Here is a 144,179-nt window from a genome sequence, read left to right on the forward strand (position 1 = left end):
AAACAGATCAATAATTCCTGCAAATGCCAGTAAGTGTAAGGTGTATTGTTAATTGCTAATTCTATGTATTAAGGTGGGGAATTAGGTAAGAGAAATTAACCAAGTGATTATCATTGCTAAATTTTTTGTAATAAACATCAAATCTCCTTTATAAAGATTTCTTTTCAAATGAATGTATTTTTAGTGAAGAAAGAGCTTTTAAAGGGTTAACCTTTAAATACAGGAAAAACTCATAAAGTCAAAACATAAACCAAATACCTGAAGGATTTCTCAGCTTAAAGGATTTAGGGCTCTGTCAGGGTTTATCATGTGTCCCTTTCTTTCATTTGTTCAATAAGTATTTATTAAAAAATGTATTGAGTATCTGAAAAATGCACGCCTTGATGAATGAGATAGCATATACTTCTAAGTAGTTTAAAGACTAGTAGGAGATATTGCAAAAATGCTGCCACTGGAAGATGATGTCAGAATCTTTCCAGATGTGATTTTTTGGGTTGAGTCCTTTAGGATCAGAAGGAGTTAAACAGAATGAGCTGGTGGTGGGGACAAGCTGGGGAATGGGGTGGGGTTGAAGGAGATGATTAGGAAATTTGAAGCTGGAATAAAAGTACTGGGCTGCTTTTACTTCCAGCATCTTTTTCTAATTATAAGCCATTCTGCCTGCAGACTTGATGCTTCCCTGCCCCACCTAGAGGCCCTTTGGGATCACAAAAAGGCGAGGCCTTGAGAACTGAAGGGCTGGAAGGTTGTCTTGGCTACTAAAGTCCCTGTGTGATCTTGGGCAAGTTGTTTAATTTCTGTGAGCCTGTTTTACTCATCTGGAAAATGGGGATGGTAACTCAGGTTACATGACAGAATGTAGGTCAAGCTTCTGCCTCAGTACATTTAGTTTTCCCCAACCGCTGCCACTTGATTCAGTTTTGGGAATAGTATTCTTTTTCCTGTGAATAGGTGCATGGAGCATGGTTGGAGAGGAATGCAGCTTTTGGTAGTTCAGAAAGCTCTCTAAGCGGCTGTGATGTGCTCAGGCTTTCTTCCTTTCCTTCCCCTCCCCCTTCATTTTCCCTCTCCCACTCAGATTCAGAATTGCTTCTCCCAGGGATCCTGAGCTTTTTGTTCTCTGGAGGCTGAAACTTCTACCTGTTTTGCTCTGATTTATTGTTTACAAGATAATATCTGTTGTCTACAGACTGTCATAAATTGAAATTGTCAAATTTTACAGATGACAAGTGCTGAGTATTGAAGTTTGTTCACACTAACATATCAATGCTTTTCCATTTTTCCTCTATTTTTTATTTTCTGAGGACAATAATCACATCCTCTTTACTAGCTGGAACCTCTTTAGTTTGCGGCACTAATTAAAAGTTTAGCATTAATTACAATTTATTATATGTCTGTCTTCCCCACATGATTTTAAGCTCTGAAATCTGTAGTAGGATTGGCCACAAACTTGAACTGTAAACTTGAATATACATAAGAATCACCTGGAGACCTGGTTAAAATGCAGATGATGATGAGTCAATAGGCCTGTGGGTGGAGGGGGCTGAGTTTCTAACAAGCTTCCTGGTGAAGCCCGTGCTGCTGGGCCTTGACCACACTTGGAGTTGGAAAGCCTTTACATTTACAGGGTTGAGAACAAAGGAGTTGCACAAAAAGTGATTTCTGGAGGATGCTTTGGACTCTTCTACTCAGTATCTTGGACTTTTCTTCAGTACATCTTTCTGCCCTATTCCTATGCATGATTATTTCTTTATGCAATTACTTGTGCCTTTCCTTGCCACCTTCATAGTATCCAATCCCACACAGAAATGGGTCATTTAGTAGTAGTTTTACCAACCTTTCTACTATCATCTACCTTAAAACAGTTAAAAAAAAACACTTAAAAAAATTTTTTAGTTGTAGATGGACACAGTACTTTTATTTATTTTTATGTGGTGCTGAGGGTCATCGAACCCAGTGCCTACAAAGGGCTCTACCGCTGAGCTACAACCTCAGTCCAAGAAAAACTTTTTAAAGAATGACAATTGTTGGAGCCAACGATTTCCTCTCCCTTGCCAATTTATTTTTGCTCCAAGTGAAACCCTCTGCATAAGGTTAAGATACAACTTAGTTTCTTGAAACTCCTTGCAGGTCATTTTACATTGGGAATAATATCTTCTTCATTCCTTTTGAAAAGACATGCTGGTTTTCTTTAAAAAAAAAAAAAAACTCAATTTTTGTCTATTCAATAAAGTTTTTTCTGATTTATTGTCAGTTGAGTGCTTTATTTAAAGCAGTGTTAGCTATGTATCAATACTTACATATTTTAACATTCTTTTCAAATATATTTTCATCCTTTTTAAAATAGGAAGTAAATGTCCTTGCTTATGGCTGGCGATCCTTAACACCAAAGTCAGTGGGCTTGATACACAGTAAGTACTTGGGGGGGTTCAATAAAGGATGAAACAAAATTTAAGATTAATTTTTATTAATGCTCAAAATGCCTTCTTATTCACTACATACTTATTGTAAGCCTAAGTGAACATTAATGGATAAAATAAGAATTCTGGTAACATAGCTTTGGTAAGAGTAAAAATACTAAATTATCAGTTCACGTCAGAGGGCTGGGCATATTAATACCAATATATTAATAACATACATTAGCTAAAGATAAAAAATCAGGTAATCTTTAAAATCCCTTGAAAAGTATTGAGGTTTGGTAACACTTCCCTGTACCACCTACCAGTTACCAGTCTACTAGGGAAATAAAATTTAGAAGCAGCTAAAATTTAGTCTGGGCCCAAACCCACATCCTATCTAACAAGCTTGTGCTTTCCTGTCATTGTTTTCACATTTTGCATTTGTTAGGATTGCTTTTTTTCTTAACAGTTCTTGGTGCTTTAAATGTAAAAGAAATGAAATGAGTCTTTCTCGTATTACAATCTCAAGGAAAAGCAGACCGTAAGGTCCATTCAACGAGGTGCAAGGCCTACAAGCTGCGTACCCTGCAACCGCTTGGTGCTCCAATTTTATCTATGGGTTTTTGTACAGCTCCTCTTTTTTGGATGATGCAAATCACTCAAGAAAGAATTAAAGCCTTTCCACCCTGGGAAACGATGCAAAAACAGGTTGCCTGTTTCTCCCTAAAACGCATCCAAGTGCTATGGGCCCTGATATCCGCCCCCAAACTCGATCCACAACAATCGCTTCCTCCCTCCCCGCCTTTTACATACAGTACACATACAAATACACACACGCAGAGCAGCCAGCAGGGGCGGGCCAGGCCTGACCACTCCACAAACCGCAGGGGAGAACCGCAGCCACTCCAGCTATTTTCCTTCACTTCTCCGTTCCTTCTTATCGGTCTCTCTTTTCTTCGGAATGCAATTATTAGTGAAAAGGAAACATAAGGATCTAGGGTCTTCAAACCTCCGCTCTGGCATCACAGACTTTGTAGGGGTGCTATATTATCCCCCCTACCTAAGTGAGCACTTGGTTTTGCCCCAGTGCTAGCGGGCGCCGAGCGGGAGCCGCGCGGGAGCGGCGCAGCTACGGCGGCGGCAGTGGTGGCGGCGGTTGCGATTCTTAGCCGTTGAGACGCCTCTGCGGCAGCTGGTGGCGCAGGTGGCTTGCGTGGACGCGGGCGGAGGCGGCCGGCCCGCCACCGCAACCTCAGCGTCCACGGCCCCGGCAGGTGAGCGGGCGGCGGTCACTCGCCCCGCCCCCCCCCCCCCCCCCCGTGGCCTCTCTTTTGGCTGTAGCGGGGAAGTGGACGCGGCCCGGCCGAGGGGCGACCTGGGGTTGTGACCGTCGAGGAGCAGGTTGTGGGGGAGGTCGTGCGTGGATGGAAGGGAAATGTCCGCCTTTCTTAATTCATGTTTCTCTTCACTGTATCCCCTCCCTTTTGGGGCTTGAGCCCGTGGAAGAAGCCCTGGGAAAGATGGGGCGGGAGGAAGGAATCTGAGGTAGGGCAGCATCCCTGCTTCAGGTGGTGGCGTCTTTTAAGCTGGAAACCTGCTCCAGCCAGGAGAGGTAGCTGCGGAAGCCGCGCTCTACGGGAGGAGCGGGAGGCGGCCCTCCTCTCACTCTCTCCCACCCCCACCCTCGCCGTCCCTGCCCCTCCCCCTTCCCCTGCGGCCCCTCCCTTCGGGTTTCTTCGCTTTAACCGTCCTCCCTGCTGTCCCTCGCAGGCCCGTCGGGACACCCCGAGGCATCCTCCCCCGCCCGCCAGCGAGGGAGCCTGGGCTCATCCGCGCTCCCGCATCCCTTTGCCGCGCGCACCGCCGCATCTCCTGGGTTTGGGACCCCCGGCCTCGCCCCCGAGACATGACTCGCGATTTCAAACCTGGAGACCTCATCTTCGCCAAGATGAAAGGTTATCCTCATTGGCCAGCTCGAGTGAGTGATTTGTAGCCTTCGCGTTTAATGGTGCTGCCTTCATTCTGAGAGGCCTTCTTCCTTCCATTTCTATTATTTTTTTCCTGTGTCCTTTCTCTCCCTCGATTTTGTTTATCTCATTTGTAATTTCTCATTTTAGTTTTTGCCCAGTAATTTCCCATGCAATTGTAAAAATCTAGGTTTTCTTACATACCTATTTCCCTGTGGCTTGTTTTTGACAATCGTTGACAGGTGTTCTTATAGGAAATATTTAGATGACATGCCAGTTAAGGTTTCACTGTAGATGGAATGATCCATGTTTAAAAACTAGTGAAGCATGACATTCCCTAAATTTTGAATAAAGTACAACATATCAGTGGAACCTATGCAAATTACAAACTCTTAAATGTCAGAAGTGTATATTTTATTAAATTGAATCAGGGTTTAAAAAAAACATGATTTGAGTTGATGAGGCTCTGTCTGGGTTTATTTGTTTAATAAAGATGTTTAGGAGTGGATAGTCTTGAAAATTTTTCTGTAAGTCAGTACCAAGGAAGGTCCATAAAATTTATTTCCAGGTTTTTATTTATGTTGTTTACCTTACGACCTTAATGAAGTTGTTTTACCTAATTTTGTTTCCAATGGACAAAAGGAGTGGACCACGTTCGGGGTTCACATCTAGTGGTACAGAGTTGTCACTAAGGACCCAGGATGTTTTATGACACTTAGGCATTGAAACTGTCTGATTCACCTAAGTTCCATTTTCAGAAAAATACCTTTTGTTAGATTTTGGTGGGACCCAGTTTCTAAGACCCAGATAGATAGAACCTGAACAACGTTGGGATACATTCGAGTAAGCTCAAGATCTTTTTAGAATATAACCATGTGATATTCTAAAGTTGTAATTATTATTTTTTAAAAACCATTTATTTTCTCCTAATTTGCCCTTAAGGCATTTTTCAAAAATAATTAAATCTTATAGTTGTTGTTTTGTGAGCTGGAAAGAGGAATGTACAGAGATACCCGTTAGATAACAGAATCATGGATTGATCAAGTGAGAGTACCACTGAAGTACAGAATGATCATAGTTTCTTGATTTCTTTTTTCCTATCCAGCTCTTTTTAGGCTCCAGTTAACATGTTTCCTTTCAAAGCTTTTTTTCTCTTGGTCTTATCACATCCGATTTCAGTGGAGTTTCACTTGAACATCTTTATCTTTAATCATAACCCTTATCTAATATTTGGCATTCTAACCTGTTCCCTTTAGGAGAATCTTTTAATTCTCGTGTGTGTTTTGACTTCCAGATATATTGTAAACTTCTTGAGGGCAGTGGCCTTAAACTGGATTTTTTTTTGATACCCCACCAGTCAGTCCTTAGTTACATAATCATGCACTTACAAAACACTGTGTTTCATATTTAAATTAGGCCTAAGGATTTGAGCAGGTTTAAGGTCCCCCTAAAATGCTTTCTTATAATTTTCTCAAGGTATCCTTATTTATTTTGAGGTATCATAAAATCTGAGGGTATCTGATACATCCATATTCAAGATTCCCAAACCACTCTAGTGAGAATTCAAGTGGAAATACTGAAAAAATTTTGTACTCCCACATCATCCTCCCCACACCCTTCAGTGTGTTAGGTGACTAAGAGTTAGTGCTATTAAAAATAATAAAGTAGCCTTAGGAGGACCAGAGTATTTTCTTTCTTTCTTTAACAGGTTTGCTTTTAATGAGTTCATTTGGATTGGAATGGGAATTTTTGTTTTTTTTCCTGCCCTTGGAAGCAGCTAAATTTGGTTTTGATGTGTTCTTTAAGAATTATGTATTTTTTTCCTTCTTTAGTCTTAAGAATTGTAAATCTTTATTTTACAGAGCTTAGAGTATTTAAGGTTTCAGCTGTGTAGTTTTGTTCCCTGTTGGGTTTAACATTTTCTGTCTACATAGTCCAAACTGGATTCCTTTTAAGTCTTACATATTCTTGTAATCCTTTACTAGTAAGAATCATTTTTAAAATCAACTTAAAAAAATTTTGCCTAACACTTGTTAAGCTCAGTCTGTGCTAATAAGCATTTGAACAGACTCTTAAAGCTATTTACTAGCAGAAAGAAATATATAAACTAAATTTTTCAGAAAATATTTCTTATTTTAAGGATTTAAGGATTTTTGTAATTCTTGGGGCCTTCCCACAGTTGAAATGACAGGTTAAAGTGACAGGTATAAGTGGAGAAGTTAAGGTCCCTAGTGGTATTGGATGGTAATGATTTTATTAGTGTCAAACTCTCCTTTTGTCCCTGCAGATGATCAGTGCAGTAACTCTTACGGTCTGGCCTTCTATGGTGTAATGGAGTCGAGTCAACTCCCTTAACAAAGTCAACTGATTTTTTTTAATTAAATTGCTTTTGAAATAGAAATTTATTAAATTCTTTCTAGATACCACTGCTTGGTAACTTGAACAAAAGGGAATAAAGCAGAGTAACAAATATTACAGAAATATTAGATATAACTTCATACTTTTTTCTTTAATTAAAAGCACCTAATACTTTTCCTTAATTAAAAGGGTTGAAAGAGAACTGAAAAAGGAATAGGTAACCTCATGTGACTCAACCATGTGGATGGAGGATCTTTTCATAATAAGTGTTTCATACTTTGGGAAATACTACTTTAAACTTTTGTTAATATCTCCTTTCATTTGTGTATTTTTTGCAGTGCTGGGGTTTGAATTCTTGGGATCTTGTGGATGCTGAGCAAGCACTGAGCTATACCCCAGCCCAATGTGCGCCTTTACATTACTGTTTTTTTGTATAGCCTTCCTACAGAAATATTGTTTAGGATTGTGGAACAGGTTTGGATTCCTTACATGAAGTGCTTAGAGCCAAATATGTTTAAGAATTCAACACTTTGATATTTTAAAATCAAATGAAGTTAAAACCTGTGCCACATATTTTCCTGCTGGTAGGGTCTGGGATAGCACATAATCAACACAATGTTTCTGCAGAGAAACATCAGAAATACTAGGGGGATAAAAGCATTGACTGAATTAACTCAGTGTCAGTCCTGGTTTTGCTACCAAGTGGGTTTTGGAAAAATATTGTGTTTTAGAACTTCTTGGGTTTCAAAACTGGTGCTATGGGATTATGGGCTTGTCATAATGAGTCCATTTTATATCAGATATCTCTTGGATGTCTTGTTCTTAGTTTTTTCAGGTCTGTATGATTGAAAATATTTTAATTTTTCTAATCTTTATTTTAGGTAGACGAAGTTCCTGATGGAGCTGTAAAGCCACCCACAAATAAACTACCCATTTTCTTTTTTGGAACTCATGAGACGTAAGTCCTGTTAGCATTATAGGTAAATCATAGTTAATTTTGCAGGGTCATTTGGCATAAAATGAAGAAAAGCAAGTAGAGATTCAGTGGGAAAATAATAAGGAAATAGAAAATTTTAAAATCATTTAGGTTTTGAAAATGTCTTCGAGTATCTTTTTTTTTTTTGTGGTGCTGGGGATTGAACCCAGGACCTTGCACATATAGACCAAATGTTCTACGACTTAGCTGTACCCTCCACCCTTTGTGAGGTAGGCACTTTACCACAGAACTATACCCCTACCCTATTACTAGTCTCCAATTTGTATATATTTGCCATTTACAGACATTTCATGTTAATGGTATCATACAATATCACATAATTTGTTTAAAATGCAATTTTAGATCTAGAGTTGGATTGACTTTCACCATATTTATTTCGAGTTAGGTTCAGGAATATTGTATATAAACAAAGAAAAATTGTGTGTGTGTGTATATATATATATATGTTTAATCATCTATCTATTTATCTATCTATATATATATATATGTTATTTTTTTATATGTATATTTTGGGGAGTACCAGGGTGCTCGGCTACATCCCCAGTCCCTTTTTTTTTTTTCTTTCGAGACAAGGTCTCCCAAAGTTGTTTAGGGCCTTTCTAAGTTGCTGAGGCTGGTTTTGAACTCACAGTCCTCCTGCCTCAGCCTTCCAAGCCTCTGGTTACAGGCATGCACTACCATGGAAACTTAGGCAAAAGTAATAGGGAAAGGATTAGTGTGCATGTGTATGTGGTCCTGGGAATTGAACCTGTAGACACTCTACCCCTGAGCTACCTCCCTAACCTTTTAATTTTGAAACAGGGTCTTGTTAAATTACACAGGCTGGCCTCAAATTTGTGGTCCTCCTGCCTCAGCCTCCTAAATAGCAGGTACTATAGGTGCCTTAGGCCTAGTGGGAAAGGAATCTGAAAAATTGTGCACTGTGTACTGATGTGTAAGGGTTTGCAAATTGTGGTGCTAGGTCTAGCAACGCCAGAATCCCATGGATTTTTGGTTAAAAAAGGAAGTTCTTAGGCCCAGACTCACAATCAGTTGTGAGGTGTGGAGCCCAGCTGTATGTTTTAACAAGCTTTCCAGATGATTCTGACATATGTGAGGGTTGGAAACATTAATAATGTGAGCAGACATCAGAATTTTTCAGTTTTGTGAGTTTAAAATTCTTTAATTTTAGTTTTTCCGATTTAAAAGATTTTATGCTATTATATGTATTCTTATGGTTTCATGAAACACATAGTACATTCTTTTTTGGGGGGTACTGGGGATTTAACTCAGGGTGCTTTATCACTGAGCTACATATCCCAACCCTTTTTAATTTTGAGAGACAATATCTTGCTAAGTTGCTTAGGACCTTGCTAAGTTACTGAGGCTGGCTTCGAACTTGTAATCTTTCTGTCTCAGCCTCCCAAGTACCTGGGATTATAGGTGTGCACCACTGCCTGATCCATTTTTAGCTTGTCTCTCCCTACCACAGATTGAATCCCAGGGCCCTTTACATGTTACTTATTTGTTTCGGGTGCCGGGGATTGAACCCAGGACCTTGCACATGCAGGCCAAATGTTCTACCACTTAGCTGTACCCACCACCCTTTGTGAGGTTTGCACTTTACCACAGAACTACACCCCTGCCCTAGGTTATTCTTTTAAATTTTGAAGAGGAATAAACATTCTTTCCCCATAGTTTAAAAATGAGGATTTTACTTTATATTTTTGCAGTGCTGGGGATGAAACTCAGTCCTTCCCACATGTTAGGCAAGTACTATACCACTGAGCTGTTCAAGAAATTAATAAGATATTCAAAGAACTAAAATGTATTTAACTTTAAAATTACGCTAATGATTTTCATTCAAAATGCTTTTATAGTGTTTTGATCTTAGTGTTCTCACAAATACATCACTTATCTTTGGAAAGGTAGTACTGCCATATATACTGTTGATATTTTTTATATTTAAGTTTAGTTTTTAGGAACTAGGTCTCTAATAGTCCTGGGAGGGTAGTTATGTATTTGAACTTTGCATAAATGGAAGTCTGTTCTGACAACCAGGAGTTAGATGGGACAGGAAGAAGAAAAGAAGTAGAAATTTGGAATATTACTGATCTATAACTGATTTATTAAGATTTTATTATGGATTTAGAACAGGATCCTTTTGTGACTGCATTCTTTCCCGAACCTATAAGCCATCCAATTTTACATATCATTTGATGTCATTTATAGTACATTTGTCCAGCAGTAAAGTTTTTTGTTTTGTTTTTGCTTCTTTTTGCAGTAGTGGGGATTGAACCCAGGGTCTCACACTACCAGGCAAGTAATTTACCACTGAGCTAATACCCCTAGCCTTTTTAGATTGTGAGATAGGGTCTTGCTAAGTTGCCTGGGCTGGCTTCATATTTGGTGATCCTTCTGCCTCAGCCTTCCAGGTAGCTTTCATTACAGGTGTGCTCCAACCTACCTGGCTAAATTTTGAATATTAGTGACCCTTATGTATGCTAACTTTGACCATCCACTAGGTATCACAGACCTAACATTTAAATAGGATTCTTTTTCTGTGTGTGTGTATATATTTTCAGTTTTTAGGGTGGGTTGTTTGTTTTTGTGGTGCTGGGAATTGAACCCAGGGCCTTGTGCTTGACAGGCAAGCACTCTAAAAACTGAGCTATATCCCCAGCCCAGTCTTTAGGTTTTATGTGTATATATATTTTAGTTGTAGGTGGACACAATACCTTTAATTTTTTATTTTTATGTGGTGTGCTAAGGATCAAACCCAGGGCCTCATACATTTAAGGGGATTGCACTACCACTGAACCACAACCCCAGCTCTAAAACTGATTCTTAGTAGGCAATTCTGATATGGACCCAGTTCTTTACTGGAGCCAAAGTCTTGGCGTTATCCTTGATTTTCATTACAGTCATTCCCTTTCCCCTCTACATCTAGTCAGTCAGCAAATCCTTGTTCTTTTCCTTTAAAATGCATACTGATCTGCCCACTTGCCTTTGATTCCTCTGTTAACAATTGAAGTCAGTGTCACAATTATTCCTGTAATTAGTGTCCTTATCCTATCTTGGTCTCATTTTCCACTCTAAATATATAATTAGTGACTTTATATGCCAATCAGGTTGTGTCATTTTCCTATCCAAAACCTTCAATGACTCCCTATTAACATTACCATAAACATTACTTATAAACTAGGTAGCACATGCCTGTAGTTAACAGCTCCTTCGAGGCTAAGGCAGAAGTATAGAAACTTGAAGGCCAGCCTGGGCAACTTAGCAAGACCCTGTTCTCATAAATAAAATGAAAAGGGCTGGAAATGTAGCTCAGGCTTGTCCAGCATGTATGAGGCCCTGTGTTCAATTCTCAGTACAAGAAAACCAAAGCAAAAACAAAACAAACTATTTACAAATACAGTTTTTGAGACCCAGTTGGCCTATATTTAACTCTCCAACTTACCTCATCACATTTTTTCAGTGCTTTTTTTCTGTTCTACAGATATGTTTTATTTTGCCTCAGGTCCTTTTTATTTGTCTGTCCTTTTCTGGAAATGTTATGCCTTCAGATATTTGAAGTCATTTAGATTTAAGCTATCTCCTTTTTTATGTTTATTTTCTCAAATGCAGTGATGACTTAAAATGATTTTTCCCTCTTCACCCACAAGTGAAAAGCTGAAGTAGCAGGGACCTTGTCTGTTTTGTAATCACTTAAGGATCTGCCACATAATAGCTGTTGAATAATTATCTGAGGATTGAAAGTTTTATGCAGTTAAAGTCATTTGTTAATTACAAATTTGCTGTTCTCTTAATAATACAATGTTTAATACAACTAGTTTAGAAGTCTCTCTGCTATTTACCTGTTATATGACTTCAGGCGGGTTACTTTCTTTTGGTCTTCTTCCTAGTTTGTGACATGGGAATAATAATAATCTATCTCATAATTTTGGGGTGCAAACAAGATAATTAAATGAAAATTCCTAGAATAGTGCATGGTACATGTTAAACACTAAATGTCAGTTATTAATTAAAAATTGTACAACTTTGACAAACATGTCATTTTGGAAACAGTACTTGCAGGGATTTATAAATTAGTGGCAACATTGCATATTTTTCCAAGGCTGATAGTACTTGTGTTACTGAATTGTTTGAAATGCAGGTGAATTTGAGTTTTGCTGACTGATTGCCTTTACTAATTAAGGGAATGCTCTAACCTAATTCTATTTCTCAGAAAGTCTGGAAATTTTACATAAAATGGTATTTTGCTGCTTTTATCTCCTTACTGCTCTTAATTGCCTTTTTACAAAGAAATTGTATGTTTAGCTTTAGGAAATTTATATACCATAGGCTATTTTTTAAAAATATTTTTTAGTTGTCAATGGACCTTTATTTTATTTATTTGTATGTGGTGCCAAGAATTGAACCCAGTGCCTCACACATGCCCGGTAAGTGCTCTACAACTGAGCCACAACCCCTGCCCTGTCATAGGCTGTTTTAAAACCTGCCTAATTTATAGTTTTAGAAGTGAAGGTCAAGAGGGGCGGTATTGGTTGGATCACAGGTACAGATAGTAAAGGAATGAATCATGGGATAGTATTTAAAAAAATTTTTTTTTTTTGTATTTGTAGATGGACAGCATGCCTTTATTTTATTTGCTTATCTTTGCATGTCATGCTAAGGCTCGAACCCAGTATCTCACATGTACTAGACAAGTGTTCTGCCACTGAGCCACAGCCTGGGCGGGATAGGATTTTTATTCCACACTCTCATACAACCTCCGTACTCCTACCATAGCTGTATGTGCTGGTGTTGGACTGTTGTAGATTCTCTTATGCCTCACACCAAGTAATGAAATGAACTGTTATACCAGCAGATTAATGGCATAAAATATAGCAGATGCATATTCAATTGTCTAGTGAATAATTTTTTCATTATAAAATAAAGCATGCTATTATATAAAACCCTATAAAATGTTTTCTAGTGTGTGATTTGAGTAATGGAGAAGTAAAGCAGCAAGTTAGAATCAATATATAAAAAATGAACTGTCCAGTAAGCTTTGGCAAAGTTAAACAAGTTTTGATATTTTAGTCTTTACCCTAGATAGACCTTCCCATTTAGTTCATGGGATTTCTGGTTTACTTTAAAGGAAAGGTTCTAGGTGTGCAACAACTGAGCTTTCATGAGGATTATGGTGTATACTCTAGTGGGTATGGCAGATTGTTTACAAGAAAAGTTAGTTCAAAGACATAACTGCCTTTTTGTGTATTTAAACTCTTATAAAAATCAGGACACAATGCACATACATACACACTTAGGGCCTTGAGGAGTGTGTTGTGTAAGAACCATATTTGTAAAATATAGGTTGTTTGAGAATTACAGAATTATTGCTGTACTCAATGATCTGCTAAGTTTTTAGTTTTTTTTTTTTTTTTTTAATTATCCTTGATTCTTACAGGTTTGCCATTGGTATTTGAGGTTTTAATTCAATGTAAAGGGATATGGCACCAATATTTTGTTAGGAGATGCTTCAAAGAGTATATTACAGTGGATAATGGAAACTCTGAAATCTTTTTAATGATCACTGCACAGAGTTGAGACTGCTGTTCAACAGCTAGGTGACCATGCCTGTGTAAGCGGAACTTCAATTTCCTAATTTTAGAATAAGGATTTGGGGATCCTTAAGTTTTCTTTTAGCTCCGAAATTTACCACTTGAATTAATGTGTGTATTTTCTTTGCTAAAATTTTTTTTAAAAGAGCATAAAATTCTCTGTAATGGAATAAATCATTTTTATTCCTTTTTTATTTTTATTTTTTGTGTGAGTGGTATTGGATATTGAACCTAGGGGTGCTCTACCACTTAGCTAAATCCCCAGCCCTTTTTTTTTTTTTTTTTTTTTTTTTTGACAAAGGTGTCAAGACCATTTATTGGAACAAAGGACTGTTTTTCCAATAAACGGAGCTGGTGAAACTGATATTCATATTCAAAAGAATGAAGTTGGACTCTTTAACACCATATACAAATTAACTCAAAATTAAATATCTGGGGCTGGGGTTGTGGCTCAGTGGTAGAGCACTTGCCTAGCACATATGAGGCCTTGGGTTCGATCCTCAGCACCACATAAAAACAAAATAAAGGTATTGTGTTCACCTACAACTTAAAAAAAAAAAAATATATATATATATATATATATATATATATAAAATACCTAAATGTAAGACCCTAAAATTATAAAACTCTTAAGGAAACAGAGGGCCAAATTTTCATGACGTTGGATTTAGTATTGCTTTCTACGCTGATACCAAAGGCACAGCAACAAAAGAAAAAATTAGACAAATTGGATTTTGCAAGTGAGAGGTTTTGTGTTTTAGAAGACAAAGAGTAAAAAGGCAATACATGGAATGGGAGAAAATACTTGCAAATCACACATTTGATAAGGAAGTAATATCCAGAATGTATAGGGAATTCCTAAAACTCCATAACAGAAACAAAAGAACATGGACTGGGGGTATAGCTTGGTGTTAGGCTTTTTGCCTAGCATGTGTGAGGCCCTTGATTTGATACTCAGCACTGTTGATAATAAATAAATAATAAAAATAAATGAAAGCTAGGGGTAGCACCAAATACCAGTAATCTCAGCAGTTCAGGAGGACTGAGGCAGGACGATTGCAAGTTTGAGGTCAACCTCAACAACTTAGTGAGACCCTGTTTCAATATAAAACATTAAAAAGGACTGGAGATGTAATTCAGTGGTAAAGTGACTCAAGAGTTCAATCCCAGTACCAAAAAAAAAAAAAAGTTATGGAGACGGATGGTGGTGATTAGTAGAGTGCTTAAGCACAAGATCCTGGGTTCAATCCCCAGCACCGCCCCCCCCCCCCCCAAAGTAGTTAAGATATAAATTTGGTGGTATGTATATTGTACCAAATAAAAAGTAATGGAGAAAAAACAATGACAGTTGTTATAATATCCAAATAAGATAGGGGACTGAATGGAGATGTTGGCAGTAAGTAACTGGCAAAATGAGTGGATTGGGGCTGGGGATACAGCCCAGCCCCAGCCCCATTAGTTTTTATTTCAAGACAGGGTCTCACCAAGTTGTGGAGGCTAGCCTCAAACTTGAGATCTGGGACTGGGGTTGTGACTCAGTGGTAGAGCACTTGCCTAGCATGTGTGAGGCACTGGGTTTGGTTTTCAGCACCATATAACAATGAATAAATAAAATAAAGGTGTTGTGTCCATCTACAACCAAAAATAAATAAATAAATAAATAAAACCTTTGAAATCCTCCTGCCTCAGCCTCCCAAGTCATTAGGATTACAGACCATGTGCTACTGTACCTTGCTTTTACTCCAGTTTTTTTTTTTTTTTTTTTAATATTTTTTAGTTGTCAATGGATCTTTTTATTTTTTTATATGTGGTGCTGAGTACCGAACCCAGGGCCTCACACATGCCAGGCGAGTGCTCTGCCCCTGAGCCATGACACCAGCCCTTTTACTCCAGTTTTTTAAGTACATTCCTAAACCTGTTAATGTTCTGAAGAATTTTGTTTGGATTTACTTTAAATTTTCCAATATTAGGTATTTTGTGTATTTACATCCTCCTTTTATTTTACATGTTATTTTTTTGGGGGGTGGTACTAGGGATTGAACCCAAGGGCACTCTACCACTGAGCCACATCCCCAGCCCTATTTTGTATTTTATTTCGAGACAGTGTCTTGCTGAGTTGCTTAGGATTTTGCTATGTTGCTGAGGCTGTCTTTGAACTGGAGATCTTTCTACCTCAGCCTCCTGAGCCACTGGGATTACAGGTGTGCACCACTGTGCCTGGTGTCATTTTTCTTTTTTTTTTTGAACATCTCTTTAGAATGGAATATTTTATCAAGTGAATTGGAGCTGACAGCCACATATGGTATCCTTTGGAAATTAGTGATGCGCTCTCACTCAAAACTAATTTGGACCCTGTGTTCACCAATCCTGTGGGAATGTATCTCCAAAGAGGATTCTCTACCATCATTTTTGAGTCTTATTAGGTGGTCATCAGTCTTGAGAATATCATTTGACCCAGCTGTTCTTAAAATTGATTATGAAGATGTGTTCTAAGATTAATGTTTATTATAGCAACATTATTCAATAATAATTTTGATATAAAAATGATCCAGCAATAGGGATGGGGTTGTGGCTTAGTGGTAGAGCAGTTGCCTAGCATGTGTGAGGCACTGGTTCGATTCTCAGCACCACATATAAATAAATAAAATAAAGGTCGATCAACAATTTAAAAAAAATTATCCAACAATAGACCAATTTTGGATTATCCATTCAATGAAATAATATGTTAAATAATTGTTGATATGAAAAGATACTCATTCTAACTAAAAGTATGTATTCGAGACAGGCTCTTAAGTCGCAAATATACTGGCTTTAACTTGTGATCTTCCTGCCTTGGCCTTCCCAATTTTTTGGAATTACAGGCATCACAGTGCCTGGCAAAATTTAAAATTTTTAACATCAAAAAGAGATATGATCCATTGCCCATATAATTCACCTATTTAAGTATACAGTTTAGTAGATTATTAGGATATCCAGAGAGTAGTGGAGGCATTAGCCCAATCTAAAAGACACCTAGTACTCATTAGCAGTTACTTAACTGTTTCTTCCCAATCCTCCTTCCTGCCTTGGCCTATGCAATCACTGAATTACTTTCCTGTTCTAGCAGTTCATATAAAGGGAACTATACAACTTGTGGTTTTTAGTGATTAACTTTTTATCCTTGGCATAATGTTTCCATATTCATCCATGTTGTAGCATGTGGTAGTGCTTCCATTTCTTATTGTCAGATAATATTGCCCATTGTTATTAATCTGTCATAACTATTCATCATTGACAGACTTTCGAATTTTTCTGCATTTGGCTCTTATGAGTAATGCCACTGTGAACTTAGTGTACACGATTTTTTTTTCCCCTTCTTTCCCATGCAGGGGATTAATTCCATGGCCTGCAGCTTGCTAGGCAAGTACTCTGCCAGTGAACTTCATCTCCAGCCCCCGTGCACTAGTTTTTGTATGGACATAACATTTTCATTCTTTCTTTCTTTTTTTTTGCCGTGCTAGGGATTGAACCCAGGGCCTTGTGCTTACAAGGAAAGCACTCTACAACTGAGCTATCTCCCCAGCCCCCATTTTCACTTCTTGAAGAGTAGAATTCCTGGGTCAAATGCCCTAAGATTAGTCTTTTGAGAAACTGCCAGAATGTTTCTAACGAGCTGTGTATGAGGGTTCTAATTTCTCTACATTGTCTTCATTTGTTATTTTTTCATTTATTTTTTTATTGTGGTGTTAGGGATGCATCCCAGGACTTTGTCTTTGCTAGACAAGTGCTCTGTCACTGAGACATCCCCAGCCACATTTTCTTTTTTATTATATTTTATTGGGAATGAAATATTAGCTTATTGTGGTTTTATGTTTTCCTGATTACTGGCACTGTTAAAGCATCAAAAACTTCTATATTTAAATTTGGAAAGACTATATTATTTAATTTTTGGTGTATTAGAATATGTGAATTTAGGTCAGATGTAGTGGTACATGCTTGTAATCTCAGGTACTGGGGAGGCTGAGGCAGGAGTATTACAAGTTTGAGACTGGAGACTAGCCTCAGTAAGTTGGCAAGACCCTGTCTTAAAATAAAAAGGGTGGTGATATATAGCTCATTGGGTAGAGCATCCCTAGGTTCAATCCCCAGTTTAAAACAAATGTGAATTTATGTATGATTTATTTGAATATCATGAGTCATAAAATAATGGAAAGTGGAACTGAGTGAATCAGAATCTGGGCGAAGGAGCAAGTGGGGAATTTTTAAAAAAATCTATTTAGCAAAATTAAGAATAAAGATTAACCAAGTATGATGAAAAGACGTATGTAAATGAGATGTTGTAAATAAGACCAGATAAATTGATTATTTTTGATGAGTAGATAGTAGACTTTCAAATTGCATTAATAAACAGCCTAGATGTGTCCTTTTTTTTTTTTTTTTTTTTTTTTTTTAAAGTGGTGGTACTGGGGATTGAATTCCACGGGTGTTCTACAGTGAGCTGCTTCTCCTGCCCCCACCCCATTTTAATATATTTTAGTTGTAGGTGGACACAATACCTTTATTTTATTTTTATGTGGTGCTGAGGATCGAATCCAGGGCCTCATGTGTGCTAGGTGAGCACTACCACTAAGCCACAACCCCAGCCCTCCCTGCCCTTTTATTTAATAGAGATAGTAATATAATGCAGTCACAAAGTAGGAGTCAAAATATTGGTGTCTATAAAAGTGAACTTTAAAGGCAAATCATGAGGACAGAAGAATGTAGGCCATCTTTAGTTCCATATAGTTGCAAATAGCATTTACTGTGGCTTAGTTAAATAACACCTGTCCCTCAACACCGTGGTATAAAGTTGAAAATTTGCTACTAACTTTTTCAACCTACAAATTAAGATGTAAACCATAGATGCATACTATGTCACTTTCATAGTTTCTTGGTGATTGATCATTGTGTATTTGTTTCTCAGATCACATATAGACTGTAAAGTATGTAGTTGCCATTGTCTCCAGTGACGGAGCCTAGTGACTTTACCAAAATAAGCAAACGAGGGAAATGATTAGCAAAAATGAAAGTGCAGTAAAGAAATAGTAATAATGCTGGAAGTTAATTTGAATTGAATGTGCGTAGAGTTATAGAATAAGTAGCTAACCTTGTGAATGTAGATGTGCACATTTGGAGAGACATTGAATGTCCAGTCCAAGGAACTTGACTGAAGTAATGAAAACAAGTTTATCAATCTAATGAGGAAAGTGGTTAGAAAGTATAAAGAGGTCCTAGAGGAAGTAACACCAACAAAAACATTAAACATACTTCACAGTGTTGAAGGATAAAATGTTGGAAGAGGATCTAAACTTAAAAAGGAGTATGGGGATTCACCACAGTGTACAAAGTATGCTTACTCCATAGAAGTCATTAAAAGAAGCACTGATCAACTTATTCTTGATTTTTTTTTTTTTTTTTAAACAAAACAAAAGGGCACATTTTAATCTCAGTGTTCCTAATGTTTTGAGTTACACTGTACAAAATAATATTGGGTTTACTATTTTATTTCCTTACCAATTTATAACTTGTCAGTAATAGTATTTAGTGTCATGCTAATTTTTAAATATGTAACAATTTTAATTTTTCCTGTTGATTAAGATTATCTAGAGTGCTTGTTTTTTGATCTCACACTGTCATGCAGAGTAGACTGCCTGTTGTTATTAATTTTTGCCACTTGGGAGACTAAGGCCTGAGACTGAGACAGGAGGGGATTGCATGTTCAAGGCCAGCCTGGGCAGCTTAGTGAGACCCCCATCTCAAAGTAAGATGAAAAGGGCTGGGGTATAGCTCAGTGGCAGAACACTTGCCTAGTATGTGCAGGGCCCTGGGTTTAATGCCTAGTACCTACCGCACAAAACAAAGGAGCCTACCTTTTCAGATGAAGATGGATAATCCAGGTAAAAAATATTTATTTTAAACCCTTATATACTTGAATATCATTGTGGTAGATCAGTCTTTTTTTCAATGGCTTTTAGATATAGAGTCTTACCTAAAAACATTCCATGTTGGAGGATTTTAAACATTTTTCTGTAATAAAAATTTTTGAGGTTTTTTTTTCTTTTCTTGCAGTTCCTTTTGCCATCAGTTTTGATATTAATATGGAACTATAAATGGGGGTACTGTGGGACTTTTTATCTACATTGTTGGCTACGATCCAATTTTTCTCTTTTAGCTTCTAGAGTTTTTGTCTCATTTGACCTTATGAGTCTGTACCTTTAAAATACTTTCTGTACCATTGTCTTTTGAAGTTTCAAGAGGGAAAATTTGTTGAACAAGTTTGTTTTAACTAGAAATAAATTTTTGTGGCAATTCAACTTTGAATTTGAAATTGATTATGTAGTAGGCATGTTGCACTCTTTTAACTGTGTTACATTTCCTATTTTGAGGTAATGGGCAGGAATGATGCCTGTAAAAGCTGAGTATCTTGATGAAAAGATGATTTCAGCTGAAATTTGAATTAAATTTCTTCACAAATAAAATTATTGCCGTGCCTTAATCCTAGCATAGTAATATGTGATATTTTGAAATTGGGATGTGCAGTTAAAATGTTTTGAATATTTTGTGAATTACAGAATTTAAGTAATAAAGATTTTATGTGCCCTAATTATAGAGTTCTCCTTTTTTTTTAAAATTTTTTTAGATATTGATAGATCTTTATTTTGTTCATGTATTTTTACATGGTGCTGAGAATTGAACCCAGTACCTCACACACACTAGGCAATGCTCTACCACTAAGCCAACCACAGCCCTCTAAGCCTTCTTTTAATCAAAATTTTACTTTAAAATCTTACAGTTTTCCTGTACGTATTCATTAGGTCTCTAATTCTTATAGGATGTCAGCAGATAAAAAATTTGTGATGTACATCTAACTATAATAATTTTAAATCTTAGCACATTTTAGAGGAAATTAGTGTCAATTTCATTTTCCTGTTTTGGAAAGTACATATATGAAGCTTGGTGCAGTGGTACATGCCTGTAATTCCAGCAACTCTGAAGGCCGAGGCAGAAGGATCACAGGTTAAAGGCCAACCTGGGCAACTCAGTAAGATCCTATTTCAAAGTAAAAAGGGTTGTGGGTGTATCACACCCACAGTAGAGTGCTTGCTTAGCATGCATGAGGCTCTGGATTCATTCCCCAGCACGAGAGAAAAAACAAAAAGCTCAAGTATAGGTATGTCCACCATCATCGTGAAAATAACTCATACATAATGTCTACCTTTATAGAACTGACAAGACTTATTTTTTGGGCTAGGATTTGAACCAGGGTGCCCAGTTCTCCTACCTCAGCCCCCCAGGTAGTTGGAATTACAGGCATGGGCCACTGTGCCTGGCTTAGAATTGACTCTTTCTAAAGAATTTATATAGGAAGGAGAGATATAAAGGATCTTAGAGATGATACTTAAATACACAAAAACAACAACGTGAAGCAATTTTAACACTATGTTTCAGGGCTAGTTGAAAAAGCAAAATGACCACAAAAAAGCAGAAATGCAAAAACCTATGGCACTGTGTAGACTGTAAAAATGATATTATTCAGAGTAAGAAAACTGAAACAAGTATTATTCAATCTTAGGAATGTTTGCATCAGGTGACAAACGTTTTTCTATTTTGTTTATGACTGAATGACCTCAAAGACTATAATAAGTAATTTGGGATTACAAATAAATTTTAGTGAGTAGACAAATTCACAAATAATCCACAGATAACAAGCATCAATTAAGTGCAGGAAGATTATGTTTTACCTTATGGAGAAAGCACATGTTATATAAGTTGCTGGCTGAGTTCAGTGTATATTTTTGTAAGTATTTTTAAACAGGAGCACACATAAAACAAAGTTATGTGTTGATAGGGTTATGAAACTGTGACTACAGGAATTGTACCTTGTGTATCCTTTAGGAGCATTAGTTCACTGTAATTCAGTGTTCACAAATTGGGTTATGTATCAAATTTTGTCAATGAATTTGTATTTGGAGTGCAGTTAAAGGTTTGATTAATGGTATTGTGACTTAAGTTTTTTGTGTGCTTGTGTTTTTCTTTTATTTATTTATCTTTGTACTGGGAAATTGAACCAAGAGGTCCCTAACCACTGAGCTACATCCCTAGCCTTGTTCATTTATTATTATTATTCTTTGGTGTCAGGGATTGAACCTAGGATACATTACCATTGAGCCACATCCCCAGCCCTTTTATTTTTTATTTTGAGACAGTGTCTTGCTAAATTGATTAGGGCCTCAGTGAATTTCTGAAAGAGGCTTTGAATTTGTGATCCTCTTGCTTCAGCCTCCTGAGTCACTGGGATTACAGGCATATGTCACTATGCCCAGCATAGGTTTGTTTTTTTCTCTTGTAGAAGACAGCAAAATTTACTGTTTTAACCAGGCTTCTGTTAACACAATTGTGCATGTTTATGGGATACAGTGTGAAAGTTGGAGTTATAAGTATTTGAGATATGAATATCTGTGTCTGTATATATGTGTGTATATGAATACATATGTATATATGCAGTGAGTTAAATTGGGGTACATAGCATATCCATCACCTATCACCTCAGATATTGTGTTTTTTTGAGACAGTTTGAAATCTCTTCTAGTTACTTTGAAACATACATTAGTGTTATGTATGTACTAACCACTTTAAAGTGTATATAGTTCAGTGGTGATAAGTACATTTGCATTTTTGTGCAACTTCGGTGGTTTCCCCCCCGCCCCTTTTTCCTAATAGGATTGTAGATTTGGGAGGTTTTTATTGAATCTAAGTACTTGAGGGCTGGGAGTGTAGCCCAGTGGTAGAGCACTTACCTAGCATCAGTGAGGCCCTGGGTTCATTTTTCAGCACTACAAAAAAATTTAAAAAGTCTTTGTAATTAAATCACAGAACATTTATTGTTCTGTAAGCAAGGAGAACCTAAAGAACTTTAAGATTGTTGGAATAGCACTTTATCGGAGCTTTCTCATACCCTGGTGATATTGTTCTAAATAAAGTGAAATCACTAGGATTTAAAATGATCATTGTCTACTTTTTAGTTTACATATTTAAAGTGCATCATAGGATAGTGCTGTTTAATAACATTTAATTGAGGTTGCTTTGCATTCACATCCTTCTCTTTTGTTTCAGTGCTTTTTTAGGACCAAAGGATATATTTCCTTACTCAGAAAATAAGGAAAAATATGGCAAACCAAATAAACGAAAAGGTTTTAATGAAGGTTTATGGGAAATAGATAACAATCCAAAAGTGAAATTTTCAAGTCAACAGGTGAGTCATATTACATAAAATTTAGTATTTATTCAATCGTGGGAAATAACCACAGTCCTGTCTATGAGAAAATAAATGCAGTTTAAAAGCCCTGTGAATTTCAGATTAAATTGTCCTTATTTATGAGGCTGAACCTTGACTTAAAATGTGTAATGAATTGTTGAAATTTTTAATTGCATGGCCAAAGAGATCTCAGAAACTGAGAAATTATCAGTTAATTCCTGAGTGAGAGTTTATTTAATACATTGTTGAAATTAATGCCATTTGTACTTTTAAATTTGGGGTTTTAAACTTGGTGTGTGCTTGAGTTTTCTTATTCTCTTTAATTTCTAAATCCACAAATTGTGTCAGAATACGAACCTCACATGGGTTTATGTGTGTGACTAAAGAACTTACAGTAATATGCAAATTATTGATGTCTAGAAGAGCAGCCTTATGCCTCCTTTTCTATATTATTTGTCCAGAGGGGTTTTTTTGCCCCCCACCTTTTTTTAAAATTTTCATTCATTGTACACAAATGGGGTGCAACTATCGTTTCTGGTTGTACGCGAAGTAGAGTCCTACCATTTGCGTAATCATACATGTACATAGGGTGAGGATGTTTGTCTCATTCTGTTATCTTTCCTTCCCCCCATCCCCTCCCCATCCCTCATTGTCCAGAGTTTTTGTTAACTTGTCTGTGACATAAATTTTCATGGAGTAGTTTGCTTTTACCCAATTTATGTCATTTTTCTTTTTTTTTTTTTTGGTCATTTTTCTTATACAACAGAAATTACTTTTTCTGTTCTAGTATTGATGTTATCTAAAAAAATGTTTTTCTGTATTGCCAGTAGCACTCTTGAATTATGTAAATATTCTCATATGGATGGCTCAGAACTCTTAAATTATTTAAAATAAACAAACCTGGGTGTTTTTGTTTCTTTGTTTTTGGTTTCTTTTTTTTTTTGGTATTGGGGCTTTAACCCCTACGGGTGTGTTACCATGATCCCTCCAGCCCTTTCTTTTTTTTTGTGGTGCTGTGGATTGAACCCAGGGTCTTGTGCTTATAAGGCAAGCACTCTACCGACTGAGCTATCTCCCCAGCCCCCCCGCCCCCAGCCCTTTTTATTTTTTATTTTAAGACAGGATCTTGATAAATTGCTTAGGACCTCACTAAGTTGTGAGGGTAACCTTGAACTTTGCCTTAGCCTCCAAAGTTGCTGGGATTACAGGCGTGCACTACTGTGCTTGGCACAAACAAACCAGGTTTTATACTAGGACAAAAGAGTTGTAAGAGGAGGTCATGTGAAAATACTGAGATGGTTCTTTATTAGTTCATTTTATTAAGACCTAAGGTACCAAAAACTGGGAAGAGTATGAGTAAACTTGTTTTTTTTTTTTAAGCCTTTGAGAACTTTCCAGGTATTCTATCTGGGGGTATTGAAATTATTGATGTTCCAAGGCTGCATTAGATGATCTTATGTGCCTTTATTATCACCTAGTACTTATTTGTCATGGTACTCATCATAGCATATCATAATACTTTTATAGTTGTTTGTAATTGCCACAGACTTTTACTAGCTCTATGAATAAAGGAATTGTTTCCTGTGTGCCCAGCACTGTTACTGTGTGGTAAGAGTAGATATTCACCAAGTGTTTGTTGAATGATTGAATAACCATCCAGCCCATCATAATTACCTCGACTGTAATGAGAGTATATTTGTCCAAATAGACAAAATTGTTCTGTGAAATGTTTTGTAATTTCTCTTGGATCATCTTTCTTGTGATTGCACTTTCGTGGTCTCTTTTCCTCCATTTGTCCACCTAGTTTATTCTATCCTCTTTTCCTATCAACCCAATCTCCAGGTAGTTTTTACCATGTAGATCTATAATTTTCTATATTGCAATAAGAGTAGGTAGATTTTGTGAATGAAACCAAGTAACTTTCTACTGAAAGGATGACTGTGCTGATTTGATGCACTCATTGATTCCTAGGCACAGACACATCCTGAGTGGCACAGGGCTCATGGAAAACTGATGTCCAGACATATACAAAAAAATAAAATTGGCCATCTTGAGTTTTATATTTTTCTATAGTATTATGAAGAGTTCAGGACATTTTTACATCATCTTGTTAATAACTTTGTACTGGGTGTGAAGGCATATATCTATAATCCCATCAATTTGGGAAGCTGAGACAGGAGGATTGCAAGTTCAAGGCCAGCCTCAGCAATTTAACAAGCCTTAGCTTAGTAAGACCCTATTTCAAAATTAAAAAATAGAAAGAACTGGGGATGTGACTTAGTAGTAAAGCATCCCTAGGTTCAGTCCTCAGTACCAAAAACAACATCAACAACAAATAATTTTGTGCATTATCAGCATTCCTTTCATTTTTTTAATTTTTATTTTTGGTGTCTGGGTTTGAATTCATAGGCACTTAATCACTGAACACATCCCCAGCCCTTTTTTAATATATTTTATTTAGACCAGGTTGCTGAGGCTGGCTTTGAACTCATGATCCTCCTGCCTCAGCCTCCTAAAACAGCTGGTATTATAGGCATGCACCACCACACGTGATTCTCCCCCTGCCTTTTTTCTTTAAACAAAAGAATTATCGGGCTGGGGAGATAGCTCAGTTGGTAGAGTGCTCACCTCGCAAGCACAAGGCCCTGGGTTTGATCCCCAGCACCGCGCCAATAGTAGCATTTGAAATAGTTTTTAAATCGTATCCTAAAACAAAGCAGTAAATTTTTAAGTTGTTAAATTTTGTTTTGTGAAATTAATAGTGTTTATTTTGCACAGGCATCAACTAAACAATCAAATACATCATCTGATGTTGAAATTGAAGAAAAAGAAACTAGTGTTTCAAAGGAAGATACTGATCATGAAGAAAAAGCCAGCAATGAGGTATGTTTTCATTTCTCTTGCACTCTTAACCACTTTTGTGTAGCAAGGCAGAAATTGTAAAATGGGTTGTTTAAAAAAATGAATGAGAGCATATTTAAGGTTTGTTTCCAAGGATAAGTATTTTATACAGTATTTTCTTTATGATGAACCGGTGTTTTTATTTGAGGCTATTTTCATGTGCAAAAAATGTCCAACTATAGAGTAGATTAGTATTTGTTAGGAATATTTTTTAAAGTGGAGGATTGTGGGGTGAATGGATGTTCTAGACAGACAATTAAATTGAATTCTTTAATACTTAGGTTGATTTCCACTTCTGTGATTATCTGGGAATGCTCATTTAGCCCTTCTAGGGTTCATGAAATGATTGTTAAATGACTTTCAAATTCTAAGCCACATTTTAAAATTCATAGCCCTAACATCCTGAATAGAATTCTGCTATAGAAAAAGTGGCTTTATGAATTTAAATAGACAAACTTCTGGTGTACAAGCAAGTGTGACTTTTTTTTAATAACATGAGTTGATGGTGGAAATAGTATTCCTGTTCCCCTGGGGAAGATGCTGCCTGTTACTTTCAATTTAGTGTTAAGACTTTTAATGTTTATAATATCAAGGGTCAGAGAAGCAAAACAAACTTTTTTAGTACTTTTGCTGAAACATGTTTGGGACTTTAAGAAGGTTTCCTTTCAGTTTTGTCCTGATTTATTCAGTTTCATCTGCTTTATCTTTTTTTAAGGATGTGACTAAAGCAATTGATATAACTACTCCAAAAGCTGCCAGAAGGGGGAGAAAGAGAAAGGTAATTTCACTAACCATAAGTATCTTTAAAAACTTTATTTTATTTGGATTGAGAAAGAAAAGAAATTATGAAACCTTATTAGAACTTAACCTTTTACTCTAAACCTTTAATTTTTTAAAGGGTAGGTTATGTTGTGAGCAAAACTTTTTCTTCGTGATGTAGCTCTGGTATCCTTAAGGTAAGTTGAAAAAGGGGAAAAAATGCACCAGTTTTCATAACTCTGTTTTTGTTTTCTGTGTAAAATTTGATAGGTGGATAGTAATATATTCTCATAGTGTTGCTAAAAGGATTAAATGATTTAATGCATATAAAATGTTTATAGTAAATCTTGGTCCCAAAATACTGGTATGTGCTATGTAAGTGTTCATCGTTGTGTTGTTATTGTGTCACAATGTTGTGTAAATTGAGTTTGAGTGACATTGTAGGGATATAGGTATCTGGGTAGGCTTTTAATTATGAGTTTTCTTTAAAGTTTTGGTCACACCTTTTTGTCTCCTATTTATGTCTCATATATATATATAGCAAAGATAGAAAATCAAGAGTTTAGTATCTTATAAGGAAGTAAAATATGAAAACAATTATTAATAGCTTTCTATTCTTTGATATGTGCATGGGAGGGGTTGTGATAAGATTTTAAAAGGTAGGCATAATTTTGTCAGGCAGGTGAAGTGGGGAGAAGGATATTGAGACAAGTTGTTGAATCGTGTACATAGGCACATAGATAAAATGTCATTTTCAGCATGTTTGAGTATAATATTGCATTTCAATATTACCATACTTTAAAGTTGGATGGAAGCAGATACAAAACCCCTAGTATTTTCCTGAAGAACTGAAACTTAAGTGAAGGGAAGTCATTGAATCTTGTAAATTTTAGATGCCTCCCCGTTTTTTTGTTGAGGGGGTGGTGCCGGGGAGTGAACTCAGGGGCACTCAACCCCTGAAACACATCCCCTACCCTGTATTGTATTTATTTAGATACAAGGTTTTGCTTAGTGCTGCCCTTTTGTTGAGGCTGACTTTGAACTTTGGATCCTCCTGCCTCAACTTCCCGAGCTGCTGGGATTACAGGCATGCACCATTGTGCCCAGCTTAGATGCCTTCTTCATTAATGATGAGGGTTCAGTTGGGATGGCAAACCCAGTTCACTAAAAAATTCATTCAAAATTTCAGTACAGCTTTACTGATCCAGGCACAGAATTGAGCAGTGAGTAAGGAAACAGGTCTCTGTTTTTGTTGAATTCACATTTTTATCAAGACAGAAAACAGACATACTTCATTTTACTTTGCTTCATTTCACTTTGCAATGCAAACTATTTTTTATAAATTAAAGATTTGTAGCCACTTTGTTGTACAAGTCTTTGCATTTTCCTGGGAACATGTGCTCTGTGTGTCTCTTGTCACAGTTTGATAATTCTCACTGTATTTCAAACTTTAATATGTTAACTATTATGGTGATCTATGATTAATGATCTTTTTAAAAATATATGTATTTTTTTTAGTTATAGATGGACACAATAGTTTATTTATTTTTATGTGGTGCTGAGGATCAAACCCAGTGCCTCACACATGCTAGGCAAGTGCTCTACCACTGAGTTACAACCCCAGCCCCTGTGATTAATGATCTTTGACGTTATTATTCTGTTTTGGGGCATATGAGATAGAGAACTTAATATATATAAATGTTAGGTGTGTCCTCACTGTTCCTGTTCTCTCTCCCTCTCCGATGGACCTCCCTATTCCTTGTGCCATAATATTGAAATCAGACCAGTTAATAACCCTATGATGGCCTCTTGGTATTCAAGTGAGAGCAAGAGTCACACTCCTCTCAATTTAAATCAGAAGCTAAAAAAGCATTAACTTTAGTAAAGAAGAGTGAGTAGGATAGGTTGAAGCTTGGCCTTTCAGACTAGTAGATCAACTTATAAATTGAAAGGAAAAGTTCTCAGAGGAAATCAAAACTGTTACTCCATTAAGTGCAAGAAGAACATGAAACAGACTTATTCCTGAAATGGAGGAATTTTTAGTGGTCTGAAAAGATCAAGCCAGCTGCAACACTGGTGTAAGCCAAAACCTAATCTAGAGCAAGGGTCCTGTATATCTTCAGTTCAAGGCTGAGAGGTGAAGAAGCTATAAAAGTACAGATTGAAGCTAGCAGATATTTGTTCATGACGTTTATGTAAAGAAGCCATCTCTAATGTGAAAGTGCAAGTCAAAGCAGCAGGAGCTGATGTAGAAAGTGCAGAAGATCTAGCCAAGATAATTATATGAAGATGGCTACACTGAACAAGATTTTTCAATGTAGAGGCAACAGTCTTGCATTGGAAGAGGATGCCATCTAGAACCTAGAGCTAGAGAGAAGTTAATGTCTGCCATGAAGGCCTCAAAAGAAAGATTGTTTCTTATTAGGGTCCAGCAGCTGGTGACTTAAAGTTGAAGCCAGTGCTTTTCATTTACCATTCTGAAAATCCTAGGGTCCTTAAAAATTACTACATCTACTCTGCTTATGCTTTGGAAATGTAACAAAAAAGCCTGGATGATGATACAGTTGGTATACTGAGTATTTTAAGCTCATTGTTGAGACCTACTGATCACAAAAAAGATTTCTTTCAAAATATTACTGCTTATTAGTAATGCACCTAGTCACTGAAGAGCTCTGATGGAGATGTATGGAGATGGAGAATAATGTTGTGTTCAAGTGTTCTACCACAACATTTGCTCTGTAACCCTTTGGATAAACAAAGAAAGTGGTTTCTTGGGGTGGAATCTACTCCAGGCAAAGATGCTGTAAACATTGTTGATATGGCAACAAAGAATTGAGTTTTTACATAAACTCAGTTGATAAGGCAGCAGAATTTGAGAACCGACTCCACTTTTTAAAGATGTTCTGTTGGTAAAATGCTATCAAACATTATCACATGCTACAAAGAAATCTTTTGTGAAAAGAAGAATGAGTCAATGGGGCAAAACTTCATTGTTCTCTTATTTTAAGAAACTGCCAGAGTCGCACCATCCTTCAGCAACCACCATGCTGGTTAGTCAGTAATCTACATCAAGGTAAGGTAAGGCCCTCTACCCACCAAAAGACTATAACTCACTGAAGCCTGAAATGATGGTTAGCATTTTTAAGCAATAATTTTTTTCACCCATGGTGCTGGCCATTGAACCCAGCACCTCATAAATGCTAGGCATGTGCTCTACCACTGAGCTACATCCCCAGCAAGTAAAGTATTTTTTAGATATAAATTTTCTTTTTTTGCTGATGGACCTTTATTTTATGTGTTTGTTTATATGTGGTGCTGAGAATCAAACCCAGCGTCTCACACATGCTAGGCAAGCACTTTACCACTGAGCTACAACCCAGCCTGATATCATGTTATTATACACTTAATAGAATAGCTTATAGTATGGTGTAATCATAATTTTTATATGTGCTGGGAAAAGGTAATCTTTGTGACTCACTTTATTGTGATCTGGAATGGAACCTGTGATATCTATCGTGATGCTTATAAACATGTGGAGCAAGAGGGTAAGGTGGGAAATTACAGCAGTGACTTGATAACTGACTAGGTTATGAAAGGAGGTTCTAAAAAGTTGGCATGAGATTGGGAGGATCAAGGACCTTATGGGTTCTTTTTAATAACGTAGGTGAGAGGTGCAATATAAAAGCACTTTAGGAGGTTAAGTGGATGGTAAAGAGTCAGGCAGAATCTAGAATGACTTCCACATGTTTGCTTGGGTGACTAAATACCCAGAAGGCAGAGAATGCTGGTTTGGGATCAGATGCGTAGAGAGAAGAAATGAAAGCGCCTTTGGAAATTGTGGTGAATTTACATTTTATTCTGGCACCAAAGTGGGAAAAGAAAAGATGCAGTTGATGATATGAAAGATAATGAAATATATGAGGTTAAGGGAAAATATTTACTGGGACATATTGCAAAAACTGGAATTCTGAGGGAATATAATGGCAAAGAAGGAAGGTAGCTCTACAAAATTATGACTGTCAGGAGAAATGTAAGAGAGGGTATGATGCCAAACAAGGGAGAGGAGGATTTCAAGAATGACAAGAATGACAGAGGGTCCAGTTAGGCTCCCTCAAGGTACTTCGTTTCACATAGATGAATGACAAGGACAGGAACCAGATAAAGCGAGTTGGAGAATAAAATATTTATTTATTTTTGTGATTCTGGGAGTGGAACCCAGGGCCTCATGTACTCTAGGCAAGTACTCTACCTCTAAGATACATCCGCAGCCTGAGAATAAAATGTTTAGTCACAAAGATACAAAGTAGTTTTGAAATCTCTGAAGCAAATGAAAAAGTAATGTAGCAATTAATTCAGCAGGGATTTGCATAGGTAAGGTAAAGTATTGAAAATGAAAAAGTACTGTAGATGCCTTAACATTTTTGCAAAATTAGAAAAGATTGAAGATGTGGAACATTAAGTACATACTGATGAGAGAGAAGGGAGGACACATTTGAAGGAATTGACCTAAGAAGGAAGAGGTAGGCCTCTTTATAGCTATAAAAATTCTAGAGGAGATTTGGAAATCAAGGGAATTCCTTCTTACTGGCTCAATCAACCAGACCCAGTTCTTAAAGCAAAATATTAGATATAGTAGAAGGGAGAAAGAATGGATTACAAGTTTATGCTAGCTATTCGGGCCTGAGAGAAAAGGCAGGATAAAGGATCAATGAGTGGCTTTGAGATCACAACTGAGATTGCTCAAAGTGAATGCATGTTTATATATTATCCCCCTGCTCCCATCAGGCTCAGCAGCTTGGTAATAACCAAACACAGAATGTAGACTTGTATAATATGTATATTATACAGATAATAGCGTCATATCATGGAATTTTTGTGAGACAGTTGCTACAAAACAAGGATGCAGAGAGCTTGAGAAAGCACGTGAATAGTATTCCATTGATGATTTTGTGTGTGGGATAGCTCAAGAGAAGGTAGTATAGCTAGAAAGCAGGGTAATCAATAGGGAGAAAAATAAGTGAAAGGGTTTGAGGTCTCAGTGAGATTAAGTACAGTATGTGGACATGAATCTAGTCAAAATATTCACATTTAAAAATTGAAATATATGTATGTTATAAATAGTCCTTTTTCTATATAAAATATTTTCTGTTTTCATGAGAAATGATTTCGCTATAATAGTCATGAATCCATGTCTACAGTAGAGTTGGCTTTAGTGTTAAAATATTTTTATTATGTTATTGATGAACTCATTGGTTTTACTGAAAATAATCCATTACACCGGTAATTCTTACTTGCTATCTTGATTTAGTTCCAAAAGTCAGGTTTTTTTTTTTTTTTTCCTCTGAATAACTGGTCGATTTGAACTGAATTTTAACTGCCCTCTCAACTCATCAATAGGAAAGAGCTCTCATGTAATCTTGGATTCTCAATCAACCTTTATCTTGACTGTGCACTATTATGTTTGAATTGTAAAAGCAATAATAATGTTTTAAAACCAGCAAAAAAGAATTGGATAAATTCTCAGGAGTGAATTTGCCAAGTAAAGAGATTTATACATTATTTATTGCCAATATTCATACCAGTACTTTCATAAAGTATTATTATTGATGCTCATGGATAACTTGTGAATTTTTCACCATGCTTATCATACTGGGCATGTTTGCAAATCATATAGATCATTGATTAAAAGGCCAAAACTGCCTTTTTATTAAAAAGATTGGATTGTGCTTTTTTTTTTTTTTTTTTTTTTTTTGCGGTGCTGGGGATCGAACCCAGGGTCTTGTGCTTGCAAGGCAAGCACTCTACCAACTGAGATATCTCCCCAGTCCCAGATTGTGCATATTTTGAATGCTTTCTTGCTTTTATTTTTATTCATGTAGTTAACATAGTTAACACTAAATTCTAAATAGTGGGAAAGCAGCTAGCTCTTCAATGGTTCTTCCATTCTTCTGTTTGCTCTTTCCTCCAGTTTCTTTCCTTCCTTTGCCATTATGATCAGTAGCAACTGCTACATGTTTGCATTTCCTTTCCGATTTGCATTTTTAATCTTTATTCTACTGTAATATTAGTAATACTGATTCTTATTTGGTTCCATTCTTTCTCAGGAGAATTAATACCAGAATTTATCAGAGTGTATTATAGTTCACTAAGATTCCTGTTTATGGAACTTAAGAATAACCCCAAGGGGAAAACATCAGATATCAGTCTCAGTTCAAAAATATAGTATGTGCTCACTATTATGTATAATTATAATGTACCAATAACACTTTTTGAATATTAACAAAAGTTACAGACTTAGGGAAAAAAAGTGTGAGTTATAGCATCATTGCATTATACTTTGGTTTTCATATTGCATCAAAAATATGTGCTTTATTTTTACAAATGAATTTTTTTTAGGATCAGCATTTTCAAAAGCTGGGCCTTTTTTAAAATGAAGAATATAAGAGAAGTTTGAGGATGTTATTCTGATGAGCTGATTGTTCAAAAGATCATCTAGATTTGCTTGTATTTTGACTCATGTTATCCTAGACTGCTGTATTTTTGCCATTGAATTAAGTTTTATGTACTGCTTATTAAAAAAGTTAATTGAATTTTTGTAATTCAGGCAGAAAAACAAGTAGAAACCGAGGAGGCAGGAGTAGTGACAACAGCATCAGCATCTGTTAATCTAAAAGTGAGTCCTAAAAGAGGACGACCTGCAGGTAGGATTGTTAATGTTTAATATTTATTTGGCTTGTGATTAATACTCCAGTCTGTTAAGTGTTGTTGCCTCAAGTGTTTTGGAATGAAGTAAATATAGGCATTTGATTACAGCCATGCATTGCTCTATGATAGGTACACATATGGTCTGAGAAATGCATCATTAGGCAGTTTCACTGTTCAAACAGAGGATACTTAAACTAAGAAGCCTTTGACATTAGGCAGCCATATAATCATGTGGACCACCATTGTATATGCAGTTTGTCTTTGACAGAAATGTCATTATGTAGTCCTTAGCTGTACAGGCAGTATCCCAGTTTTGAAAAAGAAAAATGACTTCAGCTCTGTGCCAAGATATTTAAGTTTGAAATAATTGTGGGATTTTTTCATTTTGTTTTTAGTATCATTAAAGTTTCCCCAGATACTGGCAAATGACACTATGAACATTGGGCTTATTTTATCTCTCATTTATGAGGCATAAACTTTTCCAAATGGAGCCATAGTCAAAGAATGAAAACAACATTTGATTAACAGCTGTTAATATTTTTACTGCATTCATTTTTACGAAGATATTTATAACATGCAGTTTTCTTCAGTATTAATATTTTCTTAATTTGGCAAGTTGGAACTCTCTTGGAAAGGACCTTCCTAATATAAAGTATGCTGAAGAAAATTAACAAAAACAGACAATGTTTTTCTACTTCATAATAGGATTCTTATTGAAAAGGGCTTAAGATGTATAATAGCCAGGAAAAAAAAAAAAAAGAATTGAGAATTTATTTACATATTTTGGAATTTAATAGTGTTATAATGGGTCAAATTAATGGTGTTAAAAAAAACTCAGTGAATTTTGATACAAACTTTCCAAAGGTGTGTGTGTAAATGTACATATAATACTCTGATATTATAGGAACATAGACTGTGTGGTACCTTTAAAGCTAAATTTTGTGACATTGCTGTTAAATGAAAAATGTTTTAAGCCCTCTCAAACATATGAAGGCAAATTGAAAATTACTGTTGATCTTTAACTTTTTTGACTTGCTTTTCATTTGATCCGTGATTTTTAAAACATAATTATTATCTATAATAAAGCACTAAATAATTCTTGGTGTATATAATTTGTAATCTTTATATATGAAATTTGAATTTTAAAGGGAAACTGGTAGTTAATGATTTTTTTTCACATGAATATTAGCTACAGAAGTCAAGATTCCAAAACCAAGAGGCAGACCCAAAATGGTAAAACAGCCCTGTCCTTCAGAGACTGACATGTGAGTTGATTTTTAATGTATAATTGATTATTCAATAAATGGAACCTTTGATTACAAACAAGGATATATTGCTTTGTATCTCTGTAAGTTTTCTCTTGTTTTACAGGATGTTTTGATCCTTCTAAAAATTATGGGAAAAATTGTAAAATGTAAAAATTGGTAGGAACCAAAAATGTGTGGTTATTATTAAATAGACTTTTTAGTGTATGAAGATGTAAGTTACTTTAGCGAAACAGGGTAAAATCTATAAAAGAAAATTGGCATATATAGTCTTGTTGAAGGAATTTGAGAGAATATGTTTGAAGCAGTGTCCACAAGTATTTTTAGCTCTTTCAGAATAGGTACTTTATTTTAAAATGGTGCTAAAATTGTTGTATATGTTTAATATTTTTAAGTATTTTGGAATAACCACTTAGTTATTTAAAAAAAAAAAAAGTATGTAAACATTTTTTCCCCTTGCTGTCTTTCTTAATTACTTATGGATCATGTGGGTTTTTGGTTGGTTGGTTTTGGATTTTTCTGGAGAAACTTTACCAGAAGGAATATGTATTTAGACAAAGGAAGAAACCTTTTTGTGGTGTTGTGTTTAAAGATTTTATTGGAGGGGGCACACGCCTATAATCTTAGCTACTTGAGAGGCTGAGGCAGGAGTGTCAGAAGTTTGAGGCCACCCTAGGCAGCCTAGCCAAGACTGTCTCAAAATAAAAGGTCTGGGGATGTAACTCAACTCAGTGGTAGAGTGCTTACGTAGTATGCACATGTCTGGGGTTAATCCCCAGTATTGGAAGAAAAAAGATTTTTTTTTTTTTGGCAGTGCTGGGGATTGAACCCAGGGCTTTATGCTTGCAAGGCAGGCACTCTACCAACTGAGCTATATCCCCTGCCCAAAAAAAGATTTTTGCAGGGAAAGCTCAGATGAGGTATAGCAATTATTAAGAATGGGTTGATAATGTTTTGGATGAACAGATTATTTTTATAGGAACTTAATGATAGAACATTATTGGAGAGTTGTACTTTTTAACCAAAATGCATTTAAATAAATAAATAACAAGTAAAATAAAGCCTCAAACTTGTGACACTCCTGCCTCAGCCTCTCAAGTAGCTAAGATTATAGGCGTGTGCCCCCTCCAATAAAATCTTTAAACACAACACCACAAAAAGGTTTCTTCCTTTGTCTAAATACATATTCCTTCTGGTAAAGTTTCTCCAGAAAAATCCAAAACCAACCAACCAAAAACCCACATGATCCATAAGTAATTAAGAAAGACAGCAAGGGGAAAAAATGTTTACATATATATATATTTTTTTTTTTATTTTTGCAGACTACATTTTGATTCATTGTACACAATGAGGTACAACTTCATTTCTATGGTTATAAAGTTATTTTGAAATATATAATAAATTATTTTAAACTACAGTTGCCCTACTGTGCTATATAGAACATCAAAACTAATTCCTCTTTTATCCAACCATATTTTCATGCTGATTGTCCATTCCTTAAATACCAACTTCCCCTTTTTCCTCGAAGTGGTACTAGGGTTCAATGCTAGGACCTCTTTCAAATTAGGCAAAGGCTCTACCATAAGCTATATCTTATGTCCTCTTCAACCTTAGCCCTCCTTCCTTTCCCCTGTCCCAGCCTCCAATAACCCCTATTCTACTTTTTACCTAATATAATCCATGGGTAAAACCATAGAACTATGACAAGTTGAAAGAAGAAAATACATTCAATGAACTTAAAAAAAAAAAAAAAAAACTTAAAAAAAAAAATCTGTTACTGCTTTTTCCTGAAAAATCCACGTCAAAAGAGCTTGAATGTATAACTACCTACATGTTACAAATACCATGTCTTCCTTGAAAAAAAGTACTTCAGAGTACTTAAAAAAGCAAGGTGCCACTGTTTCAATAAATAAATAAATAAATAAAAAAAACTAGGGTAGGGTTTTGAAAGTTCCCAACACAGAAATGATAACATTTGAGGAGATGGCAATACTAATTACTATCATTTGATCATTATACTTTGTATATATCCATCAGATTAATAATATTTTATTCCTAAATAATATTTTTTGTTAACTAAAAATTTGTAAAGGGGTTGGGAGTTAGCTCAGTGTTAGAGTGCTTGCCTAGCATATCTGAGATCCCAGTTTGATATGCAGACTGCTAAAGAAGGGGGGGATAAAGAAAGTTTACATTAGCCAAGTCAAATGTAAAAACAGTTTCTATTTCTGTGATTAAAAATTAACATGGTAGGGTTTCCAACTGCCATGCTCCAGAGTGAATGATGCATGTTTTGGGGTTTTGTTCTTGATAACCAATTTCTCTTTATCAGTGAGCTTTTTGCTGAGGCAGTAGATAAATCCCAAAATAATAGTAGCTCACAACATTTATTTTTTATTCTTGCTATATGTATGCTGGTTGTTGGATTGTGAGTGGAATGCAGCATTAAATTACATAAACTCTTTTTTTTTTTTTTTTTTTTTTTTTTTGCGGTACTGGGGATCGAACTCAGGGCCTTGTGCTTGCGAGGCAAGCACTCTACCAGCTGAGCTATCTCCCCAGCCCAAATTACATAAACTCTTGAAACTTAGGTTCTTCATCATGTGACTGTTTCTTCACGGTTGGTACTGAAATGGCAATAATAGAACAGACAGAGCCCTGAAGAGCTGAAAGTAACTCAGGATGTTCACATAAATTTAAGAAAAATTTGTTAAGAAGCCACTGAGATATTTGGGACTGTGTATTAGTTTTTAAGTTAACATATACTAGAAGATTTAAAAATAATAATTTTCTCAATGTTCCTTGAACTATTAAAAAGAGAAACTGCCAGGCTAGTGATGTAGCTCAGTGGTGTAGTGCTTGCCTAGCATGCTGGAGCCCCTTGGTTCAAGCCCCAGTGCTGTAAAAGTAAAGAAGAGAGAAATTGTCACAAGTCTGTACTTCATGAAAGGTGGCAAGTAGTGACAGTTATATTTATGAGAATTCTTTGCTTTGATGCTGTTCAAAAAACCTTGAAATAATCGCTTTTCTTTGACCTTATAATAGGGGGTCTTTTGGTTTGTATTTTTTGAGATGTGGTCTCATTATATTGTCCAGGCTGTGTTGGATTCTGGGCTTAGGTGATTCTCCTCCCTCAGCCTCCCAAGTAGTTGGGAGTACAGGTGGTGCACTACCACGTCTAGATTTTTTTTTTTTTTTTGGTGGTGCTGGATGTTCAACTCAGGGTCTCTTACATTCTAAGCATGTACTACAAAGCTACTTCTCCAACCCCATATTTTAAAAAATATATGCCTAAAGCCACTTAAACAAAATACAACATTCCATGTATAGGTATTATAATTTTTTTTTTTGCGGTGCTGGTGATCGAACCCAGGGCTTTTTGCAAGGCAAGCGGTCTACAAACTGAACTATCTCCCCAGCCCTGGTATTATAATTTTTAAGATCTATTTCATATTTGGATGCTTGCTTTAAAAAACATTGTCATATGGGTTGGAGATATAGCTCAGTGATACAGTGCTTGACTAGCATGTCCAAGGCCCTGGGTTTAATTCCCAGAGCATGATAATGCATACACACAGACATCTGTTGTTTTAACATGTGTAAGTATGTTGGTTTAGGATGCATCACTGAGAGTAGACTTGCTGGGTCAGAGGGAATTTGTATTTTTAATAGCTACTTCCTTCCAAAACAGTTTGAGGGAAGCAATCAATTGATATTAAGAGCCAGCCACAGAAATTGTTTTTACATTTGACTTGACAATATTCCCATTTTTAAGAAATGGTTTATTCTCAAACATTTGTATTAGTTGGCAATACTGAAGAAAGTTGCATGGTTTTATGTGCATACTTTTTCTTCCATTGATTGAAAAAGAGGTGAAGCCCATCTGACATTTGAAAATAAGCACACCCAATGATGATTTCTTTTTTTTTGTGGTACTGGGGATCGAACTCAGGGCCTTGTGCTTGCAAGGCAACGCTCTACCAGCTGAGCTATCTCCCCAGCCCCCCAATGATGATTTCTAACAGATTTTTGAAGATGTAAAAGGTGAATTTTTTACTTTCCCAACTTAGTCTCCTAAGTATTCAAGGAAGCACTTATTTGGAAGTGGCTGTGGTTAGTGGGTTTAGAATAGAGATACTGGAGCGTGGCAGGTGCACACACCTGTAATCCCAGCAGCTCTGGAGGCTGAGGCAGGAGGATCTCCAGTTCAAAATCAGTCTCAGTAATGGCAAGGCACTAAGCAACTAAGTGAGACTCTGTCTCTGAGTAAAATACAAAATAAGAACTGGGGATGTGGTTCAGGGGTTGGGTGCCCTGAGTTCAATTCTCCGTCTCCCCCCTCCCCCAAAGATACTGGGCTTATTTAACATTTGCATCATTGCATCATCATTTCTCAGTGTATGGCGTTGGATAGAATGACATGAGATCCATTTGGATCTTAATCTATTGAAATCTCAGTAAAATCCCTTGGACAATAAAAAGATCATAGTTTTTAAATGTATTAAGTCATTCTTTTATAAAGGAATTGCTCTAGCTGAACATATATGCCATAAAAGTAATTGTGAGCATTTGCACCACTTGTCCTTTTAGAGTCCATTTCTATTAACATTTTCATAAATCCTACCCAGCAATAATTAGGTTATTTGAATAAGGTAGTTTGAATTACTTTAGTGATGTTAAGATCATAATCAGCTTAGTACTGTTTGTTATCATGCTTAATTGGCCATGTATTTAAAAGAGCACTTCTTTGAATTCCAAAATGACCACATTTGATTTCACTTCTGCAGTTGTTTTTCCCAGTGTGCCTACTTTTAAAGAATAATTTATTCTTAAAAATATGCAGAATATAAGCTCCCATGAATGGGGTCAAGAGTATGGCTCCATGGTAGAATGTGTGCTTAGTATGCACTAGGCCCTGGGTTAGTTTGTAACACGTTGGGGAAAAAATAAAACAAAAACCCAGAGCAAACCAACAGCAACCCCAAAATACATCCTCCCTCCTCCACCAAGATCCAGGGATCTTACTCATCTTATATACTGCTGTATCCTCAGAGTTAAAAACAGTGCCAGGGCTCATAGTTAGTATTCAAAGTATGTTTTTGAACAAATGAATCACATGAAAGGAAACTTGGAAAATGGGAAAATCACTTTCTATTGACCTAATGACACTTTAATTTTGTATCTTCTAATTTATATCGAAAGGATCTTTTGTTACAGAATTTGTTTTATTATGAGGTGGTGAAGACATTATTTTGCATAAAGATGTTTTTATATTTACTTTGTATGGGTGTGGTGTGTGGGATGCTGAGGATTGAATCTAGGACTAGACTCTACCACTGAGCTACATTCCCAGTTCCTAGATTGACTAAGTAGCAAGTATTGCAATTTTTGTTTTTTTTTTAGATGGAATCTTGTTCATTGGTGCAGGCTGGACTTGAATTTGTGTGCTCCTGCTTCAGCCTCCCCAGTAGCTGGGATTACAGGAGTGTACCTAGCTCTTTTTATTTTTTTTAAATCTAGAATACTTCTTTGGTGACTATAAGAGTACAGATGAATGACAAATAATGATACATAAAAGCTCATTACTGCACTTTGTAAAATAGGATTACTGAAGAAGACAAAAATAAGAAAAAGGGACAAGAGGAAAAACAACCCAAAAAGCAGCTTAAAAAGGATGAAGAGGGCCAGAAGGAAGACGATAAACCAAGAAAAGAGCCTGACAAAAAAGAGGGAAAGAAAGAAGTTGAATCAAAAAGGAAAAATTTAGCTAAAACAGGGGTTACATCAACCTCTGATTCTGAAGAAGAAGGAGATGATCAAGAAGGTGAAAAGGTAGAAAGTTTATATATCATATAAAATATCTGTTCTGTTTTTAAGTTTTTTATAGTTTCTGAGCTGTACCTTAGTAAGTATTCAATATTTTTTTGAAAGTTAACCTGGATTCTTATATTTCTGAATAGACATCACTAGCTACATAACAAGTATGTTTGAAACTTAATTTTCTATTCTGTAGTATCTTCCCTTCTCACAATTATAATCTGGAAATTGAATATGTACTTCCAGTAACCCCACCTAGGAAAATAAGCAAAGGTATGAAATAAGCCAAAGTTGGCTGTGACCAGTGAAGACAAATGTAAAAGTAAGGTATATTTATATACAGATTTTTATTTATCCCAATGAAATTCTTCATGCCTATTTATTGTACATTTAGTTAATGATATGTAACTTTATTTGGATGCCATTAAATCTTGTTTGGGAAACTTATTAAAGCTATGTGTCCTTTTGTGTAAAAAAAAAAAAAAAAAAAAAAAGTTTTATGAATAGCCTTAGAGAGAGATGTACAGATCAAGGTCATATAGATACTTTATCTCACATTTTAATATTTCAGAGCCAAAAATTGTAAATGAAATAGGCTGAGTAGTGTGCTTATCAGTATTCACATAAAATCACTCTGTAGAAGCAAACTGCTTGACATACTTCATTTTAATCAAGTTATCACTTCACAGCAGGGCACGAAGAAGACATTAAATCCACAATCATAAAGGAAAGTGAAGTTTACAGAGCAGAGATGTGTATAATTTTTTAAATTACTAATTTAAATATCTCTCAAAACATTATTTTTTTCCAAAGATTGTTATTACAGCCACTAGTCACTGACTTGATAGTTAATTAAATCCATCCTGATTCTCAAACAGAAGAGAAAGGGTGGAAGAAACTTTCAGACTGCTCACAGGAGGAACATGCTGAAAGGCCAGCATGAGAAAGAAGCAGCAGATCGAAAACGCAAGCAAGAGGAACAAATGGAAACTGAGCAGTAAGTATTTTTTTATTCTAAATTTTGGGTTCTTTCTTAAAGCTAGGATGAATTTTTAAATAACAGACCACATTTTCCAGACTTAATGAAGCCTTTCAAAGTGAAAATTTCCCATATGTTAGAAAAATCTTCCATATATGATGATGATGATGAGTGAAGGATGAGATTCATGGAGGCAATCATCCTGTGAATTATTTTTCAGTTTTAACTGAAAGTGCAGATAGGTCTTAACTGTTGATTTTGCAGAAAATTGTACTCATCCTCTGTTTGTGTGATATATTAAATACAGAAAGAGTGATGATAATATATTGGTGGGAGAAAGAATGCAGGATATATTCTTGTTACACCACCAGCAGGACTACCCCTAAAGACCAGCAAAAATAACAAAAGCACAGTTGGAAACCCAAAAAGCCAGTAGAAGTAAATCCAATGGCTAACAGGGTTTACATTGAATGTGTGCAATATAAATCAAGTTCAAATCTGTTTTCCCTTAAGTTTTGATACTTGGAGATGGTATATACTTACCATGGGGGATTTCTTTCCCCTTTATTGTATAAAATAATTTTATTAATAGAAGGAAAAATAATAGCAATGATAATGATTGTTAGACTTCATGTCTTTGTTTTCCTGGTTATCTTTAGACTGTCACTTCTGAATTCTTTCTCTGAATTACTTTTCTTTCCTTGTGAAATGTCTTACACTCTGACAAAACTTTTTTTTTTAATTTATAGTGAGATAATTTTATAAACAAGGCTCTAGGTCACTAAAGACAAAGTTAATAATGAGCAGTGAAACTCTAAACATTCTTGAATAATTTTTTCTTTATATAATATTCACAAGCCACAAGTCTGTATAAATACAGCATTTGCCTCTGATTTCTTAGTTGGAGGCCATATAAGCAGCTTTGAGGGAGTACTTTAAAAAGTGATCTAAAGTTCAGATATGTTACTCCCATTGTTGACTTGACTTTGACCACTTCTGTAAATATTCTTTTTTGTTACCTATCCTTCTCTATCTTTTCACTGAAAAGTTGTTGGACTGTTTGTTGCTTTTAACTTTATTGTGCTCCCAGTATTAGCCTACAGAATTAGTTGTTGCTTAGTAAATCTAGCCCAGCCCTTCTTCAGTATCTCAAAATTATCTTTTTATGTATTTCAGTTTCTTTTGAATGTCCTCCAATGTAATTTTCTCAAATTCTAATATTTGTGTTTTCTTTCCTTCTCCTGTTATTACAAAACTTTGTACTTGGACAGTTTTGCTCTGTAAAGCATTTCAGATGCAACTTGTGTGAAATGCATTATGCAAAATAAAGTTTATTGTATTGTATTCCCAGCCAAACAACATGTAATCTACAGTAATAAAAAATATATCTCATTTTGGGCTCAAAGCATTAATCCAGTTACTGAAAAGAGAATACAAGTGGAGCAAACAAGAGATGAAGATCTTGAGACAGACTCATTGGACTGAATTTCCCCCTCCCCCCCCTTGATGGAAGAATGTTCCAGATTCTAAATTGAGGACTTCATTATTAATGGCATTATTACTGTGTTATGATTGTTACACAAAATTTCCTGTAAGGTACACACTACATACTAAGGTCTGCCATCATTTCCTGTTAAGTTTTTTACCAAGCTTAAAATGAAGCTTTGTGTTTGAAAGTTATAACAAGCCTAGATGAAGATGGTGGTTGTACATTATTTCATTTAGAAAATATAAAAATTCATTTTGTTTTGAAGCTAGGTATTAACTGGAATAGCTATACACCCCTGAGAATGGGGCAGTTGTGCCCTTCCCTGACATTCCTTGTTGTTTAATTCTTTAGAATCTTAATGATTGTTTTTTTTTAAATCCTGAGAGATAAACAGTAGACTTGTTAAGAAAAAAATGAAACTGTAACCAAAATTTTAAAATAAAGTTTTTTTAAAAAAAAAATCTGATTTTTAGAAATTTTTTGTTCTTGTCTATTTTAATTGGTTTATAGTATGGCCTGAACACGAAGCCAAGGTACTAGAAATTAAGATTTCAATTTTAAATGGTTATTTTTGTGATTCATAGTAAAATGGTACCTTTTCATTTTTAAAAGATTTCATAGGTGTCTTGAACAGAATTTTAATCTTGATGCTTGCTTCAAAATTCCTTAAATTACCTGCACTTTGGAGATGTGGGGAACAATTTAAATTGGTCTGTTTTGTTTTTGTAGTGCTGGGGATCAAACCCAGAGAGCCTCACGTAGGCAGTCGCTCTACCATTGAGCTACAACCCCAGCCCTAAATCGGTCTGTTTTAATGTGCTTCTTTTAAAAATAATTGTGATGAAGAATCCATTAAACATTTATAGTATTCTCTTCCCATTGTGGATTGTTTGATCTGAAAATGGGCTTTTACCACATTTCATGTTGGAAAGAAAATTCCACTGTGACAGTTCCAAAATCATTTTGTGATGTCACTAGAAAAACAGATTGTTAGAATTAATTTAGCATATTGAATCTTGCTTATATTTGTACTATTGCTGTGGAACTGGTTCTAAATACTGTAATCAATTCTTTGTGGTCTAAGCTATCAATTTGTTATGAGGACAATTTTTTTACTTTATGTAAATAAAATACATAAGGGATTGTGGGCATTTGGTAATCATAGTCACAAAGTTCCAATGTTTTGAAATATTTGTGTTAACATTTGATAGGCAGAATAAAGATGAAGGAAAGAAGCCAGAAGTTAAGAAAGTGGAGAAGAAGCGAGGTTAGTTATTTCATTTTCTAAGATGTATAAAAGCATACATAGAAAGTTTGTAGACAGTTTTTTGTGATTGGTTTTGTAATCAGCCTCATTCTTTTTTTTTTTTTATTTTTTTAGATGTTGATAGACCTTTATTTTATCCATTTATTTATATGTGGTGCTGAGAATTGAACCAAGTGCCTCACACATGCTAGGCAAGTGCTCTAGCACTGAGCCGCAAACCCAGCCCCAGCCTCATTTTCTTATGTCCTACAATTCCTTCAGATTCCTGATGTATTCCATATAAATAACATTGTATTTTAAGTATAACCAGGTGAACTTGTTCAAGAGTGATCTATATATTTAATGCTTACCATTTGAAGTCAGATTTTTCTCAGAAAGAAGCTAACTATCCCATTTTTGTCAGATTGCTTAATTAGGGTTAAGTGCAAGGTAAGGCAGGTGTTTTAAGGATTGGTGTGTACAGTTCATGGGATGTAGACAGTGGCAAATTTTGTGCTTGTATGCTATTTGTTGCTTTTCTAAACTATATATTAAAAATTGCAGGTAACTTCTTAAGCTACTGTTCATCTATGAAGAGTTTCTTAGTAAAGAATATATATTTTAAGAAGCCACCATTTCTTTCCATTATAAAGCAAACTATACAAAAAATACTGGTTTTGGAAAAACTATTTACTGTTTTTCACATATTTTAATTTATAGAAACATCAATGGATTCTCGACTTCAAAGGATACATGCTGAAATAAAAAATTCTCTCAAAATTGATAATCTTGTAAGTGTTTAACTTCATTTAAAAATATAGTGCTGCTTTTATAGCTTCATTTTTTTCCTCATTGAATTAATTTAAGATAAAAGGGACAGTCATCACTGGTTATTTTGTACTGCCTTGACTTTAAAAAATTCTTCAGAAATAGATTATATATGCTGTGATAATTAACAATTACTATTTTGTCATGAAGGATGTGAACAGATGCATTGAGGCCTTGGATGAACTTGCTTCACTTCAGGTCACAATGCAACAAGCTCAGAAACACACAGAGATGATTACAACCCTGAAAAAAGTAAGTGGTTTCAAGTCATGTAGGTTTTTAACATTTTCACATTACTTCATTAAGAAAACAAAGTGTAAGTAAACAATTAGGGCAACAATTACAAATATATATTTTTTTCTCAGATACGACGATTCAAAGTCAGTCAAGTTATCATGGAAAAGTCTACAATGTTGTATAACAAGTTTAAGAACATGTTTTTGGTTGGTGAAGGAGATTCTGTCATCACACAAGTGTTGAATAAATCTCTTGCTGAACAAAGACAGCATGAGGAAGCGAATAAAACCAAAGATCAAGGGAAGAAAGGGCCAAACAAAAAACTAGAAAAGGAACAAACAGGTACGTACGTATAATAAATCTGAGGCCAGGTTTTTAGAAACCATTTGCCAGGATTCCCTTTTAAAAATGGCTTGCCAAGCTGGGAATGTAGCTCAGTGGTAGAGCACTTGCCTTTGCTTGAGGCCTGGGATCCAGTCACCAGCATAGAATTCATTGGTTGAGGGGGGTATAAAAATGGCTTTGCTACGCAGGCAAAAAAAAAAATACACCTTCATAGTCTGTTAATAAGCTGGAAGTGGCTACTGAAGATGTTTTTATCAATAATGATGCACCACACATCAATAGCCTTGAAATAGCCCAAATGGTTCAAAATCAGGGTGATTGTGGTAACATGGAGAGTGGAGATATTAACACTTCAGAGGACATGGTAAAACTGTGTGATGGACTTGTCAAAGCACTCAAGCATCATGCCTTCAGAACAAGAAACCATGGCAGTTTATAAAGTCAGATTCTAACAAAAACCATAGTTAAGGAGGCAAATGATTGGAGGAATATTTTTAAGCTATCCAGAGGATATCCTTAGAGGACTCATTTCCTAGTCCAACTTCTTTTCACCCACAAAAAACAAAACCAATCTCCAGGGTTCAATAACCTTTTAATCAAAACAGCATCACACTAACCCAGTCATGGTGGTACACACCTGCGATCCCAGCAGCTTGGGAAGCTAAGGCAGGACAATCTCAAGTTCAGGCCAGCCTCAGTAACTTAGCAAGACCGTAAGTAACTTAGTGAGACCCTGTCTCAAAAAATAAGGGCTGGGGACGTGACACAGTGGTTAAGTGCCCCTGGGTTCAATCCCTGATACCCAAAACAAAAAAAAACAAACTAGGTAGAGAGTGAAAGTTGCCGTATTTACAGCTGACATAGGTATTCTGGTTGATGCTACTGTGCTTAGTCAAGCTGAGCACATTATTTTTTCATTGTATTAATGGTATATATATATATATATATATATATATATATATATATATATATATAATATGTATTTCCTGCTTAAGTGCTTATGTGTGAATAAGAAAATGATCGCTTATAACCTATAAATGTAGTCAAGAAAGATGGTCATGCCAAATCACCACAGATATCCACATGGGTGGTACTTTCACTCATTGCATACAAACCGTCTCTCATACAAAATGATAAAAAGTACTACATAAAATTACCTTTAGGCCAAATGTATAAGGTGTTTATAAAATTTAATTCATGTTTAGACTTGGGTCCCATCCCTAGGATATCATACATATTGAAAGTATTCCAAAATCCAAGCATTTTGGGTAAGGAGATATTCAATGTACATGATTATTAAAATTTTTTACCCTAAAAGCTTTCTCCATGCCACTCCTAAAGATTATTTTAAAGCAAATTCAAGACATGCCATTTTACCCATAATAGTTCAGAATGTATCTCAGAAGAAGTCTAAAAGCAATCATAGAACCATTTAGCACCCTCAATTTCATGATAATGAACATCTTAATTGCATCTGTTTAAGGTAAAAACATTTCAAAAGCATTTGGGTATTTTTTGTTTTTGACTCATTAGGGGATGATGTTTCCTTAAAGATTGGCATTAAAGATTGACTCATTAGGGGATGATGTTTCCTTAAAGATTGTAAATATTAGACAGTCATCTCAATTAGGAAATACTACTTTGTATGCTTTTTCATATAAAATTTGATTCACTTTTCTCTAAAAACTAGAATAAGTCATGATAAAGCCATACCACCTAGTCTTAATAGCAACAAATAGAAAAAAAATCATATTAATAATCCAATTATTCCTTTACCCATAAATACATGTAGTAACTGGTTTTCTGTGCCTTAGACACACAAAGGACTTGGGTGATATTACTTGATAGTGAGGTTTATTCCTGTTTTTTTGAAATGGTATCAAACCCCAATCCTGGGGGATGGCTAAATCACAATGTAGTTTAAAACAAAAGACTTAAATATTAGAAACTCAAGGGTTGTTTTTAATTTTTTATTTTAAATCTTTAGATTAAAGTATTATTTTGTATGCTCTAACAAAGTTTTTCCATTGGAATTCTTTTAAAGGTTCAAAGACTCTAAATGGAGGATCTGATGCTCAAGACAATAATCAGCCACAGCATAATGGAGATAGCAATGAAGAAAGCAAAGACAACCATGACGCCAGCAGTAAGAAAAAGTGAGGACATGTTTTAATGGGTCTGTGTGTGTTTTGAGGTGGGGTTTCGTTGTAAATCCTGGCTGGCTTTGAACTCCTGGGCTCAAGTGATCCTCCCGACTCAGTCTCCTGAGTAGCTGGGACTATAGGTGTGCAGAGTAGTGCCTGGGTGTTTTTTTGTTATTCAAGTTTTTAATCACAGTACTGTTCCAGGGTGATTTATATAAGGGGTCATGCTTCTCCCACCCCCCAGTACTAGGGGTAGAACCTAGGGTCACATGCATGCCTAGGTAAGCACTCTACAGTAAGCTATAATGCCAGCAGGGGTTAGAGTTTGATCACTTAATCCCTGAATTCAGTAAGAAAATTGTAAAGGGTCTTGGCCTATACCATTATAGCTCAGTGGTAGAGTACATGCTAAGGCCATGGTTTCAACTCCGCAGTACCAAAATCCCAAAGAAGTTTGCATACAACTAATGTGCTACTGTATTCAAGAAAATGGGGCTAGGTAGGAGTTCTACGAAAAGCCATTTTGCCCTGGACTGTCTACACATTTTTTTGTTTTGTTTTTGGGGTACAGTGCTGGAGATTGAACCTAGGGCTTTGTACATCCTAGGCAAGCGTTTTACCAATACAATGTCTTTCATACTTTCTTCAATTATGAAAATATAGTGCATTAACAATTAGATGTACAAGCATAGATTATTTTATACTATAATCCCACCCTAATTAACTAGCTATGCAACTGTAGTTGTCCAAATTTTTGTTCGTTTGAAGGACGTGGACTCAAGCATTCCTTCAAATTCGGGAATTAAGAGCAATCCTTATCTATGTATATCCTCACCCTACCCTTTCATTAAGATGTCTTCTAATATGTTGGCATCACAGATAGAACATATTCTTTAAAAAGAGAGTCCAGTTTAAAGCTAGAAAAGGCTTCCTGTTTTTATGATGCTTCCCTGAGTTATTGTGCTTGATCTCCATATTACTTTAGGAAGAAGATATAACCGGGCAAATTTTTTTCAACAAAGTTTTTTCTTTTTATCTTTTGGTGATTTAAAAAATGTGCACATTTAATGCCTTCCTTTTTCCTTAGGAGAAAACCCTAATCCCAGTTGTCACACTTGTCTTTCCCCCTTTTTCTTTAGGCCATCTGGTGAAGAGAGAGAGACTGAGATATCTCTGAAGGATTCTACACTAGATAACTAGGTTGACATACCTGGAATATAAAGAACATTTGAAAAGTTTGTAATGGTTTTCCTTTGAAATATTTAGATTGCTAAAAGTTTTAAATTTTTATAAGCATAGGTTTTGATGTCTACAACTTGTTTGAGGGAGATAATCCCTTTATCTTTGTTTATAAGTAATTAAACATTATTGCTATTGTACTTGTGCAGTATTAACAGCTACATTATACAGTAAATGTTGGGGGGTAATCCACTTAGAAATGTTAAACTGCTTTTCCAGACATGGTTGTAGCATATTTTCAATTAGTGTGTGTATGTTAATGTGTAATTGGTAGTAAAACAGTTACATTTTTTAAAATTGCTACTTGTATAAATCCTCTTTTCCCAAATACTGTGGGTTTTGTGCATAGTTTTTACAAATCTTGGACTTAACAGACTGTCTTTTCACTGTTTGTGGGTTTTGTAGAAGTTGAGCATTTTTATGGTTGATAAAATGTTACTTCTATACAAGTACTCACTCCCACCTTTTTATCAAAAGTTAATTTTAATCTCAGACTAAATTGTGCTCCATTATCCTGCTTTTTTTCCCAGCGTCACCTGTATTCCTTTTTATCCAATCGACTTCAAACTGATGAGGTTCAACTTAACTTTTGAAGATAGTTTTATGGCTGGGAATTCAGTGAAGGCATATAACTCCTGCAGAGAACAGACTGGGTATATATAGTACTGAATCTGATTTTAGAGTTCAACCATCTAAGATCCTTTAAAGGGCACTCGTAACTAAAACTAAAAATGTTTATTTTTGAGAAATGTCTTAAGTCACATTCATTAAGGAAGTCACAAAGTAGTATTTTTTTAATTGGAAAGTCAATCCATGATGCTTATGTGGTAAATATAAATGCTATATAAAGAAACCTATTTGAAAATGTGGCTATATTAGAAGGGAATTTGTATTTTCATTTCTATATCATATATGTAACAGGGTTACAAAAAATAGAAATATTAGTTGCTCCAAGTAGTACTTTGATAAATCTGTATTTTGATGTTTATGGGCTAAATCAGGATGAACCAATGTTAACACAAAATTTAATGGTCTGTTAACTAAAGGATAGCATTTCTAAGATATTTTAAATATTAGGTCAGTTGGTGGTTTTCAATAGGTAGGTAGATAGGTTTTGAAACTATATGAATATGGGAAAATGACTTAGTACTAGTGTTTGTAACATGCGTTGTAAGTTTTGATCTCTTGATAATTATTTTTGTCTCTACATAAAAATTTGAATTATTTGGATAATTGAATTTTTGCTTTTTAGAAGTCTTACAATGGAGCTAAGACTCACTGTTTTGAGGGAACTCTTATTACATTATATATACCAGTCATCTGTTTTGTCCTAACAGTTTTAACTTAGATTTATTCTAGTTAAGCCATAAGTGTCAAATGTGTAAACTTGTTTTGATTAAAGAATTTTTCTATCAAACTCTTATTAGTAAATTACTTCTTTGCTGTTTTAAAAGAGCTTAAGGAAATAATTTTTTAGTTATCTGGTTATTGATGCTGTTTGGGGGCATAGTGTTAACTAAACAGTAAGCACAAAATGATAAAGGAAATATTTTTTTGTTCATCCTCTTCCCTTTTTTCTTGTGACCCAACAGATTTATAGTTTTACCAAGAAGTCACAGAATATTGAATTTCTGGAGATCCTAGCAGCATTCTGATTATTTATTTCTCTGCTTGCATAGGCTGACCTTGCTCTAACCAGTTAACCTTTGAAATTAACCTTAAAATTTGTCATAGGCTAATTCATAGATAACTGCCACTCTCAGGACTCAAAAAAAAAAGTTCTCAAAATTATCAAGGGCCTTAAGGCAAATTGGCTCAATTTATTTTGCTATGTTTGGTTTAAATTCCATAGCTATGAGATAATTTTCAATGAGGTAGCTAGGCACCTGCCTCCTTCCCAAAAAAGTATGTATGATATCTGACTAATACCTTTTGTGCTATTCGATCTCTGGATAACATTTGGAAGAGTACGAATTGATTGCTGAGGTTTTCTCAGCTGCTTGGAGAAATCTCAGCTATACCACCTGAGTCAGAACCTGACTGGGAGTTTGTATATGTGAATTATTTGATCAGAGTATCTTAAGGCTTTTATAATTGCTATTGTATCTAGTGAGATACAATACTAAAAATGTTCCTACCCATACCCACTTACCTGGTTAAAGATGTCAGGTCAAGACGAAGTTTGCTGTCTAATGTTGACAAGAACAAAGGCTGCTTTTGTAGTTCTGTGAGGACTTTACTAACAAGTTTTGTTCCATTGATTAAAGGTTGAACTATTAGAAATAGTGAACACATCTATAAATCCTTAAGAAATGAATAAGCTACTAACAGGTAGAAATTTATGTTTATATTTGTCTTTTATAATTCTCCCAACTCTAATGACTGACCTTTCCCCCAGTAAAATTGCAGTTTCAAAATCCTTAAAGGAATGTGAAGCAGGTGAAAGATATTAAAAGAAATAGTTAACTGCTTTTCTGTGTAGTGATATTTTGCATTCATCTTCCATTATGTTAGAATTTAGTTCATGACATTTTCTTATTTGCTTTTCTCCATTGACGTATGTAATTCATGGTGTGCAAAGTGTGGTGTGTTTAACAACTTGAAATAGGTTTAAAGATTGTTTTGGATTTGGGAATTTTTTTTTTTTTTAAACTTGAATTTGGGTTTTCCACCTAACCGATAAGTAACACTGGCAAATTGTGCTTTAACCTGGTTCCTGTTAGTTTCACCAGGAAACAATAATAGAAACTTATCCGAATCTTTGGGTAAGTTAGAGAACTATCAGAATAACATTCTTAATAAATGATAAAACAAGAATTCTAGGACAGTACTGCTTTAACTGATGCTTATCTACCAAAATAAATCGGCATCACACATGGATTAATGCATTATGATAATTGCTGGCATTTGTTATTGTGAAGAGTATGAAATGAAAATCAATCAAAGCAAACAGACCCTTAAGAAATGCAGTATTAAAAGTAAAATAATATTTACCTGTGAACTTTTAAGAAGTGGGTAAATCACTCATTTATCTTAAATCTATGATTTTTCAGCAGAATTTCTATCTGTTCAATGTTACTGGCACCACTGGATGCAGGAAAGTAAAAATTTAGGCACAATGTAAGGCAGCCATGGAGGGGCCTCTTAGTTATGCTGATCCTCTTCTGATTGAATCAGTGAATGAAAACACCTCTAGGCATACCAGAAACAGGTACTTGTCATCGCCAAAACAACTGACTTAATATTGTGTATGTGGCATTAAGTCCATGGATCATACTTCACTGTCAATCTTTGAAACAGGCTTCATCAGTTTTTAACTTATATGGTAAATGTTTTTTCTCAGCCATCCAGAGAAATGTGCAATTCAGCTGAATTTAAATATAACCTAGGAGAGAGAAAGTGAAACTTAAATATCTATTTTATAGCATTCCTTAAAGTCTTAAACAATGTAAAATTTTCCAATGAAAAAAGTTTCCAGAAAATACTCTGATCAGGAAACTTTAGTTTCAGTTTCAAGCTAGGTATACGGTGCCCTCCTATAATCCCAGCCACTTGGGAGAGAGACTGAGGATGGAGGATCAAGAGTTCAAATTTGGTAGCCTGGGCAACATAGCAAAACACTACCTCAAAAACAAAACAAAAAAATTTTCCTCTAATTCATAGGACTAGGTGAATGGCGTAGCTGGGTTAGAAAACCATATTTCCTTCTTTTTGAGGATACTGTTACATACTATTATTATTGCTCATGAATAAGTAAGAGCTATCAATCCATTGGGTCTTGATCTTTCCCTGTCCCCATGGTAATACCAAATCTATTGTTTTCTTTCAATCATAATATTAAATTGATATTTTAAAAATCAGCCTTTTTGCTATATATAAAATTTCAAGAAGTGAGGCTTCATTTTAAATACTGTGAAGGTATGTGTACATACTTGAGCTTTTTACATTCATTGTTCATGTATCTAGGAAGTCTCACAAAGAATGTATGCTTACTAATATCAAGATAAAAGTTAACATTACAAGAGGCCACTGTAAGATTAAATTACACAATAGTTATTCTTAATCTTGTATTATTCACAAAATAATTACTCTTTGTTTTTAACTTCTCCCTAATTTTTATTACAGATATTTAAAGGATCTTTACCTTGGAAGCCTCATGGTAGAAGGTGTAGCAATCACATTCTTCAAAGAATTTTCAAAACATTCCACCGCTTGATGTATCATTGATTCTATCATTAGCAAAAAAACACTCAGGATACAGAATGAATAGGCAAGCCATGGATTGGGAGAAAAGAATCAGAATTTGTGTATGTGACAAAAGATAAGATAACCCACTTAAAATGAGTAAAAAAAGCACTAAATAAAAAAATATACTCTGGAATAAATACTAAGTGAAATAATTTAATATATTTCTAAACATTTGGACCTTTTTTCAATTAAAGGTTCCAGGATCAACATAAGGATAAGCAAGGAATTCCCCCAGTTTGTTGCCTTCTGAATCGTAGTGGAGCATTCGGAAGCAAACATCACAAAAGAAACATGGGTCCTCTGGTGCAAAGCTGTCATTGTTCGTCACCCATCTGTAGTTTTTAAAAAAAAAGACGTATGTCATTATAAATCAAGTTTTTCACACCTCAGCATGCTGTAACTTTATGACCTGTAGTAATATGTAAACAACATTCCCACTATTATCAGCCCACATTATTATGCTATTTAAATCAAAGAGGCATTATCTAACATTAATGCTGCTTGTTCTGTAAAACGTCTTTTAAAGGTAAGTAGAGAACACTATAAATCTAAAAATGTACACCCAAAAGCATACATTTGCCATGACATATAACCTGTCCTCCAGGTAATTTGTGGACATGTTCCATTTCTTCTAAAAGGCAATCTTGGGGGGGGGGGGACATACAAATGCTATGGACCTGATAAAGTTTTTACAAATTTCATTTTTTAACATGTATATTTGCACATATTTGCAGGTACAGTATAATCAACATCTATGTGATATCTTGAACACTTTGGAAACTTCAGACTCTTCCAGTTATGTTGAAATATATCAAACTGTTGTAGACTGTAGTTACATTATTATGCTATGGAAAAATATGGAATTTGTCTATTGTGCCACCTGTACTGTTCTAATTTTAGTATGTGTGCTTCTAAAAACAATTCCTTTTTTTGACTGGTAAATTAGTACTCTTTAATTTGAAAACAAATGTTTTACTCTAGAAATGAGGATTAAAATATTCTAGGTTGTGCACAAAAGGGAATATGTGCAATATTATTTAACTGAGATTGTTTTGGGCTTGAGAATGTTGTTAACTGTTCACAATTAGACTTTGCAGTCATTGAAGTCTGCATTTCACGGATGTTTGCTTTTAGTAATCCCCTGATTTTCACTTTGATCTGATCAACTGATTTATGTTGTTTCCTACTGATCCTTTAAAAGTATATTGTGGTTGGGAACCCCAAACAAACTTAAGGTACTAAATTCTTGGTATGCTGAGTAGTTTCCAAATTCTTTTTATTGTGACCTACAGCAAGAAACACCTTGTAAACTAAACATGCAGAGAATCCCATAAAGCAAAAACTTTTTAAGAAAACCCTATTTTTATCTCACTGCATATGTATATGTGACATTTTTTAACATGGTATTTTTTTTCATTGAGGAAAAACTGGTATGAAGCTTATTTTTTAAACTATAAGCAAAAGGCAGCATAGTTTCAAGCCTGAAGCCCAACCCACCCCTGCACTTACACATATTACATAAGTTCCTTGTATAAAAAACACTCGTTTGCTAGAAATGCATGTTTAGCATATGGGAGGCCCTGGGTTCAATCTCGAATACAAAACAAACTAACTGGTTTTGCAGCAACACCCTAACTAAATAAAATCCTTTATTTACAATTCAAAGTGTACAAATCCTTTGATCCAAAATGGAAAACGCCAAAATTAAAAAGTACTTAAGTATTAAAAACCAATACTTCTCAAAGGAAAAGAAGAAATATGTATCACTCACCTAGCTGTGTACATTTTACAAACAAAACATTTTCTGGTCCACAGCCAGTGCTTCTTGGTAAGAAGGGGATAAAGTGTTTTATCCAGGCAGTCATCATGATGTACAAGCCTGTTTATTGGAAAATAAATGACAGAGTGCAAGTTTTCATTTTATCTGTATTTTATCTGTTCTCAATATTAGAAACATAGTAGATAGATTTTTCCAATTTTTAAAAGATTTAGGTAAACTTGTTTTATCAGGTTTGACTAAATTGTGTTCAACAAAATACTCCCAGTTTGACAAGAGGGGGACCATTAAAACTGGCAGCTAGGACACTACTGCTATTACAGTGTTGGCAAAGTTAACTGTCATTGCAATGCAAAGGGAGAAGGGAGGGGGTCTGTCACCCACTTCAGAGAGCACTTTGATTAATAAGCCAAGTGTTTTTTCCTATGAGTTCCCTTTATACCAATAGGTACTGCAACCCTCTTGGAGCTATTGTACACAGCATCTCTTAAATGTATTCCATCCTAATTCTTGTTCTGCTTAATACTTAGTACCTACCTTTTAATGGAACATAGTTTAAGCAACTACTACTGATACTTTAAGTAAATTAACTGCTTGTTATCACAGTCTGTGTTTATTGTTGTCTCCATTAAAATTTCAAATCTCATTCGTGGTATATGGTGGCATGAGTCAGTGGCATTTTAGTTTTAGGTGTCAGAACTATGAACTCTACTCAGACACTAATCAGCTACATGGCTCTGGGTAAATGCCTTAAATGTTAATGAACCAATTCATAAATGTCTAAAATTTGATTTGTTTTTATAAAAAAGGTTATCAAATAAGGAAACTAAGACCATCAGAATAGTGGATCATCTTCCATCTTTTTCTTTCTTTTTTTTTTTTTAGACAGTGCTGGGGTTGAACCCAGCCTCCCACACATGCTAGTAAGTGATCTACCACAGAGCCCCTTTCCATTGTTTGTCATGAGGCAAGCACATTCCCCCCTTACTTGAATGGAAGAGCAGGCAGAGTGGCTTATAAATTACCGAAGACAAATGAACTATAGTTTTAAAGGTCAAATAAATTCGAGGTTCTCTTCTGGTTCTTGCCTCACCCACCATTATTCTTCCCAAGGGAAAATGTTTTCCATTCTAATTAAAAAAAAAAAAAAATTACCTTCTCCATTTTTTGCTGCAATTTATAAATATTTAAATTCACCTAAATCATACAATTTACTCCTGTGTGTATTTTGTTGTCTAACTACCAAATCTCTCATTTTCATATGCTTAATTTGCAATGTACATGTCACTAACTTGGTTTTCTATTTTATGACTGAACAGGAACAACATATCCAGCTGGGTTAAACACCAAAAGGAAGTTCCTTGGGTTTATTTTTCTCCATGAATCTTGATCTACTGTATTGGATTTCACTTTTCCATTCTAAGAATTCTCTGTCTTATCAGGTTTTGCATCCCACATCTTTATCATGACTATTTATGAAGTACTTCCTGAGAATGATTAACAGGGTTATAAAATTTTGGAGACTGATCACTAAGACCCAAAAGGAGAAGGAGGGCTTTATAGAAAGCATCAATTCCTGTTATTGGTATAATAAAAACAGGTGTATCACTGTTCCATGAAAAACTAAGTGGTCTCAGAAGGACTTACTGTTACATATTGGTCCTTCTTAAATGGAGATTTCCTAAATGAGGAAATGAATAGCCTTAGGAGGAATAGAGATTTTTAGCTATACAAAATATTAGATGAATTCCAAAATTTCAGACTACTTGGCAATTTAAATTCACAATTTAAATCCTTATCAAGGTATTTAAGACTTCACATTCATCAACTATTAAAATTACCCCTCTCTCTGGTTCTGTTTTTTGTTTTGGTACCAGGGATTGGACCTACGGTGCTTAACCACTGACCACATCCCCAGCCCTTTTTTACATTTTATTAGAGACAGGGTCTTAGATTTCAGGTTTGATTCCCCAGCACCACAAGGGGGAAATAAAAAGAAAAATGGAAACCTAGGAATATCCACATAGTTGCAAAACGTATAAAGCAAAGGGCCTACATGATACACAAAATGGATGAAAACACCTACTTTATATACAAATGAAGAAACATAAGAATTTACAGATTTTTAAACATGTAATAAGTATATCTTACAGATTAAGATGCAAATGGACACAAAGAATTAGGTGCTGCATGGAAAAATGAGACATTTTTGCTGTTCCCAAGCCAAACTGCAATGATGATTCCTTTTATTTAAATAAAAAAAAAAAACTACTTGTGGGCTGGGGATATAGCTCAGTTGGTAGAGTGCTTGCCTTGCATACACAAGGCCCTGGGTTCAATCCCCAGCACTGCCAAAAAAAAAAAAAAAAACCCAAACCAAAAAAACCTACTTGAAATAAAGAGAAGGAAAATTGAGTAACAAAATGTTCTGAGTGCTGCCACCTACCTTATATCCGTAATGACAACAACATGTTCACAGTCTCCCTGGTGACAATATAAGTAAGGAAAACCCAGCTTAATATTCAGGTCATTGAAGGTGAAATCTTCCATTCTAGCAGTCTGAAACTTTCCATATCCTCTATCATGGGACTCCGACCACTCAATGATAGTTCTGAGGGGTAAAAAGGCCACAATTTATCACTGCTCCACAGAAACATTAAAGTGACAAGAAAGGTTTAGTAGTTGCAAAATTTCACATCAGCTGGCTCCCCCAATTAATTGGACAATGCCACCTTGACAAGAAGACCATATTGGTTTATATATTCTGGAATCAAACACTGAATTTTCTTCATCTGTTAGAGCATCAGTTCTCAAATGTCTCTGAGGTCAAAATCATACTGTGCCCATTCCATCTCTTATCCTCAAAACTGGCCTATTTACTGGAAGCTGGGTGACACATATCACTTAAGCTTGAAATGCAAAATATGTAGCAATGCTATTCTTACTTTATTTTGGATGACATTTTTCACAAAAATGTTGGTAACAAGATAAAATACTTTAAATATTTTATTTCATAATTTCTAATACAATAAATACAGCTATAACCCATAAGTAATAGCTCTTTGGAGAAACCTAAATTATTTACCCTATTACGGAGAGCTGAGACCAAGTTTGAGAACAAATATATCAGACCAGACTGTAAGTCAAGTACAGTGGTACACACCTGTAGTCTCAGCTAATGGGAAGGCTGAGGCAGACCACAAGTTTGAGGCTGGCCTTAGCAACTTAGCAAGATTGTCTCAAAAATGAAAAAGGCTGGGGACAGAGCTTAGTGGCAGAACACTCTGGGTTTGATTCCCTGTACCATAAAAAAGTAGGAAAGGCAGGGGCTACAAAGCAAGCATTTATATTAACTGCTCAGAAAAAAAATGCAAATATGTATGTTCTTACCATGAGGCCACTGATAGTGGAATATGATCTATTTAAAATGGTACTAGAGGTGGATTTTTATGTTATATACCAAAACACCATTATATATTCATTCACCTAAGACAAACGCATGTACTGAACAAGCAGAAGAAATAGTTTAAAAATAAAGACCAGAGATTAATCTTAGTGGGACCTAAATTTCTTAGATACATGTAATTTCAATATGAAATTCACAAAAGTCCTTGGCAAAGATCCTTAACAGACCAATAACAGGATTTGTGGAGCTATCATTACTTTTAGAACTAGAAATAGGAAAGACTTAGAGATGATTTTTAGAAACTATACCTGCTCAAATCTCTGCATTCCGGGTATCTTTTATCATTGTAGAATGTTCCCTCAAAATAAAAGAAGGCTGATTTGTATAGGTCCTACAAGAAAACAAATGGTATTGAGAGAAAGCCTACTCTTAATTATGCAATTGCTCTAAGCATTTAAAATTTATATAGCATAAAATCACATATATTATAGCAACTTCATGAAACTTTAAAGATAGACTCAGGTCATAAATTTGTCTAAAATTTAATAGGAACCTACTATATAAAAAGTGCTATGTTAGCTTTCAAGGCTTTTTCAATTTTACCCTATTGCCAGAGGTGGTTTTTTTTTTATCTTTTGGTACCGGGGATTGGACTGGTACTGAACCACTGAACTATATCCCCAGTCCTTTTTGTTTCTGATTTTGAGACAGGGTCTTGCTGAGCTGCTTAGGGCTCACTAAGTTGCTGAGAATGCCTTTGAACTTGCAATCTTTTTGCCTCCACCTCCAGAGTTGCTGGGATTTCTATTTTTCAAATAATCTTGCCCTGGGCACCACAGTAGTAGGCACAATCAGTCTGAATCTTTTGATAGTTAACTTTCACTCTACCAGACTTTCCACCAATCAGTCCTTATTAATAGAATCACAAAAACATCAAAGACCATTAAATGGGTACCTCTGAGAATGGGGCCCAGGTCATAAGTATTTTATAAACCTTTCTAGGAAAAATATGCAACCAGATTTGTCCTTTATCTATACTTAGAAAAAGACCCCTGATTGAGGAACAGAGGACCTGAGTTTTTTTCCTTAACCTGTCACTTACTAGCTTTGTGATTCTAGGTACATAATAATCTTTCCACAGACTTCAGCTTCCTCACCTGTAAAGTGAGAATAATACTGTCTCCTAGGGTATTTTACAAGGACTGCAGTGAGAATCAAAAGCAAGAGTAAGTTTCAGATATTAAAATAGCTTTACCCTAATACTACAATTTCTCTTCTTTGTAGCTTTGATCTTTCCTTCTTAAATATCTTTACTCCCCCATTTATACATCATCTTACATTGGTGTCAGACACTCCTGCAAGACTGGTTGTGCTGTTTCACCTTGGGCAGGCCACTAAATCTCACTGACCCTGTTTCTTCTTGTAAAGAGGAGTAAAGCCATCACATTCCTCACAGGTTGTTGTGGAGATAAAAAGACAGAATGTACTTAATGCCATTTCTGTCTGCTACAACACCAAATTATTACTTAGTACACTTGTAAAACCCTCAAAGTGGGAAACTAGGGTCTAAAATAAAAATTCTTTCTGACAGAATAACTTGTTTTATTTTGGAAGCAAAGTGTAATGAGTGTCCACTTCATGCTTTGAACATAACCCTTGCTGCTGCTCTGCCACTTTTTTTTTCCCCCTTTCTCTCTTCCTCTCTCCCTCCCTAACCCTGGTGGAAAGCAAGATTACCCTTCTTCCCAGCCTAGGCCAAGGTATCTGTTCTTAAACACACACACCACAGGAATAAAGTAATTCAGACTTCAGGATGGCACCAGAAGACTTAAGGCATGGCTAGCTCTCAAGTCTACAAGTGAATCATGACCCCTAACAAGGAAAAGCTGAAATGTAGCCTTTAAACCACCTCTTTCAAAGCCCTCTGGTTTCCCCTGTGATTTCAAAATCACAGACTCTGTTAGCAAAGCAATAAAACTTTCCTTGTCCTCATTATTGGATTGGCATTTGGGGACAAGGACTGAGCTTCTGGTAACAAGTTTGGTGCATATAAAATTTTGCTCATTACAAAATACTTATAAACAAGTTCATCTTAAGTGATTTAAGTCACTTAAAGCCTACTGACATAATTAATTACGAGGCACACATCTATAATCCCAGCTACCAGATCACAAATTCAAGGCTAGCCTGAGAGAATTAACGAATGAGTCCCCGTTTCAAAATAAAAACTTTTAAAAGGGCTGGAGTAAGTTGCATAACATGCTTGCATAACATGCATGAGGCCCTGGGTTCCATACCCAGCACAGGGGGCGAGGGGGTTGGGGGACACAAAAACGTCACTTACTATTAATCTAACGTAACCTAAGTCTGTGGTTACTATTTTCATTTTAGAAAGTAACTATCACTAGTATGGTCATTTGACAAAGTCATTTCTTATATGTAATTTCAGGTCATCTATTAGTAGTTTACTTGCTTGAAAACATTCAAATCAGCTACATTAGAACTTCAGAGATATTCTTATAATCTGTTGTGAGGGAAATGGTCCTAGAAAAGAAGTGCCGAAGAAGCACAGACCTTATCTTGAGACAGGGTCTTGCAAAGCTGCCTACGCTGGCCTCAAACTTGTTATCCTCTTGCCTCAAGCCTCTCATGTTGCTGCAATTACAGTTGTGCATCAGTGCATTTGGCTACTGGCACTGATGTTATTTATTTAACCTATTTTATTCTTGAACTATTATGGATCAAAAACAAACAGCAAAGCTTATTACATTTTAAGGCTTTAAAAGAGATTAATGACAATGACCAAACTCTCCTAGCTAGTCCCATCACATAAGAAATTAATCAAATATTTTATTTAAAAAATATTTATTGGTTGGAATAAAAATTCTTATTTCCTCAGCTACAAAAGCTATAGCTTCCTAATTTGTTCCACAGTTGCCAGTGGAATATATGCCAAATATATCCCTGTCACTGACAGCTTGAGAACTCCATTATTCTCAATTTTTTTTGGTGTTACATTACCATGGGATGAACACATAAAATAATTCTGTCAAGACACTGAGAACTACTGAAGGTGAGTAATGGGTACATAAGGGTTCTTTATACTATTTCATGTTGGTATGTTTAAAACTTTCCAACAAAAACCTTAAAAACTCCATAAAATACAAATGCCAGTCAACAAAATAAAAAAGCATTAGCAAAATCTCATTTATAAGCATTCACCTTTCTAAAATATAGCTGAAGAACCAGAAGTAAACAAAACAGGTCTCTGAACAGATTCCATGAGGTCCATGTACTAGAAGTCTTCTGAAGTATTCTACTCAGCATTGCTTAAGATCTCACTCATGGACTGAGTAAACAAAAGGGGAGAGAAAGACATCTAAAACCAGGCACAATCCCAGCAACAGGACAAACACCAGCAAGGACCAACTCCAAAGGTCTTATATGTTAAACTAAGAAAGAAGAAAGAACGTGGGGCACTGAAGGAGAAATGACAGGGATCTGCCTCAGCTTCCACTGCTGCTTACTGAACTAGGGTGACTCATAACAGTACTCTGAACTCTTCCTTACCTGTAAAATAGTGGTAATTCTCATATACTTAGCTCAATAAAAGAATTTATTATCTTACCAGATGGAAGAAGCAGAAACAATACAGCAGTAGATGTGTAAATACTTTTAAACAGAACCATAGGTCATTTAGCCCCTGCTTAGAAAACAAGGCATTCGCACCAATGTACAAACTATAAATTGACTAAGCCTGGTTGCAAACAATCTCCATGGTTTCATGGAGATTAAAACTGATTCCCAGATCTGACTCAAACTACTCTGTGTATTGATGACAAGGTTGAAATGACAAGGATGAATTCAGATTTTTCTTGTTAAATTGATTTTATCACTTTGTATTTACACTTTGTGAAGGAAAGATTAAGAAACTCTGAAGAAGATTTGCTTCTTGCTTCTCCTTTGAACAAAAGATAAATCTCATATTTCCTGGTATGCACAATCTTGAAATTCCACTTATTCTCATTTTGATTACCTCTAAAAGCACTGAAATGGCAGCACTGAAGAACCGAAATATCTTCAAAAAATTTCAACATAACTCAAAAATATTTTAAGTTTAATCTGTAACGAGACATGATGCTAGTCTCCATGTCAGTCACTGAAAAGACTGGAAGACAGCCAGTGTGTGGGTCAGATCGACACACACCAAACCCGCAAAGTTTATTGTAATATGAGCAGAACACAAATGAAAAGGTGTAGAGGAGCAAGGAGAGGATTGTCAAAAAAAAAAAAAAAAAGCTGTATGTAGTGAATTTGAGCTGGATTTGGAAATATGAGTAAGAACTCACCAGATGCATGGAGGTGTTGAAAGACCCAGAGGCATAACAAAGTGAGATGTTTTATGAAGACACACAAATTCACTGTGAATGAATGAAGCCCAAGATGCAGAGGTAGGGGATGAGGAATATGGAATGTTAATTTGGGGATTGTCATTTTAAAAGGCCTTATATGTCAAACTAAGAAGAGCTAAAAATTGATGTGGCTGGTGGAAAAGGAACTAGCAAACAGGACACTGTGTTGGTTCTCATCCAAACTCTATCCTCATCTTGGCTGTTCTAAATGCCTCTTTACAATTCTACAGAAGAGATTCTCTCTCCTTCAGTGGCCAGTTAAGTCTGGGTTTGGATTAGGTAACAGAATTAGCTCACCTGTGCTCTAATGCTGAAAGGCAGAAAGATCTTGCTTAGGTAAGCAATGAAAATTCTGTGGGCAGCCAGCTTGTCACTTTGTTCCTTTTCCAGGGGTACCCAAGGTTTCTCTGTCCTGTGGAGAGTACCACAGGACAAACACCATCAAGGACCAACTCCATCTATCATCTTCCTGTGTGGTACTGGTCACTGTACTGACTGGCCCTTTTATACTCAGTGAAATGTGAAGATGGAGTACTAACTATTGAGGCTCTCGAATGGACTCCAATCTTATGCTAAGGGTAGTTATGACAGACTGAAATTCCGAGAGTTTGAAGCAGGAGAGAGTGAACAGCAAAGTCAAATGCTACAGTGAGGCTGGGTAGCTCAGTGTAGAGCACCTGATTAGCATGCACGAAGTCCTGGTTTCAATTCCCAGTGCCAAAAACAAAAACAAAAACAAAAATGCTATAGTGAGGAGGAGTGTTCTTAGAATAGATGAGAAATAAATGAGAGAGGAGGAAATCAAAACAATATCACCTCTTCTGTGAAAAAGTTCTGATGATGAAGGGAAGGAAAGACAGGGCAGAGCTTGATGGAATCAAAAGAAAGCGCCGATGAGAACCCTGCCAGAGAGGTCACCACTTCCCTAGTTCACTGCTGTTTTTTGGGGGGTGGCGGCGGCAATCACTTACTTTGCTGATGTGCTCAGGGGCTTGGTCAGGAGTGTTGCTGAACTCTCCACCAATCTGGAGGTCACTGACACAGCAAATGGAATCCCTCAGTTCCGTAAGCTTTTGACTGCCCAATACCTGCATCGTCTGGTATGGTTTGTGTTCTTTGTGCTAAAAGACAAACAGTAAATAAGTAAATGTCCACTTATAGTAAAAGCAATTAAACCACAAATTCTGTCATGAACAGATCTAAATGAAGTTACTGATTTTCTTTTTTCTTTTTTTGGTACTAGAGACGCTTAACCACTAAGCTACATCCCCAGTCCTTTTTATTTTTGATTTTGAGATGGGGTCTTGTTGAGTTGCTTAAGGCCTCTCTAAGTTGCTAAGGTTGGTTTTGAAATTTTGATTCTCCTGCCTCAGTCTCCCAAGTTGCTGGCATTACAGACATGCACCTGGCTAAGTTCCTGATTTTCTTAATCCTCATAACCTGGTGTTCTGTTTTCTCAGACTGTATATTTATCTATTTCATTTCCATGAATCACAGCACCAAACTAATGGTAAAAGTTGCTTACAACTCCCCCGTGGTTCATAGCCCATATTCCAAAACCACCTCCTTTGAGTAACCCTTCAATCAAGACTATATTAACCAGGGTCAGGCACCAGATGATAAGGGCCAGGCTTATGCCCCCAATTCACTAGAATTACTGAAACCAGAGAGTCCTAAATATTTCCTCTGCTCTAACTTGCTGTGGCTGGAGAAAATCCCTGCAAGTTGTGCTCTAGGCCTCCCCTCTCCCTTCTGCCTCTGAACTGAGACTGGTACTTCCCTCTGTAGCCCTGTGTGGTATGCCGTCTCCTCTTAGGAAATGTGAGTAATAAACATCTTTCTATGGCTTTTATCTCTCTCTCAATCACATCCACAAATTAAAATTCCATGGGTACAATTGCAATACTTGGCCACAGCACTCTTCTACTTTAAGCGTATGGCCATGTTGCCACTAAACTGACTCAAGGATTAAGAGCCTACAGACTATAACTTCATTTGCCACATCTATCACCTCTGTCTTTAAATTCTCCTAAAAATTATATCACTGAAGTCAAGCAATTAGGTTATAAGCCCAAAAGTTTCATTTTTTTAAATGGGAATTTGAGATATTAATCAAACAAGGTAAATACTATTAAGTATACTCCAGACACTTCATAAAAGCCTGTTTATTTATAAGTACAATTTATGCATAGCAATATTTCTTTTCTTTTCTTTCTTTTTCTTTTTTTTTGGTACAGGGGATTGAACCTAGTTCGCTTTATCACTGAGCTACATCCCCAGTTTTTTATTTTGAGATGGGGTCTCACTAAATTGCTGAAGTGGGCCTTGAACCTGTGATACTCCCATACTGGCCTCTCAGGTCACTAGGATTAAATGCAAGGGCCATTATGGACAGCAGTGCAGTAATATTTCAATCAGAACTCATGGAAGTTTAGGACACACCTATTTGAGGACTCAAGAATATACACTCATGCCACCTGTAATCTCAGCTACTTGGAGGTTGAGGTAGGAAGACCATAAGTTTGAGGCCCACCTGGGCAACTTAGCAAGACCCTGCCTCAAAATAAAAAGGGCTGGGATGAAACTGAGTGACAGAGCACCAGTTCACTCCCCACTACCAAAAATAGAAAAACAAAGCAAAACAAAAAACGAAGAACCCCATCCTCAAGAATTCACTGAATAGGTACATAGACATAATGGAATATTACTGAGTCCTAAAGAATCGAAATTATGGCATTTGCTGATAAATGGATGGAACTGTAGACTATCATGCTAAGTGAAAGAAGCCAATCCCAAGAAACCAAGGCCAAACATTCTCTCTGATATGTGGATGCTAACACGCAATGTGAGTGTGTTTGGGGGAAGGGCGGATAGGGGAGAATAGAAGTACTCTGGATTAGACAAAGGGAATGAAGGGAAGGGAGGCAGGATGGGAATAGGAAAGAAAGTAGAATGAATTGGACATTATTTTCCTGTGTTCATATATGAATACATAACCAGTGAAACTCCACATTATGTACAACCACAAGAAAGGGAAGTTGAACTCCATGTATTTATAATACATCAAAATACATTCTACTGCCATATACAACTAAAAAGAACAAATAAAAATTTTTTTTAAAATATTGAGTAAGAAGCACTGTGGATTTATATACTTTCAGGTGCATCTAGTGAAGCAATCAGGTATGCATTCCAATCCAGTAATTATAATCAATAGACTGTCTGAAATTTGACCTTATTTCTGTTATTCCTTATTAAAACCAAAATAATCCAAGAATACGGATTGTCAGCTCTAAAAATAAGATGTCTGATAGGCAGTATACACTTGCGTTTATTTTGAATCCTGGGGGCTGGGGATATGGCTCAGTTGGTAGAGTGCTTGAAAAAAAAAAGGCTTGAACCCTGGGCTGGGGTTGTGGCTTAGTGGTAGAGCGCTTGCCTAGCATGCATGAGGCCCTGGGTTCCATCCTCAGCACCACATAATAAATAAAATAAAGGTATTTTGAACCCTAAGGAATGTCTCTTTGAATAATTAAACCCTTTATGAAAAGTGACTTGTAGAGAGGCGAGGGGTATAGCTCGGTGGCAGAGTGCATCCCTAACATGTGCAGAGCCTCAGGTTCGGTCCCCAGCACAATAATCCAAAAATAATTATCAATGAAATCTAAAAGGTTTTACTACTGACCTTATGAAATATAACAGGATACAAGATATTCACAGATAGGATAAGTTCTCCTTCCTCAATCATGTCTGCTGAATTTTCAGGTTTTTTCCCCATCGCATGTGATTCCTGCAGAAAAAAGATAAGACCCTGAAATCAGATACTGTAACTCAGATAAGAGGTAATACGGTACAATGTTTAGTAGCAAGAGCTACTAAACAGCTCTGGGTTTGACATTAAGCTTTAGTTTCATCTTCTATGAAAAACAGAATATATTTATTTCATAGAATGTTGCTGGCAATGTGTACACAAATCACCTAAGAAGGGCTGGGGATGTAGATCATTGGTAGAGACCCTGGGTTTGATTCTCAGTGCGACACCATGCGTGCACACACACAAACAAACACACACACACTCAGGATTTAATTATAATCACTAAGGTAACCACTAGAAAATACCTACAGAACAGAAAAGCAGAGAATCAAAATGGCAAACCACAAAAATCCTATACATAAAATATATAAGGCATACAAATAATTAACTGGCAGAAGTAAAGCCTTTCTTATTAGTAAGTAGTTCAAATATAATGGATCAAACTTTCCTATTAGAAAGGCAGACTGGTAGAATGGATTTAAAATCCTTGATCTGGCAGACACAGTGGTGCGTGCCTGTAATCCCCGCAGCTCAAGCTAAGGCAGGAGGATTGTGAGTTCAAAGCCAGCCTCAGGAACTTGGCCAAGACCTTGTCTCTAACTAAAAAATAAAAAAGGGCTGGGGATGTGTCTCAGTGGTTAAGTGTCCCTAGGTTCAATCCCTGGTACAAAGAAAAAAAAAAAAAAAGCATTGTTTCTATATGCTCTCTAGAAGACACTTTAGATACAGATTGGAAAGTTCCAAAGATAGAGAAAGATACCCCATGTACATAATAACCAAAAGACAGTTGTTGCTGGCTGTATTTTTTTTTTTTGGTCAGACAATACAAACTTCAAGCCAAAAGATTATAAGAGACAAAGAAGAGCATTATATATTAATAAAGGTGCCATCCAGCTGGGCACAATGGGGCATACCTATAATCCCAGTGACTTGGGAGGCTGAGGCAGGAGAACAAAAGTTTGAGGCCAGCCTCAGCTACTTAGCAAGGCCCTCAGCAACTTAGTGAGACCCTGTTTCTAAAAAAAAGAAAAGAATTGAAGAAACAGTTCTACAATAATGTTTAGAAATTTTAATACTTCACTGATAAAAATGGACAGAAAAAAGACAGATTAATAAAGTAGAAGAACTGAACACTTTGAACAATTTGACCTAATAAGACAAACAGAACTCTTCATTTAACAAGAGCAGAGAGAGAATAAAAAGGAAATAATACAGATCAACAATAGCAGAGAGGGGCTGGGGGTGTGGCTCAGCGGTAGAAAACTTGCCTCGCTCGTGTGAGGCACTGGGTTCGTTCCTCAGCACCATATGAAAATAAATAAAATATGGTATTGCCCATCTATAACTGAAAGTTAAAAAAAAATAGTGATTAAAAATGAAATAATACATTGGAGATAAATGAAACAAAGCAGAAAATGATATAGAAAAAAACAACAAAAATAAAATAAAATCTGATTCTTTGAAAACATCAGATTTGAAAAACTCTTGTTGACTAAGAAAAAAAGAAAGAAGCCTCAAACTATTAAAATCATTACTACTGATTTCACAGAAAAAGGATCTTTGTTTTTCTTGGCAGTATTGGGGACTGAACCCAGGGCACTCTACCACTGAGTTTCACCATCAGCCCCTTTTTTTTAATTATTATTTTATTGTAAACAAATGGGATACATGTCGTTTCTCTGTTTGTACATGGCGTAAAGGCATACCATTTGTAAAATCATAAATTTACATAGGGTAATGCTGTTTGATTCATTTTGTTATTTTTTCCCTTCCCCCCCACCCCTCCCACCCCTCTTTTCCCTCTATACAGTCCTTCCTTCCTCCATTCTTGCCCCCCTCCCTAACCCTAACTCTAACCCTAACACTAAACCCTCCCACCCCCCATTATGTGTCATCATCCACTTATTAGCGATATCATTCGTCCTTTGGTTTTTTGAGATTGGCTTATCTCACTTAGCATGATATTCTCCAGTTTCATCCATTTGCCTGCAAATGCCATAATTTTATCATTCTTTATGGCTGAGTAATATTCCATTGTATATATATACCACAGCTTCTTTATCCATTCATCAATTGAAGGACATCTAGGTTGGTTCCACAATCTGGCTATTGTGAACTGAGCAGCTATGAACATTGATGTGGCTATATCTCTGTAATATGCTGATTTTAAATCCTTTGGGTATAGGCCAAGGAGTGGGATAGCTGGGTCAAATGGTGGGTCCATTCCAAGTTTTCTAAGGAGTATCCACACTATTTTCCAGAGTGGCTGCACTAATTTGCAGCCCCACCAGCAATGTATGAGTGTACCTTTCTCCCCACATCCTCGCCAACACCTGTTGTTGCTTGTATTCTTGATAATCGCCATTCTAATTGGGGTGAGATGGAATCTTAGGGTGGTTTTGATTTGCATTTCTCTTATTACTAGAGATGTTGAACATTTTTCCATATGTTTGTTGATTGCTTGTAGATCTTCTTCTGTGAAGAGTCTATTCATTTCCTTAGCCCATTTGTTGATTGGATTATTTGCATTCTTGGTGTAGAGTTTTTTGAGTTCTTTATAGATTCTGGAGATTAGTGCTCTATCTGAAGTATGATTGGCAAAGATTTTCTCCCACTCTGTAGGCTCTTTCTTTGCATTGCTGATAGTTTCCTTTGCTGAGAGAAAGCTTTTTAGTTTGAATCTATCCCAGTTATTGATTCTTGCTTTTATTTCTTGTGCTATTGGAGTCCTGTTGAGGAAGTCTGGTCCTAAGCCGACATGTTGAAGCTCTGGACCTACTTTTTCTTCTATAAGATGCACAGTCTCTGGTCTGATTCCGAGGTCCTTAATCCATTTTGAGTTTAGTTTTGTGCATGGTGAGAGATATGGGTTTAGTTTCATTCTGTTGCATATGGATTTCCAATTCTCCCAGCACCATTTGTTGAAGAGGCTATCTTTTCTCCATTGCATATTTTTGGCCCCTTTGTCTAGTATGAGAAAACTGTATTTATTTGGGTTTGTGTCCATGTCCTCTATTCTGTACCATTGATCCACCTTTCTATTTTGGTACCAATACCATGCCGTTTTTGTTACTATTGCTTTGTAGTAGAGTTGAAGATGGGGTATTGTGATACCCCCTGCTTCACTCTTTCTACTGAGGATTGCTTTAGATATTCTGGGTTTCTTATTCTTCCAGATGAATTTCATAATTGCTTGCTCTATTTCTGTAAGGTACATCATTGGGATTTTAATTGGAATTGCATTGAATCTGTATAGCACTTTTGGTAGTATGGCCATTTTGACAATATTAATTCTTCCTATCCAAGAACATGGGAGATCTTTCCATCTTCTGAGGTTTTCTTTAATTTCTTTCTTTAGTGTTCTGTAGTTCTCATTGTAGAGGTCTTTCACCTCTTTTGCGAGAGCCCTTTTTATTTTTTATTTTGAGACAATTGTCACCAAGCGCCTTGAGGTCCTTTGCCTTAGTCTCTTGAGCGGCTGGTATTATAGATGTGCACCACCATGTCTGGCAGAAAAAGGATATAAGAGGAAAGTCTGAACTATCAGGGGTCATAGCACAGTGGTGGACTGCTTGCCTGGCATGTGTGAGTCGCTAGGTTCGATCCTTAGCACCACATAAAAAATAAATGAACAAAATAAAAGCATGCTGTCCATCTACAACCAAAAAAAGGAAAGTCCAGGACAAGATAACTTAACAAGGTGAATTCTACAAAATAGTTAAAGAATTAATACCAAATGTTTCTCAAGCTCTTCAGAAGAAATCTGAAAAGGAGTGAACACCTCCTAACTCATTCCATGAGGCCAGAATTATCCTGACACCATTGCCAAAGGTCCCACAAAAAAGAAAACGACAAGCCAATATCCCTTATGAATATGAAATGCAAAAATCCTCCACAGAATACTAGAAACAAATTTTGAAGTACATTGAAAGGATCATACCCTACAACCAAGTGGGGTTTGTTCTCAGATTGCGAGAAGTATAACATTAGCAAATCAATGAATGTAGTACAACACACTCACAGAATAACAAGAAAAAAGCATATCACCTCAATTGATGAAGAAAAAGTCTTTTACAAAACCTGACATTCTTTCACAACAAAAATACTAAATCAAAGAGAAGAGGAAGAGAAGGGAGGGAACTTCTTCAACACAACACAAAAGGTCATATATAGATAAAAAACCAGCACTAACGTCATATTCAATGGTGAAGGACAAAACTTTCACTGTAACATCAATCAGCAACAAGACAAATGTGCACTTTTACCACTCTTAAACAACAAGCTTTAGCCACAGGACGGGGAAAGCAGTGAGGAAGGATAGGAAGAAAGGTGACTAAATTGGAAAAGAAGAAATAATGTTATCTCTGTTTATAGATGACATGGTCGTAGAAGTACAAAACTCAGGAATACACACACACACACCACACAGACACACACACACAAACCAATAACAAATCAAAACAGCTAATAAGCAAATTCATAAAAGAAGCTGGATACAAAATCAACACACCAAAATGAATTATTTCTATATCCCAGCAATCAACAATCTGAAAAAGAAATTAAGAAAACAATTCCACTTACATCAAAAAGAAAAAGATACTCAAGGATAAATTTAACTGCTATGGTCTGGACAAGATTGAGTGTCCCACAAAGGTTCAAGTTGGAAGCTTGGTCCCTAAGGAGGAGGAGCTATGGAAAGTTTGGAAAATGGGACCTAGTAGGAGGTCCTATGGGCAGTCAAAGTTATGCTCTTGAAGGCATTAAGGCATTTCTGTGGGAGCCTGGTTAGTTTTTGTTGAGTAAATTGTTATAAAAACAATAAGTTGGGCCCTACTCAGCCTCTCTTTGCTTCCTGTCTGGAAATGTGATCACTTGCTCCAGCACATGTTCCTGCCATTGAATTCTGACACACTTTGACTAGAACAGTGCCACAGCCATGCCGCTAAACCTCCAAAACCCTGAGCTAAACAAACATCATTTCTTTGTAAAGTTCATCTGCCTCAGAGATATCATTATAGTAATGAAAACAACATATTAACCAAGGAGTACACTAAAAACTACAAAACACAGCTGAAAGCAATTAAAGACCTAAATAAACAGAAAGACATTTTCTGTTCATAGATTCAAAGACTTCATATTGTTAAGACAACAATAGCCCAAAGTGACTTACAGATTCAATGAAATTCCATCAATATCTGAGTGGTACTTTTTACAGAAATAGAAAAACCTAGGCTAAAATTCATAAGGAATTTCAAGGAACCTTGAAGAGCCCAAAGAATCTTGATAAAGTTGGATGACTCAAATTTCCTGATTCCAAAACTTATTACAAAGCTACAGTAATAAAAACAGCGTAGTTCTTGTATAAGGATGGGCACACAGGCAAATGGAATAGAAAGAAGAAATTTATATAGAACTGACTTTTCATAAAGATTCCAAGATCACTCAATAGGGAAAAGGATGGTTTCTTTCAACAAATGGTCCCAGGAAAAATGGGTTTATATGTGCAAAAGAATGAAGGCAAATCTTTACATCACATGTAAAAATGAACTAAAAAATGAATCAAAGACCTAATTAATAAGCTCAAACTAGAACACTTTAGAAGAAAACAGGAGAATCTTCATGATAATTAAATTTGGCAATGTTATCTTAAGCACAAGACACGAAGAGCACAGACATTGAAAAAAACGTGGATAAACTGAAATTTCATTAAATTTTAAAACGTCAAAGGACATCAAAAGAGTAAAAAGACAATCTGAAGAAGGGGAGAAACTATTCTCAAATCAGAATATGGTAACATTCTAGATTTTATAATCTATTCAGATTATAAAAGAACTCTTACAACTCAACAATGTGATAGCTCTCATGGGCAAATAACTTCACTAGGTATTTGTCAGAGTAAATATACAAATGGCCAAAAAGTAAATGAAAATATGCTCAGCATCATTATTAATTAGGGAAATGCAAATCAAAACTGCAATAAATGCTCCTTCATATCCACTAAGATAGCGATTATAAAAAAGAAGTGTTGACAAGGATACAGTAAGGAAAAATTGGAACCTTCATTCACTGTTAATGGGAATGTAAAATGGTATAGCTACTACAGAAAAGTTTGGGGTTCCTAAAAATATTGAAAAATAGAATTACCATATAACCCAACAATTCTACTCCTGGGTATATGCCAAAAGGAATTGAAAAGAAGGACTCGGATACTTATAGACTGATGTACACAGCAGCAATATTCACAACAGCCAAAAGGTAGAAACAACCCATGTGTCCATCAATATCTGACAAATTTGGTGTATCCATACAAGAGAATAGTACCTTCAGCCACTAAAAGCAAAGTATGCTGCACAACTTTAAAGAAATGATACTAAATAAGCCATATAGAAAAGGACAAATATTGTATGATTCCATTTAACTGAGGTGTCTAGAATAGGCAAATTCATAGAGATAGAAAGGAGAATTGAGGTTGCCAGGGGCTGTGGGGAGACGAGAATTTTGCTTAGTGGGTACAGAATTTCTGTCTGGGGTGATGAAAAAATTCTGGAAATACTGGCGATGACTACATACTATTGTGAAATATACTTAATTTTATTTTATTTAACACTTAAAAGTGGTTAAAACAATAATTTTTATGTTAATGTTAAATTCTACCATAACTTTTTAAAAAGTGGGAGAGAATTCCTGCCCTCGGTACTATCAAGTGCCCAGCACAAGGTCTGGCACATGGCAGGTTCTGAGCTCAATGTGTCTAGTAGCCTCTAATTTCTCAATATTCATCTTCTTAAATTTTTCTTAGGGCTTTACACATGAGATAATAAGATTAGGATTAAGAATGTGGTTAAAGTAAAATCAGAAACAGAACAAAAAGTCTAGGAACAGGATGGTAAAAAAGGCAGAAATATAGCCTTGTATGTGAGAGTAAGACCAAACCAAAAGCTGAGCTAAAGGGAGAGATCTGACAGATCAAATATGTGGTTACTTGAGTTCTTCGAGGCCTTTTCTCTAACTAGTTCCTAGTCTCAATGGAGTGTTTCAACTAAGCACATCTAATACAAAGCTACCATACAGTCATTATTAATAGCATCCAATGATAGTTGCATGTTTCATGGGAAATAGGTAAAAAAGATGAGAATCTTACCATCTCATATGCAAATGTTTCTTGTCTGCAAACACGATCTATCGTTATGGTTTCTTCCCGATGTTCCAAGAACCTCTTTCTAACCCTGTTGTTATACAAAAAAATCAAGGTTCAACATTCTTTCCTGAGGCTTCAAAAACATCTTTAATATTTAACTTCTTATTGTAGACTAGTTTTAGACAAAGAAAAGTTGCAAAAATAATACAGAGTTCCTTTATATCTCTTGCCCAGCTTCCCCTAAGTTTACATCCTATATGATCAGAGAAGTGATCAAGAACAGGACATTGACATTAATATAACATTATTAACTATAGACCTTTTCCAAACTTCATACAATTTAATTCGATGCCTACCTGCTGCTCCATTCCAGATTCCTACTCAGGATCCCATGTAGCATCACTTATTTTTCCCTCCTCCCCTTGAGTCTGTCAGTTTCTCAGTCTCCCCATGTCTTCCACGTTCTTGACACTTTCCAAGAACTCTCATCAATTTAGAGAATATCCCTGGATTTGGGTTTCATTGTGGAGTAAATCTGACATCTCTGGCAAGAATACCACAGAATGACAATCTCCTCCTCAGTGCAGTTTATCAAGAGGTTTGTGATGGTGACACATCAATATTGCTAGTGATGTTTATCTTGGTTAAGTTCCTGTCTGCTAGGTTCTCCACTAAAAAGACACTTTCTTTTCTCTGAACTTGATAAATACTTCAAGGGAGAGAACTTCAAGACAATGCAAATCTCCTCTCCTCAAATTTTCACCCAGGAATTCTGGCATTCACCACTAGATTGTGTCTGCAGCATTTATTACTGTGGTATATGCCTAAAGGTGATTCTCTATTTCCCTCATTCTACTTTTAATCACTGAAATTCTATTATGAAGACCTTTTTCTCCCCCTTTACTTATTTAATCATTACTGCAAATATATAGAATACCATTTTATTCAATAGGCTAAAATCTAATATTATCATTACTTAATTCTCAAATTATTTCAGCTTTGGTCACATTAGGAGCTCCTTCAGGTTGGCTTCTGCTCAAGGCCTTGATCTTTCAAGCATTTCCTTATTTTGGGAAACCAGATGTCCAAGACTCATTCTGTATTTTTCCTGTCTTAATCCTGGAATCAACCACCTGTCCTATGAATAGTTCCTCTACTGGAGAGAGTTGTTAAAAAGACAAGTACCAGGGTACTAAGTGTTCTCCTTAATGAAGTCATTGCTCCTAAGGCCTCTCAGCTGACACAGGAAGAAAACATACATATGTATGCTGACTCATGCATATACAAATAACTATTTCTGTAATATATTTAAAATCAAGAGATGGGTGTGGTGGCTACTGTAATTCCAGCTACTGTGGAGGCTGAGGCAGGAGAATCACAAGTTTGAGGTCAGCCAGGGAAATTTAGTAAGTTCCTGTCTCAAAATTAAAAAATAAGCCAGGTATGGTGGCACATATCTATAATCCCAGTGACTAAAGAGGCAGAGGCAGGAGGATCACAAGTTCAAGGCCAGCCTCAGCAATTTAATGAAACTGTCTCAAAATAAAAAAATTGTAAGGGCTAGAGAGATAATTCAGTGATCAAGTGCCCCTGGGTTCAATCCCCAGTACCAAAAACTAACTAAAAATTAAAGGGGCCAAGAATGTAGCTCAATAGTAGAGCACCCCAGGCCCAATCCCCAGTCTGGGATGTGTATATGAGGGAAACCAAACTAAAATCACAGGATTTGTTGTAGCCTTCACCCTTTCTTTGTTTTTAACTTCTTTTTGCACTAGAGAGAAACCCAGCTCTCATGATTGGCAATCTACTTATTGGTTCAATTCTAGTAAAATAAATCCCATGAAGTAGTTATAGGATTGCTAACCTATACTCCTGTAAGAAACACTAGCTCTTGAGCAATTCTTTTTGGCTTCAGTCTTACATCAGCATGGAGATCTCCTTATGTCCTAGATTAAATCCTTCCTTCTTCCCCACCTCTGCAGTGTTGTCATGTTATTCATTTACAATAGTTAGGCTCACTTGTCAGGCTTTTTCTATTCCATTTGCACCCCGCCTCCCCACCCCCCACATCCTGGTTGGTTTTGTCTGATTACTTCTGGGGTATGTGAAATGTGAAACTGCTGTGGTACTAAAGAGTCAGAGATGTCAAGCCCTCTTTGTTCTTACTAACCTGATTCCACATTCTTTCTTCTTTCTGCCCCTTTCCCACCCATCTCCTATAAGCAGTCAATCTCTATAGTTCTGGTTTATTCTTTCCCTTTCTTCTGTTCAAATAAACAGGTTATCTGTTTATTTTAGCTTCTTCTGTATCATTCTGAGCTCAATTAGGAGGAATAAACTGAACAGTAATTTGAAGAGAGAAAGCTTAATCTAAAGAATTATTTTTAACAAAAGACTGGAATAAAGAGATATTTGCAAGGAAGAAAAGGGAACTCTAAAGAATATAGGAATTATAGATAAAAGGAATACCCTACCCCTAGGGCTGAGAAAGAAGGCCCAAGAAGTCCTTTTCTCCCCTAAGGACTAAGATCCAGACCTGCTAGAGGGGACCTGGGTATGACTCAACGAATGGCAAAAAAAGTTGCCAAAAAAGTTGCTGCAGTGCTCTATCAGTGGACCTTGCTGAAAATCCATCTTTAATGGTGCTAGGAAAAACTGTTTAAGGGAGTGGGTGGCAGGGAAAAACTGCAGTATGTTGCAGGGGCTGGGCACTGGGAGGCTATGTGCACTGCAGGATCCTGCTGAGCCAGCATGTCAGACCCCTCAAGTGCCCCAAGGTCTCTTCATTGCCTTTTACTGGCACAGCCTAACAATGTGCCAGTTTGAAAAGGAAAAATATTTAAAGGGTCAAGGTCTATTTTTACAGAACAGGCAATAAAAATGTAAATTTGCAGATGAGAGCCAATAAATTATACCCAGCACATCATCGTTTTGCATGAAGGGTGGCATATGCTTTGGGGTTTTGCTTTCTTCACTTACTAGTATGTCCTGGAAATCACTCTGAGTTCATCCTTCTTCATCCTTTATTATAGCTGGAGGATATTCCACTGTGTGGATCTCCACGTTCTTTTATGTACGTGGAGATAATTTTTTCAAATATTTTGTAACTGCACACAAACAATAACCTCAAACACATTTATTTTCTTATTGTTGGAGGGATATTTTCAGTATAGATTGCTATAAGTGGCACTGCTGAGTCAAAAGGGAAGTCTAGAGGTAATTCTGTGACACATTACGAAACTTCTAGAGAAGGGCTGGACCAACTTGCAATCTCATCAGCAATAGTTGAAAACACCTGTTTTCATAGCCTTGTCAAAATATTTTTAAATATTTTTAAACTTATGTCACTGATAGACTAGTAAAGGCAACACAGTGCAATTTTAATTTTCACTTCTCTAATGTGTGTGGTAAATAGAACATTTAAAAATGTTTTGTCATTTTTATTTTTAAAACTTTTGGTGCAGGGAATCAAACCCATGGACTTGTACACGAAAGGCAAGGGCTCTACCGCCGAGCTACACCCTCAGCCCCTATTTTTATCTTTTTGTGTGTGTATGGGTGGGGGGGGCGCAGTGTGTGTGTATGAATTATTAGTTTATGTCTTTTTTCCCTCAACTTTTAAGTTTCCGCATATTAGAGAGATTAGCTGTTTATTTTTCAATATTTATTTAGATGTTGATAGACCTTTATTTTATTCATTTATTTATATGTGGTGCTGAGAATCAAACCCAGTACCTCACACATGCTAGGCAAGTGCTCTACCACTGAGTCACAGCCACAGCCCAGATTAGCTATTTATGGTGTATGTTATAAATATTTTTTTCTAAGTTTGGAAGTTGTCTTTTGACTTTATTTGTTTATTTAGCCACGAAAAAGATTTTTAGTATTAGGTAGTCAATTGTAACAATTAACCTGAGGGCTGGGGTTGTAGCTCCATGGTAGAGCACTTGCCTAGCTTGTGTGAGGCACTGGGTTCGATCCTCAGCACCAAATAAAAATAAACAGAATAAAGATATTAAAAAAATTCCTCTGAATTTCAATCAGTTTTATTACACCGAGGTTTGTATGTTTCATTCTCTATATTTTGATTGCTAACCTGCCTGGAGCGCATTCTTGAGTATAGCATCATACTTAACTTTCTTATGTATTTTACTATCTCTGGACTTGCTATTGTTGTGCTATCCTGTTTTTCTATTCATGAGCCAGTCCCCACTGTCTGAAAAAGACTTATGTGTACTTTATTATCTAGTAAAACCACTACTCCTTATAATCCCCCCCACCCCAAATTTTCTTAGGTCTTCTTCCATGTTTTCCATACGAACTTTATCATCAGCTTGTCTAACTCCATTAAATAACTTTTATTATTAATAATATTTTTATTGGGCTTATAAGTTTATGAATTTTAACTCAGAAAGAACTGACTCATTCAAGGGTTTAGTCTTCCTACCCAAGAACTGGGAATTCTCTTTCAATTTATTCAAGTCTTCTGGGTATCTTAAAATTTTCCTCACATAAATTTTATATACTTCTTGTTAAATGTATTTGTAAGTATTTGACTTTTTTTTGCAATTGTAAATGAAATGTTCTCTAATATTATGTCCTCTAGTTATATTTTTTCAGTATATAAAGGCTATTTTTTCATTTTCTTTCTTATCTTTTTTGCAATACTGAGGATCAAACCCAGGGCCTTACAAACGTTGGGCAAATGCTCTACCATTCGACTACATTCCCTTCTTATTTATTGAGACAGGGTTTCACTAAGTTGCCCAGGCTGGCCTTCAACTTGTGATCCTCCTGCCTTAGCCTCCTGAGGAGCTGGAATTATAGGCATGCAACACTGTGTCCAGCAAGGCTATTGATTTATATGCATCATTTTGTATTCTGCTCTTTCACTAAATTCCTTGCTTAATTTAGTTTTAACATTAATTTCTTTGGGATTTTCGTCAGCAGATGGAGTTTCTACTTCTTCACCTACTCTTACCTAATTGATTTTTCCAATAAACTGCATGGCTAATACCAATGTTGCAAAGTAGTGGAGATAGTTGCCTTCAGATCTTAGTTGAAATTCCTGGACTACTGCTGTCTAGAATAAGATACTTGGTTTACAACTAAGTTACGTATATTTTACCATGTCAGAACAGCATCCTTCCAATTTCTATTTCCTTGAGTGTTTTAGAAAGAATGGTGTTAAATGTTTTTAAGGCTCTCTCAGCATCTCTGAAAATAAATGATTTGTTCCTTAGACTTAGATGTCTTCATATTAAACCAAACTTCCATTCCTGGAATAAATCCCACTTGGAAACGGCATAGTCTTAATATGGTGTTCACTCATATGATATTTTGTGCACTGAGTAATATTGGTATCAAGTTTTCATTCACTGTACTATCCTCATCTAGATTAAGCATCAGTGCCATGTTTACTTCATAAAAACAATTAAATTTTCCTTTTATTTTTTTTTAATTAAGTTTTTCTTGAACTGGGTGCAGTGGCGCACACCTGCTATCTCAACTACTAGGGAGGCTGCAGCAGGATCACAAATTCAAGGTCGGCTTGAGCAACTTAGCAAGACCTTACATGAAAAGATAGACAAATAAATAGACAGGCTGGGGATATAGCACAATGGTAGAGTGCTTGCCTCACATGCATGTAGCCCTGGGTTCAACCCCCAATACCATCAAAAAGATGAAAGTTTGTCTTTCTTCAAGGCCTTGGAGCATTGGGTCTGGTCTCTGACATACTTTTTTTTTTGCAGTGCTGGGGATGGAACCCAGGGCCTTGTGCTTGCAAAGCGAGCACTCTACCAACTGAGCTATATCCCCAGCCCCTCTGACATACTTTTGTCCAACTCTATTTTTAGCCTCTTTGAGTTAAGTTTCTCCCCATCCCCTCAGAATTATTTTAAACCCAACACATTAGCCTCTTTACTTCTCCCATTCTTTTAGTTGCCATATTATACTTAAACCATCGTACCCTTATCCTCACCTTATCAGTCATTTGCTGAAAAATTCTGAATCATTAATAGATGAGACTCATCCTCCTGTCTTTCCTCGGAAATGTTGCAGCAATTATTCATGTTCCTGCATGTTGAAAAACTTTTTCCATACCTTTGATACTTTATATACCTCAACTGAATATAAAATACTTAGTTCAATGGCTGGGGGTGTAGCTCGGTGGCACAGCACTTAGCTAGCATGTGAAAGGCCCTGTGATGCAAACCCTAGCATCACAAACCAAACAAAAATAAATAAAATTCTGAGTGTTCTAAAATATAATGCTACACTGCAGTCTTGCTCTGAAACATCTACTTTTTGTAAATTTGACTTTGTAGGTTATCTTCTGCTTTTGCCTAGAAGTCTTCTTGATTTTATATTTATCTCTGATAAATATGGAAGTTTTACCAAGCTATATTTTCAAGCTGATAATTCTGGGTTAATTTTTCTCCCAGTGAGCCTTACAATTTGTAAACTTAGCTTTTTTTTTCCCCTTATGGAAAATTTTCTTAGATTCTATTTTTAAACATTATTTCTGGTCCACTGCTTTATTTTTCTTTTCCAGGGACTCTCATAATATATCATCTTTACCTGTCTTGCATTCTCAACATTTTTTCTCATTTTCCTTTTTTTGTGTATATAATTTTCAATTCTCTTGGTTGTTTTAGTGCCTTCCTTTATTGACTCTTATTAAATTTTCATTTGAGTATCTCTCTTGGGTATCTTATAACTTATTTACTTATAATTTTACCTTTTTCTTTCATTTCTTTCTTATAAGTCATCGATTTTTTCATTTCTCCTTTTCTTCATCATTTCTACTTTGTTTATATTTCCTTCCACTTAGTTTTAAAATTTCTACTTCAGGGTGTTTCTATACCCTCAAAAGCTTGTTGGAGTATATTCAATTGTGTTGAGTATAGACCTAAGCTTGCTTCTGGGCTGGTTATTTTCTGGGGGTAAAGAAGTTGATCTGAATAAATAGTTGTTTCCCGATTTTCTTCGGTAAGTCCTCTTTGGATTTTATTTCTTCTTGTTTGTTTCAGTGATACTTGGGAGTCATTTACAAGATTCCCAATTTAATAGTGTTCTTTTCTGTCAAAGTCCAGATATACAAGAATTTGGTTTTCAAAAGTTGTTCACGATTGTTTTGGTTATCGGCCAAGAGTTGTAAGGCCTCCAATTTTGTGGTTCTCTTTTTCTTGCAGGACTCCTTTATCTTTTACTGGTTCAGTATATATCCCAGTATATACTGGATCAGTAAATAGTGCTTTATTGGCCACAGAAGTGAGGGGGATGGGCAGAATAATCTAACTGAGATTATTATCGATTAAAAGTAAGGGTGCTTGCTGGGTGCAATGATGCATGTCTGTAATCCCAGCAGCTCAGGAGGCAGAAGCAGGAGGACCACAAGTTTGAGGCCAGGCCTCAGCAACTTAAGCGAGATCCTGTCTCAAAATACAAAATGAAAAAAGGGCTGGGGATATGGCTCAGTGATAAAGCCCCTCTGGGTTAAACCTCCAGTCAAAAAAAAAAAAAAAAAATTTACTTGTAAGGGTGCTGAAGCTCTTGAGAAACAGGTAAATTTTAATAGCATAAGGTACATAGTAGCAATTCTCTTTCTCTGACTCCCCAAAATTAAAATCTTCTGTTTTAAGTGGTCAAAAAAATTTCAAAAATGTTGGACATAGTTATTTACTTGTTATAGATTAAAAGAGAGTGTATCAAAGAATCAAATCTCTAACAACTACCTTTTTCCCCCTTATATGCATAAATTGAGTCAAGTAGTTCCTACATCGGATGTGGGGTGGTGGTGGGGGCACCAGAAATTTACTTGTTTCAAGGTTTTTTTTATATTAAGTTTTTGGTAGAGTAGAGAAGGGAAGGTTTAGAGGAGGAAGAGACAAAGATTTAGGCTTTTGCCACAAGTATGGCTTTTGCCACAAGTCTAATGTTTTACAGGATCATTAAGATTAATATTAACAAGTTTAAAATACAATGGCTTTGCAGTACATCAAAACAATCCCAGCTGAGTACTCCACTGATGCCTTTTATGTTAGATGATATATATAATTTGACCCACATAACCTAAGACTGGAGGGACTGGAAGACAATGAAGGAGACCCATGTGACCTAGCAGTGGAAAGCAGAGGAAGCAATGTGCTAAATAATCTTAACATTGCTATTTAACATGGCTTAATAAAATACTTTAAAGTCAATTAACAGGTTAACTATAGTAAAAAAAAAATTCTGCTTCACTTATGATTATCACCAACCATTTTTCTTCAGTCTATTTCTAAAATTCACTTTCACAGTCATACATGAAAGTTTCATTTATTCCACTGATTCTACAAATTATTGACTCCCTTTTATGTGCCACAGTTCTAGGACCTGGGGCTAGCAATAAGTGTGACAGATATAGCTTATAGAACTTTTTAAAAAACTATATTAGGTATTGAAGCCAGGGCCTCAAGGAGGTTAAGCAAACACTCTTCCATTGATCTGTATCCCTGGACCTGTCTATGGAACTTTTAGGCATAGCTAGGACAAAAAAATTTCAAAAGTGTATCATAAATGTGATGAGTACCTCAAAAGAGAGGCAAGGGGTGCTACACAAATTTATACAAGCAAATGAATAGATTCTTGGTACTTAGCTAAGACTTGAAGGATGAGCTGAAGTCAGCAAGGTCAGGAGGGTAAGGAAGAGTAACTGTTCTAGGCAAACACCTAGAGGGAGAGAACACATTCCAAGGAACAGAAACACAGCACAATATGGCTGGAATACCACAGAGATTAAATGAAAAGATCAGCAAAATCCATTCTATCAGGCCTTTGTGAGCCACGTAAGGACTCGTAACTTTAGCCTAAGAGCATTAGAAGTTTTTGAACCAGGAAGTAACACAATCAGATGGACATTTTAGACAAATCCAACTAATCAATCAACAATAGTTACAGAACAACTGAAGCAAGGCAGTACAGTAGGCTTAAGACAACGCATGGATGAAGGAGTCTGCACTCTCATGAGTTTCCCAAGACTTTAGACATGTTAGAGTTCAAGGCAGTTTAAACACACCAATTTCCTAAGGGAGGGATGGGCTGCAATGCTCTGGAAAGGAATCACAGGGTCTTAAAGATGGAGTAGGTTTCAGACGAGAAAGAGGTCATGTGCATCCTGAGCCATTTGAGAGAGTAAGTGGTTGAAAATAAATCTGGCTGGGCTTGATGGCACATGTCTATAATCCTAGCAGCTAGGAAGGCCGAGGCAAGAGGACTGCAAGTTCAAGTCAGCCTCAGGAGGGGCTGGGGAGATAGCTCAGTCAGTAGAGTGCTTGCCTTGTAAGCACAAGGCCCTGGGTTCGATTCCCAGCACCAAAAAAAAAAAAAAAAAAAAAAGAAAGCCTCAGGAACTTAGTGAGACACTGTCTCAAAATAAAAATTAAAAAAAAAAAAAAGTCTGGGAAGACGCATTTGAGATACTATCTGTGAAAAGCTTCAATATCTAGATAAAGGTGTCTGAATTTTTTTCATACAGAAGATGTAGAGACACTGGCATTTCTACATAAATAGCAAGCTCAGGTGATAGCATTATGGATAAATCAAAAAGGAAAATGATGGGATTTAGGATGACAGAAGTCTTTCATAGTACTCCAAGCATTATTAATGCAAAAACTAGTAGTAGGGATCAAGGAAACAGATTTGATAATTGTTACAGAAGAAACCAAGGCAGAGTTGAAATGACTGCCTAAATACTTAAGGGGCAGCAGAATGGGTAGGATGAAGGATGACAAAACATAGCTGAGGTGGTATAAATCAGTGGGCCATGAACTAGCAGTTACAAATTTCACTATTATACACAATTTCTCTATAGCATTATCATAGAGCAATGCTTCTCAAAATGTAGCTGGCAGATTGGAAGTGATTTGAGGGCTATTTGTTATCAATCTGAATAGAAAAGGAGAGTAAGCATTTAGAAATTTTCATTACAAGCTGAGAGTAACTTTATGTCTGTTGAATTTCATTAACAATAAAAACTTTGAGTTGGGTGCTGTGGCACATACTTATAATCCCAGTGCCTGAGAAGGCTAAGGCAGGAGGATCACAAGTTCAAAGCCAGGCTCAGCAAAAGCCAGGTGCTAAACAACTCAGTGAGACCCTGTCTCTAAATAAAATACAAAATAGGGCTGGGAATGTGGCTCAGTGGTCAAGTGTCCCTGAGTTCAATAGCCTTCCCCCCTAAAAAATGATAAAAAATTTGAACTTGTTTTTCGTCTTGTGAGGCTAGGATGTAGCTCAGTGGTAGAGCACTTGGCTAGCATACATAAAGCCCTGTCTGATCCCCAGGACCGTTAAAAAGAACCAAAAACACTCATTTTAATTATATTTCACAAAAATATGGATCTGTCAAAGATTAAAAAACCATAACTAGTCCTCTACCACAGATACTGACACACTTTCAGAGTATTTAGCCTGCACCCCAAATCTAAGCAGCTTAACTAGCTTTGTAAATACACTAAGTAAATACAAATTTGAAAGTGGGCTGGATATTAGAGACTATACACTTACTGTTAATTTTCTTAGGTGTTATACCACCCTGATTATGTAAGAGAACGACACTTATAGGGGCTATATGCTTATAAACTTAGGGGTAAATTATCATAATGTTTGCAACTTATTGAATGGTATAGCAAAAGAAAAAGACATATAGCTGCCTCTCATACACAGCCAAAGCAAATATGGCCAAATGGTAACAGTAGTTGAATTTACTGGGTGGATATATGGATAATATTACTTATTAACTTTCTAAATTACTAATTAACTTTTCAAAATATAATGTTCAAAAAATGTTTAAATGAATAGCATATGCACTGGTGGTAGTATGTGTGCCTCCGCACCTAAAAATAAACAATATATGACATAGGCAAAGTCATCCATACCCCAAAGTCACCAGGTCAGTATCTTCTGGAATAATTTCTGGATCCTCACCTTCCTCAAGGCATTTCAGTTTATCAAGACTGAGACAAAAAGAAAAAATAAAAACTTTAAAAAGTCACCCAAGCATCTTGTCAATAGTAAGAGCACGCCCTAAATACATCACTGAATAATTAAAAGGTCAGATAAAATTCAGCAGGCAACACGGAGGATGCAGGAAGTCAAGGCAATAATTTCTGTGCGGATATTTTAAAATGAAGGCAGTCAGTCCTGGTAGGTCAAGACAGAGCTCATTAAAAGTTATTTTTTATATTTTCACCCCACATAAGGAAATTTTTGGTAATTTTTCAGTAATAGAAAAGGTCCCCCAAACAGACCACAGTTGAGTTTTAACACTTCTCTGATTAAGTCCCCTCAAGGCTCATCACTACTTCAGATTCTTCCACTGTCAAAGTGTCTGTGGCATATAACCGTGGCTGTTACCCTGACTGCTTTTCTTTATTAACAGGACCTTAAAAATCATTGAATAGAAAAATTAGACGTTTATGCTGCTGTCTTGTTCCTTTACTCTAACTCGAAGAAACTGTATGCATTCGGATTCCGGGACTTTTCTCGGGGTTCCAGGAAGGTTCCAGGGGGTTGAAGCTTTGCAAGGACGGTCCTCCGATCGCAGGTCTAAACCACAGGCCCTCCGCAGGCCGAGTCCCAGGGGATCGTGGGGGCAAGTCAGTACCCCGCCTGACAAGATGCTAAGTCCTTGACCCGCACTCACCCGCACACCGTCCTCAGCTCGGCCGCAGCCTCCAGACTGCAGCCCAGATCCCGGGCCACCGCGGAATCCTCCAGATCAGAATCAGCAATCCCTCGGCTCCCGGGCAGCGCGGGTGCCGGAGGCTCCCTTAGCGACAAGTCCTCGGCCCCGCGCAGACGGCTCCGCCACAGCTCCCCAAAGGCGCCCACGTGGAAAACGCGCGTGTTTAGCTCGGGAAGTTCGTACTCTGGGAAGTTGCAGCCTCCAGGGCTGGGGTCCAGGTCCTGGCGGCCGCCCACCCCACTGCACGTTGGGACGCCCGGACACTCTTCAGCCATGTTCGCCGCACTCACTTCCCTGCAGAAGTCTAGCGAGCAGAGCCTCGCGGAGCGTGACGGGACTTGTAGTCGTGCTCCGCTCCCAGTCGGCAAGCGGCGGCGCTGTGCGGGCGCCGCTGCTCGCACTACATTTCCCGGCAGGCTCGGCGGCGGCTCCGGGCGCGGCCTCGCCAGGCTTGGTGGGCAGGGCCCTGTGCATTGTTCTCCACGCGGGGTGCAGCGATTCTCTTGGGCCTGGCTGGTCTGGTTGGTTCTCCGCCCCGACATTTATGTAGCCACTCCCACAAGCTGGCTCTTGGCTTCCTTCGGGCCCAGTTGGGTACCGGACTTTTCCTCGATTTTGGTGCTCGCGATTTCGTTGCTGCCGTAACCGCCCTGGAGCCTGAGAGTCATTGGGAACCAGCCCTCCAGCTCCTGCTCCCCCCAAAGGCCCCATGTTCGTGCGCGTGTATACATATACATTGCTGCACACAGGCACAGTAGTGTCTATGGAGTGTGGCCACCACTCCCAATCCAATGACTCCACCAGAAGCCAACCACTCTGCTGTCTTTAAAATTGGCCTATTCTGGTCATTTAATATAAATAGAATCATATAATAGATGGTCTTTTTTTGTGACTGGCTTCTTTCACTTAGCAAAATACTTTCAAGGTTTATCCATGTTGTAGTATGTACATTGTTGTAGGAGACATCTGTAAAAGTCTGTCTTAGCACTATTTCTCAGTCCTGACTTTCCCTACTCATTTTGGTCATCCTGGGGCTGCCAAACATATAACTCTTCCTACTCTGGCCACAGTGATTGGTCTAAGGATGAGCAAGTGACTCAACTAGAACCAATCACAATATTCTGAGATTTTACCTGTAAACTAAGAAGCTCTTCCTCACTTCTTAGAACCTAAGACACAGCCTGTATCTTCAAATAGAAGAGTTACAAGGGAGAGGCAAGAATTTAATACAAGCAAAGGCAGAAAGTGGAGAAAGAAGCCAAGTGACTTGGGGCTATTGCGGCTGAGACCATCTCCTCCACTCTACTTCCAAATAAGTTGTGAAGGCAAAATTTTACCTCTACTTTCTTAGGGTTTTTCAGCTGGGTTAGGGAATTAAATTGACACCGGAAATATCAACAGGGAAAAAAAAAAAATACAGATTTACTTAGTACAAGTTTTATGTGGCAAGGGAACTTTCGTATGAAAATGAAAACCCAGGGCTGGGGTTGTGGCTCAGTGGTAGAGCACTTGCCTAGCATGTGTGAGGCACTGGGTTTGAGTCTCAGAACTGCATATAAATAAATAAAATAAAGGTCCAGTAACAACTAAAAAAAAAAAAGCGTATTTTTTTTTACATATATACATGTGTATATATACGTGAAAGAAAATGAAAATCCAAAGACAGAGTTAAGTGCTTATGCAATGAGATAGACGAAGAGTAATAAACTGTGAAAATGCTACAAGGCAAGTCAAAGGAACTCAGGCTAGGAGAGTTAGTTGGGTAGAGAATGACTGAGAAGATAAGGTTGAGTTTTTAACAAGGTTGGTTTGTACAAATTTCCTTCAGTTTAATTCCCTATCCTTGATTAGAAGAATAAAAATTTCTTTCTGATGTAGGGAAAGCATCTTTCTTGTTTGCTTTCTTTTTGAGGGGAGAGCATCTTTTTTTTGGTGGGGGGGAGGACATCTTTCACATGAACACTTTTTTATTAGAGCATTATAGTTATAAATAGTAGTTGGGTTCATCCCAACAAAATCATGCATGCATGTCACATGGAAATTTCATTTTATGCTTTTAAGAAACAGAAGTCACAATATTCTTGCACCTTTTCAAGTACCTTTAACTTAAAATAATCAATATTCCAGAAAGGCACATTTAGAGGTGGCATGTTCTTAACTGCTTCATTAGTGACTTTTTTTTTTAATTAAGCAAGCTAGTTTGAGTTGGATTCTCTTGCGACCTTAAGACGGTCTTCATAGTCTGTAACACTTGGTCCAAAACTCTCGACAGGGGGAGCTCTCACTCCAGAGAATGAGGTCATGCTTCAGATGGAAGAATTTGGTCCAATACATCTCTGGAGATTAGTAACATTGGTTTCAGGAGTAGAGTTCAGAGAGGTTCCTGTGCAGCAGTGGATGAGAGCAGGATCACAATGAGCATAGCAGGGGAAGGTGGTTCATTGTCACTGTGTGATGTTGCATTGGGGAGTAGCAACTTGAGAAGTATGAATGGCAGAGATTCATACATTCATAAGGAAAGAAGGATTAGTGGTAAGCACCAACAGCAATCAGGACAATTTGGCAGTCAGCTAGGTTTTATCAGGAGCTGCTTCTTCTTGGGAAAAGATCATGATAAAGACATCTTCTGGCCCATAGCATATTTGACAAATGGGGGTTTACTAGGCACTGGAACCAGAGGTTCCAGGGTCCCAAGATGAATAGAGTCCCCTGTAATTCTAGGTGAACTTTGTCCCAATTTGGGAGGGAGGGAAAAACCCTAAGATTTCCTAATTAGGGATACTGGAACCAACCACTGGGTTGAGATACTGGTGTAGTATTTAGAGTCAGGAATTCTGAGTAGTGACACAAACCAAAAAGATTCTGGAGTGTTATCTGGCTTTTGATTTCCAAATTCTCCTTATCAAAGAAAAGACTTAGTATTGAGGAATAGGAATAGGAACCCATGAGCTGTCAAAGTTGCCTCTGAGACTATAATGCTAAGTGAAATAAGCCTGTCTCAAAAAGTCAAGGATAGAATGTTTTCTCTGATATGCAGAAGCTAGTCCAAAATGGGGCAGGGGGCGGGTAAAAAAAAACAAAACAAAAAAAACCCAAAACAGTGAGACTTGAGAAAAGGAAGTGAAAAAGAAAGTCATACACTGATAGCTTTTTTAGTGCATTCTTTCCCAATGACGAAACAATCCCTAGAAAGAAAGTCAAAGCATTGACCCTTCTCCAGATACGTCCTTTCCCAGTGACAGTAGAATGGGACCCTCAAGGAAAAGAGATAAACTCTGAATGCTGACCCCAGACTCTCAATTCTTCTCCAAGTAAAAATATTGCCCAGTAAAATAAAATTTCAAATTCTCACAAACCTTTTTCCTGAGTGCCCAAATTGGAATGCTCACTAGACCACCCTTCGAAAATAACCTATGTAAACCCAATCCCTTTCTTTGTTCAGTGGCTCATTTTCCACTAGGGAATTGGGTCCACCAACGCCATTTCATCCCTGCATCCCGTGTGAAACTTCGTTCCTGAATAAACAACTGAGATGATTCATGAAGTTTGCATCTGTCCCAGTCTTTTTGTGCTAACAAGTATGGGTTTGTGAATGTTTATTTTATACTTTGGTTATCATCTGATACAAATGCATTTCTGGTACTTTGACATTAATTGTTACTGGACCAGACCTGTTTTGCCTATTGCACAGCATGTGAATCACTGAGATGATGAGTTTGGCTAAAGAGAAAGAGTTTATTCATGAGGGCACCAATTGCATGGGACCAAAAAAGCCTCAAATTTGCCTCCCTGAGAATAGGATTTATGGGTATTTATGGGATCGAGAAGCAGGGTAGTCTGAGGAATGGGGAGAGGGGATTGGTCTTAAGGCTAAGTGCTATGTACATGTGTAATTGAATTTCATAACACTTCATAGTACACATGTGTTCAGAAAATGGTGGCATAGCATGCTCTGAGAGTACAACCTGGTGATCTCTACAATAGGAGATAAAGGCAAATGACTAAAAATAAGTGTAACTAGATGGTTATTCAGATTTTCCCTCAGTTCTAATATGAGAAACAATAAATAAGTAGCTACTTTTGAAATGTTTTATTATTTGGGTATGGTGAAGTTGAACAGATCCAGGAGACGGCTGGAAGCAGCAAATGAATCATTGCTTTGAACTCCATAGCCTTGGACAGCTAGACTACCCTCTTGGGCTCCTCTCAGGACAGCGGTTCTGAAAGACATAGTCACTTGGAGGTGGTCACTGTTAATGGGACAGATTCCATGCCTGGTATGGAATTTATGGTTTGATAGCTCTGAATTCAGATGCCTGCTGCCCTGGGGTAAAAGAGTTACCAGTGTGCCTAAATAACCTTCAGGGGACAGCTGCCTGCAGGAGGAAGAATCACTGTTCAAGTGCTAAGTCCCCAATCAGGGCAACTTCCCCACAGCCTCTCACTTGTTGTTTATCTTGAAGAACCATTCCTCACAATAAATTCCTTTGGTGTGTTTCACTATAAATAAAGCATTCTTGGGCTTTTCCCCTTTGTTAGGATCAGACCCATCGAGTCTTTTCCACCCATCAAGCCCCTGCTTTCAATATGTATTTCTTGGGCCCCCCCGCCCCCTTTTTTTTGCTGTGCTGGGGATTAGGAACCCAGGGCCTTGTGCTCGCAAGGCAAGCACTCTACCAACTGACCTATCTCCCCAGCCCTGTTTTATTTCTTTCTTAATACTACTTTTCCAGCCTTTTATTTCCAGCTGGCCCAAACCACTGAGGATTACTTATTCCCTCGCCACACAGGTCACAGCTGAGAGGAGACAACTTAAAAGATGGTTTGTTCCTCAGTTCCTAAGATTAAGAGACCAGGCCAGGCCATGCCATGCCATGCAGGGGTGACATGCAGAAGCACCATTGTTGATTAGGAGTAAGAGTAAACATGGGCCAAAGCCTTTATTGTGATTTCCATAGGAGGGAATGAATGAAGCAAGGTGAAAGGGTTTAGGATTCTCTTGAGTGATTTCAGCAAACTCTGGAGCATATGGGTCGCCTTGGATGTCAGGTACCTGCCCTGGAGTGAAAAGGGCAGGGGAATCACAGCCCTGAGTGTGAGAGACCAATGAGGAGATAAGGAAGTGGACTCTGGATTGTTGGTTTGCATATGACAGGTACATTCAAAGGAAAGTTCTTTACTCTCTCTAGGGATTGATTATCCCTGGGGGGAGATTATTTCCAGGCTCAGGAGGCCCTAATGAAACCAAGGGAAGACCTGAATAAACTGTATAACTTCACTTACTTTAACAAATTTTAGATATCAACAAGCTAAGCAATAAACTCCTATTAGCTTTTCTATAGATAACACCTCTGACATATTAGTCAAGTGCCTAAGTTGTTTTTCAGGAACTTGGAGGTAGCTCAAACTAGTCAAAAGCACCAACTTTTCACATTTGCCTGTACACTTTTTGATGTCAGAAGGTTAGAACTCTGCCTCAAAGCATTCTTTTTTTTTGTTTTTTTGTCTTTTTTTATTTTAATTTATTTTTATTGTAAACAAATGGGATACATGTTGTTTCTGTTTGTACATGGAGTAACAGCATACCATTTGCGTAGTCATACATTTACATAAGGTAATGATGTTTGATTCATTCTGTTATTTTTTCCTTCCCCCCCACCCCTCCCACCCCTCTTTTCCCTCTATACAGTCCCTCCTTCCTCCATTCTTGCCCCCCTCTGTCACGAGCACGTCGAGACACTTGCGGCCTGTGCTGGTTCGGGAACCGGGTAGGAATAAAGTAACACTCACGTAGTCAGTCGTTGGTCCTCAGGTGAGATTTTATTGATGCTCGGTTCACAGCAAACAGCAATCAGCAATCGAAATAACAGCATGCAGTGACTGGGAGCCTCGAGCTGGGGAGTACTATCATATCACTAGTCAGTGGGACATAGTGACAGACTCTGTCGATGGAGTAGTGCCTGCTCGCTCCGAATCAGTCTGCAGTTTATATAGTCACATCAAAACAAGTTCACGCATTACATAATTTGTTTTTCAAATCCTAGATTCTGCAAACTCATCTAGTAAATATTTTTACCAGTTTTACCATTAAAACTAATGTAAATTTGGTGTAAACAAACTGCCAAATGTTTTCCTCAGTGACTGCATAGTCACTCTGTACGTCACCGCACGTCACTCTACTTATCTTAACACTACACACACATTTTGTTTTGATCTAGCACAGCAAGCAACATGTTTTTTATAAGTTTCACAAAATGGAGTCAGAAAGCAAAATGGAAGTTGTTTGGTTCACTTCAATAATGTTCCATACACCCTCCCACCCCCCAATGCCTCAAAGTATTCTAATGCCCCATCTTCCTTCCTTTCTTCCTTCTTTCTTTCGGCAGTGCTAGGGATTGAACCTGGGACCTCAAGCATGCTAGGTAAGTGCTGTACCACTGAGCTACATTGCCAGTTCCAAAGCCACCATTTTTTGAAAATATGTCAAATGAAGAAGCATAACATTTGATTATGCATGCACAGACCACTGATTGCTTCACTTTTCCTTAAATTCAATCACCTTTCCTTATGCCTTAAACCACCCTGTTTCTTTATCCCATAAATACCCATAAACCCTATCCTAAGGGAGGAAGATTTAAGACTTGGGTTTCCATCTAAATTTTGACTTGCCTCACGAATAAATGAACTCTCTTTTGCAAACCTAGTTGTTTCAGTGACTGGCATATTGTTCGGCAGGCAAAATGACCTAGGTTGGTAACAAATTTATTCCAGGTTTGGTCTCTAATGTATCAAGGCATGCTCCCCACCCCGCTCCAAATTGTACCACTTGAGCATGGGATTTTTTTGAGCTAAAGGCAATTGAGAATCAGCAGATTCAGGGAAAACTTTTTACTCTCTCCTAATTGCCTAACAATAAACTATAAATTTGCCCCTTTAGAAAGGAAATTTCCATTTGAAAGGTGTCTGTGTACAGGAAGAGAGGTACTCGGAGAAAGCAGTTAGGCATGTAACTAGACAGTACATGCACATCCACAGCATGCTCCCTCTCCGGCGCTCATCCTCTCTCCACTGCCTCCACACGAAAGAGGCACCCTTGCCACTTCCCCTTCTCCCTGGCTAATGCTCCTCCCTTAGTCTCAGGACTCCTGGACAGAAATCTTGTGTTTGGGGGCCTACCTAGCCACCTCTGACCCTCACTCCCTGTCCCAGTCAGGGTGACTTTTTTGCCTGCTTCCTTTTCTGCACTTTTGCTAGTAATATTCCAGCTAACTAACATGTGATCATATTTTTCTCTTTTCCTTCAGAACTTCCAAGATTCTTGAATTACAGTCCTTCAGTCTTATGCAATCTTTCCCCCACTTCAGTTTGTACTCTTCCATATTTTTCCAAACTTAAGAAGTTGGTTGTACACATAAGCACCTCAAAAGTCACACTGGTACCTGCTATGAACAAGGTCCTTTGCACTCTGATATTTATTTTCAAATTTGAAAAGAAAAATGAACATAGGCCAATTAAAGTTTTGATTTTTTTGTTTTATTTTGTTTTTGTGGTGTTGGGGATAGAACCCAAGGCCTTGTACATGTTAGGTAAATGTTCTACCTATGAATTCTCTGAATTACATCTTCAGCCTCCAAGGATTTTTAAAAAGATTACTCATAATGCCAATAGCATAAAATGACTCTTGAACTTTTTTCCTGGGGGTGGGGGTATTGGGGATTGAACCCAGGAGTGCTTAACCATTGAGCCACATCCCCAGCCCTTTTTAAAAATTTTTAATTTTCAGAGACTGGGTTGTAGTTCAGTGGCAGAGTGCTTGCCTGGCATGTGTGAGGCACTGGGTTCAATTCTTAGCACCACATAAAAACAAAACAAATAAAATAAAGGCATCTACAACTACAAACATTAAAAAAAAATTTTTTTTGTTTCTTTTAATTTTCCCTAAGTTGATTACAGCCTTACTAAATTTCTTTCCAGTTTTTTGAATTTGTGATCCTCCTGCCTCAGGCTCCTGAGCTGCAGGGATGACAGATGTGTGCCACTGTATCTGGCTACTTCTTAAACATTTGGAGTAGCCTTCCAAACTTACAGTGTATGAACATATATTAAACATGGCTGCTGACTGTCCTGTAGTCATGTCCTTTCAGATTTTGTGAACTAAGAAGCAAGTCTTCTTCTCTTCTACTTCCAAATAGCAAAAATCCAAGAAGATGATTAATCCAACTTAGATGCACATCACAACTATCCCATTTCTTTGAATAAATGACTGGGGCTTAGGAATGGGCAACTACATTTGGCCAGTTCTAGGTTACCTTGTGGCCACATAATTGGGCACTATGATTGACTGCCCCACCAGCCTGAAAGGAAGAAAGGCAGTAAGGACAGTCAGAAACAACACCATCTATGAACACAAAGATTCCTCTGAATTTTGATAGAATAATCCAGTCTCCTCAAATCTGGTCATCCTTTGGTGAATTGAAAACATAAAGTTTTAAAACTATGAATGGAAACTGTCAGAAAAAACACTAATTTAAAGAATATTGATTTTATTTAATTATATCTTCTTTCATTTGAGTGTCTGAATGACATTTATAATAATCAGATGTCATGGAACGTCTAAGATGAGACTATTCTCCTTTTAAGGAGGAGTGCATTGGGTTTTAGAAGGATGAAAAACAAAACAAAGCAAAACAAAAACAAATAAAACTGACCCTGACCCTTGCAGGCCAATAGCCTGGGGAAAGTAAGTTTTGGGTCTTGTATCTTGTGCTTTACAAGGGAGGCTTCTAAAGTTCAATATTTCAGAGGATTGTTTTCCTCCAGGGCTGAGAACTGAACTCAGAACCTTGCATGTGCTGGGCAAGCACTCTGCCACTGAGCTAATCCCCAACCCTGGACATTTTTTTAAATTGGAAAATGATTTTAGGATATGCAGTTGCTATGGTCTGAATGTTACCCACACCCCCCGCCAGCCCAAATTCATATGTTGAAACCCACCAATGTGATATTTGGAGGTGGGGGCCTTTGGAGGTGATTGGATCACTAGAGCAGAGCCTTCACAAATGGGAATTAGGGTCCTAACAAAAGAAGTTCTAGAGAGCTGTCATCACTTCTTCCACTGTGTAAGAACACAGCAGCAATGTGCCATCCCAGGAAGAGGAACCTACCAGACATGGGATCTGCGAGCTCCTTCCTCCCTTTATTTATTTCCTGGACTGGAGATTGAAACTAAATCCTCGTGCATGCTAGGCAAATGCTCTGCCACTGAGCTGCATCCCCAACCTCAGGTCCTTGACCATGGAGTTTTCAGTCTACAGAACTACAAGAAATAAATTTCTGTTGTTCATAAGCCACCCAATCTATGGTATTTTGTTATAGTGGTTCAAGTGGTAAGACAGAATTTCTATTTTTTTTAACCCCCCAGTATATCCAATAAACAATCCATTTAGGAATAAGGCAGAAGAAATATTTAAACGGAATGAATACATCTTATTTCTTATGAAGAAATAAAAATTCTGCTTCCAAATATGTATGGTGGATTGCCCTTCAAATGTTTTGCTTTCCTACCAGCCCAAAATCTCCATTTGTCTGTTTGTTTTTTTAAAGATGCTTATTCTCATATTGGGTAACTGCAGAGAATAGCTAGCTCCCTATGTAATAGATACCACCTTCAAAAGAGGGAGGTAAAGCAAAACATTCTTCCCTCATTTACTTTTGCCAACACGTTTCTGACTCACGGAGCAGTTTTAAAAAGTGTTGTCTCCTGAGCCCTGTATCTAACTTTGTTGTTTCTGTACAATGCATTCTTTGGAAACAGTTCTTAATAGATATTTTCATGTAGTTCAAAAATTAAAATTATAAAGGTTAAATGAATCTTATTTCCACACTGGTACTATCTTTTTGATTGTCACCCACCCACACCCAACAGTAAGCACTGCTATCAGATGTATATGACTCAGAGTTTTTAATGTAAATTTGAACAAACATAAATATATGATCTCATTTTACCTTGTTTAAAATAAAAAAGTGGTGTTGTTCTAAACATTTATTTATTTTTTAAGCTTTCCTTTAAAAAATTTTTTTTATAATTTTTTTATTTTTACAGACTGCTTTTTGATTCATTGTACACAAATGGAGTACATCTTTTCATTTCTAAGGTTGTGCATGATGTAGAGTCATTCCATTCCTGTAATCATACATGTACATAGTGTAATGATGTCTGTCTCATTCTACCATTTTTCATACCCCCCTTCCCTCTCATTTCCTGCTACATAATCTAAAGTTCTTCCGTTCTTCCCTCACCACCCCACTCCCCCACACCCCTTATGTATCATCATCCACTTATCAGGGAAAACATTCAGCTTTTGATTTTTTGGGATTGGCTTATTTCACTTAGCATGATATTCTCCAATTCCATCAATTTATCTGCAAATGCCATAATATTATTCTTCTTTATGACTGAATAATATTCCATTGTGTATATGTACCACAGTTTCTTTATCCATTCATCTATTGAAGGGTATCTAGGTTGGTTCCACAAGCTAGCTATTGTGAATTGAGCTAACCTTTCCTTTTTAAACTTACCATTGTATCCTGAAAGATCTTTCATACCAATAAATAGAGATCTTCCTCATTCTTTTTTTACAATTGTATCATTTATCAAGTAGAAATACAATTTTATTTAACTAGTGCTTTATTAATTTACATTTGTATTAGTTTCAATCTGTTACCCTAACAAACAATGTTACAATGCTTAATCTCAGACATGAATTATTTGTTACATGTACAAATATACTGTGGAATAAAGTCCAGCAACAGATTATTAAGTTTAATAGTTAACATTCTTGCAGCATTTTTGTTTTTTGTTTTGTTTTGTTTTGTTTTCAGAGCAGTACTACCTTTCTTCTCTTGGTAAACTCATTCTCCAATACTCACTTAAACATTAACTAGTCTTTGCAGAGATTCCTGATCCCCTTTCTGAGGATAGTCACTTGCTGCTACCTCCATATCTGCTAAACTCTTTGTTCTGAGATTATTTGTTGGTATGGCGGTCTCCTCCTGAGACCTATATAGACTGATCTATATGTTGAAAAGCAGTGTTACTGTTAACTATAGTTTTGTAAACCTAGGACCATGGACAGAGCCCCATGTTTTATAGATGTTTGATACAGAAAAATAGATGGATAGATGGATTGACAAATGGATAGAATGGATAAGTGAATGGCACCAAAGACATTACTTTAACTGGAATAAGAAGAATTATGATTCCTATGAAGAAACTGGAACAATTGCCAATGTTAAGAACAAGTGTGTATTGTTATGCTTTAGTATTTGACCTGGGTGGGTAAGCAGACTGAAAGAAAGTTTCTGGACCACTGAGTTCAGATGAGTACTGGATAAGGTTCATATTTAGATGCAAGCACCAGAAATGAATCTTCTGTCATGCAACAAATTAGATTTATTGTGCAAGTTTAAAATAGAAGATTTTTAGCTGGGTACAGTGGCACACACCTGTAATCCCAGCAACTCAGGAGACTGAGGCAGGAGGATCACAAGTTTGAGACCAGCAACTTAGTCTCAAAATAAAAAATGAAAAGGGCTAAGAATGTAGATCAATGACAAAATGCCCCTGAATTCAAGCCCTAGTACCGAAAAAAAATTTTTTTCTTTCTTTTTCCTTTTTCTTTTTGTGCTGGGAATTGAACCCAGGGCCTTACACACGCTAAGCATGCAGTAACAAAGGACATGATGGTCCAGTTCTCAAGACCCTATCTAGTAATAAAATCAGTCCTTCAAAAACAGGAAGAGCTCATGGGCTTCTCCTTTAAACATTGCCAGAGATGATTCAGCTCTCCCCATTTTCTGTTTCTGCTTAAGTCTCAAAATTCTCAGGAAAAAAGCTGATAGGTCAGTAACCTCTTTCCTTGGATCATTCAGGCATAACTGAAGGACAGGATGGGTAACATGGTTAACACAGACTGGCCTTTTGGGAAGCTCTTATGTGCAAGATTGCCATTGTAATTTTTTGCTGCTAGAGGTGTCAAGGTGACAAAGCAGTGGGCATCCTACCAGATACATGGTAGACTGATAAAGCTAAAGGAAAGTAGAAAGAAGATCAATGGGGCAAGAAATGAGATAGGAGAGCAGGCAGAAAGCCCAGTTATCAGACTAGGATGATAGGCTAGGGTGAGACTGACCACCAAGTCTGAAGTTGGAGTCATTTGAGCACAGCTGGCCCCAGGGCAAGATTGGCTCTGGGAACTAGAAGAGGACTAAGCCTGCCCTTGGAAAATGAATAGGGAGTCACAAAAGACAGGGGTTCAGGCTGGAAAACAACCTGGACCTAGTACACACCATTTTTTGATACAGAATGTAGGGCAAAGCTCCTCCTGTGTTTCTCTGCATTCTCTTGACAGCTATGAAAGACTGGCCCAGTCAGCCTCTAGCCCCACGAAGTGTACTGACTAAACACCTACATATTTCATTATCTCTCAGTGAAATATGGCACTCGTTATTTTTTTCTGGTTGACGTATGACCTTGAACCCATCTTGTCTGTTGGTGTGACTGAGAAAGGGAAAGATAGTAGTATTCATTTCATGCCTACCATGTTCCAGACATAGTAACGGGATCTCATATACATGACTGTATTTTCAATCCTCAAAATCACCTTCCAAGGGAATAATTAGGCCTCCTGTTTTTTTTTTTTTTTTTTTTTTTTTAAATCACTTTATTGAGCTACAATTGACATACAAAAAACTGTAGAGAGTTGAGGGCATAGTTCAATGGTAGAGCCCTTGACTAAAATGTGTGAGGCCCGGGTTCAATCCCCGGGACCCCAAAACAAACAAAACCCAAAAAGCTGTCCATATTTAATGTTTACAACTTATTGAGTTTGGAGATAAATATATACCTGTGAAATCATCAGCATATCTATGCATAAACACATCCCACCTCCAAAAGTTTCCTCCTAGGATTACACCCCCTTTTATAGGTGAATTAATTTAGGCCAAAGAAGGTAAAGTAACTTGAACAAAATTCTCTGAGATTCCAGTGCTCACATATCTCCCTTCATTTTGCCTACTAGATCCTCTTGGGTCTTGTCACTTGCACACAGGATACCATTTTTTTTTTTTTTTTTTTTATGGTATTGGAGATTGAACTCAGGACACTCAACCACTGAGCCACATCTCCAGCCCTATTTTGTATTTATTTAGTGACAGGGTCTCACTGAGTTGCTTAGACCTCACTAAGTTGCTGAAGTTGGCTTTGAACTTGTGACCCTCCTGCCTCAGCCTCCTAAGCAGCTGGGATTCCAGGCATGCTCCACTGCACTCAGCATGGTACTATTCTTAATAGTGACTATGTACCAGTCATGAGCAGAGGAATGCACTTGGAATCAAAGAACCTCAACATCTGGCCCACCTCTGCTATTAATTAGGTGGTGACTCAGCTTCTTATCTATAAAGTGAGGTGGTTTAATTAGCTGACATCCTGGATCTTTATTGCTATAAAAATGCCATGTCTCTGATTTCAAAGCCCTTAAGGCAGTTAGAGATTGCTTCTGCATTAGGAACCTTGAATTTGGCTTGTGTATATGTGTCATAATGATGTCACATTTGATTAGCCTCTGGAAAAAATATGCCAATAGCCTTGACATTCTTCTTTACTCCTTTGCTATTTTCCCCCCGTATAACATATGATTGAATGAAGCAGTTTTGTGTGCTCACAACGTCATCCGACATTCCTGAGGAAGCTTGAATTTACCCATTACCCTTTCTTGAGTAAAATTTGGTGTATTGTCTCCTTTACTTCCCTGGTCTATAAAGGTTATTTTAAAATGTCTTCTCCTACTGGGTGGTACATGCCTGTAATCCCAGCAACTCAGGAGATTGAGATAGGAGGATTGCAAACTAGAGACTAGCCTCAGCAATTTAGCCAGGCCCTTAGCAACTCAGAGACCCTGTCCCAAAAGAAAATAGAGAAAGTGCTGGGGATGTAATTCAGTGGTAAAGCACGCCTGGGCTCAATCACCAGTACCAACCAACCAACAAACAAACCCCTTCTCCTCCCATTTTTGGTAATAGAAACTTTTTTTTTTTTCAAATGAAGTATCTATACAGAATTCCAAAATGTAAAACCAAAGTACATGAGTATGAAAAAGAGTTATCATATCAACCGCTAAAAAAAAAAAATCCTGTTTGGAAAAAAAAAGGTTTTTGTATTGGAAAAGACTTATGGTTAAAAAAATGAGAGCAGTTTAGTGCACTAGAAATTAACATACATTTGGAGGTAGAGGAATTGCACAGAGGAAGGGTTCAGCAATCTTGATAAGCTAGAGTTCAAGGCTCCTGAAATTGGTGAAAACACCTTTTTAAGAGTAGACGTGGCTATGGCTGGGGCTGTAGTTCAGTGGCCAGAGCACTTGCCTAATGTGTGAGGCACTGGGTTTGATCCTTAGCACAACATAAAAATAAACAAAATAAAGGCATTCTGTCTATCTACAATTATGAAAAAAACAGAGAGAGAGTAGATGTGTCTAATGTTCAATTTTGAAGGGTTAGGTTTCTGGGATGTAAATCCTATGCGTTTCCCCAACATTGTCTGCTGAACACATACACACTCTTATTGTGAGAGTGGTTCTTTGCTTGTATGGAGTGGGTAGTGGGGGTGAAAACTAAGAAAAAGGACTGAAGTTCCCCACAAATGAAATTGATTCATCGAAAGCAGAAAGTATCATTTTGACAAGTTCTTCTGGGCTCTTGGCAATATACTTGGTGCATTTACTCTTCTAAATAGCTCTAGGAAGTGAATGCTATTACGCCCAGAAAAAATAAATTGTATGAAGTTACCTAAGGAGCAAGTGGTCAAGTGGTGAATAGGACTTGAATTCAGATTTGCCTGACTATAAGACACATTTCCTTCTCTCTCTCTCTCTCTCTCTCTCTCTCTTTTTTTTTTTTTTTTTTTTTTTTTTTTTTTTGCAGTGCTGGCAATTGAACCCAGGGCTTTGTTCATGCTCGGCAAATGCTCTACCACTGAGTTATACCCCTCTCTGCAATATACATTTCTTATCTAGTCACTGCCCTAAATGGTTGTTCATGTTGGTTAGGGATTTAATCACTGGGATTTGGAGCTAGTAGCAGATTATCCCTTTTTTTTTTTAATAATCTTCCTCCTGAGGTTTTTTTTTTTAATTAAAATATTTTGTATTTCACAAGCCAAAGGAATTTATAGCTAAATATAAACATGGAATCAAATTTTCTTGGTAATAATACATAACATTTTGAAATCTATTCAGCATTATAATGTATAAAGTAGAGAGTCACATCATAGAAGGCAGTATAACCACAGTTAAGAGTGTAGTGGTAAAGCACTTGTCTAGCATGTGTAAGGTCCTGGGTTTGGTCCCCAGTATTACTCCCCCTATCAAAAAATAAATAAATAAATAAAAGAAAAAAGAAAAAAAACAAAAAAGGAAAAGAAAATCCAAAAGAACAGAGTGAAGGTCTGAATTCTTCGCTCAGACATTTCTTGCCTACATAGAACCAGGCTAATTACTTAACCTATCTGTGCCTTTATTGTCTGCTTCATAAAACAAGGTCTATAGGCTGGTGTTATTACTCTATAGTCTCACCTTCATTTTCTTACCTAAACTGGATCACCCACTTTGATCGTCCTATTTTTCCCTTCAGACTTAGATCTTAATAATAATTTTGGCTTGCTCCAAAAATATAAAAATTCCATAAAATAATAGTTACAGATGAAGCAAAAACAATGCTCTGAAGGCAACTCATTATAGAAATTTTAAAATACTTCTAGCAATAGCCTTCTTATCTAATTGAGCATGTGGTTTCCTATGGAGGTAATATTGAATGGGGCAACATTACTTCATTATTATCTCAAGTACTATAAAACTAAAGAAATCACACACACCCTTTGTGGGCATCTGAATCCAGACAACTGGGAACCCAGAATGATATCCTAGAGAGATATCCTAAGAAGTGTTCCCTAGAAAAGATAGACTGGAAATTAGGGCGCAAAATGTTAAGGTTGAAGGATGTAGTTCTTAACATTAAGTTTGGGGATGTTCTTAATTTCACTAATAACAAATCCTCTTAGCTACCCAATTGGTATGGTTTGAATGTGTTCATGTATTGGAAACCTAGTCCCCAATACAACAGTGTTGGGAGGTGGGGCCTAATAAAAGGTGATTAGGTCATGAGGGCAGAGCCCTCATGAAAAGATTATTGTTGTTATTGTGGAACTGGATTAGCTACCATGAGAGTGGGCTTGTTATACAAGTGGGTTTGGCCCCTCTTGCTCATTTGCTTTCTCAGACTCTCTTGCCCTTCTGTCCTCTACCCTGGGATGGCATAGCACACAGGCCTCACCAGAGGCTGGCACCTTGATGTTGGACTTCCCAGCCTCCAGAAGTATGAGAAATACATTTCCTTTCTTTATTATCCTGTGTGTTGGATTCTGCTATAGCAACAAGGAATGAGCTAAGACACCAGTGTTCCCAGAGGCTAGGTGGAATCTATCAGTCGTCATGTCATCTCCAACCCTCTTGTCTGCTATCTATTCAACTCTTCCCAGTTATATTGCCTATTTCTTTTGGAATTTGCAAGTAGACTGCCTTTTCCCTATTTAGATAGACACCTTGGACCTGTTCTATTTGGATATTAGCCAGTAGCATTCAAGTCCTATCTTTTGTTTCTGTAATACCTGAATGCCTGATTGTCAGATTCAAGTTTCCCTAAATGAAGTGACTCCCTAGTTTGTTCCTAAGTTCATGTCTCAACTTCTTTGGTTGTGATCCAGTAGATACCACCCACCATCTAGTTACAACATAGTCAACCTGTATTCTACAGCCTGCAGGTGGAGACAGGGACATGCTTACCCTTGTGTAGGAGGATCTGGTAGGTGAAAAACAGGAGCAGAGCCAGATAATAAGAAATGAAACTAGCAGGCTAAAAAAATAGGGAAAAGGTCATAGGGTGGAAAAAGATAAGTCACTATCAGCTTGTCATTGGCCAATTATATTTTAATCTACCCAGGCAGATATAATAAGTGAATAATATGGCATATCATGATATCTTCAATATTTATTATTGCAGAGTTATTGATAGTAGAGAAGTTTACAGTAATTTTCTATTTTAATGTAGAGATTATATGCATTTGAACAGTTTTGTCTTTTTTGTTTGTCACGTGGTGGTAGAAAACAGTTGTTTGATATATCATGTAGTATATTTGAAATTGTTTTGATATTTTAAAATCAAACTCTATTTGAGTGAGACAATTTCCCATGAAGAAATTGCACCAGTTTGGGGATGGAGCCAATACTGTCTTTTTTTTTTTTTTTGCAGTACTGGGGATTGAACTCAGGGCTTTGTGCTTGCAAGGCAAGCACTCTACCAGCTGAGCTATCTCCCCAGCCCTATACTGTCTTTTTTTCATTCATTTATTCATTCAACAAACACACACTTTTTAAGCTCCTCTTATTTGCAAAGCATTCTGAATATATAAACAAGAGTGATTTGTGTGGCCTCTGATTCTGAGAAGCATAGGGTTGTGTAAGGGAGATAAAATTTGTATTCAGTAAGTAAATTACAATGCAGGAGGGACAATGAGAGTTCAGAAAAGAGATGACTTTTACCTTGAAAGTTTAGGAAAAAGTTTCCAGAAGAGATGGCATGTAACCTGTTTTTGAGAAGGCCAGTTCAAGGAAAAACTAAGCAAACATACTTATATAGGAAAGCACAGTATATCTATAATGATACATTTACTTTATCATCTTGGATTAAAGATGAGATCATATTCCATTTGATAACCAAGTTCTGAATTAATATCCTACCTGCCAGGAAAATGTCTTTTTTCTCTCTTGGAGTTCCTTGCTCTTTCCCATGATGACTAACAATTTGCTTCAGGGCTTATTATCACTTAATAGAGGTCCTGATGGTCTGTTTTTGTTTTTAATTAAAAAAATTTTTTTTAGATGTTGATAGACCTTTATTTTATCCATTTATTTTTATGTGGTGCTGAAGATCGAAAATGCTTCATACTTGCTAGGCAAGTGCTATACCACTGAGCCACATCCCCAGCTCCCTGATGATCTGTTATAATTTCTGTATTCACAAGGAGAAGTGCTTTAGACCCCTATCATCACCCCAGATCAAATGACTATACATCAGGGATTGCTCTAGTTTCAAAAATCTTTTTCCTTAGTAGAATGCTTATTATGAGCTCCATGCCACTTCTGTTAGTTAGATTTGCATTATTGTAACAAAATATCAGAGACAATCAACTTAAAAATAAGAAAAGTTTATTTTGACCCTCAGTTTTGGAGGTTTCAGTACATGTTTAATTGTCCCTGTTGTTTTTGGACCTGTGCCAAGGCAGTACATTATGACAGGCACACATGACAGAGGAAGCAGTTCACTTCTTGGTGGCAGGGAAATGAAAGAGAAAGAGATGAAAAGGGACCAGCATCCTGCAGTCCCCTTCAAGGGCACATCCCCAATGACCTAAGACCTCTCACCAGGCCACATCTCTTAAAGATTTCTACAGTCTTCCAATATTGCTAAGCTAAGGGCTCAAACTTTGTTTTGAGACAGGGTGTCATTATGTTGCCCAGACTGGTCTCATTTCATGATTTGCCTGTCTCAGACTTCCTAGTAGCTGGGATCACAGGTATGCACCTCTGTGCCCAGCCTAGGACTATACCTTTAACACATTAGTCTTTAAGAGACATTTCTAAATTCAAACTATAGTACCACTGTAGGCATGGGTCTCAATGTGTTAGTTCTTTATTCAAGATGTTTAATTTGTCCTCCCTGCAAAGCATACAACCTATCCCCCTGGCCCAACACTTACACACATCTATTTTTCCCAACATACTAGAAAGTGTCAGGGTAGTTGAATCAGGGAGAGTTTCTAGTCTCTGCCACATGTATGCCTGAAACTACCTTTCCCCAACCCTCCATACATCATCGTGAAAAGTGGAAAAGGAAGACTAACTTCTTTTTTAAATATTTTTTTTAGTTGTAGATGGATACAATACCTTTGTTTTATTTATTTTTATGTGGTGCTGAGGATTGAACCCAGTGTCTCATATATGCTAAGCAAGTGCTCCACCACTGAGCTACAACCCCAGTCCAAAACTAACTTCTTAATACAAAAATTTTAACCACTTTCTGGATCAGAATATATGTTATTTCTTTTAGAGGTAGATTTTTCCCGTGCTTAAAGATGGAAGATCCATGGAACTGGAGTAGTGGCTCAGTTGTAGAGCACTTGCCTGGCATGTGTGAGGCACTGGGTTTGATTCTTGGTGCCACATATAAATAAATAAAATAGGGGTCCATCAACAACTAAAAAAATATTTTTAAAAAATGGAAGATCCAGACAGTTTCTTTTATACTGAACTAAGTATAAGTTCAACATTTAAATGCTTTCTTCCATCAAGATTTATTAAACCCTTAAGGATTAAGTAAGAAAGAGCAAAAGAACTCACTTTTTAAAAAATTCTGAGCGTTTTGAACTTCCGTGTTTAACCTTGAAGGAATGCCTGGTTTTATACTCTGCCTTCAACCATAAATAATTCTAAATGTGAATAAAGTACAGATAGTATGGGCTATGATCCTTTAAAGAAGGGAAACAAGAGAGGTGAGCTCCAGGTTTTGCTGTTTTCTGCCTGTGGGAACTCTCTGGACTACAGAAGATAGATCCCAAATAGAGAGCAAGGGGCTTCTGGTGCCACTGAGACAACAAACCATTGAGTAGGCACTGCCTCAGAGAGAAAAGAAGAGAAAGTGACTAGAAGTGTTCATGAGGTAATTCCCTTGGCTCCTTGGCCAGGGTTGGAATACTTGCACACAAAGCAAGGACTGGCAAAGCCCAGTAAAGGCAAAAAGTAGAAGAACTGATTAGGAGAAGCAGACAAGTCCAGGTTATAACTGGAGCTTTTAACCACCTTTCAGTAACTGATAGAACAAACACACACACCCACACACACCCATACACACACACACAATCATGGACACAGAAAATTTGAAAAATACTATCAGCCATCTTGACCTACTTGACATTAGCAAGTACTACCCCAACAACTGGAGAGTACAAGTACACATGGGTGTTCACCAAGATAGACTGTATCCTGGACTATGAACAGAGATAAATAAAATTAGAAATGAATAACCATATATTTTAAAACAATATGCTGGGCCTAATGGCAGTAATCCCAGCAATTTAGGAGGCTGAAGAAGGAGGATCACAAGTTTAAGGTCAGCTTCAGTAACTTAGTAAAACCCTGTCTCAAAATAAAAAATAAAAAGGGCTGGGATGAGAAAGGGTCCTGGATTCCAAGCCCAGTTCCAAAAAAAAAGGGAAAAGAAAAGAAAAGAAAGTGCATATATTTTGGATATTAGACAACATACCTTTGAATAATTTGTGTGTCAAAGAAGAAACCCTGGTTTGGGGATACTGCTCAGTTGGTAGAGTGCTTGCCTCGCATGCACAAGGCCCTGGGTTCAAATCCCCAGTACCACAAAACCAAAAACAACAACAACAACAACAACAACAAAAAAAACCAAACAAACAAAAAAACCTAAGTTTCTAAAACTTAGAAACTTTTCAAACAAATTACAAAATTTGTAAGATGTAGCTAATGCAATGCTTAAGAGGAAATTTATAGCCTAAAGTGATTATATAGAAAAGACAAAAGGGTTGAAAACAATGATGTGAGATTCTACCCTAAGAAGTCAGAAGAAAAAGAAGCAAATTTATAAATGAACAGAAAGGACTGGTGCTGTGGCTCAGTGATAGAGTGCTTGCTTAGTACGTGTGAGGCACTGGGTTTGATCTTCAGGACTGCATAAAGATAAATAAAATAAATGTATTTGTCCATATACAACTAAAAAAAAAAAAGTAAAAACTAAAAACTAATAAGAAGGTTGCAGTGGCAATGCCTGTAATCCCAGGTACTCAGGAGGCCAACCTGACAACTTTGCAAAATCTTATCTCAAAATAAAACATGAAATAGGATATAGTCAGAGGTAGAGCACTTGCTTCAGACGTGCAAGGCCCTGGGTTCAAATTCCCAGTACTGAAAAAAAATAAAGAAGATAAAAAAGGATAAATCACAGAAGAAATAGATCAAATTACTAAAAGCAATACATTAATTCTTGTCGGGTGCTTCTCAGCAATTTAGTGAGACTTAAGCAATTTAGCGAGATCCTGTTTCTAAATAAAATACATAAAAAGGGCTGGGGATGTGGTTCAGTGGTTAAGTGCCCCTGGGTTCAATCTCTGGTACAAAAAGAAAAAAAGTTAATTGTTTGAAAAGATGACTAGAATTAAGTGCTAGGGATGTAACTTAGTGATAGAGGACTTGCTTAGGATGACCTAGGCCCTGGGGTTCATTCCCAGCACCACAAAGTAAACAAAAAAATAAAATTGAGGAAAATTAATAAAGCAAAAAAACAAAGAAAAGGCAAATCACAAATACCAGGAATGAAAAAGGGGACAATTACAAATCCTGTTTTGTTTTGTTTGTTTGAGATAGGTCTTATGTTTCCCAGGCTGATGTCTTAACTCCTGAGCTCAAGTGGTTCCCCCATCTCTGGCTCCTCAGCAGCTAGGACTAGAGGTGTGAAATACCATGCCTGGATTTAAATTTTTTTTTTTTCCCAGTGGTGGGGATTGAACTCAGGACCTTGCACATGCTATACAAGCACTTTACCCATCCTCTACATTCTTAGCCCAACAAGGCTGAAGGATAATGAGGGAATATTTTGCTGACCTTAATGCTAATAAGTTTAACAAAGAAAAGGTAAAAGTCTTGGGAAAACCTATTTTACCAAAACTGACAAAAAGAAATTGAAAATAAGTATAGTCCTATAAGTGCCAAATGAATTGAATTTGCTATTTTAAAAAACCTCAAGACAAAAACTCAGGCTCATATTACTTCATATAAGAATTATAGCACAAATGTGCGTATGGGGTTGTGTGTGTATGTGTGTATTATTCTTGGGACTGAATCCAGGGCCTTGTACACACTAGGCAAGTACTTTATCATTAAACTATATTCCACAGTCTTATCAAAAATCTTAGGAAGAAATAATGCCAAATCTTATATCAACTCTTTCAGAAAAAAAGGAAGAGATAATAGATTATTCTGAGACCAGCAAAACTCGTAACGATACCTGACAACAAGGGTATTATAAGAAAAGAAATTGCCTTAATACCTCAAATGAACAGAGACACAAACATTTAAGCTAATTATTAAGAAATTGGATCTAGATAAAAATACATATAAGAATAATATATCACAGCAATGGACTTTAGGCATTCAAAAATCAACCAATAGATTTATCACATTGACTGAATAAAGGGAAAAAGTTAAATCTCAATAAATACAGAAAAAGCATTTCACAAAATGTAATAACAAATATGAAAAATTTCATGAAACTATAAAAACAAGAGAATTGGATCAATATAAACAAGAACATCTCTAAAAATTATAGCTAACTTTCTAGTCTGTGATGAAAGATTGTTGCTTCCCCTTAAAATTGTGATGAAGGCAAGAATGGCTACTCCAACCACTTCTATGTAATATTGTATTGGAGGTCCTAGTTACTTTAATAAAGCAAGAAAAAGGAAGAGGAACAGAAGTACTAAAAATACCACAATCAACTTGATTCTTTCTAAAGGAATTCCTAAGGAACCTACAAAAAAAAAAAAGCTAGAAATAATAAGTAAATTAGCAAGGCTAAAAAATAAATAATAAAAAAGAAATTATAGGGAAAAATGGAATTTAAAAATAAAAAATTGATGGGGGCTGGGGATATACAGCTCAGTTGGTAGAGTTCTTGCATTGCAAGCACAAGGCCCTGGGTTCAATCCCCAGCACAACAAAAAAAATTAAAATAAATAAAAAAAAATCGATATGATTTAAAATATCATCAAAAAACACAAAATACTTAGGGATAAATTTAATGAAATAAGACCTATATATTGAAAATTATAAAACATTGTTGAGAAAAATTAAAGACCTACTTAGGATATGTACACATGTTCAGGGATTGGCAGGCTCTATACTCTTAAAATGTTAATTCTGCCCTCCCTCACAGCTCAAATCATCTATAGATTGACTGCAATGGCAATCAAAATTCCAATGGCTTTTATATAGACAGTGACCAGCTGTTTGTCAAGTTTATATAGAAGTGCAAAGGACCTAGAATAGCCAAAATACTCTTGAAAAAGAAGAACCAAACCAGAAGGACTTCATACTTCCTGATTTGAAAGTTTAGAATTAGCTGCTATAGTCAAGACTATTAAAATTATGTTGGCAACTGAATAGTACATGAAATTTCAAGCTAGACCCACACACATAAGGTCAATTGATTTTCAAGTTTCCTGCAGGAGGGTCTCAAAGGGTCCTGGATCAACATTAAAACATATAAATATTAAAAAAATGGACATTAGTGATGTATACCTAGAGTCCCAGTTACACAGGAGGCTGAGTTAGGCTTAGAGGTTTGAGACCAGCCTGGGATACACAGCAAAACCCTGTTTTAAATAAAGAACAATGTATAAAAATTAACTTGAAATCCCTAATAAATGCAATGATAAAAGAGCTAAAACTACAAAATTTCCTAAAGAAAGCAAAGGAGAAAAATCTTTGTGATGTTGGGTTAGGCAGTTTTCTTAGATATGACACAAAAATATGACTATAGAAGAAAAATGAATAAATTGGGCTTCATCAAAATTAAAAATTTTTATTTATTCAAAGACACTTGAAGAAAACTAATGGCAAACCACACAGAGAAAATATTTGAGAATTTGTACATTATAAAGGACTTGTATTTAGAATATAGAAATATATCTCTATATAAATATAATAAATAAATAATGCAATAAAGTGGGAAAAAGATAAGAATAGACATTTCAACAAGGAATATAAAAAATTATCAAATAAGCCTATGAAAAGATATTTAACATCTTCATTCATTAGGGAAATGTGAATTAAAGTCACAATAAGGTAATACTACAAAGCACTAGAATGATACAATTAAATGAATAACAATACTAATTTTTGTTAATGATATGAAGCAATTACTACTCTGAATAATAGTTTTTTGTTAGTTTACTTCGTGGTGCTGGGGCTAAAACCCAGTGCCTGGCATATGTTAGGCAAGTACTGTACAACTGAGCTATATCCCCAGCCCCAATAAATTTTTTTTTTTTTTTTTTTTTTTTTGCAGTGCTGGGGATTGAACCCAGGGCCTTGTGCTTGTAAGGCAAGTACTCTACCAACTGAGCTATATCCCCAGCCCCCTAAATTTTTTAATAAATTTAAAATAGGCTTATAATACATTCCAGCAACCTCAGTACTGAACTTTTTTTTTAAAACATATTTTTTTTAGTTGTTGATGGACCTTTATTTTATTCATTTATTTGTATGTGGAGCTGAGAATTGAACCCAGTGCCTCACACATGCTAGGCAAGCACTCTACCACTGAGCCACAACCCCAGACCCAGTACTGAACTTTTATCCAAGGAAAATAAAAACATTTATCCATTCAAAAACCTGTACTCAGATTTTCATAGCAGCTTTATTTACAACAGTTAAAACTGGAAATAACCCACACATTCACCAACTGGTAAATAGCTAAAAAAATTGTAATATCAGGGGCTGGGGATATAGTGCAGTTGGTAGTGTGTTTGCCATGTAAGCACAAGGCCCTGGGTTCAATCCCCAGCACCACTTAATAAAATTGTAATATTAAAAAGAATCACAGAAAGATGTAATAAATAATTCCATGCAGTGCTTCTCTTCCTTTAGATGGAAAGGACTGCTGATCTGCCCAAAAACACTGGTGAATCTCAAAAGTTGGTAAGTGAAAGAAGAATTTCATTTATACGAAACTAAAAACTTTTGGGATAGAGAACTGGGGACTTGAGGAGGGAACTTTTTGGGGTGATGGGATGTTCCATATTTTGACTTTGTTGTAATTCAAAATTATATATTTGTCACACTTACCAAAATGCACATTTAAAATGAGTGGATTTTATAGTATAAAATTACATTTATAAATTGTATCTCTATGAAACTACTCTTTAGGAAAAAGATATTGCCTTTACAAGGAGCAACTTCATTTACTTGTCAAATCAAGTAAATCAACTTATAGCTCTTCATATAAAAGAAAGACAGGACGGAAGAAAGAAAAAAGACGAGAATAAGCTTCAAATGACTTAACAATACTCAGAGTTAAACTCTCTAAGACTCACTAGAAAAAAAGAGATCTATAAAGAGGTTGCTTCAGTTGAGGATATTGCTCAGTGGTAGAGCACTTACCTAGCATGTGCAAGACCTTTGAGTTTAATCAGCAGCACTGTAAAAAATAAGTTAGATAGATAGATGATAGATAGGTAGATAAAATCCAGAGGCTGCTTGAAGATAGGCTCCTGGGAATTGATCAGCTAGATTTAACCAGATCGCATAGGCCTGTGCTCTCTGCCATTTTCAATAGAGGGTGTTATTTATTAACACCTGGCAGTCAGAGTAAGCTTACCTTGCCTTGCCCTTACAGACCGTGTGGTCTTTTTTTTTGAACCCAGGGGTGCTTAACCATGGACGAACATCCCAGTCCTTTTTATTTTTTATTTTGAGACAGGGTTTCACTAAGTTGCCTAAATCCTCACTAAGTTGCTGACCTTGAACTTGCAATCCTCCTACCTCAGCCTCCTGAGCTGCTGGGATTACAGGCGTGTACCACTGAACCTGGCTGCAGACCATGTCTTGGTTAAATTAAGATACCAAGACGAGAGTTGCTTAAAAAAAAAAAAAGAAGAAGAAGAGAGTTGCTATGTATCATCACTACAAACTCGGCATAGCCCCAAGTGAGCATCCTTCTAAATGACAACAGGCTGTGCTCAGGCCTGGGCTGGCCCTTATGGGTTCCCTAAAGGCTGAACACAGGCCCATATTCAGATCCTCTAAAGATCTGTCTAGGAAGGCAGACAACTTGTAATGAAAAGCAAGCTCTTGGTAAGAGTGCAACATTACCATTTTCAGAATTTTCCTGAACTAAATAGCTGTACCATATGTTATTCAGACCCCTTGGGAGATGCCCTGGAAATTATGCATGAAAGAACCCTCACACTCAGGGTTAAACAGGAAGGGCAGTTGTTCCATAATGGGCTTCAAATAAAACAACCAATGAGCAGAAAGCACGAGCCAGCAATTAAGGAGGTCACATAGGATTTAGTTTCTTCAACAAGCTTGACGCAAAGTCATTCCCCGCGGAAATCTCAGATCTCAGAACCAAGCTCAGTTGTTTGCAATGTCCAAGCTAAGGCGGGGTGATAAAAACAAAACAAATGATGAATGGAAAAGAATTGTTTTCTCTGTTTCTAGAGTTAATCTGGTATGGAAGGATAGTTTTGTGGCCTAAGTCACTTAACTACTCTGTATGAGATCCTCTCTCCACTTCCTCAATCTCCTAATAATTCTCTTTTATTAAAGAATATAATAACCACCTTGATAAACTATTGTGAGGTTAAAAGAGAAAGCATGCAGGCACCCAGAACCATGTCTGGCACCAGGGAACTCAGTGAACAGTAAATAGCATGTGTAACAGCATACTAAATATCATATGCTGAATATGAAATTGTAAATATCATACAGAAAATAGTAAATATCATTTGTGTGATGTTGTCTGTGGACAGAAGCTGTCACCATTGCAGGATTAATTCCCAGAGGGTTAAGAACGTAAGCATAATAGAGATGCAGTTGTTCTCATCAGGGAAGCAAAGATGAGATTCCCAGTGAGGAGTTTGTTCTGGTCATTCTCATTGTCCCATACCCATCATTCTTCCAGAAGGCTATCCCCTGAGAAATCTATTACGGGAACTCCTTTTCTGGCCAGAGACTAGTTGAGATTGATCTGTGTGAGGCACTGGCAGGAGCTCCTACTGAGCAGGAGGAGGACATTCTGGGTGTTTTCTCCTGCCATCTCCCTTGTGTTGGCAGCATTTCTTGGGTGGTGTTTGAATCCTTCCAGGACTATACGAAGACCAGGTGGCTGCTTCCTCACAATCTTGGTGCTGGACTCTGGTATTAACTATTTCCTTCCCTTGTCCTTTCGTGCCTGAAGTGGTAATGACTTTCCCCTGTTATGAATATATATATTCATATAATATATGTTTAAATATATATATATATATATATATATATTATTATTATTATTTTGCCGGGGTGTTACTGGGGATTGAACCCAGGGTCACTTTACTACTGAGTTACATCCCCAGTCTTTTATTTTGAGACAGGGTCTCCTTAAATTGTTGAACTGTCCTCAAACTTGCAATTCTCCTACCTTACCCTCCTGAGTCACTGGGTTTACCGGCATGCGCCACTATACCTGGCTTCCCCTGTTATGAATTTTTATGTGACACTGTCTTTTCTGTATTCTGTTAATACTACACATGCCTTTATAAGCATGCCATTCCTTAGCATCTCTGATTGAACCATCTGAGGCAAGCATGTTTTATGCTAGCACCCTGATGGATCAGAGTCCTCCAAAGAACTCACAAATGTACCCATTAGAGAAAGACAGTTTTAATCATTTGGCATTTCCAAAGGGTGCCAACTACTTAGCCACAATAGTGCAAGTAATAATTTTCTTGGCAACATTAGAAAGACAGCTAACAAGATGGAGGAGGAATAGCAAACACTCAAGTGGGAGAGAAAGAGAAGCTCATAACCTCTGGTTATAAGCCAGAGCTAGAAGAATGGGGGGAGAAGCCTCAATTTAACATGAAATTCCATGTTGCTGTATTTGTTTGTGTTTGGTGTGTGTGTGTGTGTGTGTGTGTGTGTAACTGGGGTTGAACTTAGGGGTGCTCTACCACTGACCTATATTCCCATAGCTTTTAAAAAAAAATTATTTTGAGACAGGATCTTGCTAAGTTGCCCAGGCTGGACTTTAACTTATGATCCTCTTGCCTCAGTCTCCTGAGTAGCTGGGATTATAGGCATGCACCATTATGTGACCAACAAATTCAAAGTTTTAACTATTACATGAGACTGATGCATTAAAAATTAACCAGAGGACTTTGTATTACCTCAGGATAATGAGAAAATTCAGAGGACTTGATTCAGTTTTTATCCAGGGGGAGGAGGAGGAACAAGATCAGTGAGTATATTTAAAGGGAGCATATAGAGTTAAAGTCACAGCCCACTAGTACAGCATAGTGAGCTCCAGCACCCCCAAAAAACTAAAACTAAAAATGAAAGGAGGGGGCTGGGGATATAGCTCAGTTGGTAGAGTGCTTGCCTTGCATGCACAAAGCCCTGGGTTCAACTCCCAGCACCATTAAAAAAAAAAAAAAAAAAAAAGGAGGAAGTAAATTTGCTCTACTTTATATCAAGGACATGTTCTTCAATATAATGCTTACCTCATTCTGTGGTATGAGTCATAGTTATAGCTCTAGAAAGACTTATTGCACAGAAGCAGTCATGGAGGTGTCTCAACTACTGGCTGCATGCCTAGTCAGTTCTAGCCTGGATACCAAATCATTAACCTTATCATACTGGGATAGCAAAGAATCTGTTCATTTCCTTGTTATTTTATGGACAGAGAAATGTTTTCTTCCTATTTCTTTGCCCTTCCTTAATTTTTTTACACATGCCATACTAGTCTATAAATATATGGTATTTTTATCATTTTTTTCCTGGTACTGGGAATTAAACCCAGGGGTATTCTACCACTGAGCTATACTCCCAGCCATTTTTCACTGTTTATTTGGAAACAGGTCCCATTAAACTGCTGAGGATGTCCTCAAACTTGTGATCCTTCTCCCCCAGCTTCCCAAATTTCTGGGATTACAGTCGTGGATTACAGTAGGTTTGGTATTTTTATTCTTACATGGTACCACATCATAAATCACATAATGTTTTGTTGGGGGCTGTGCCAGGCGGAAGGTGCCAGAACGGCACCTGATCACATCGGCAGTAAGGAGGTTAATTAACATAAGCACACTCAGGTGATTTATCACTGGCCGTATTCAGTTAAGTCCACGCACACAACGCGTGTGCATGTGTTCTCGAGCACTCCTAATCGTGCCTCCTTGGACATCTAGCTTCTTGTCTAATCTTTGCATAAGAGGCGTGACCCTACTCTCCTCCTCCTGGAGGGAATATAAGCGGGCAGTAGGCGGGGCCACGACAGTAAGGAACAGCAGCAAACAGAGAAAAGCGGCAAGCAGAAAGAGAAGCAGCGAGTAGGGGCAGCGGCAAGCAGAGAGAAGCAGCGCACCTTTAGCACATACTCCTAGCATGCACCTTTAGTTCACAGGATGCAGGATGCACCTTTAAGAAGAAGCTGTAGAAGCCTAAGAAGAAATAGATCTCTGATAAGCGTAGAAGCCTTTCTTTCTCTATCTTTCTCTCAGTCTCTCTCCCCTCAAAGATTCTTTCTTATGCAAAGTCTCTCTCTTTCTCTCCCTAAGAAAAGTCTTTCTTCCTCTATAGCCCAGGGAACAAGGGAATAAGCGAGAAAGCAGCCCACTAAAGAAAGATAGTAAAAGTAGTTCGTTTCCAGTCCCCCACCCATAAAGATCCGCGCAAATTATTGCTGCAGGCGGTGACAAATACCCGCGGATTTGGTACCGCAAAGAGCCAGCGACAATGTTTAGTTTTATTAGTTTAACTATTAGTATGAACTCTCAGAGAAGACGTGTTGTTGCTGCTGTTGATTATATCAGAAGTCAGAGGTGGATGTGCAGGAGGGCGGTGGTTAGAGACACGCTACTCAGGAAAGAACTGCCTGTTACCCTAACCCAACTCCATGTGGCTGCCATCTTTTCTGATTGCTATATTCCAGGGAATGACAATTGGTTTCATTGGTTCTGAAATTCAATTGTTAGGCCATCCAAAGGTGTTTGAATTATAGGAGACCGACACCCTTGGACAAACCCTCAAGTATATATATATACACAAAAGGCCCATTTGTTAATTAAAAATGAGATCTGTAGATATTATAACCAAAATAGTTGTGTGGCTGATCAATGCATTCTTGTCCTATCTGTAGAATATACATGGGAAGCCAGCACCTAGTAGAATTACTTGGTGAGCTTAGAATTAGCACAAGGGGAATCAGTTGGACAACATTAATGGTTAATATCATCCAGTCATGATAATTAGCAGGATCTGGCTATGTCAGGCTATCTGGAGCCATGACCCAGGGGCCTCACTAACTAATGATTCACTTACCAACCCAAATGCAATCTGATAGATAACATTCTTTCTTTAGTTGTGTTAACAGCGATACTTGAAGTTATGGTTACATTTTACTGGTCCAGGAATCTTGCCATCTATCTCTGTACCATAACTTTGCTTATCTTTGATACAATTCTTTCTTTGCTAGTATTAAATAATCCAGCTCCCAGAGGTTAATCTTCTTTATCTCTGGTTTCTCAGGGAATCCTCATTCTTGACCCTGTATGCCACCTATGGCTACCATATGGGAGTGCAGGATCCATAGGACTTGTCTTACCTAGTGCAACGCTACTCTTAATTTTAAGCTACCAACCAGAAGGACACATGGCTATCTTTCAGCAGCTGTTTCTCTATATTTTTCTGACCTCTGGACCTTTTTAATGGACACATTTTGGACCCCATAACACCACCAGATCTAAAACTTGAAAAGCCTGCACTCGGACCACAGATTCCTGTCATTTCCAGCTATCACATCTTTACTTCTGCAACTCTTAATTCTCAATGCTGGAGGAACTTTAAATTACCTTGATCCCTCTATCTAACCCCTCCTGGCCATATTCCTTCTTTAGCTATTTTCTAACCTGATAGACTATCACTTCAACTGTTCAAGGATTATGTCCTGTTCTTCTATACCTGCCCCGTAGTCCATATTGGTCTTTCTTGCTTCCCCATAGGTAGTAGAGTATTGCTGAAGGAAAACCAAACATTAAGTAGGTTGGAACCAATTCAAATTTATAATTTTAACTATATTCATCTTTCAATCATTCCTCTACTTGATGATGATCAGCTCCTTTCCTATTTAGCAGTTAGAAAATTGCATGATTTCTCAAGGCCCCTAGCTAACCTCCAACACTGTCTCCCTCAATTGATGATCTTATTTATCTCATAGATAAAATAGAAGCAATTGATAGACACTCACTTATCACCCCCACTCCCCAGATTAAGAATTTGTACACAGCCACATGCTTCCTGACTTATTTGCTCCTTGCTCAGAGAAGTAGCCATCTCTCCCTACAGTACTCCCAGGCTAATCCTTCCACCTGGGCTCTGACTCAGCTGTGGCTTTTAAAAATCATCCCTTTTCTTTCTAACCAGAATAACCTTCCTCTACTGGTTCCTTCTCAGCCTAAAAATATGCTCAAATCTCTTTTATCTTCAAAACACAAATAAAATCAAAGCCCTTCTTTAGTTCTACATGGTCTTCTACATATGAACCTCTCCAACTTGCTACCATCTACCTCCTGCCCCCAGATTTTCACTAAAATTGTTCTAGAAAATGTTATCAGTCCAGCTGGAAAATTCAATTGACTTTTTTTTTTGGCATGGGGAATTGAACCCAGGGGTGCTTTACATCCTCAGCCCTTTTACTTTTTATTTTGAAACAGTCTAGCTAAGTTGCTGAGGCTGGTCTACAACTTGCAATCCTACCTCATCCTCCCTGGTAGTTGGGATTATAGGCATGTGTCACCATACCCAGCAATTGACTCTGATTTGATCTTGATACATAAGTTACCACTGTTTGCCATACGTTCCTTGGTGGACAATGTTAGTTAGCTTCCTGTTGCTGTGAAAAAATACACGAGGTAATCAACCTACAAAGAAAACTTATTTTGGCTCATGGCTTCAGAGGTTTCAGTCTGTACTTGATTAGCCCCATGGCTTTTGGGCCCCCGGCAAGGCAGCACAACATGGTGGGGAGAGTATGCTTACTTGATGGCAGTTGGGAGCAAAAAAGAAGAAAAAGACTGGACGGGGTTAGGGTCCCAATATCTCACTTAAGGGCAATGCACCCAATCACCTAACTTCCTTCCAACAGTCCCTGCTTCTTAAAGGTTTCACCATCTCCCAGTAGCACCACAGGCTGGCAATCAAGCCTTCAATGCACGGGCCATAGGGAGCATTCAAGATCCAAATTACAGGGCTGAGGGAGATAGCTCAGTTGGTAAAGGGCTTGCCTCACAAGCACAGGGCCCTGGGTTTGATCCACAGCACCACCAAAAAAAAAAAAAAAAAAAAATCCAAATTACACAGCTGGGTATGATGGTGCACATCTGTAATGCCAGTGATTGAGAGCCTGAGGCAGGAGGATTGCAAGTTCAAAGTCAGCCTCAGCAATTTAGGGAGGCCCTGAGACTCTTAGTGAGACCCTGTCTTTAAATAAAATTTAAAAAGGGCTGGGAATGTGGTTCAGTAGTTAAGAGCCCTGGGTTCAATCCCCAGTACCCAAAAAAAAAAAAAAAAAAGATCCTAAAATCCTTTTCTTATGCTGAGTGATTTTTTTCACTTCATGAATCATGGGAGAGGCAAATACTACATTTCAAAATTTGAAGGCATTTCCAGACTCCCTTGCAGCTAGGACACGGGCCATCACCTAGGCTTGATCATTCAAATATGTTTGTCCTGGAAACTGAATCCGTAGACACTGATGCAAAGGCTCAAGGACAATGACTTCTTTCTGATGGGAAAGAACATGGCAGCAACATTTAACTTCTCGAAGCAGTGAAAGTGGTCCAGTCTTCAGACTGTGGTATCCTGTGAAACCAATTCTGTCATGTGGTTTGTGGTTGTGATTTGATTGCATAGCCTCTGGGGCCTTCCAAGTGATTCAGTGAACTATTCAGTAGCCTTCATTTATTTTTTTTTCCCTTTATTTTTAAATCAACCAGAACTGGTCTCTTCCATTTGCAATTAAGAACTCAAGACTGATACTACTTAATTTTTTTAACAACTTAATTTTTGAAATGCCTCCTTTAGTTGATAAATTCTTCACTCCCATTTTCTCTTCCTTCACTAGGCACCATCTGAAGATATAAAAGGGAAAATCAACTCAAACTCTAATACACTCAAAGCACAGATCACTTCTGACACCAGATGTGTAGGGTTCCCCGTCTCCCACATACCAAGCAAGCAATCAATGTTGCAGTAGACACCAGCTGGTTGTCCTTTAATTCAACCCAGTTCTGACACTGTCTACCTGAGATAGCATTAGATCGCATAGGATGGGGGCTCAGTTTCCCAAACGGCCCCTATATTTTTTATGCCAATCACAAACCCCAAGTTGTTTTACCTGTGCTTCTAACTGACCAGCTACAAATTTGTGTTCCCACAACCCCCTCCTTGGGTTCAATTGATATACTCCAGAACTCAGGGAAACACTTTTGTTTGCTGGCTTATTATAAATAATACAGATGAAGAGATGCATAGGGCAAAGCATGTGGGAAGGGGCACAGAGCTTCTCTGCCTTCCCTGGGTGGACCTCCCTCCAGGAACCTTATACACATTCAGCAATCTGGAAACTCTCTGAGCTCTGTCCATGATTGAAGCACAGACAACCATATTGAAATATGATTTGACAAAAAGAATATGATCTGATGCTGTTAGACTGAGTGAGGAAACCCAGGAAGCCCTGTCTGTTCAAATTCCTCTTGGCCTCTCTGTGCAGCATTCCTTCCTCCCAGGTACAAGGCAGAGCCCCTTCTGAAGTTGGAATCCTATGATCTACTCTCAGATATGGTAGGTCATAAAATTTCTTTATGGATATCTCCAAGGTAGAAAGGTGGGGAAAGATTAGAGTTTCTGTGGCATACCTTATGGAAAAGAAATTCAAGGGTTGTGGGTTGTGGCTGAGTGGTAGAGAGCTTGCCTATCATGTGTGAGGCACTGGATTCAATCCCCAGCACCACATAAAAATAATAAATAAAATAAAGATATTGTGTCCATTTACAACTAAAAATAATTAAAAAAAGAAAGAAATTCAGATTTCTATGGCCTGTCTTCAGTTATGAGCCAGGAACCAAGAATGATAACCAAGTTATGTACATTATAATATCATGTGGCCATTTTAATGTATGAATATGTATCTTTGAACTTAAATGTGTTCTTAAAAATGTGATATTTTGTGTGTTTTAAAATTTATATAAATAGTATTTTTGCTAGGACCTCTTTCTTTGCTTTTAAAATAAGTTGTTATGATTATTATTATTATTTTTATTATCATCGTAACAGTGCTGGGGATCAAACCCAGAGTCTTATTCATGCTAAGCAAGTGCTGTACCACTGAGCTATACCCCAGCCCCCTGTCTCTTTTTAAAACTCAGCTCTAAGCTTTAAAAATCCATGTAGTTATATATTGAGCATGTTGTGTAGAGGCATTTCTACCTCATGTCTGAAGTCTAAGACTCTCCTAGTACACATGACCCCATGCTTACCTATTTGAGAATGTCTTATATATTTTGCCAAAAGTGAAATTGCTGGGACATAAATAATATATTTATTAAATTTCGGTTGTACGGCTGTATTGCCCCCCACCATGGTAGTTGTACCTACCAATAGAAGTCACCTACCAATAATGTTCTTAGGCTCTATGTTCTCACCAATACTTATTATACATCATCTTACTTTTTTTTCATTTTTCATTTTCATTTTTTTAGCTGTAGATGTACACAGTACCTTTATTTGTTTATTTTTATGTGGTGCTGAGGTTTGAACCCTGTGCTTCACACATGGTAGGCATGTGTTCTACCACTGAGCTACACCCGCAGCCCAATACACATCATCTTAATTCTTTTTTTTTGTTATTATTGTACACAAATGGGATACATGTTGTTTCTCTGTTTGTACATGGCGTAAAGGCATACCATTTGTGTAATCATAAATTTACATAGGGTAATGTTTGATTCATTCTGTTATTTTTATCCCTTCCCCCCACCACTCCCACCCCTCTTTTCCCTCTATACAGTCCTTCCTTCCTCCATTCCTGCCCCCCTCCCTAAACCTAACTCTAACCCTAACACTAACTCTTCCCACCCCCCATTATGTGTCCTCATCCACTTATTAGCGATATCATTCTTCCTTTGGTTTTTTGAGATTGGCTTATCTCACTTAGCATGATATTCTCCAGTTTCATCCATTTGCCTGCAAATGCCATAATTTTATCATTCTTTATGGCAGAGTAATATTCCATTGTATATATATACCACAGTTTCTTTATCCATTCATCAATTGAAGGACATCTAGGTTGGTTCCACAATCTGGCTATTGTGAACTGAGCAGCTATGAACATTGATGTGGCTGTATCTCTGTAATATGCTGATTTTAAGTCCTTTGGGTATAGGCCAAGGAGTGGGATAGCTGGGTCAAATGGTGGTTCCATTCCAAGTTTTCTAAGGAGTCTCCATACTGCCTTCCAGAGTGGCTGCACTAATTTGCAGCCCCACCAGCAATGTATGAGTGTACCTTTCTCCCCACATCCTCACCAACACCTGTTGTTGCTTGTATTCTTGATAATTGCCATTCTAATTGGGGTGAGATGGAATCTTAGGGTGGTTTTGATTTGCATTTCTCTTATTACTAGAGATGTTGAACATTTTTCCATATGTTTGTTGATTGCTTGCAGATCTTCTTCTGTGAAGTGTCTATTCATTTCCTTAGCCCATTTGTCGATTGGATTATTTGCATTCTTGGTGTAGAGTTTTTTGAGTTCTTTATAGATTCTGGAGATTAGTGCTCTATCTGAAGTATGATTGGCAAAGATTTTCTCCCACTCTGTAGGCTCTTTCTTCGCATTACTGATAGTTTCTTTTGCTGAGAGAAAGCTTTTTAGTTTGAATCTATCCCAGTTATTAATTCTTGCTTTTATTTCTTGTGCTATAGGAGTCCTGTTGAGGAAGTCTGGTCCTAAGCCGACATGTTGAAGCTCTGGACCTACTTTTTCTTCTATAAGATGCACGGTCTCTGGTCTGATTCCGAGATCCTTAATCCATTTTGAGTTTAGTTTTGTGCATGGTGAGAGATATGAGTTTAGTTTCATTCTGTTGCATATGGATTTCCAATTCTCCCAGCACCATTTGTTGAAGAGGCTATCTTTTCTCCATTGCATATTTTTGGCCCCTTTGTCTAGTATGAGAAAATTGTATTTATTTGGGTTTGTGTCCGTGTCCTCTATTCTGTACCATTGATCCACCTTTCTATTTTGGTACCAATACCATGCCGTTTTTGTTACTATTGCTTTGTAGTAAAGTTGAAGATCTGGTATTGCGATACCCCCTGCTTCACTCTTTCTGCCAAGGATTGCTTTAGCTATTCTGGGTTTTTTATTCTTCCAGATGAATTTCATAATTGCTTGCTCTATTTCTGTAAGGTACATCATTGTGATTTTAATTGGAATTGCATTGAATCTGTATAGCACTTTAGGTAGTATGGCCATTTTGACAATATTAATTCTTCCTATCCAAGAACATGGGAGATCTTTCCATCTTCTAAGGTTTTCTTTAATTTCTTTCTTTAGTGTTCTGTAGTTCTCATTGTAGAGGTCTTTCACCTCTTTTGTGAGATTGATTCCCAAGTATTTTATTTTTTTCGAAGCTATTGTGAATGGGGTAGTTTTCCTAATTTCTCTTTCTGAAGATTCATTGCTCATGTATAGAAATTCCTTAGATTTATGTGCATTTATCTTATATCCCGCTACATTACTGAATTCACTTATGAGATCTAAAAGTTTTCTGGTGGAATTTCCTGGTTCCTCTAAGTATACAATCATATCATCAGCAAATAGGGATAGTTTGAGTTCTTCTTTGCCTATTCGTATCCCTTTAATTTCTTTGGTCTGTCTAATTGCTCTGGCTAGAGTTTCAAGGACGATATTGAATAGAAGTGGTGAAAGAGGGCATCCCTGCCTTGTTCCAGTTTTTAGAGGGAATGCTTTCAGTTTTTCACCATTTAGAATGGTATTAGCCATGGGCTTAGCGTAGATGGCCTTTACAATGTTAAGGAATGTTCCCACTATCCCTATTTTTTCTAGTGTTTTGAGCATGAAGGGGTGCTGTATTTTATCAAATGCTTTTTCTGCATCTATTGAAATAATCATGTGATTCTTGACTTTAAGTCTATTGATATGGTGAATTACATTTATTGATTTCCTGATGTTGAACCAACCTTGCATCCCTGGGATGAAACCCACTTGATCATGGTGCACTATCTTTTTAATATGTTTTTGTATGCGATGTGCTAAAATTTTGTTGAGAATTTTTACGTTGATGTTCATTAAGGATATTGGTCTGAAATTTTCTTTCCTCAATGTGTCTCTGTCTGGTTTAGGTATCAGGGTGATATTGGCTTCATAGAATGAGTTTGGGAGGGTTTCCTCCTCTTCTATTTTATGGAATTCTTTGAGAAGTATTGGAATGAGTTCTTCTTTAAAGGTTTTTTAGAACTCGGCTGAGAACCCATCTGGTCCTGGACTTTTCTTTGTTGGTAGGCTTTTGATGACTTCTTCTATTTCATTACTTGAAATTGGTCTATTTAAATTGTGTATGTCCTCCTCGTTCAGTTTAGGCAATTCATATGTCTCTAGAAACCTGTTGATGTCTTCGAAATTTTCTATTTTGTTGGAGTATAGATTTTCAAAATAGCTTCTAATTATGTTTTGTATTTCACTCGTGTCTGTTGTGGTATTTCCTTGTTCATTCCGAATTTTAGTGATTTGGGTTTTCTCTCGTCTTCTCTTTGTTAGTGTGGCTAAAGGTTTATCAATTTTGTTTATTTTTCGAAGAACCAACTATTTATTTTGTCAATTTTTTGTATTGTTTCTTTTGTTTCAATTTCGTTGATTTCAGCTCTGAGTTTAACTATTTCCTGTCTTCTACTACTTTTGGTGTTGGTCTGTTCTTCTTTTTCTAGGGCTTTGAGTTGTAGTGTTAGGTCGTTTATTTGTTGAGTTTTACTTCTTTTATTGAATGCGCTCCATGAAATAAATTTTCCTCTAAGTACTGCTTTCATAGTGTCCCAGAGATTTTGATATGATGTTTCTTTGTTCTCGTTTACCTCTAAGAATTTTTTAATTTCCTTCCTAATATCTTCTGTTATCCATTCATCATATAATAGCATATTGTTTAATCTCAAGGTGTTGGAGTAGTTTCTGTTTTTTACTCTTTCATTTATTTGTAACTTCAATCCATTATGATCTGATAGAATACAAGGTAGTGTCTCTATCTTCTTGTATTTGCTGATGTGGCATAATATATGGTCTATTGTAGAGAAGGATCCATGTGCTGCTGAGAAGAAAGTGTATTCGCTCTTGGTTGGATGGTATATTCTATAAATGTCTGTTAAATCTAAATTATTGATTGTGTTATTGAGATCTATGGTTTCTTTGTTCAATTTTTGTTTGGAAGATCTGTCCAGTGGTGAGAGAGGCGTGTTAAAATCACCAAGTATTATTGTGTTATGGTCTATTTGGTTTCTAAAATTGAGAAGGATTTGTTTAACATACATGGATGAGCCACTGTTTGGGGCATAGATGTTTATGATTGTTATATCTTGCTGATTTATGCTTCCCTTAAGCAGTATGAAATGTTCTTCCTTATCCCTTCTGACTAACATTGGCTTGAAGTTCACATTATCTGAAATGAGTATGGATACTCCAGCTTTTTTGCTGAGTCCATGTGCATGGTATGTTTTTCCCCATCCTTTCACCTTTAGTCTATGGGTGTCTCTTTCTATGAGGTGAGTCTCTTGCAGGCAACATATTGTTGGATCTTTCTTTTTAATTCAATCTGCCAGTCTATGTCTTTTGATTGATGAATTCAGGCCATTAACATTCAGGGTTATTATTGAGATATGATTTGTATTCCCGGTCATTTGGTTCATATTTAAAATTTTATTTATTTATTTATTTTTTGACACATCTTGGTTCCTCCTTTATTTGACAGTTCTTTTAGTATAATTCCTCCCTTTCCTGATTTGCTTCTTTGTTTTTTATTTCTTCCTCATGAAATATTTTGCTGAGAATGTTCTGTAATGCTGGCTTTCTTTTTGTAAATTCTTTTAGCTTTTGTTTATCATGGAAGGATTTTATTTCATCGTCAATTTTGAAGGTAAGTTTTGCTGGGTATAAGATTCTTGGTTGGTATCCATTTTCTTTCAGAGCTTGAAAAATGTTGTTCCAGGCCCTTCTAGCTTTTAGGGTCTGGATTGAAACATCTGCTGATATCCGTATTGGTTTCCCCCTGAATGTAATTTGGTTCTTTTCTCTCACAGCCTTTAAAATTCTTTATTTTGTATGTTTGGTATTTTCATTATAATGTGCCTTGGTGTGGGTCTGTTGTAATTTTGCGTATTTGGAGTCCTATAAGCCTCTTGGACTTGATTTTCCATTTCATTCTTCAGATTTGGGAAATTTTCTGATATTATTTCATTGAATAGTTTGTTCATTCCTTTGGTTTGTTTTTCTAAGCCTTCCTCAATCCCAATCATTCTCAAATTTGGCCTTTTCATGATATCCCATAGTTCTTGCAGATTCTGTTCATGATTTCTTACCATCTTCTCTGTTTGTTCAACTTTGTTTTCGAGGTTAAATATTTTGTCTTCAATATCTGAAGTTCTGTCTTCCAGGTGTTCTATCCTATTGGTTATGCTTTCTATGGAGTTCTTAATTTGATTTATTGTTTCCTTCATTTCAAGGATTTCTGTTTGGTTTTTTTTCAATATCTCTAACTCTTTATTGAAATGATCTTTTGTTTCCTGAATTTGCTCTGTTAACTGTCGATTGGTGGGATCATTCAATGCCTGCATTTGCTCTTTCATCTCATCATTCAATGCCTGCATTTGCTCTTTCATCTCATCGTTTGCTTCCCTGATCATTTTAATCATGTACATTCTGAACTCCCTTTCTGTCATTTCTTCTGCCATGCTGTCGTTGGATTCTATTGATGTAACATCTAGATTTGTTTGGGGCATTTTCTTCCCTTGTTTTCTCATATTGTTCAGGAATCAGTGGGTCATTAAGATATTGCAGATTTCCTCTATCGACTTATAATGTCCCTGAAGATTGCTAGTATATCCCCTCTTATCCTTCAGTAGCCTGAAGTCTTGGAGGAAGTTGATAATGCAGAGCTCCACGAAGAAGCTGCCTCTCTTGGGGTGGTGACCCTCAGGTGGCGTATATTCCCTGCTAGTGGGCAGAGGTGCCTCCACTTGTTGACCAATGGTCATCCAAAGGGGAACTAGGCTGTGGGCTGAGGCAAGGCCTGTTTGTGCCTGTGTCTCTGGTTTTACCGTCCCTGTGAGAAAACCTCTCCCGGCAGGGAAGACTCACTCGGTGGGGATGTCTCGCTGGTCAGTTCCCCTCCTAGAGGTTCCCCTCAATCTACAACTACCGCCTGGGCTGGGCTGCCTTCTTCTGCAACGTTCCCAGGGGCCCGGACCTACGTCATGGGCCTGGGAGCCTCACCCTTCGCAGACGAGTCTCCTTAGGCTGCCTCTCCCAGAGAATCTGCCCGCAGTCCTGGAAACTTCGCTCCACCCCTAGGCGTGTCTCTGTGCGGCTCTTCCAGCAAGAAGCCACCTAGCTCCTGGGACCCTGACCTGCACCTAATCGCCTGGCTATGCGGCCCCTCTTCTGAGCCGCCACCTGGAGCCCCGTACAATAGCTCCAATACCCAGAGACCCGCCACACACCTCCTCCTCCGTACAGCGGCCGGGTTTCCGATGCAGTCACTAGGAGTCCAAGCAACTCACTTCGCGTCTCCTCCTCCCGCCAACTGCCCGTAGCCCTAGGCAGTCACTCCAAGCCCAAGTGACCCGACCTGTTCTTCCTCCTCCTCCTCGGGGTAGCCCCTCGGGTGTTCAGGAGCGGTGGCTCCGAGACCAAGCGACCCACCACGCTCCTCCTCCAGGCAGGCCACCGGTGTTCAGGAGCGGTTGCTTTGAGTGCAATCAACTCACCACTCGCCTCCTCCTCTGGCAACCGCCTGCGGCTCTGATGCAGTCACTCCTAGACCAAGCGACCCACCACGCTTCTCCTCTTCCTCCGGGCAACCCCCCGGGTGTTCAGAAGCGGTCGTTCTGAGTCCAAACAGCTTGCGATGCAGCTCCTCCTCTGGCAACCGCCTGTGGCTCTGATGCAGTCACTCCTAGACCAAGCCACCCGCCGCGCTCCTCCTCTTCCTCCGGGCAGCCCCCCGGTGTTCAGAAGCGGTCACTCTGAGTCTAAACAGCTCATCATGCAGCTCCTCCTCAGGCAGCCGCCCGGAGCCCCAGTGGTTGCTCTGAGTCCAAGCGCTGTGCTGAGCCGCCTCCTCTACGATGATCCCAGTTGTCCGTGTTTACCGCTCCAGCGGGGGGAGGGGCGTCTCGCCGAGCAACTCTACTTCACAAATTCCCTGCGTTCCGGGGCTACCGCCCCATCCGGGACGCCTCCCCAACGGGAGAGACTCACCTGGCGGCCTTGAGCTGGTCCCAAGTCTCTCACTATCTCCTCTTTTGAATCCTGCATCCTGGAGCAACATGAAATGCAGCTGCCCTCTAGGCCGCCATCTTGAAACTCATCTTAATTCTTAATGACTTTACAGTCATGGTAATTTTTTTCACGGTTGCCATAGAAAACTAATACAAATCACTCAATGATTTTTTTTTTTTCTTAACATAGCCTACATCTGTGAGACCACCATCTGGAGCACCTGGGGTTAAAGGTGTCCCATAGAAGTCAGGTGGGTGCAGTGGCTTTGGCCAGAGGTGAATTTCCCTGACAGCAGTGCCCTCAACAGCAGATATCTCTGTAGGGAACTAGAGCAGAACATGAAGATAAGAAGAACTACCACCAGGGTTCCTAAAAATAACAGAAAAACTTTGGGAGGAGATGGATGACATTGAGAATTTGACCTCCATTTGATTCCATTCCAGGTTAGAATATGCTCCTGGGAACATGTAATTATTTTCTGCCTGCCCTTTTGTCTGAATGCTCCTTGAACCCACAGACTATATCTTTTACCTGACCATATTTCCAGTTCCTATATTTCCTGACCAACAGTACATAGTTACAAAATGTTTGTTGAATGAAGAACTACTTTCTTTTCTCTGTATAAAATTAAGAGCTTTCTCTTACTATAAATGATGTTTATTTTTTCATTTTTATTTCAAAGTCCCAGATAGCAATTAATTCTAAACTTTACTCCCAATCTTGGCTTTGAAGTTTCAACATTGGCCATCTTCAATTTCAATATACCTTTCACAACTTGATTCCCATCTTCTCTGTCTTGATCTCATAGCACTTCATTATGTACCTCTGCAATATCTGGGCTTTTGGATATGTCCTTGAATATAAGAACCCTGAGCTTGATTACTCTAAGGCCTTTTCCTGGATAACACCTCCTTCACCCCTACCCAGCCCTGGGAATGTCTACTTACCCTCCAGACACAGAAAAAATCTCACCTCTACAAGTACAACTTCTTCAATCTCCCAGGCAGAGTTAGTCACCTCTTTTAATCTCCTCATCACTTTATTCTCACTCTATAAGTCTTTCCTTGAGGTGTTGAAATTTCTTCTGCATTCAAGAGAAAGTATCCCATCAATAAATTTACATGGGTTCTCATTGATTAGAACAGTGCCTAGCCTACAGAAGGTGCTTAATATTATTCCGCACAGAAATAGTACCAATAAAAAAAATGGAGAGGTAGATGATGTGTGTTCACATGTGCATGCGCGAGTGTGGTGCTGGAGATCAAACCCAGGGCCCTGTCATGCAAAGCCCACATACAAAGCACACAAACTCTCCCATTAAGCAATAGACCTAGCCCTAGTTTTATTTATTTTAGGAAATTGGCTCACATATTTGTGCAGACTGTCAAGTCTGAAATTTGCAGGCTGAAAATTCAGATACAAGTTGATATCATAGCCTTGAGTCCAAAATCTGCAGGACAGGCTGGGAAGCTCAGGTTGGATTTCATTGCTTTCTTTACTTCCTTTCTTTTTTTTTTTTTTTTTTTTTGGTTTCCAGGGAATGAACCCAGGAGTGCTCAACCACTGATCTACATCCCCAGAACATTTTTTTTTTCAATTTTAAATTTTGAGAAAGAGTCTTACTAAATTGCTGCAGTTGGCCTCAAACTTGCAATCTTTTTGCCTCGGCCTCCCAGTTGCTGGGATTACAGGCATGCACCACCATGACCAGCCTCGGGTTGGATTTCTATGTTGCAGTCTTGAGGCAAAATTGCTTCCTATTCAGAAGAACCTCAGTATTTGTTTAAAGTTTTCATCTAATTAAATCAGTCTTTATCAAGGTGATCTGTTTTACTTAAAATCAACTGACTTTAAATGTTAATTATATCCATAAATACCTTCATAGCAACTTGTACATTAGCCTTCAATCAAACAAGTGGGCACAATAGCTCAGTCAAGTTGGCACACAAAGTTAACATCATAGTGCCTAATAAGTGTCTGTCATATAAATATCTGTAATAAATATTTCAGAATTTTAGAGAAGAAAGCAATGGGTTTGGCATAGATTTATAAACTTGAAATGTTCTCAACAAGTACAAGAATAATATTATTTTATTCATTAAGCAAATAGCCACCAGAACCCCACACCAATAACTATCTGTATCAAATATGAATAAATTTCACAATTTTAAGAAAAATGATGTACGCATGGCATATGATGTTACTGGAGTCCCAGACCAGAGATCCAACCCTGAGGGTCCCAAAAATAAAATTTACTTACTCATTCCAAAAACCAAATGAGAAAAGAAATGTTGGAAAGCAGGAAAGGAACTTTAATCAATATGGTCATACTGAAAAGATGACTGAGATCCAGCAGCTCAGCCTTATCTTTGAGGGTACTGATATAAGCTGTAGATTTAAATAGAGGAAGAATTAGGAAAATGGATGAGAAGTGTGCATAATTAAATAGTTTTTGTCAAACAGTGGTCTGGTTGATCATTATCTCAGTTCTGGTCACAGAGTCTTATTGGTGTCAGGAAAATTGCTGCCGCTTAGGAGGCAATTTCCATTTGCTTCACAGAATGTTCATTGACTAAAACTGTGATTCTTGGAGGGGGACAATTTAGTTCCATGAGACGATTGCTTCTGCTTGGGGGTGAGGAGCAGTCTCATCATGAGGTGATCTGCCTGTAAGGCTCTGCTGTTCTTGAAAGGTGGAGGGAAATAATTAGAGACTTCTAGGTACCATACCAATGTGTCTAGAACAGAATATATAAAAGTTGGCAGCTGAGTGTTCCTGAAAATCTTGAAAACACCTAAGTTACTCTTATCTCGGTGTCCTTAGTATTGAATGGAGAAGAGACAGGTTAGGTATATTTAGGGTTATGAAACCTTGTCTTAGCATGCTAACATGCAGAGCTGAGGAAGAATCTGAACTGAAGTTTGGGGTAATAAAGAAGATAAAAGAGGAAAGCAAAGATGCCAAGCCTTATCCTGCTCTTTGTTTCCCACTAGGCATCTACAGGACCAAGTAAAGAGTCAGTGTTTTTTAATAAAAGTAACCTCTAATTCTGTGTTGTAATGAAACATTTATCTAAAGTTTAGAACTTATAAACAATGCTATGTATTGTTTGTGGGTCTCTAAATGCAAAAAAAAAAAAAAAAAAGAATAAGAACCTACATGAGAATTATGAATACCAAATTCATGATAATAGTTACATTTTTAGTGGGAATGAACACACAAGGGCACCTTAACAATGCCTATGGCATTTTGTGCCTGTCTTTCTTTCGAGGAAGAAAAGTATTTTGGTTCAGTTTCAGAGGTTCAGTCCATGGTCAGGCAACTCCATCACTCTGGGCCCAAGGTGAAACAAAACATCATGGTGGAAGGGGGTGGCAGAAGAAAACAACTCAGGACATGGCAACCAGGAAGCAGGGGGACAGCGAGCACACTGCGCTCACCAGAGACTAAATATAAACCCCAAGGGCTTGCCTCCCAGTGACCTACTTCCTTCAGTCACACCCTACCTACCTATAGATACAACCCAATTAATCCATATCCAGGGATTAATCCACTGATTATGTTAAAGCTTTCAATATTGAATCATTTCACCTTTGAACATTCTTACATTGACTCATACATGAGATTTTTTGGGACACCACACATCCAAATCATAACATTCTGCCCCTGAACCCCAAAAGCTCATGACCTTCTCACAGTGCAAAATACAATTAATCCATTTCCAAGAGTCTCGAACTTTTAAAGTTCCAGCATTGCCAAAGTCCAAGTCCAAAATCTCATCTGAGACTCAAAGCAAACTATTGAATGTTTTTCCTCATAAAGATCAAAAGCAAGTTACATATATCCAATATATAATGGCACAGAATAAACATTTCCTTTGCACAAGGAAGGAAATAGGGTCAGAGAAAGAAGGGATGAAACCAAGCAAGACTGAAATCAAACAAGTCCTATAGCTCATTGTCTAGTAACTGGAAGCAAATGGCATGGTGATGCTCTATCCAGCAGTCTCGTGTAGCTTCACTCCATGGCCTTGCTGTTTACAACCCATATGGCTTCTCTCTTGTTTGTCTCTGCTTAATTCCTACATCTTTCCTTTGCAGATGTTCCACATTAGTGGCATCTCTTAATCTCAGGGATCTTTAGTGAAGCTTTGGTTTTCTTCTTGCATCTTCATGCACTGTCCTCTCAGAGTCTACCTACAGGGATTCCAGCCCTGCTACACTTTGTGTGGTCTCCCAGGCCTTCTTTTGCAATCTCAGTGGAGCCTCCATGACCCAGTAACTCCAGCATCCTGCATTCTTGCAGAATAACCACCATGTGGTTGATGCTGAGGTTTGCCACCATCTTGAACAGCAACCAAGCACATGGGACCATGGCTGCAGTAACATCTGAGTGCCTGGGTAGCTGAGCACAGTGAAACAACTTCCTAAGCCCACCTGTGCAAGCAGGGTAGCCCCATGGTCTCTTCTCTGCATTCTTGCAGAATAACCACCATGTGGTTGATGCTGAGGTTTGCCACCATCTTGAACAGCAACCAAGCACATGGGACCATGGTTGCAGTAACCTCTGAGTGCCTGGGTAGCTGAGCACAGTGAAACAACTTCCTAAGCCCACCTGTGCAAGCAGAGTAGCCCCATGGTCTCTTCTCAAAGGAATTTTTATTTTTATATCCTTGGGCCTGAGATGGGTCTTGCCAATTCCTAAGATGCTCTTAAGCCATCTCTACTATTGTTTCTGGGTAACATACTTAGTATTTCTTTAGTGGCTATAATGTCTCTAACAACCACATCTTCCTTTGCCCAGTTGTATTCCCATTTTTCTGGTCAAATTGTAATTTTTTCAAATCTTTATACTCTGCTCTCTTCTCCTGATTATCACATAAACTTTACAAAAACCACTAGAAATATCCATGGCACCTGCTGAGTGCTGGACTACCTTGAAATTTTCTTCACCAGATTATTTTGTTCATCACCTTTAAATTCAACCTCACAGAAAGTCTCAGGGTGTGGGCAAAATGTAAGCAACTTCTTTGCCAAAATGTCACATGAATGACTCTAGTCCAATTTCCAATAGAGCCCTTCTTCTCCTCTGAAACCTCATGAGCCCAGTCTTTACTCGCACAATCCTAGCAGCAGTCTGGTCTTCTGAGTTCCCATCAGAATCACCAATTAAGGTCCACTCACAACATTTTAAAGCTTTTCCACCTTGCATCTCTCAACTTTTAATTCCTCCTACAAACCAGTCCCAAAGGCTCCTAAACCACATGGTCAGGTTAGTCACAACAACAGTCCCACATCTTGGTACTAATTCCTTTTAGTCAGCTGTGTTGCTGTGACCAAAAGAACTGACAAGAACAACTTAGCGGAGGAAATGTTTATTTTGATTCCCAGTTTCAGAGGTACAGTCCATGGTTGGACACACCATAGCTCTGGGCCTAAGGTGAAGCAGAACATCATGACAAAAGGGCCTGGAAAGCAGCTCAGAGCATGGCAACCAGGAAGCAGAGAGTGGCATTTTATTTCCTATCTGAAGCAAACATAGCATAAGACAAAAATTTGATAAATCTGAGAGTTGGATCCACAGATATTAATTAAATTTTGTGTTTGAAACCTCACAATAAGTAAGCACATTTTTAAAAATTTTGCAAAATGTTTTCTTTCTAAGTCACTGTCCCCAGAAATGGTTGTTCCTCCTTTCCCAGTTTGGAAGTCTCCCACATGTGTTAAGATGCTGTTTTAGTAACAGCTGTTCACACTGTTTAATGTGTCATTAGTTGAAGTCTTTTTGTTAAATGGGCTCCTTATACGCTCACTTTAAAGAGATTGGTAATACTTATAGGGGTATTAGATAGTCCGATACATGAAATCATATTGGTGATTCTTCTAATAAATCTTTCAATTTAGACACTTCCCCCCACCCCCCTGATAAAGACTTCTAGGGTCACTTTCTTTAAAATAACACTGAGAATAATAAATAAAACATTGCACCAATTATTTTCAATTTTACAAAAACAAAACAAAACAAAAAGACAGGGACTGGGACTGAAGCTCAGTGGTAGAGCGCTTGCCTAGCATGTGTGAGGCACTGGGTTCAATCCTCAGCACCACATAAAAATAAATAAAATAAAGGTATTGTGTTCATCTACAACTAAACAAAATAAATAAAAAGAAATATAATTTAATAATATATTTGAAGTTTGACATGTAACCCTATTATCTTATAGAAGTAATCACTATCCTGTCATTCTTTTCTTTGCCACTCCCCAAGCACACCTATTAATGTTCCAAAAGAGTGGCTATATAGTTACTTCCTATTCTAAAACAATGTCCATGCACAAATGATAACCGTATTTAGGACCTGTCAATCCCACCAAAATTTGCTTACAAACTTATTTGCTTTATGCAAATTCGCCCCAGTCTAGACTTGTTATTTTGCCATTTATAGCTATTTTTTTTAATTGTAAACAAATGGGGGTACAACTTGTTTCTCTTGTTGTACATGAAGTAGAGACCTACCATTTGTGTAATCATACATTTACATAGGGTAATGGTGTTTGATTCATTCTGTAAATTTTCCCTCCCCCCCACCCCTCCCACCCCTCTTTTCCCTCTATACTGTCCCTCCTTCCTCCATTCTTGTCCCCCTCCCACCCCGCATTATGTATCATCATCCACTTATCAACGAGATCATTTGTCCTTTGATTTTTTGAGCTTGGCTTATCTCACTTAGCATGATATTCTCCAATGTCATCCATTTGCCTGCAAATGCCATAATTTTATTATTCTTTGTGGCTGAGTAATATTCCATTGTATATATATACCACAGTTTCTTTATCCATTCATCAATTGAGGGGCATCTAGGTTGGTTCCACAATCTGGCTATTGTGAATTGAGCAGCTATGAACATTGATGTGGCTGTATCTCTGTAGTATGCTGATTTTAAGTCCTTTGGGTATAGTCCAAGGAGTGGGATAGCTGGGTCAAATGGTGGGTCCATTCCAAGTTTTCTAAGGAATCTCCACACTGCTTTCCAGAGTGGCTGCACTAATTTGCAACCCCACCAGCAACGTATGAGTGTACCTTTTTCCCCACATCCTTGCCAACACCTATTGTTGCTTCATTTATACCTATTTTTAATCCCATAAAATTGTGTAAAATGAAACGAAATTTGGCTTGAGGTTTCCTCCATACTTTGAGTTCTTACCTAACAAACAACAACCTAACTTAATAGGGAAACTAACTGAAAACCTAACTTAGAATATACTTTTGTAATAAATAGCTAAATCTCAGGCAATCACAGCAGCCAAGCATCTGTCAATCACAGACTGCTAATCCATCAGACCATATTCAAGGAAGAGGCCTGGCCTATCAAGGTGTTTCTATACCTCACTTAAACTTTCTGTCTATAAATACTTACTATCCACATTGGGCAATGGAGCTCTCTGAATCTCTTCTGGTTCTGAGGGATACTCAACTTGAGAATTGTTCTTCACTCAACTGTTTAATTTGTCTAAAGTTCTTTTTATCAGTATCTCTATCATATAGTCAGAATGAAATTGGAAAATATTTGGAAGGTAAATGAAGGTGACTAAGAGTTGCTGACATAGTTTGGAGTTTCCCAATTCAAGATACGGTACCTAAAGAAATTAATTCTTTTTAATCCCCGGGTTCTCCACCATTGAGCAACATCCCCAGCCCTTTTTACTTTTTATTTTGACGCAGGATCTTACAAATTTGCCCTGGCTGTCCTCCAACTTGCCATCCTTCTGCCTCAGCCTCCTGAGTAGCTGGGATTACAGGCATGCACAATGGGCAGCTGCCAAGAAAAAAGTTCTTGATATGGTTTATGGAAGCCAAGTGTGCACAGTCGTGTTGGGAGCATGATGCATCGTGGTTTTGAAACCCACCTTTAGGGTTGTTCTTAGCTACTAAGGGCAAAAAGAGGTGCTTGCTCTATTAAGGAATATGCATTTCTGTGTAAAACTAACTACTAAGGAGAAATTTGACACTTTGAACCCAGTGTCTCACACATGCTAGGCAAGTGCTGTCATTGAGTTACAACCTCAGCCCAATATTTGACACTCTGAAAGAAGATAATCAAAATGAACAGTGGGGGCAGAGTTGCCATAGCTCATCTAGAGCATGCCCTAGGTACTGGCTCCATTCCCAGTACCATCTTTAAAAAAAAAAAAAAAAAGCTGGGTATAATGGCACATACCTGTAATCCCAGCTCCTAGGGATGGATGCTAAGGCAGAAGGATCACAAGTTTGCGGTCAGACTGGGCAACTTAGTGAGACCTTGTTTCAAAATAAAATGAAAAGGATTTGGAATGTAGCTCAGTGGTGCAGTGATGGCCTAGCATGCTTGAGACAATGGATTCTGTTCTCAACACCACAAACAAGCAAAAAACAGCAGAAGTTTGTAATGGACACAAATGATTGGAAGAATATAGGGGACTTTCTTTAGAAAAGATGGTGGGAAAGATGTCTATGGTATTGTATCAAACAGTTGTCTAGAGGTTTAGTGTGTATCAAATAGATGAATGATTAAGGGAGTAAAGACTAAAGAATTAGATTTTAAACTGAAGTGAGAGCTGACCAGGTGTGGAGGTGCATACCTATAATCCCAGTAGCTTGGGAGCTTGAGGCAGGAGGATCACAAGTTCAAAACCAGGCTCAACAACTTAGTAAGGCCCTGTCTCAAAATAAAAAAGTTAAAAAGGACTGGGGATGTGGCCCAATGACTGGTTAAGCACCCATGGATTCAATCTTTGTTACCAAAAGAATAGAAAAGAAATGCAAGAGCTAAATAATGTAAGTGGGAAAATATTCCTGTGAAGATTTGGCTACTCAGCTGAGTGAAGAACAGAGCAGCCAAGAATATCCTTCTCTTCTTTTAAAGGAAACTGGAAAAATAGTTAAAAAGAACTTACTGAAATCTATGGCAGGACACTGACATATATTGTGAATTTGAGTCACAATCTCTAGATGTTTTTCTCTTTGTTTTTATTTAATCACTCAAGACCTAACTGACCTGTTAGCAGGGCATTTAATTAACTCAAGAGAAATTGTTTTATTGTTTTATTCTTCTCTTTGTTCATCTGTGTTTTTCAGACTCTTCTTTGATGCAAAATATTGCTTTTGTAGTAAGAAAGTTATTTGAATTCTTAAAAAGCTAATGAGAAAGAGCAACATTAAATTCCTTTGACAGTGAAATTTAAAAACATGAAACTAGAGAAAGGCCCCAGCAGAAATTGTAGAGTTCTCCCCTTGAGAGAACTTTTTTTGCTGGACTTTTTTTGTATCTGTGGGTTTACTTGTTTCCATAGTAGCAACCTAGATCAACTGAGAGCAGGTGTGTTGACTTTGCTGTTGTCTATGCACTTTTAATATCTTATAAGTTAAGATTACTCTATTTGGACTTATGAGACCAAGGACAAGAGTAGCCAAAGAACAAACTCATAAAAGCAGATTTTTGAAAAAGTTTGTTTAATAGTCTTTCTGTAGGGCTGGGTGTAGCTCAGTGGAAGAGTGTTTGCCTAGCATGTACCATGTCCTGGGTTAGATCCCTAGCACCAACCACAAATCAATGAAAAAATGAGTAAATAAATACTTATCAAAATTTCCTCCACAAATAATTATGTATTATACTCCAAGATTTATGCCTTAGAGTATAATACATATACATAGTATATGTATTATATGAACAGAGTAACAAAGTGTTTTCATGGATGATATTTCTCAAATTCCCCAAATAGATAGTCAATTGCATCTTGTTCTTCATTAGTCTATGTAAATAAGAAATGATCTACTAACATCTAATGGATCTTATAATGTTAAAATTTAAATAATATTGCATGTTTTACTCAATCTTTTTAAAAAATATTAGAGTTTTATTAACTCTTTAAAGAGTTACTAATTCCTTAGAGTTAATAAAACAGAGGTTCAAACTCAGCTCCTAGGGTTGATAATGGGAGAAGTATTTGGAGTTGATTAAATTTTAAATGTGTGTCTTTTGCCTTCCTGCCATTAGTGTATGTGTATATATATATATATATATATATACACACACACACACACACACACATATACACTATTTCTTTCTATCTGTCTATCTATCTATCTATCTATCTATCTATCTATCTATCTCCCCCAGGCAAGTTGAAAGTTAATTTTTTTCCATTTGATCATTCATTTAATAATTATTAACTAAACTCCCTCTTTTTTTCCTGCCTGTACAGGGCCTCACACATGCCAGGTTAGCACTACCACTAAGCTACACCCCAGTCCCAGGAGCTTCCTGGATGAGATTAAATGTCTCTTGACTACTGTTGCTAATAATGCTTTGAGCACTATACTCACTGTGCTTATAAACCTGAAAGCAGGTCAGAGGAATTTGACTAGCTTTACAAAAGTATGCTTAGCCAATTTAGTACTTTTTCTAGTGAAAGTGAACCATAAACCCTTAGCTACATATAGTAAAAAGTATGAAATGATATTTACTTTTTGGGGACAACTTCTTTAAAATGTACCTTTCCTTTCTTCCTTCTATGGAAAAGATGTACTCCCCCCTCCCACCCTGTATCCCTGATCTCTTACAGAAACCAGTTGTGTTAGAATTCTCCAGATGTATATGATCTGTATGTAAGATATATAAGATACATGTAGCGGAAATTGGCTCATGCTATTTTTTTTTTGTGGTACTGGGGATCAAACGCAGGGCCTTGTGCTTGCGAGGCAAGCACTCTACAAGCTGAGCTATCTCCCCAGTCCTGGCTCATGCTATTGTGGAATCCAAGGAGTCCCATTAAATGACATCCGTAAACTGTAGGATCAGGAAAACTGGTGGTGTAGTTCAGGCTAAGCATGAAGGCATGTGAACTTGGGGAGGTCTGAGGCAGAAGACAGATGCCCCATGTTCCACCTCTGGAAGAGAGTATTTTCTTCTACCTTTATGTTTTATCTGTGCTTTCAATGGTTTAGATGTTGTGCTTCCATGTCATTGAGGGCTGATTTTTCTTAGTGTGCTGACTCAAATACTAATCTCTTCTGGAAACAACTTCACAGACACACCCAGACCTAATGTTTCATCAGTGATTTGAAAGTCACAACCCAGTCAAGCTGACACCTGAAATGAATCATCAGACCAGTTCAATTGATTTTCATTTATCCATCCATCAAACTTTACTTAAAACATACTACATATTACACACTATGGCTGGCAGTGGGGTACAAAGGCATAGTCTCAGCCCTCAAGGAGCTCACACCAAATTTTAATTATTATGATGGCAAAGATAAATCAGAACAAAATAGTAAGTAGATGTGGAAGAAGAGATGGCAAGAAAGGCTTCCTACAGAAAGACAAGGCTGTGTGCATTGTCACTTGCATGGCACAAAAACATTTCAAAATAAACACACCTAAAACTAAACTCATTATCTTCCTTCCTCTCTGGGGAGCTGTTATCTAGCATCTATTGTCACCTCCATCCACTTAATCATCTAAGACAGAAACCAAGGAATCAGTCTAGATTTCCTTTCTCCCTATCCCTGACCCTCTTAAGAATCTAGAGCCAGCCACTCCCACGGATGACAGCGGCCCTAGGATAGATGGGTCTTGAGCCCAGTCAAAGCAGGAAGGGTGTTTTCCTGTGACACAGCAAGGTGGAGAAATAAACTGTCAAATGAGGTGGAGTTTGCAGCTAGAAAAACAGGATTCAGCATTGAGTGGGAAATGCAAGGCAAAGGGAAACACTGGAAACAAGGATCAAGGTTGGTAGCTAGCAGGTTTGAAACCAAGGTAGTCTAAGATGCCAGGTTGAGAAGAATGGATCAGAAGTGAGTTTTTGGGTTTGGGGATAATGCTCAGTTGGTAGAGAGCTTGCCAAGGATGCACAAGGCCCTGGGTTCTATCCCCAGCACCACCACCAAAAAAAAAAAAAAAAAAAAGTGAGTTATTAATAGTAGGAGTGAGTGGCAGCTTTCCTTTTAATTTCCTTTTAAGTTGTGGTAAGTTATGTTGCTGGGTATTAACATGGTGGCATAAAGGATGCTGCCACATTCTTACTGGCAGCTCTGAAAAGAAACTCTCTGGATTGTAATTGGTCTATGAACCCAGATGCGAATGATATTTTAAAAAAATTACACAATGTATACACATCAAAACATTACATAGTATCCCATAAATATGTACAATTTTTGTTTTTGCATATCAGTGAAATAATTCTAAAATTTAAAATGACATAAGGAAATTTTATATTTTATCTAAGTTAAAACATGTAAGCATATATTGATTTCTTAAACTTTTTTTTTTGTTGTTGTTGTTGCTAAGGATTGAACACAGGACCTTGTGCATGTTAGGTAAGCACTCTACCAATTGAACTATATCCACAGTCCAGTCTCCCAAACTTTTGGTGTAGGTACAAGACCTTCCCTTTGAGGTTAGGTCTACTCTTCAAATTCCTCTTTCTTACTTGAATTACCCCCTTACTTTCCATTACCAGAGAAATTTCCACTGGTCAGTGTTGGCTGTCATTTAAACACCAAAATGCCATGAAAAGACCCTAATGTTTTTCTTTTCAACCTGACTTTCTGTCAGTCCCTCATGCTCACCATCTGCTGTAGTCATACTAAATAATAGGATCATTTACAGACCTAAATATAACAGCTGCTTCACATTTCAAAGCATTCACATGTTATTCCTTCAGAGGAATACCTTTTTGCTTGAAGGGAGTCTGTTGAATTCCTACTCAATCCTTTGTGATCTGACACACTAACCGCCCCCATAATCTTTCCTGATTCTTCCAGGTGTAAATAGTTGCTTGTTCTTTGTTCCAACAGCACTGTGTACATATTCTACAAAAGCACATACCTCATTTTCTCTTTCCAGCAGATTGAGTTCTTCCAGGCCAGGAACCACAGATTCTTCATCTTCATATTGCTTGTAGTTAACGCAGATCCTGAAACAGAATAGGTTTTTCTGGTTTTTATTCTTCAGGGGACTGAACCCAGGGAGTCACACAGCTAAGCAGGTGCTTGATCACTGGGCTATCTTGATCAATGTTTATTGAATAAATACAGTCTTATAATAGCTGTTTAAGTGTGTATATAATATCTTGTGCAAGATTAAGCTCCATCTCATGTGACAACCTGGATGCTGTCTTGGGGAAGTATGTGAGCTCTGTGGGCAAGGGTGTCCTTATTCTGGGCAGCCATATATTTGCTCATCCTGGGCTCCATTTTTTCCTTTTTTTTTTTTTTTTTTTTTTTTTTTCAGTTTCTGCCCCAGACTGTATAGTGCTTGATTATAGTCTGAATGATATCACATGCAGAGAGCCATATTTGCCATACTAAATAATAATTTGATTGGAGAAAATGGATTTCCCTTGCATGTACATAAATTGGAAAACTAATTATTTGCGATTCTAGCTGTACATTCGATTCATCTGTAGAACTTATGCATTTTGCATGTCTGGGCCCCATTTCAGATCAAATGAACCAGAATCTCTGGAAGGGAGCCAGACATCAGTTTTTTCAGAGCTCCCCAGGTGATTCTTTGTGTTGCCAGGGAGGCAAATGGATGACTTATATCCGCTCTGCAATCTTACCATTGTTTGGCTCAGGTTGAGTTTTTCTTAGTCATCTGGATCCAGAACATAATGGAACATATCAAATGACTGTTATTACTAGTGCAGTTTAGCTGCTTCATTAGCTGTATTGATTGCAAGACTAGTGGCAGACAGAGCAAATAAAAAGGTCAGCATCCCTCTCTTTGGTGTTTTGCATGAAAAAAGAATTAAAGTCAAATTTGAAGGGAGTGCCAACCTATCAAACTGACCTGTGGTAATACTTATGGGTCCCTGCTATGTGTTCACCACTGGGGGAAAGGAAAAGTAGCAGAGATGCTGTCCCTCACCTTGAGCAGGGAAGGGGAGTGAAGGAGCAGTTACAAAGCTATTCCTATGTCAAAGGCACGATGATGCGGGGCACTTACTGTTATAATCCTCATGATATCTGGAAAATAATGACTGTCTTCACACAAGAAAACAAATTCTTTTACACAAAGTGAGAATATTGTTTTTAATCTTCCTGGGTTTTTCTGAAGATTAGTTAAGTTATATTAAGCTCTTAGCATCACTGGCACATAGAAAACACTCAATAAAGGTTGTAATTATTGGTACTGCCAAGGTCTCAAAACTAGCAAGTGGAAAGAGAAGTAGGATTAAAAATACCACCTGACTCCATAAGCCTTGTACTTTTCCCTCTGATTTGTAACCCAGATAGGGATTTAAGAATTCAGGGAAGCCGGGTGCTGTGGCACATGCCTATAAACCCAGCGGTTCTGGAAGCTGAAGCAGGAGGATCTCAAGTTCAAAGCCAGCCTCAGCAACAGCGAGGAGCTAAGCAACTCAGTGAGACCCTGTCTCTAAATCAACTACCAAAAAAAAAAAAAAAAAAAAAAAAGGACTGAGGATGTGGCTCGGTGGTTGAGTGCCACTGAGTTCAATCCCCAGTACCCACCTACCTCCCAAAAAAGAACACAGGGAAACTGCAGTATGAAGTTGCAATAGATGCAGCATATAATGAAGTGCCAGAAGGAGGCAAGGGCAGGAGCATGAGTACTGTCATTCATACTCAACAAGGGAAGATGCTGAGCGTGGGGCACAGAACGCAGAAACTGAAGATCTGGATTCAAATCCTGCCTTCGCCATGGACTAGTTGTCTGATTTGGGTTCAACTATATCTCTAGTGGTCTTAATTTCTTCATTTGCAAAAATGCTACTAATAATAGTGCATATTTCATGTGGGTTTTTTTGAAAAATTTAAATCTGATCATTATACAAGAGGCTTATGTTAATTAAGTTATTTGTTTTTAGTTAGGGAGAGGAAGCAGTGTGGAAACACAGCTTCTAGTGTTGGGGCTACCATTACCTAGATTTGTCACTTTAGACATATTCCCTGACATCCTAGCTTTGGTTTTACCTCATATTAAATAGAAGGGGACAGCATGGTAGGCATTCAGGAAATGTTAGCACCATCTTTTTCCTTTCAGTGTCTTGTAAAATGAGATAATTGGAATATGCTATTGTTTCACAATCCTGGCCTGCTATTAGTGTGTGGGTGGGGGTGGGGAATTCCACTGGACTAGATGATCTCTGAAATTCCTTCATGCCCTAATGGTGGGGTTATTTTTAACTTCATGGAGAAAATATGACTTGAGCTTAATTTAATTTAATTTAATTTGGTACTGGGGATTGAACTCAGGGTCACTTAACCACTGAGCCACATGCCCAACCCTTTTTTATATTTTTTTTAGAGACAGGGTCTCACAGAGTTGCTTAGTGCCTCACTAAATTGTGGAAGCTGGCTTTGAACTCAAGATCCTCCTGCCTCGGCCTCCAGAACTGCTGGGATTACAGGTGTGCACCACCATGCCTGGCTTGAGCTTAATTTTAAATTGTTTATTATTTTCTTACAAATTATTTGAGCCACTTCCTAACATTAGGCTATGACAAAAATAAAAATATATGAGATCAGGAAACCTTGAAGGCTTACTGTGAGGGTAGGATGTGGTAATGCAGCAGAGGCTCAACAAATGGCAGCTACTGTTATCTGCGTGACTGGATCAACCAAAGCTGTCCCTAAATGTCACTTTTTTTTTTTTTTTTTTTTTTTTTTTTTGCGGTGCTTGGGATAGAACCCAGGGCCTTGTGCTTGCAAGGCAACCTAAATGTCACTTTTTAAATGGGTTTGGAGAAACACGAAGCAGCCAACTGATGTTATAGTCTCTTGAACACAGTAATTCTTATTATTGATTAAGGGGGGGTTGAAGGAAGCCTTGTGCAGTGAGGTAAGGACTTTCCAGGGGAAGAGGACAAGGGGTGGGCCCAGGGTCTGGCTTGGTGTGTCTGGTCATCAGGGAGACTGGCTGAGAGGTGGGATGCTAGGAAGGCCGGTCAGATTACGGAGCCTTGAAGGCTGAGTAGAAAACTGTAAATCTGGTGTGCTAGGAAGGAAAGTACAAGCTACAGTGTAATCCTTAAATTTAAACCCTTTCTGTTATAGTTTGCCTCACTCCAACTGCAGCTGTTTTCAAGTGATTGTAGTCTCTTACCACACCCCAGACAAAGTTAGACACCGGCAGGGGTGTTCCTCTTCCCTCTTTTGCTTCTGGGATTCTCATTAACATTGAGGAGCCTTGAGGTCAGGGACTGAGCTTTACTCTTCTTTCATCTGCCACCATATGGCGTGCACAGTACTGATGGCTGCTAGGAAAGTGACGGTAACTGGGGGCTTGAGTTTATCCAGTGCAAACGTCCTGCTTTCAGTTTACAGTGAGCGTAGTGCTCTTTGTTCACAGAGGGTGACTAAACCTGAATCAGCAGCCAAACTCCCACTCCTATATGGTAATGGTTGCATTTTTTTCTTGTTCCAAATCCTATCCACAAAGCTTACTGGAAATTTTAAGACAACACTACCAATAAATGTAAATGCATATGTGTGGTATTCTAAGTTTCTTGGTTAAGATTTTGGAAATATGTTGGTATTTCAAGTGTGTTTGTCAGAGGGATGGTCAAAACACCTAATTAAAAGCACTATTCTGGGGCTGGGGAGATAGCTCAGTTGGTAGAATGCTTACCTTGCATGCACAAGGCCCTGGGTTTGATCCCTAGCACTGCAAAAAACAAACAAACAAACAAAAAACCATTATTCTGATTGTATTGTGTTCATTCCAAACTGCCCAGAGATAGAATTGGATTGATGCTAAACATTATAAACAACATCCAGAGATTTCTTTTTTCCTTCTAAAGTCAAGTTGGTTCATTTTTTATATTTTCATGGATGGTTCCTTGTGATGAACAAATACAATATGTTCCTTCCCATGTTATCTTTGACCATTTTTTTTGCGGGGGGTGAGGTGTTTGTTTTGAGATGGAGTCTTGCTCTGTTGCCCAGGTGGTCTCAAATTCATGGGCTCTGGTGATCCTCTTGCCTCAGCCTCCTGAGTAGCTGGCATGTACCACCATGTTCAGATTTCTTGGCAAGTTGCCAAGAAAGATGTCTAGCGAGGCATCTTTGCTTTTGCAAATAATAAGGTCTTAGGAATGTATTTATACATTCAAGTCAAGTACCTGACTCACATGTTATAAAGAGCATTCCACTTTTATATAGCTGAACTATATCAAGAAGTTACAGTTTATGCAAGACTTCTTTCCTTGGAAATAGGTAACTGGGCATGAGATAGTTTAGGGACACCTTGCTCTGGGGTTAGGGGAGGGAAGGCAGGGGGGTGAAGGAGAGGTGTTTGACCTCCCCAAGTAATGCTAGGTGGATTGTCCAGAGCATGGTACGGCAGAGAGGTAGGTAGTAAACTCCAGGACTACAGAGACAGGAATAAGATCATGATAATACCTGGAGGAGCATGTCTGTCCTGACAAGATTGTTACTACCATAACTGAAGGCAAGCAACTTTCCCTGACCCCTTGCCTGATACTGACGCTGCACAGTGACTGGTCCTTGAAGGTGATGTCATCGTGTGATAGTTTAAAGTTATCATTGGTCAAGTGAAGTAGGAAGACTAAAATCTATCCAGAATGCTTTA

General features: G+C 37.4%; 2 protein-coding genes across 5 annotated transcripts; one reads left to right on the forward strand and one right to left on the reverse strand.

Moving 5' to 3' along the window:
* The first annotated feature begins 3,487 nt into the window (after positions 1 to 3,487).
* Positions 3,488 to 49,415, forward strand: Psip1 (PC4 and SRSF1 interacting protein 1). 4 transcript variants are annotated; one of them, XM_047525802.1, is made up of 16 exons: positions 3,488 to 3,673; positions 4,170 to 4,377; positions 7,606 to 7,682; positions 22,445 to 22,583; positions 25,365 to 25,469; positions 26,203 to 26,265; positions 32,851 to 32,947; positions 34,141 to 34,216; positions 39,820 to 40,048; positions 40,912 to 41,030; positions 43,713 to 43,768; positions 44,468 to 44,538; positions 44,726 to 44,827; positions 44,941 to 45,154; positions 47,202 to 47,313; positions 48,441 to 49,415. In XM_047525802.1, exons 2-16 carry the CDS (start codon positions 4,306 to 4,308, stop codon positions 48,499 to 48,501), a joined length of 1,593 nt encoding a protein of 530 aa, XP_047381758.1. In that variant the 5' UTR covers positions 3,488 to 3,673; positions 4,170 to 4,305; the 3' UTR covers positions 48,502 to 49,415. The 4 variants fall into 4 exon arrangements, with proteins under 4 accessions (XP_047381758.1, XP_047381761.1, XP_047381760.1 ...); XM_047525805.1 differs by lacking the exons at positions 43,713 to 43,768; positions 44,468 to 44,538; positions 44,726 to 44,827; ... (1 more) ...; positions 47,202 to 47,313; positions 48,441 to 49,415 and adding an exon at positions 42,284 to 42,964; XM_047525804.1 differs by lacking the exons at positions 43,713 to 43,768; positions 44,468 to 44,538; positions 44,726 to 44,827; ... (1 more) ...; positions 47,202 to 47,313; positions 48,441 to 49,415 and adding an exon at positions 42,364 to 42,960.
* A 3,510-nt stretch (positions 49,416 to 52,925) lies between these two features.
* Snapc3 (small nuclear RNA activating complex polypeptide 3) lies at positions 52,926 to 85,356 on the reverse strand. The gene is made up of 9 exons (XM_047525806.1): positions 85,025 to 85,356; positions 84,258 to 84,335; positions 73,339 to 73,423; positions 66,069 to 66,173; positions 63,355 to 63,504; positions 58,280 to 58,362; positions 57,012 to 57,176; positions 54,560 to 54,667; positions 52,926 to 53,120 (listed from the first exon to the last, which is right to left on the reverse strand). Exons 1-9 carry the CDS (start codon positions 85,339 to 85,341, stop codon positions 52,973 to 52,975), a joined length of 1,239 nt encoding a protein of 412 aa, XP_047381762.1. The 5' UTR covers positions 85,342 to 85,356; the 3' UTR covers positions 52,926 to 52,972.
* Between the last annotated feature and the right edge of the window lie 58,823 nt (positions 85,357 to 144,179).

Source organism: Sciurus carolinensis, chromosome 14 (assembly GCF_902686445.1).
Source record: "Sciurus carolinensis chromosome 14, mSciCar1.2, whole genome shotgun sequence".
Taxonomy (NCBI): domain Eukaryota; kingdom Metazoa; phylum Chordata; class Mammalia; order Rodentia; family Sciuridae; genus Sciurus; species Sciurus carolinensis.

Coding starts and splice junctions, on each gene's coding strand:
- Psip1 (XM_047525802.1), top strand. CDS start 4,306: ATGACTCGCGATTTCAAACCTGGAGACCTCATCTTCGCCAAGATGAAA. Junction 34,217..39,819: donor TGTCCTTCAGAGACTGACAT/GTGAGTTGATTT, acceptor TTTGTAAAATAG/GATTACTGAAGAAGACAAAA. Junction 40,049..40,911: donor ATGATCAAGAAGGTGAAAAG/GTAGAAAGTTTA, acceptor ATTCTCAAACAG/AAGAGAAAGGGTGGAAGAAA.
- Snapc3 (XM_047525806.1), bottom strand. CDS start 85,341: ATGGCTGAAGAGTGTCCGGGCGTCCCAACGTGCAGTGGGGTGGGCGGC. Junction 73,424..84,257: donor ACTGACCTGGTGACTTTGGG/GTATGGATGACT, acceptor GTATAACAACAG/GGTTAGAAAGAGGTTCTTGG. Junction 57,177..58,279: donor GAATGCAGAGATTTGAGCAG/GTATAGTTTCTA, acceptor TTTACCCCTCAG/AACTATCATTGAGTGGTCGG.